The 144,179-nt window shown below is 32.5% G+C and overlaps 7 protein-coding genes and 1 non-coding gene across 9 annotated transcripts; 4 read left to right on the forward strand and 4 right to left on the reverse strand.

Moving 5' to 3' along the window:
• Positions 1-7,430: 7,430 nt before the first annotated feature.
• On the reverse strand, positions 7,431-14,875 carry LOC107897348 (ABC transporter G family member 35). 2 transcript variants are annotated; one of them, XM_041079740.1, is made up of 21 exons: positions 14,290-14,875; positions 13,961-14,170; positions 13,788-13,872; positions 13,469-13,628; positions 13,292-13,368; positions 13,134-13,187; positions 12,771-12,861; positions 12,277-12,578; positions 11,531-12,129; positions 11,237-11,397; positions 11,026-11,135; positions 10,739-10,892; positions 10,495-10,635; positions 10,235-10,404; positions 9,774-10,106; positions 9,304-9,678; positions 9,071-9,204; positions 8,752-8,979; positions 8,466-8,637; positions 8,084-8,338; positions 7,431-7,988 (listed from the first exon to the last, which is right to left on the reverse strand). In XM_041079740.1, exons 1-21 carry the CDS (start codon positions 14,667-14,669, stop codon positions 7,716-7,718), a joined length of 4,464 nt encoding a protein of 1,487 aa, XP_040935674.1. In that variant the 5' UTR covers positions 14,670-14,875; the 3' UTR covers positions 7,431-7,715. The 2 variants fall into 2 exon arrangements, with proteins under 2 accessions (XP_040935674.1, XP_016678273.2); XM_016822784.2 differs by having other exon boundaries at positions 10,235-10,407; positions 14,290-14,871.
• A 15,774-nt stretch (positions 14,876-30,649) lies between these two features.
• On the forward strand, positions 30,650-32,667 carry LOC107897347 (flavanone 3-dioxygenase 2). The gene is made up of 3 exons (XM_016822783.2): positions 30,650-31,507; positions 31,609-31,969; positions 32,356-32,667. The coding sequence occupies exons 1-3, from the start codon at positions 30,963-30,965 to the stop codon at positions 32,584-32,586; spliced, it is 1,137 nt and encodes a 378-aa protein (XP_016678272.1). The 5' UTR covers positions 30,650-30,962; the 3' UTR covers positions 32,587-32,667.
• A 5,050-nt stretch (positions 32,668-37,717) lies between these two features.
• On the forward strand, positions 37,718-41,117 carry LOC107897346 (protein SAWADEE HOMEODOMAIN HOMOLOG 1). The gene is made up of 9 exons (XM_016822782.2): positions 37,718-38,102; positions 38,325-38,410; positions 38,482-38,527; positions 38,639-38,774; positions 39,345-39,405; positions 39,946-39,997; positions 40,172-40,315; positions 40,420-40,539; positions 40,682-41,117. Exons 1-9 carry the CDS (start codon positions 38,052-38,054, stop codon positions 40,724-40,726), a joined length of 741 nt encoding a protein of 246 aa, XP_016678271.1. The 5' UTR covers positions 37,718-38,051; the 3' UTR covers positions 40,727-41,117.
• A 328-nt stretch (positions 41,118-41,445) lies between these two features.
• On the reverse strand, positions 41,446-48,102 carry LOC107897345 (casein kinase 1-like protein HD16). Its single transcript, XM_016822781.2, has 16 exons — positions 47,168-48,102; positions 45,113-45,244; positions 44,950-45,023; positions 44,784-44,853; positions 44,636-44,691; positions 44,460-44,531; positions 44,193-44,287; positions 44,040-44,106; positions 43,818-43,947; positions 43,487-43,705; positions 43,149-43,291; positions 42,787-42,961; positions 42,538-42,628; positions 42,303-42,460; positions 42,028-42,216; positions 41,446-41,948 (listed from the first exon to the last, which is right to left on the reverse strand). Exons 1-16 carry the CDS (start codon positions 47,618-47,620, stop codon positions 41,889-41,891), a joined length of 2,184 nt encoding a protein of 727 aa, XP_016678270.2. The 5' UTR covers positions 47,621-48,102; the 3' UTR covers positions 41,446-41,888.
• A 36,944-nt stretch (positions 48,103-85,046) lies between these two features.
• LOC121208992 (small nucleolar RNA R71) lies at positions 85,047-85,153 on the reverse strand. Its single transcript, XR_005904110.1, has one exon. It is a non-coding gene; the product is annotated as a small nucleolar RNA R71 (small nucleolar RNA).
• A 30,195-nt stretch (positions 85,154-115,348) lies between these two features.
• LOC121208613 (uncharacterized) lies at positions 115,349-116,380 on the reverse strand. Its single transcript, XM_041079741.1, has one exon. The coding sequence runs from the start codon at positions 116,251-116,253 to the stop codon at positions 115,597-115,599; it is 657 nt and encodes a 218-aa protein (XP_040935675.1). The 5' UTR covers positions 116,254-116,380; the 3' UTR covers positions 115,349-115,596.
• Positions 116,381-132,086: 15,706 nt separating this feature from the next.
• On the forward strand, positions 132,087-133,191 carry LOC121208614 (uncharacterized). Its single transcript, XM_041079742.1, has one exon. The coding sequence runs from the start codon at positions 132,366-132,368 to the stop codon at positions 132,960-132,962; it is 597 nt and encodes a 198-aa protein (XP_040935676.1). The 5' UTR covers positions 132,087-132,365; the 3' UTR covers positions 132,963-133,191.
• A 5,927-nt stretch (positions 133,192-139,118) lies between these two features.
• On the forward strand, positions 139,119-139,553 carry LOC107895716 (probable disease resistance protein At4g27220). The gene has a single exon (XM_016820947.1). The coding sequence runs from the start codon at positions 139,119-139,121 to the stop codon at positions 139,551-139,553; it is 435 nt and encodes a 144-aa protein (XP_016676436.1).
• Positions 139,554-144,179: the final 4,626 nt, after the last annotated feature.

A 144,179-nucleotide genomic window follows, 5' to 3' on the forward strand; every position in this document is an offset into this window, starting at 1 on the left:
GACGAACAATGACAACCCCGGCACCATTCACTTTCGATTAGGCAGTTTAGTTCGCGTGATGAGTGTCCCGAAATTTGGAGTCACTCTGGGACTTTACACCGATGAGTTTATGGAGGAGGAGGACATAAATGCACTACCACGTAATATCCACATCCCTCCTTGTGCTGGAAGGCTTTGGTAACACTCTTTTCCACCTACGATCCCTGCTGCTCGAAGGCCTCAGCTCTCGCCCCTTCCCTACGCTATCTCCATGCCATATTGGCACACACCTTGACTGGAAGGAGAGAGAGCACCGGTGTCGTCAACACCCACGACGCCTACTATTTATGGTGCATGGTGAATGGACACATGACTGACTTGGCATACTTCATCACTTTTGCCATTCGCCATCAAACCGAGCGACATCAGAAAAGAGTAATCTCTATCGGCCCCTACATGACGCGCCTTGTCAGACACTTCGGCCTCCTCAATATCGTGGCCCAGTCATCAGCGCTTACACTGATAGGTCAGATATCCCCACAGAGCATCACGACTATGTTACACATGAGGATGATTGAGCGCCAACATGGGACCGATCCTCCTCAGTACCGTCTCACTCATGCCTTTGACAAGAAGGATCTTGAGGACATTCCTGATGATGTCCCCCCACAGCACGAGGAGCCTTCTACCACGCCACCTAGGGAACGACCAGTTCATGCGGCTGCTTCATTGGCACACCTTTCTGACCGACTCGCTCACTTTGAGCAGTATTGCACTACCCAGTTCGAGATGATCCACGAGCGAGATCAGCGACGTGATAGACAGATGGATGACATACAGGCCATGATGCAGCAACTGTGCCAACACTTTCACATCGTCACTCCAGTGCTACCACCTTAGGGCCCCATTGACGAGGATCATTGAATCCTCTTATCTTTTTATTTTTATTTTTATTTTTATTTTTATTTTAAAAGACATATCTATATTAGTAAATTTTACTTTCTCTATTTTTCTGGTATTTCTAACAAGTAATTTCACTACGCTCTCTTCCATACCCCCTCTTAATATGCTCTTCATGATTCTACAGACTTCCAAGCAAAGCTGCTAGGAATATTTTATGGAATAAGGAATCAAACGGGAAATAATACCTCACGAGTACCATGTTCAACGACCCAATTTCTTCATCTAGCCAAGAATAGTGGCAGCTACCACTTTCCCCAAACACTCCAGCCTCAGATTCAAGCTCTGCATCCATATAACAGGGAGTTTCACCTCCTTCCCTCTTATGATTTTCTTTATTTTGAATAATTTATCTTTGTACATTGAGGGCAATGTACATCTTAAGTGTGGAGGGGTGAACATGAACATGATGCCTAAGTTTTTGCATTATTCTCAAATCCCTGAATTAGGTCTTGTGCTTAAGTGATTTTCTCATAATATTGATCGAATGAATTCTGAGTGATCTATAATTATGGTTGATATGTCATGAATTAGACCATGGGAATTATGCATGATTATTTGATTATAAGACATTAGAGAATCGAGCATGATAAGTTGATATTTTGAGAACTAAAATTTTTAGATCATTTTCCTAAATTGAGGTATTATCTTGAAATCTTAAGTATACAGGAATGACATCACAAACCCAAATTTTTGGTGAGATTTTTGAGCCTTTTGAGCATATAGCTTTATTTCTTACTCATTTCTTTTGTGGTTTGAGTGTGTCAACATTGAACTGTTATTCTAAAACTTGCTTCGATTATACATGTCGAGGTCACACGTATGATTTGATATATTAAGATGATAAATGCACTTAGGATTTAACCCACTTACTCCATAAAAAGCCTTCCCCACATAATTAAACCCTTAGTGAACCCCTTTTGAGCCTACTAACCTTTTTTATTGATTAACCCTCATCATTAACCCATTAACGCATTATTGTTGAAATCCTCTTACTTAATTTACCCTTTTTTATCGAGATTAAATTTAATATTGTTACCTCACTATGTTCACCATTTTTTTGTTACTGAATCATGAAGTATGATTTCTATATTGTTTCGACTTGATTTGTTCTTAAAAAAAAGGCTCATGTAATATAGTTCTAGATATGTGTTTGTGATTCAGTAATTAAGTTTTTGATAGTGGGATAATATATTGAATTATCTCGATTCTAACCTTTGTCTCTTCAGCTTGTATCCATACCTGTAACCTAAACCTCGTTACAACCATGCAAAGGCCTTTTGATATGTGTATCATATCATTTACAAGTGGTGGAGATTTGATTTTCATACAAGCCTATGGTAATAACTTCTCATGTTAGACGATCGAATGCTTAATCTTGAACCTTAAACACTTTGAGTGATTTGAGTGAATCTTTAGTGAGGATGTCATCTCTTGTATATTTAGGACTAAAGTTAATTACTTAGAGGAAGGAGATTACCTATGATTTTCTTATCAAAATATTCGATTTAGATTGTTTGAGGCTTTTAATGCCCCTATAGTTGAATTCTCACTGTATGATTTTCCATGGAATAGTTTGTAACATTATCAGTAATAATTATGTATTGAAAGGAATGAATTCTAGCAGTAAATGAGAGTTTTACTTGAGGACAAGCAAATGCTTAAGTGTGGGGGTAATTGATAAACGCCAAATTATACATATTTTTACTCTAAATACCTAGCATATTTATGGATGTTTTTTACTAGATTTGTGGATTTTGGTGCTCTTAATCTGGTTATTTCATGCTTTATACTCAAGAGAGCACCAAGAGTCAAAAGGAGCCAAAAACGAGCTAAAAGGGGACAAAACGGACCAAATTGAGAAGATGACACAGCCTAAGCCTTGCCACACGGGTAGCTCACACGCCCGTGCCTTTTGAGGGTGTCGGCCAAGGCTCTCACGATTCACACGGCCTGTCCATTGACCCACACGGCCGTGTGCAATTTAACGGATCGAACATGGCCTGGCAATCACGTCACATGGCCGTGGCACACGGGCGTGTCTCTTTTTCAAGGAGCTGTGTTTTACACAGAAAAGGATACTTAGAGAGGAAGAAAGCCAATCCAAAGCCTATTTAAACACCCTAAGTATGACATAAAAAGGGGCCCTCTCCTCCAGAACTTTTCTGGAGTACAGAACCACACGCCGAGAATTACTTGAAGGAAGCCAGACGATCCATCCCAAAACCCGGAGCTACTCCAAGACTGAAGATCTCTCTCAGAATTCCTTCAGGGGTTTTGAGTTTTCTTTATGTTTTGCTATTTTTATTCTTTTGAAATGTACTCTTATTTTATTATGAACTAAACCCCTTAGATACCTAAGGGGGTTGAACCTATGATAGATCTTATTATTATCTGAACTGTATGATAAATACTTGATTTGTTCTTAATTATGTGTTCTTAATGCTTGAGTTAATATTCTGGGTATTAATTCATGATTTGATGTGCTTATGCAAAAAAGTCCCTGTCTAAGAGTAGATTTAGCATAATTAAGCGGGGTTGATCGAACGCCTAGAAATATGGTTACGAGATTTTGCCAGATTAGGGTGAAACCTAATATGGGAGTCCATAGATCGATTTACTGCTTCCCTAGGGTTTTTAATTAAGAAAGAGATTTCAATTAATTCAACTGAGGGTTAGACATTATTAGTCTCGAAAGGGATAATAATATAGGTTAGGGAGTCTCATGGATCAAGTCAAGTGAATAAATCATCTGGTTCAGAGTCAGATAACAAGTGAAATCTAGATGGATTCCTCCTTGGGTGTCGTCTTTATCAATTACTTTTCTTCAAGTCTTTTTCCAAATCTTCTCTTTACCTTAGTTTAATTAGTTAATTAGTTTAGTTAATCAGTTTAATAAACAAGCCCTCTTTATTTCTAGGTTAAATAATAAAAAGATAGTTATTACTAGTACTTTTGGTTCCCTTGGGTACGATATCCCGGTCTTGCCATTACTATACTATTGTTAGATAGGTGCGCTTACCTTTTCGTCGTGATAATAGTTAGTCTAGGTTTGATATTCATTATAAATATTTATTACTTGTTACGAATCACGCGATCACAAAACCATCAAACAGTACAAACTGTTGTATCATTTGAATTGTGTTAGGTTTCAGTTCAAAAGTATTTGCAGCTACAGCAGGTCTAACTATGCTTGATTCAGTTCCTGTTAAAGAAGGTTTAGCATAATCATACATAGTGCGTAGAGCAGGATTTTGATTAACCGCAATTACAGGAGGTAGCTGATTGTCTTGGTTTTTAGCCATCTCTACGGTTGGGGGTTGAGTATCATCCTCTTGCTCGTTCTCTATGTATCTTAAGCTTCGCCTTATTTCTCTTTGGTTTCTGCGGACTGTGCGATCGATTTCTTCGTCAAAAAGTAGTGGTCCTGACGGGTTTCTTCTAGTCATAAACTATAAAAACCTGCCAAGAGAAAGAAAAAGTAAATTAATAAATAATAAAAAAATTAAATTAAATTTCAAGAAAAATAAATGGCTAAAGTAATAAAAATTGAGCGTTCCTAATATCTTAGTTCCCCAGCAATGACGCCAAAAACTTGATCGCGATTTTCGTGACAGGTAAGTTTTAAATATTTATAATTAATCGTTCTTGAAACTAACTATTATCGCGATGCGGGCAAGTGTACCTATCGAACAGTAGTATGGTTTTAGCAAGACCAGATTGTAGAACCCAAAAGAACTAAAAGTACTAGTACTGACTGTCTTTTTATTATCTAGCCTAAGAATAAGGGGGTTTTGCTTTAACTAACTAATTAACTAATCTAAGAATTCACATAGAATGGAATTGGGGGATTACTTTTGGAAAACGATTGAATTAAGACAAGACCTAAGGAAAAATCCACCTGGACTAAACTTGTTATTTTGGCTCCGAATCAAACGATTTATTCATTTAACTTGTTCCGTAGAGATCCCTAAGTTATGTTATTATCCCTATTCAAGACTAATAATGTCTAATCCTTAGATTGAATAATTGAGACTTTTCTCTAATTAACACCCTAGGGTTGCATTAACTCGATCTATGGATCCCCTTATTAGGTTTCACCCTAATCTGGCAAAATCTTATCACCTTATGTCTAGGCGCGCAAACAACTCCGCTTAATTATGACAAATGTACTCTTAGACAGGGTCTATTCCTCCTCTGAATAAGAGCTTATCTTGAATCAGTATCCTGAGATATCAAAACAAGAATCAAGAACACATAATTAAGAACAAGTTAAATATTTATCATACAATTCAGAAAATAATAATAAGATTCGCCTTAGGTTTCATTCCCCTTAGGTATTTAGGGGATTTAGTTCATAACTAAAAAGGAAAACATCTTAGAAGAATAACAAATACAAAACATAAAGAAAACCCAAAACTCCTGAAGGGAAATTGAGGGGAGATCTTCAGTCTTGATAGTGACTCTGGCTTTTGAGATGGATCAATCGACTTCCTTCAAGTAATTCCTTCCTTCCTCTCCTTGCCCCCTCCTTTTCCTCTTCCTTTAGGACGTATTTATAGGCTTTAGAATGCCTAAAAACCCTCAAAATTAGCCTTTTCTGAATTGGACTCAACTTGGGCTCGGCAGGGACACGCCCGTGTGAATCGTGTTTCGAATCTGCCAAATTGACACGGCTGTGTGGTCTGCCCGTGTGAGAAAGTCCAGGCCGTGTTGATCTCGTACTTTGGCCCATTTTCTCCGTTTTTGGCCCGTTTCTCATTCGTTTCGCTCTCCTATGCTCTCCTAAGTATAAAATATGAAATTAAAGCATTAGGAGCATCGAATTCGCCAATTCTATGGGAAAATCATCCATAAAATGCGTTAAGAATGGGGTAAAAATATGTATATATTACGGTTTATCAATAACATACTTCCTTGGTATGGAAGTTAATCAGAATGAGCATGGCATTTTCATAAGCCAACAAGCATTTGCACAGAAAATTCTAAGCAAATTCAGCATGTCAAAGTGCAAGCCTGTAAGCACTCGTGTTGCACTAAGAGAGAAACTCTCAAGCATCAGTGAGCATGATCGTGTAGATGAAAAGGAGTAGAGGAGTTTGGTTGGTTGCCTACTCTATTTGACAGCAACAAGGCTAGACATCTTGTATGCCGTTAGTCATCTATCGAGATTCATGCATTGTTGCAATGTAGCTCATTTTAAAGCAGCAAAAAGAGTCTTAAGGTATGTCAAAGGAACCTTAGACTATGGTGTGAATTTTGAGAGAGCAGAAGAACTAAAGCTGGTTGGTTATTCAGACAGTGATTGGGCTGGCTCAGTTGATGACATGAAGAGTACATCGGGATACTTCTTCACTCTAGGATCAAGAGTTTTTAGCTGGAGCTCAAAGAAACAACAGAAAGTAGCTCAATCCACTACAGAGGCTGAGTATATTGCAGCTGCTACTGCTGTTAATCAAGCAATTTGGCTTAGAAAGCTGTTGAATGACTTGAATGCTGAACAATTGGAAGCAACAGATATCAAAGTTGACAATCAATCAGCTGTTGCAATTGCTAATAACCCTGTGTTTCATGGCAAAACAAAGCATTTCAAGATCAAATATCATTTTGTGTGGGAGGCAGAGTTCTCAAAGGAGATCAACTTGGTCCATTGCTGCTCAAAAGTTCAATTGGCAGACATTTTGACCAAGCCGTTAGCTGCCACCAGGTTCGAGTATTTGAAGAAGCAAATTGGAGTCTGCTGTCTTGTAGCCAAAGAGGAGTGCTAAAGGTGGCAACAAATAGCAGTATGTTACTCGGATGAAATACAGTGGTTACAAATGTACGTATGTTGTCCAGATGAAGTACGTTTTTGTAACAAGCGACCTGTACATGATTTGATAGAAAACTTTTTTGACTGGATAAAGTTGGTCAAGTACTTTCCAGTTTTAGACAGGTCCTAGGTTATCATTAGGATGTATTTAATGTTTGTTCACTTTTACAAGTCAAAAATCTTGTTCTTCATATGTAATAGCTCTATATGTACATTTTACACTTGATGAATTAATGTAAGGAGAATAGCCAATTCTTGTTCTCTCAATTTCTCATCCCTTTTGCTTCTGTTTGTTTGGTTGCTTTCCTTGCAACTCTCATTTCTTTGAATCTCAAACTTATTTCATACTTAATCCGGAATTATTACTTTGTTGCTCTAGATTCAACAAAAGCTTCATATTTCATCCGGATGACTTTGTTCTGTTTTTCTTCCTGTGTGAAAAACCCAACAAGTAGTACCGAGGGATAATAGTGAAATTTTCGACAAATCCAGGATCCCATCTTTACCTACGATATTTATTTATATATGCATATTCTTATTTGTGTTTAGCTCTTCAAAATTAAAGATATAGTTTTATTTTGATCCTAGTGCAGAAAACTACCATAAGAAATTTGCTATACAACCATGTTTTCTCAAAACAACTAAAGGGAATAATAAAGTAAAGAAACAATGCTGCATGTACTTAAAAAGAATTTGTTCCTTTAAGATGATATATTATCTGACAAACGAAACTTTACATTTCCTAGCACAATTCTTCAAACTTTTTGCAAACTGAACTCATCATCTATCTTATATGATGCTTAATTGCTTATGCATAAGCAATATAAAGTTCAAAACAATATCTCAAATTCATAAAATTAATGAACCTCAACCAAATAAAGACCAAACTAATTTTTTTTATGGCATTGTATTGTCTATTTACAAGCATGCTAACTTGAAGAAGAATTTCCTGAATAAATCCCTTTTATCTGGTCTGGAAATTGAGTGTCCTTATGCAGTAGGCAAACAAAGTGGCAAAAAATACTCCAAAGCCAACCAAAACTGCAGCAACTGGCCCCATGAAGTCTGAATCATAGCCGTACTGATCTTTAATATACGACTTAATAGTAGGGTCAGGAGAGACGCCAGGTACACTAATTTTGTCTTCAAGATCTCCATATTGTGACGCAATCAATCCGTAAATTGTCCATGCAACCGGGCAAATCCAGTAATACCAGATCCACCAACCAGGAATTCTCTGAAAATTCAAAGTAATGTGTTTGTATCAGCTTCGGTCTTGGATGATTAAGAAGTGGTTAAAAATATAATTGCCTGTGAAAGAAGTAAACTTACTGGTCTTGGAATGAAGAAGCCGGAGAAAAGATTAAAGACTGAATAGAATGCTGCAGCAAATATAGATGATATTTGATGGTTTGGTGTGATCGAAACAGTCATCATTCCGTAGTATGTAAAGTAAAGGAAGGTGAAGAAGCTGACAAAGAAAAACCAGAAGTACTTTGCCACTGTCCATTGAAAGCCCACCATGGCATACACTATAAGTGTATAGTATACGGTTTGGCCAAATACGTAAGGTATTTCACAAAGCACCTGCATGTCGTGTAATTAAAATTTAATTAAACAACTTATGTTGGTCAACTTGGAGATTAAAGAGACCAAGTTATGCAAACATTCATATGATAAGATAGCATCAATCTAAATGTAGGTGAATCCTCACCTGCGCAAGGGCATAAGGTAATGCAGAGTACATCCCAGCAGCTCTTTCACGATAGAACACTGTTCTTTCAATGGCTATGACTGGTTGAACTGTTGAGCAGTTATTGATTCCAACAAATATGACTGCAGCATACATTGCACCGATGATCATTGTAAGATCAGATGCTTTACTCCTGAGCCATGGAACAAAGACAAAAACTGTAAACAATCTAAAACCCTTTTGTTTAGTTGTTGCAAGCAAGAAAGGGTAAGAATTCAAACTACATAAGAGGGAAATAGCTACAGACCTGTCAGTGCCGATCTGCCAGAAAATAGAACCAACCAAGAGAGCAGTGACCAAAGTGAAGAAGTATCTGACAAGGTTATAATCTGGACTTCTCCAGTAAGTCCACCATTGTTTCCAAAAGCATGATTTGAATTGACCCAATGTAGTTTGTGAGTACTGAGTGGCAAAATAGAGGTCTTTAGCTCCTGGAGGTGGTGTGCTTAACTCATTTACTAACGCCTTGTTTCTCCTGCCCATAGATACATGTATTTAGCTCAAATCCAAAAGAAGAAAAGGTAAAAAATTGAATTAGTATTGGTATAGCTTATATCTTGACTTACTGATACAAGGAAGATGATTTGTAGTGTTCAGCAAAATCAATTCCGAGCCTAACTTCAGCTGCTATAGAGCTCACTTCTAACATCCATGTAGCTGGATTATACTTTTCCTTAATTTTGGGAACTCCAGGAATTGCCTGCAATTGATTACGAGGCAAGTCAGATAACTTTTTCTCTTCTTTTCTCTCCGCAAAATCAGTGTATCAAATATGGGAAATCTTGTTATAGTTTCATACCTCAAAATATTCGATGATCTTATGAGAATTTCGGCCTAATGGTCCGGAGTAAATCACCTGACCTCCTCTCTTCATTAGTAGCAATTCATCAAAGGCTTCAAAGATATCAATACTAGGCTGATGAATGGTGCAGACAACCGTTCTTCCGGTGTCCACGGTGTTTCTGACAGTCCTCATGACAATGGCTGCTGCCCTCGCATCAAGACCGGATGTCGGTTCATCCATGAAAATGATCGAGGGATTAGCAACAAGCTCTACTGCAATTGTTAACCTCTTTCTTTGCTCTGTTGACAACCCTGTGACTCCAGGCAACCCTACTATGGCATCCTTGAGATTGCTTAATTCTACTAGTTCCATTACTTCATCCACGAAAATCTGAAAGATAATAACAAATAATGTTTAGGGGCTAAAGTAAATAACTAACGCTAATCTTGATTTTCACTAACAACTATGCAAATCAAAGTTCTTACCATCTTTTCCTCGTTGCTGATTTCTTTTGGAAGTCGTAGGAATGCTGAGTAAATTAAGGATTCTCTGATAGTCACTTGTGGTGAGTGAATATCAGTTTGTTCACAGTATCCAGAAATTCTTGCAAAGGTTTCTTGTTTCTTTGGGAATCCGGATATTCTGATATCACCCTCAATATATCCACCGGTCTTTCTTCCTGCTAGAACATCCATCAATGTTGTCTTCCCTGCTCCACTGACTCCCATCAATGCAGTCAACACTCCAGGCCTAAATGCACCTGTTACTCCCCGAAGTAGTTGTAACCTATCCTCACCAACTCCTTGTGCCTTCATTTCCTGTTTAAATGCTTGATGTTTAAACTATGTCTCTGGTGCCAATTATAAGGCTTATGTATTGAATTTTACTTTTATTTTGGATAACAAGCATATTGATGAAGAAACAAGATTTGGAAAAGGGATCTTACAGGTGGCATATCAACGTAGTAATCGACAGTGTCAAAAGACATTGCTAGAGGAGTGAAGGGAAGAACCATTCCTCTCTTTGGGGCAACACCAGTGGCTGCATCAACTTGAGAATCATTCCTGCTCATTCCGTGGGAATCAGCTCGACTGCTCATTCTTCGGATTTCCATTTCTACTGAAAGTTTTCATTTGATGTTAATAACATTATAATCAATATTGAAGACACAGGTAAAGGAGAAAATAAGAGCTGCATGTTTCTTACCTGCATTGCTTGCATCTGCAGAGAATGAATATTTACTCGATTCTGGTCTCATTAACCTTGGTTCTTCATTAGAATCCACATTATTAGCCTCTAGCTCTTCCACCGTTTCCTCCGAAATTATAGCCTGCGGCTTTCCAAGGGCTGTATTGCCAACACCAACAAAACATAGAACATTAGCTACCTAAAAGAAGATACTGATAGTCAAGAAAGAGATTGCATTAGCCCATGGAATGTTTAAACTTACGGCTTAAGTATATAAGCGCAAAGGTGAAGAGAATGTTGAAGAGCACTGCGAACCCTAGAAGAGCACCTGCACCAATCCAATACCAGTTTTCATCGTTTGGGACATCAAAGCTATCAAGCACTTGTAGCCCCAGGCTAGTCGAACTGTTTGAAACCTGCATTGTAGACAAAGTTTCAGCTTGTAACTTGCTTTTTATTTGAAATGAAAATATATATGTACTTTTAATATTTTCCACCAATTGATATCTTTGACTTGTGTTACTGAACAAGCAAAACTGAATAACATACCTGTCTATTCATCCACCTTGACGCAAACATTTCATTCACAGTAAAGGCATTGAAACCGTAAGTCAAAGGTGAAATCCAGTGAGCCCACTCCCACCAACTTGGAATTTCACCTGTCAAAATAAATACCCTATATTAGTGAACTTTTTATTAATCTACAAAATGAAGAAATTTTCTAATGTAAAGGCTTATTCTTTTATGGTTTTATTCTTACGTTTAGGAATGATGAAACCTCCCAGCAAGAACACGAGGAGAAGTGTAAGAACCCCACCAGTGTTAGCTATGATCATTGTTCTGCATAATCCGGCAATGAGCCGAAATAGACCAGATGCCATTTGTTGTACTGAAAACACCAACAGGAAGTTTTTGAAAAACCTGGCAATAGTTTTAAGAGTTGGCAAGTTAATACTAATTTCATCATGTACTACTTTAACTTGTTGTTCAAGTAAGAAAAAAAGAACTCTGTCAGTGCGAAGACATGTAAATAAATTGCTACAATTCAATTTACCTGCTGGCCTCAGGTGCATATCCTACAGTGTAATAAGTTACAGCCATCCAAGCAACTGTTTCCAAAATAGATATCGGAACCCGGAGCAAGAAAGTGGGCAGAGTGAAAGTCCAGACAGGGTGGAATAAGAGGTCTCTTTGCTTGTAGAACACTGGAAGCCTACTAATCATAAGGGAGAGCTCAGCGAAGCCATTGAACATGTTGATGATCATTCCAAACAGAAGTGAGCCAATATAGAGTTGCGCATCGTTCAAATCCCTCTGGTGCATTTCAGTTCTCAAAAAGACAGTAGACGAGATGAATGCCACGATGATAATTTGGACCGTCTTAAACACATAAATAAAAGAATTCCTTTTGATCAATAGCCATTCTTTGTCCCAACAGGCCTTAAGAAGCTCCATTTTGGACATAGAGTATTTCTGGAAGGCCAATGCCGCTCGGTGGCCTCTTGACTTGTCGAAAGGCACAGCTAGCTCACTCTGTAGCTGCATTCCGACATGGAAGTGCTTGAACCTGTTTGCAAATTCAGTTACTGTAATGTATCTGTATGGCTTTCTTTTGTCCGCCCAATATTGTTCTTGGTCCTTCTTTGAGGTAACCTGTCACAGTTTCACTAGCTTGTCACCTTATGTTGCACAAATTGTTTATGTTGTGACTAAACTAAACCACAATTTGCTATTTACTAAAGAGTCGAAAACTCAAGACCATCAGCGATGCAATGGTTCGTGTTTAGGGTCTAAGGTTACCTCTTGCAAAAAGTCAGCAGTTCCTTTCCTCTCGGGACATTTGAAACCACAGCTCTCAAAGAACTCAACAACGTGTTCTCGTGGACCTTGATAGACAATTTGACCCTCAGATAAGAGGATGATATCATCAAAGAGATCGTAAGTCTCTGGAGCAGGCTGCAATAGTGACATCAAGATTGTGCCCTCTGTTAGGTGCACAACCTGCTGCAAGCACTTCACTATCTGGTATGTCGTGGAACTATCAAGACCCGTTGATATTTCATCCATGAATAGTGTCTTGGTGGGACCAACAATCATCTCCCCTATAGTTAAATCAAAATTTTAACGTTATTACAATAAATCTTGAATCAGGACAAAACCCAGGCTCCTTTTAGTATCAAATATTATGGCTTAGTTTTCAATATTATTGAAACCCTGAAGATGAGATAAACATCATAAGATAATGGATTAGAAAAACTAAGTAGGTTTAGGGACTAAAATGAAGAATAATCAACCTGTTGTTACTCTTTTCTTTTGACCTCCGGAAATTCCACGCTGCATCTCGTCTCCAACGATGATATCCTTGCATATGTCGAGCCCCAATATCTGATCAATTCAACAATAGGGACCACAATGACGTTAGAAAAGTTAATCTACTCTTTGTTTTTTCTGCCATTGTAGGTCCACATTCTGTACTTTTTTATTCCAAGGTTTACTGCTTCAGATTAATTTTAACCGTATAGTGATTTGGCAGAATCATTTTCCTCTCATTTTTTAACACTAGGAAAGTGATTGTTTTGTATTAAGGCAAATTCTTTTCTTCGGTGACCCAAAAAAGTTTGGAATTTCATGATTCTTTTTACATTGAATTTACTTACTTTGAGTGTGTAATCAGTGATAAGGCTGCTTTCAATTCCTTCCACTGAAGTTGCCTGAAAAATTCAAACGTTCAAAAGCACGTGATGATGTGGAAATTTGAAATGACAAATCTTTGCTTTATGTAAGAATATTGTGGAATTTATGTTATTGTCCAAACCTTCATGAAAAGGTCTACATCAGCTTCTGGGAAAATCCCTGCATCTTTTTCCCTTCTAGCAAGCTCACTTAACAGATCTTCAAAAAAATTAATAATAATTTTTCAGTAAATCATTAGCCAAAGCATAAACACTTGGTACTTAATTATGAACAAATTGTGTTAAACATATATATATACCGTATCGTGTCCCAACACCCTGACATCTTGCTGAGAAATCCAAGGTTTCTTTCACTGTCATTTCTCCGACATGAACATCATTTTGACTGATATATGCGGATGTCTTTCTAGCAACAAATTCCTTTAGTTTATATCCGTTGTATGTGACTTCTCCTTTAACCTGTTTCATACATTAACAGAAACATCAGGTTGTGTTTACTGTTAACTAATACCAAACTTTATAATTAACACACCAACATAACATAAAAATACTATATAAAACACAAATTATTAACGCAATAATTTTTAAACGAATATATTTGATTAGACTGTAACTTACCCTTAAGCTTGGGTCCAACTTATCGGCCAATGCCAGCAAAAGGGTTGTTTTCCCAGAAGAGGGTGGGCCTAGTAAGAGTGTCATCCTACAAATATATATATAGAGAGAGGTAAAGACAAAATGTAATGACAAACTAAATTATTATATCGTGACAAGAAGAAAGTTGCAGGTACCTTGATGGTTTAATAATCCCAGAAGCATCTTTAAGAATTGTGAGGTTTGCTTTCTTGGCAAAACTGATTCCAAGGAGGCCAAGAGCCGATTCTGCAAGGTTTCTAGCAGAGTTTACAAGAGTTGGAAGAGCTCTGCTGCCAACGTAGCAGTCGGCTTCAATCGTCAGATGGTTGAATCTAACTTCTACTGTTGGAAGTGTAATCCCAACCCTGTCATCCCAACAAATTGCGTAATCAATTAACAGAAAACACTTAAAACATTATTAAATTTATATATGATACCAAGATTTTAAATTTATATTTGTAAATGAAGAAAGATGGAAACTTACTTATCGATCCTGTTTCTGAACTTCTTCAAGAATTTCTCATTATCTTCCTCAGCAACCTTGAAGAGCATGTCGATGAATTTTTGTCTGTCGTTCATGTCAAGGTTTCTAACATCAACCTCTCTATGTTCCATCTTGTTGCCAATGATTTCATGATCCACAAAGGACTGCATGATGCTTGTCCTCAGCCTATCATATGTGGGTAGTCTCTCGATAGCAGCCCATTTTAGAGCTTCTTCATCATCTTCCACACGGCTACTTCTTCTGGAACCTGAAAACACATCTTCCATGTTCCAACTACTCCTACTTAAGCTCCTCCCTATGCTGCTATGCCCCGTTCTTCTGCTGGGATTTCGACTTCGAACTCTTTCTAAACCATCCATATTTTTGCCTTCTTCTTTTTCTTTTCTTTTTTTTTTACTTTTTCCTCCCAATAATTCTTGAACCCAAAAGAAAAATGTTCTCACCCTCTATTTCAATGTAGACAAGTGTTGGTTCCTTTCTTTTGGGGGGTAGGGAGCAGATAAAGAAGTGTAAGTTCAATAGAGATTGAAGGAGAATATATATATACAGGCAGTGCGAGTCATTGACGGAGTGAAAAATAAAAAAGGGACAGCCAGCTTGGTGGCTGAAAGGTTGGCTATTTGGCCTTTTGTTGAAGGAAAACTAGGGAATTCAAATATGAGGGGCTTGTTGGATTCTTTGAAAGTCAATAGCGGTTCTTCTCTTGCAACATTTAACAATTCATACCTCATCTTAGACCAAGTACATTTCATTTTTCATATCACCATAATATTATTCGCCAACCATCACAAGACCTTGTATATTCCCTTCTTTTCATTTTTTTTTTATTATTATTAAATGATTATTAAATTTGGGAATACTGCGCAAGCTGGGCTGAGTATAATATGAGATTGGACCAAAACAAATTATGAAGTTTAGGTCGCCGCCTTACCTCATCTGTGAACAACTATTAAGTTTATATCTAAAATGAAATGATAAATCATTTTAAAACTAAGTAAATTTATTTCTTTTGCAAAATATAATTTTTTAAATATGTAATATATAAAAGTAATATAGCATAAAATCGGACAATTCGGAATTAATAATCGTTAGATGTAGTGATAAATAATGTTTTTAAAATAAGATTGGTGATAAAATCGATCATATCATTAATTTTTATTCCGATCAATATGATTGATTTGATTAATCTTTCAGTCTAATTCCATCAATTTATATCGATTCGTGAGTCAATCAATTTAATTTTATATTTCAAATTAATATGTGATCCAATTTGATCCTGAAAATAATAAATTCTTAATTTAGACGTCAAACAAAACATTATTAAGTCTAAAATATTAATAAATCGAAACATAAAATATGAATTCTTTCTAAAAAAACATCTTCTATTTGGAAGATTCCATGGACTTTTCTAAATGGATATAAGACATTTAATACACGTTTGAGGTAGTAGAAACAAATTGTATTGAGAAAAGATTGGTTTCCGAGAAGTCGCACCAATCGGATACATTTAGTTCAATATCCGTATCGTTTTCAAGGACTGTGGAATGAGAAGAAATAGTGATTAAAAATTAGGTGAAATTATGTTATTAATCCCTATATTCTATGTAAATTATAAATTTATAAATATAATTTTTCTATTCTAATTTGGTCACATTTAGTTACTCCTTTTCAAATTTTAATATTACAGTCCTAATCCAAATAGTATTAATTAATTTTATTAAATTAAATTTTACTATTGATCCTATAAATTGTAAATTTAATCTATATTCTCTAATCTATTCTTTTTTAAAATTTTAAACTTGAATCAGTTAACTAAAAGAATTTGGGTTTTGTGGGTATTAAATTGAAATATGCCACAACCTAGGAGGCGGCTATGACAAAATTACAATATATAATTTCTTACATAAATTGATTCATAACAAAAATCTTGACTTATTGACATTTTTCCTAACCATTGGATTCATGTGTACCAGCTACTGGTCGTTACTGCCTTTGGCTCGCTGGCTCAACTGCAAGTTGTCATTCTTTTTGCCTTCAACTGTATCAACTCCACTTTTTTGTTGAATTGGCTTCATTTTATAAATATTAAAGATTAAAATTATTGAATTGTTTAAATTTAGGATTAAATAGATAGAATGTATAAATATTAGAGGCTAAATTTATTATTAAGTCAATAAAATATAAAACTAACGGTGAAAATAGAAGTTGTCAAACAGTTGAGTGACTATTCTACCCAAACTTAATTAAATTCAAAGCGGCATCTGATTTAATAATAGTTTGTAGGCTACAGCTACTTGTTGCTCCTATTATATAACTATTTTTTGACGCATTAAAAGCTATTAGAATTTAATAAACAAAAGGTATTAGAATATTAATTTTTTGTTTTAGTCGTTTTCCGGCTTCTAGAATGTAGAATTTTCTTTTTAACTTTGTTGAATTTTACAATTATTTGATTAATTTCTTTAATCTTGACTGTTCGTTGTTTGTATTAACAGAACAATTTTTTTTAGTTTTTATGTTAGGCTTTTATTTTACATATATTTCTATTTGATCGTTAGTTTGTAACGATTAATTTTGGTGATAATTGATTATAATGATAATGTTTGTTAATCGTCGTTAGTTAAAATATTATGTTTTTTCTTTATTATTTTAATAAAAAACAATAAAAATATTAAATAAACAAACAGATTAATATTAAGTAATAATTTAAATAATTTATTCTTGTCGATAGCAAGACGTGAACAGTTTATCTGACGGCTCGAGAGCCCTAAATATCATCTTGTGGTTTTAATTTTAAGGTTGTGCTTGCTAAAATGATTTAAAAAAATGAAACATGAAAATTTAAAGAGAGAGAAAATTAGAAAGGTAAAAAATATTTTTTTTATTTATAAATATGTTTTGTAGAAAAGATGAAAAAAATTGAAGGAAAAGTTAATTTTATTTCTATACATTATTTTGCATAGTTGAAAAATGAAAAGAAAGAAAAATAAAACATTAAAAAATGTATATTTTTAAACACACTCAAAATTTATTTTCTTTTCCATTCTTTCATTTCTCTACCTTTCCACCCAATCAAACATACTCTAAGACTTTGCTTGGTAGAGTAAAAAGAAAATTGAAAAGAATAAAATTTGAAAAGATAAAAAAATGAAAAATATATTTTTTATTTTCATAGGTATGCTTGGTAGGAATGATGGAAAAATGAAAAGAAAAAATAATTTTCTTTCCATCCACTACTTAGTAAAGTTGGAAAATAAAAGGAAAAAAAAACAAAATATTTGAAAATACATAACTTTGAACTAACATACGCATCTCTTTCATTTTCTCTACTCTCATCATTCCAATTTACAATGATTGATTTTTATGCATTAGAATGGAAAATGACCATTCCTCCTATTTTCTTTCCTCTCACTTCTTCACTCCTTCCTATCTCTCCATTTTTCCACCCAACCAGGCATACTGTAAGTGACAAATGAGGATTGGAGTTATATTTGATCTCCTCTCTAAATCATATCCAATATTGTTTGAATTGAATTGAATTAAAGCAAAATATTTTATATATCCTAGAAGGCATGAATATAATTAAAAACTTTGATACACATATCATATCTTTAAAGAAAAATATTTTTAGATTTTTAAAATTTTATATAATTTAGAAAAATTGTCTTGAATGAATTGGGACAACCACATGTCCAATTCATTTTGGACTTAACATTTAAATAGTTTTTGTTAAATTTTTTTATTATTTTTGAACTTTTTTAATTTCATTTAACAATTTTATAAAATTTAATAATGTTTTTAAAAATATATAAAAATTTTAATATATATATTTTTTCAAATTTAAAAAAATTAAATTCGAAATAAACCTATACAAATAGTTCTCCAAGTTGATTCTAATAAAAAAATTAAATATATTTTTTTATCTTTTAAAAAATTTAAGTTTTTTTTTTGTTGACGTGACACTAACACATCTGTGAGATAAGAATCAAAGGGTTTTTTTTATGAAATTCTCTTGTTGGATGGCTCAATTGAGTGTAAAAGATTACTTGGGGCTTAATTGATATGTATTTTTTGAAATAGTTGGAGGGTTATTTGGACCCTTTTTCCTAAATAGACATAAAACTTGGAGGTTTGTATTATGAATTTTATTTTCACTACTCTTTTGGTGTTAAAGGCAAACTAAATTCTCTAAAATAGACAATTATAAACCATATAAATTAACTACGCATTTAGGTTGAATAGTTTTTCAATTGAATTTATATAATAAAATCAAGGTGTAATAAAAATGAATGTATTAAGTTAGTATAATTTTATGAAAAAAAATTAAACTCTTGACCATATAAAAAATAAAAAATTTATATCAATGACAATTTAATAAAATTTTCTTTTAAATATTTTTATATTCCGTAAACCAAACACAAATAACAAAATCTTACATTCCTCCTATAATCTTAAATTTCTTTAATCTTATTAGATCAAATAACAAATTATTCCTTTTGTTAAAAATTTCATCTATTTCTATTATTAAATATTAATGTGGTATGTCAAATATACCACATGCTGAAATGATAATATTTAAACAAATTTAAAAAATCCTAAAAAGTAATTTTTTTAATAATTATTAGAGAAAATCACCAAAATAATTATAAAAAGATATAAAATATAGAAAATTATTTAAGAACTATAAGATGTTATAAAACTTAAAAAAAACGTCTAGTATAAATTTAGACAAATAATGTTTATGCTCAAATAAATCTAGACAAATATTTATTCATATTCATTTTAGAGTGATTATTTAAATAATTATAAAAATTAGATTTTTCATAATTTATTTTTTGTAAGTTTTTAAAAATTTATTTAGTTTTACGAAATTTTTTAAAAAATTTAAACATTTATTGATGTGAGATTACCGCATTTCACGCGATGCATTGCTATCCAGTCATAACAATTTTACTGTGAGTTTGACTAATTTATACAATCTATACAATGCCTTTAATGCTATCCCTAAACAACCTCATTCTAGAATTGAGAAATTTGAGCAATCAATTTAACACCAGTTTAGCAATGTCATTTTTTTTTTTAAATCACGATATGGTCATAGCAATTTTATTGCGAGTTGCCTATTTTGTACAATTTATACAATACCTTTAAACCTATCCCTAAACAACCTCATTCTAGAATTTCTTATTTCAGCAATGGATTTAACACCAGTTTCGCAATGTCAGTTTTTTTTAAGTCATTTTAGATATTTAGTTTGGTTGGCTCGTTTTGACAAATAGGAGATATATTCTCTTTTATTCTTCAGAAAGAAGAAATGAAATTCAATGGAAAAGAATTGTTTGTGTAATATTTATATTTTCTTTAATATGATGCTTATGCTTTTTTTTATGTGTGTTTTTAAAATTTTGTAAGTATATATATCTTGTTGAAAAATATGAAATTGGTTTTTAAGTCCACTTTTCTGTTTTGGTGATGTATAAGTGACCGTTTTCATATTCGAATTATTGACAATTTATTGAACGGTTTGATTGGATTGTGCTAATTATTTGGAGAATATATCTTATTGAAGGTCATATTACTTAGGGAACTTATATTGAAGATTATACTAAAATAAATCACCCAAGACAATCCATTGCAACTTGAACATTTGGATTGAATTGAAAGTCTGTGATTAATTGCCAAGAGTCCACAATTATTTTATTCTCTATTATTATATTGTAAATTGTTTATTGTATTATTATTTTAATGGGGTTGTTATAGATCTTCTATGTTAACAAGTCTCATGCATAAATCTATTTTAAGGGAGAGACTTGTATAGGTTTTTGTTTTCAAAGTTTTTAGCGCTTACCTTATTCAAGTAAGAAACACTAAGAGTGCAGGTTTATGGTAAAACCACTTGTGTTAAGGTTTTACTTGCCGTGTGGTGAGAGTATCGATTTTCAAGGTTAGGAAATGTGGAGAATTATCACGGATGTGTGATAGTCACTTGTTGTAACTATTGAAGAGAGTGAATATTTCTCACTAAGTTAGGCTCTGTAGACGTAAGGAAACTAAACTACGTAAATAATTCCAATGTATTTGATTTGTTTTTATGTTTCCAGACATAGTGCCAAAGAAGTGTTCACTTTCCTGTCACTCCTTTTAAGCATTTATATATGTATGTATTATTATTTTTCATGTGTGCAAGATATTAAACTATTCAAATAATATATAAAGGCATAAAATTTTAATAAAAGAATTAAGGAGATGAAATTAAAATATAAGAGTTAATTTTTAAATTTAAGAAGAATAGAAGAACCAATCCAGAGTTGATGCACCCCACGTGCGAAGAAGCTTCGTTTATATATACATGTGTAAATGATGTGGGTATTTAATATAAACCCTAAATTTAAAACATATTGAGAATTAAGTGAAGTAGATTGCTTTTGAGGTAAGAAAGGAAAAGTCTGTCAAATTTGATGCTTTGGAAAGTCGCAACCTAAAAATTCAGATTCAAGCCCCGTCAGCACATGTTGAGTCAAAATTAAACCATAAATATGTCGAAGATTAATTTTTAATATCATTAAATTATTCAGCGGTTCACAAGTTGAATTTGTATTTATTTGACAATTTCTTCCTGGACAATATCTCAACAAGTAATGTTGAATTACATAATAACAAGTATTCTAGAATGCTTCCTGCACGGACCTTTTTTTTACTTTATAATCAACAACGCTAACTTTTCCTCTCACTCTTTTACTTCAATATTAATATCACTACTACTCTCTCATTTACCTTTTCTATTAAATTAGTTTAATTCATATTTACATTTTTATGTAAAATTAATAAAATTTTAAGTATGGTAACGTTGAACTAAAATTTTACATATAATCAATAAAAGGACCACTTTACCTGTAACTTCTTATAAAAAAACCAATCTCTAGCAATTGTTGAGTTTGAGTGTGCGAGTGCCAAAGGTAGGATATTGGCTCATACTTTTTGTTGATGAAAGAAAGGTAAGAGTGGAAAAGAATAATATATATATATATATATGCATATTTTTGGGTGTTAATAATGGTATCCTGCTTTGTGCTTTGAAATCTATCTTTTTACATCCATTTCGAAATATATGTGTTTAGGGTCTTGGCCTTTTTTAATATTTTAGTGTAAAAGATGAGTTGCTACAATTGAACTCAACTTTTATGCTATATTACTATAATTCTTTTGTCAAGAGCTTATTGACTTAATTAAACTTTTTATATTATGTTAATGTTGTGTTTGAAATTTTCAAATATAATAGATGCAACATAATAATTATTGTGCTTTTTTTTATGTTAGAATAGTATTGAAGATATGTAACACTCCCTATCCGTATTCCGAGCCTAGAATAGGGTACAAGGCATTCCCGAACTTAATATGATCAATCATATAAAAAAAATCAGCCATAAATTTTTTTCTAAATTAAAAACTTTCATACATATGTTTAATGTCCTTTATATGGGCCTACGGGGCCCAAAACATACATTCAGGGTCGTTCGGGACCAAACCGTAAACATATGAAACTTTTGTAACACTTAGAAAATTTTCACACTTTGGAGAGTCACACGCTCGTGTTTTCAACCCATGTAACTCTCTGTTTATAACTTCATCACCCTTGTTAGTCGTACACTTTATATAAATAACAAGAAACGTGTATGGGCTTAATTCTCATTAAATTTCTCATATATATACACAATTTCACGTTGTGTAATCATACAACATATATCAGCCATATCTCTGTAATCTAAATATATTTTCATAACAACTTATCTTGATTTCATACTATTTCATATTTAAACTTAAATAACCAAAGTATTTGAAATATCATCTTTTTGCAAATAGTACACATGAGGTATATAATTCTATAATTATGAATAAACACATTTATCAAACATTTTCCATATTCATATATCAATGTCTCATGTCTCCATATATCAATAACCATCATTTTCATGAATTCTGAGTTCAATTTCATAATTATTTGTCTCGTGTTCAATTTATTCCATATTGGAATTTTATACATTAAAACATTTGAATTATCAATACATATGGACAGTACATTCAAGATGAACAATCATATAATCACAAATGAATTCATTTATCAACCAAGTTCTATACTCGTATCTTATCAACTCGTACTTCATTGTATCACATAATTCCATGTAACACTTACCAAACTTTGTCAAATTAGTGAACGTCTTACGGTATTGAGTACTTCGTTTTCTCGATGCCATAGTTCAACTATGGTCTTACACATCTTCACATAATGATGCCATAGCCCAGCTATGGTCTTACACATATTCATATATCGATGTCATAGCCCAGCTATGGTCTTACACATATTCATATATCGATGCCATGCCCAGCTATGGTCTTACATGATCACATATCTCACTGATGCCATATCCCAGATATGGTCTTATACGGAAATCACTTGTCACTTGTCACTTGTCACTTGTAGCCGAAGCTACCACTATTCACTGATCAGGTAGCCGGAGCTACCATTTTTCACTGATCAGGTAGCTGAAGCTACCACTTTTCACTTGTCATTTGTCATTGATCAGATAAGTGTAGTCGAAGCTATCACTTATCACTTTCACTTTTCCTTGATCAGATAAGTGTAGCCGAAGCTATTACTTATCACTTTCATTTATCCTTGATCAGATAAGTGTAGCCGAAGCTATCACTTATCACTTGTTGCCATGGTCCAACCATGGTCTTTTCCTTCAATTCATCTTGTCACTGAACTGAAATGCTCAATTTGATCATTTATTCAATTTTCATGCTTTTACATTATTCACGATTTTATCATCAATACATATGAAATAACACATCATGAAATTCATAAAATTAACAAATAATCACTAAAATTTAGCCATATAAACTCACAAGTTCAATTTTTGTATTATAATGATAATTATAATTTTATAATAAATATTCCAAATAAAACATTATATCATTTCTAATCCAACACTTATCGATTATAATCCGGCATGTGATCAATTTATACACGAGTCATTTATATATTTTTGTATATTTTTCTCCTCCTCCTCTCCATCCACATCCTTAGTATAAACAACACACTTGTAGGTAATATTATCCATAATTTTCATTATATACTTATGTGAATATTCAAGTTGTCCATCTGTGTCATAGTCACTAAATTATTTTTATCTTGAGCTACAGAATTCAAAATTAAGATCCATAAATTTTCCCAGAAACTAGACTTATATGTATTCTTACCATAAAAATTTCATAATTTTTGGTTGGGCCAATTAATAAATTTTATTCATTGAAGTCTCCCATGTTCTGCTGTCTGACAGTTCCGACCCTTCTTCACTAAAAATTAATTATCTTCTCGTAAAAGATTCGAATGATGTCCTCGTTTGTTTCTATTGAAAATAGACTCATTCAGGATTCTAAACATATAAATTTAAGCCTCTAATTATTTTTATCCAATTTTTGATGATTTTCCAAATTCAGAACAGGGGAACCCGAAATCATTCTGACCTTGTCTCACAAAAGTTATTGTATCTCATGATTTACAATTTTATTGCTTACAAAATTTCTTTTATAAGAAACTAGATTCAATAAGCTTTAATTTCATATTTTATTCATCCTCTAATTCGATTTATAAATTTTTTGGTGATTTTTCAAAGTTAAACTACTGCTGCTGCCCAAAACAGTTTTAGTGCAAAATGTTAATTTCCATTTTACCCCAAATTTCACAATTCAGACAATTCAGTCCTTGCTCAATTAACCCCTCAATTAAGATAATTTTCTCAATTAATACTTTTTCTAGACATTATAAGTTATTTCATAACTATTTAAATTCATAATTTCCACATAAAACTCTAACTTCAAACTCTTTTACAATTAGGTCCCAAACATTCACTTTCTATTCAATTCTTTCAATAAAATCAGAATATAAACAATTTAAAGCTCTAATTCCATGCCAAATCATCATATACTTCCAGCACTCATCCATAACAACTTCAAAAATTAGACATGGAATCAAAAACTAATGAAATAGTAAGTTGGACCCAATTGTAAAAGTCCAAAAACATAAAAGTTTCAAGGAGAAAGCAAGAATTAAACTTACATGAAGCTAGAGTATGAAAACCAACTTGAACCCTCCTCCATGGCTGTTTTTCAGCTGATGAATATGAAAGAGAAATGAAGAGAATTCTAGATATTCCAATTTAGTCCCATTTTTATTTAGCCAATTTTGGCAATTTTCCAATTTTGCCCTTCCATTTCCTAATTTTTCTCAGCTATTGCCGCCCAAAATATCTCCTTTGGGCTTATTTACACTTTAGGTCCTTCCTCATTTGAAAATTGAGCTATTTAATCTTTTAGCAACTTTTACACCCTTTTCAATTTAGTCCTTTTTATTTAATTAACCACCCAAACGTCAAAATTTTCTGACTAAATTTTATTACTACCTCACCAACACTCCATAAATATTTCTAAAAATATTTATGGCTCGATTTATGAAGTCGAGGTCTCGATACCTCATTCTCGACCCAATTTACCTAATTAATTCTTTTAAATCACCAAATTCACTAATTCAAAAATACTTTTATATTCACATTTGACTCATAGGTATTAATTTATTAAATTTTCAACTCACCCGTCGGATTTAGTGATCTCAAATCTCTATTCCCGATACCACTGAAAATTAGGCTGTTAGAAGATATATATATATATTTTGGTAAAAATTAAAGATATTTTTATAGAAATTTTTATATATTAATATTTTAGGTAAATTACACAAATAGTCACTCACTCATAAAAAATATTATTCTAGGCATCCAAAATAAAAAGTTTGCAATTTAAGGACCCATATTTCTTAGTTCGGCTCTTTTGGTTACTCTCGTAAAAATCACAAACGACAAGCTGAAGTGGAATTAAAAAATCGATATAATAATAAATTTAGCCATCAATTTTTATATATTATATCAATTTAGTCATAATTTTAAAAAAAATAACTCGTAATATTTACAAATGGTCTCAACTTGATCCTAATTATAAAAATTCAAAAAAAAATGTTGACAAGGAATAATTATATATAAAAATAAATAAATATTTTCAAAAAAATATAATAATAAATTTAAATTTTATATTAATATTAATATCAAATAAATGTAATTATATTAATATTAAATAAAATAAAAACCCTCCCACTCCGTCCCTCTCACCCCCAATGAACCTCCCCTCACCCCACCATCATCTCCCCCCTCCCTCTCTCCACCACCTATGCATCCTTCAAATTCCCAGCCTATGAATCTCCACCTCGATTCAAAGAATAATTGACCTAATTACTTAATTCTCAAATTCACCCCAACACACCTAAAAGCAATTCCAAGAACTTGAAATCACTTTTCCGATTAAAAAAGTCTTTGATCCCGAGTTTCTTTGGCAACCAACAGAGTAACATCTTCAATTGATTCGCCATCGACGTATGAGGGACCATTTCAAGAATTTGGAATCACTTTTCGGAGAAAATTCGACCTTGGCCAACACTCGCATCAACTAGAAAGAGACATTGGATGCTCGTGTGTTCAAAGTCAATCTTCCTGGACTTAAGAAAGAGGAAATCAAAGATGAAAGGGTGATTCAAATAAGTGGCAAAAGGAATGTGAGAAGGAAGAGAAGAATGAGATGTGACATCGTGTAGAGCGGAGAAATGGCAAGTTCTCAAGGCAGTTTAGGTTGCCTGAGAATGCAAAGACAGACAAGTTAAAGCATCCATGGAAAATGGGGTTCTCATTGTTATTGTTCCTAATGAGGAAGTAAAGAAGCTTGATGTCAAAGCCATTTAGATTTTTGGTTAAGATTTCTGAGAAAAAAATCATTGGTTTAATGATGTTTGAATAGAGTCTATTACCATTACAAAACAATGTTGGTTAAATGATGTAAATGTAATCTCTCCAACTCGGCTTGGACTTTAAACCCGATTTTAGAAGATTACATTAGCTACCGAAATGTTTCAAGGAGCTATCGTAGTTTTGAAAACAATCATTTTAAAACATGTGTTTAATTTTATAGAAAACTTAGTTAAATGCCCATTTATAAATCTTCAAAACCTTAATTAAGATATAGCAACAAAAAAGTGATCAGTGGTTTGTTTTTGAATAAAAACCGGGAATTCATGCATAACTCAATAATAAACATATCTTGTTATCACATCTTAAATCTCATGCCACAATTTGATATAAAATAATAATACAAACTCTAAATAATGGAATATCAAATAATATATATAAAACTATTTTAGGAAAAAAAAACTGAGCTGAGACTCTTTGGATGCCGCATCCACTTCTTAACAAGTAAATCATTGCCAAACAGTAACCAAGCATATGTAATAATAGTATACATTTCATTAGCAATCTCATAGCATAACACAAAGTGACAGTTCATTCCAACATGCTTATGCGTAATGATGCAATACATAGCAATTCCAGTTTAGCAGTATAAATAGGTCTTACCCCACTGTTACACTCCACAGTAAGAGTTCCCCAGAACTCTTACATACCAGATACTCCAGTTTGTGGATAAACAACCAATGTTGCAAGTTAATATGCTATTAATAGTTGTGAATACACAACGAATTTGCAAATGATAGCTGTCAGTATAAGTTGTGGATAAATTGCGAGTGCTTACAAGTTAATATGTTGCCTGTGAATACACAATGGGTTTGCAGATTAAAGCTGCCAATAATTTATGGATTTAGAATGAATAAATCCAAGTCTTCTTTAATTTAGAAAATACCCTATTTCACTAGTATACTTTCTTTTAAAATATTTTATTATTCCTATTAAACATTTAAAACAAATAAATCTAAGCTTTAAACACAAAGGTTTTTCCAAAGCCAACATACAATTAGCAATTTTTATTTACAAAAATAAAAATCACTTAAGTGTTTTTTTTTTTTGGGTAATGAGAATGCAATATGTTAGTTTTCAAATACAAGATTCACAATAATCACACTAGCAAATTTCTAATCAATATTCAAGATTATAAATACAATAAATCCTAATTTCTTTAATGATTTATATTAATCAACCTCTAAAAATAATTTTTAGTCAAGATGTTATGAATCTCATACAAAGTCAATATCTCAAATTCATTCAATAAATAAATAAAAACTAGATATTGCATAAAAAAATCCTAATCAATTATAAGAAAAACCACAATCCTAATTTTCTAGAAGTTAGTCACAACCCTTATTTTCTAGTGATTAACAATAAAGCTTAAAAAGAAAATAAAAGTTATTTCCAAATTAAAGAGACCCACTTGAAAGTATTGGAAGATTAATCACCTATCTTGTAAAAATTATTGAGAGTGTGCGAGAGAATAAGAGAAATTTGAGAAAAAGTGATAAATATTGAAGAAAAACAAAAAGATTAAAGATTTTAGAGTTTTAGTAATGGAGAGAAATTAATTTATTTTTATATAAAATAATATATTTTTTTTCAAAAATTTTGGTAGGTCATTTTCATATTTTTTATGAAGTTAAAATTTTTGGGTGACATTTTGAATTAAAATTTTGGGGGGACATTTTAAACCTTTTTTGTGAGGTAAATTCACCAATTATATACTTTTTTTTAGGTCAATTGACCTTATAATCTTCTATGTGGCTTCACCTGTAAGTGCTGAATTGATATAATCTTAAAGTATAACATTGATCAAAATTGAGAATCGTTACCAAGTTGGAAGAAAAGAAAAGATTTAGGGAGTAAGTTTAAAAAATTGCTAAGTTGGAAGAATAAAATGTTATTTCATCCCAATTAAAAGCTTTTCAACCATCTACAAATAGATGCCATGTTCGGCGGGGCAGAAAAACAGATAAAAGTAATTTTGCAAAATAGGCCTACAGAGTTGATTCCTTTGAGCCAATGGGGGTCCATTTTCATTTTAAACAAAACATTGGGCTCAAACTTTGCCTTTTCAGATATGACATCAGCCCAATTAAAAGTAGGATGGTGGGGTCTATACTCAAAACTTGAATTAAACAATCATACTGTCATGGTCCCAGCCCAAAGCATACCCTTTTTAACTCTAAAATTAAGGAGAATCTGATTTAATATTTACATCAAATCGAGCGAAAACTTTTTGAGTTAATCGAGTTGACTTGACAAGTCTCATTTTATTCAATTGAAATTTTTTCAAATTGATTAGAGTAAAATGAAAATCGAGTCGAGTCGAATCGAATCGAATCGAATCGAGTTAAATTATTTGAGTTAACTTAAAAAATTAAACACTTCAAATTAAAATCTTGTTACAATATAACAAATTTTATCTTAGAGCACATAAATTTAAAACCATATATATTTGAAACTCTTTCAAAGCAAAATAAAAGAAAAAAAATGATAAACTTGAATTGTTGATTTACTTATTTAGGTCCTAAAATTATAATTTTATAAATTTTTAAAATTTTTTAAAGTTTATTTGTCTATTCTTTAGATTTTGTTAGAGTTTTTAATTTTTATTAAAAATATAAATTCTGAAATTTTTATAAATATTTTTAATTTTAAAATTTATTTTTCTTGTTCTTTTAATTTTTGTTATGAAAGTGACAAATTTGTTCATTTTTAAATTTAACAGGAATCAAATAGGTATTTACACAAATCTATTATTTGTGTTATAAAATTTAACTCAACTCGAATTTAAAATTCAAATTCATTAATTAAATTGACTCGAAAAAAGTCGAATAACTCGATTTAATTAATTCAAAATTTAATTTTTTTTTAATTTTTTAAAGTAAAATAAAGTTTTATTCGCCCCTTAACTTTTCTCTCATGTCCACGATGCCATGTAATTAATCAATTCAGAGCCACATGCTAGTTACTTATTAGTAATCAGCAGCAGCAAGAAGCTTCCATGGTTTAAAATGGAAATTCAACCTAGCTTTTCTGTTTTCCTATAAAACGAGGCCGAACTTAAGAAAAAAATCAAAATTCGCCATTTAGTGACAAGATTTAGGTTCTCTTTGGATAAAAAAGGAGATAAAATATTGGGGAATATTCCTCTTCCATTACTGAAAAAAGATGATATGAAACAAAGACGGCATATTATTTTATATCTCTTACTAATTATTTAATGTCATTTATATATAATTTTAATAATATTTCTAACCTAAACCTTGAATTCTAAATTTCAAATCATAAACTCTAAATCTTAAATTTGGGATTTTAGAATTTTGGATCATTGACCATGGACTTTGAACTTTGAGCATTGAACTATGGATCCTAAACCCAAGGTTTAAGGAATCGAGAGTCAAAGTTTAAAATTTTAAAATTCAGAATTCAAGGTTTATGTTAAAAATATTACTAAAACAATGTATTAATAATATGAAAAATGATATTGAAATTATATTAAATGTAAATCTTATCCGGATAGCAAATGGTGGAAAGTGTTTGGAAGTTTTAATCTCACTCCAGCTTTAGTTTTCTGGTGGAGGATAACAATAATATGCCAGCGGGGGCAAAAGTCATGCCAATGGATCTACTTTTTTTTTTTTAATTACAATTTTAACCTCTTTTAGTTTTCGCTCCATTTTTACGTTACGTGGGGCTTGATTTTACAACCTTTTCTTTTGAAAGTGGATTTTTATAAATATTAAATATATTGTAGAATATAAATATAAATTGAGCAGTTATAAGAAAATATATATTATTAATTAGGTTATTATATATAAGATCTTTTTTTATATTAAAGTCCAATAAGTATATAAAATTTTTATTATGTTTATATTTATTATTTAATATATATATATATATGGTTTTCATGTTTTTATATTTTTTTATTATATATAAACTTAATTTTAATTTGGTGTTCTTTATTTTATTTTTTACTTTTATCTCAATTTCATGACTATAATAATTAATTTTATTCTCATCGTTACTTTAATGGGAATTTCAAAAAGATTATTAAAAAGTTATAAAGGTAAGCAAATATGTATTGGTTTAAAAGGATTAATATATATTTTGGTACTTGAAATTAGCTTTAAAGTTTAAATTAGTACCTAAGGGTTTTTTCTTTATCTAGTTAAGTATCTAAACTTGGCTTCAAGGTTTAATTTGATACCTAAGTTTGACTTTTTTTTGTTCAAATTAGTAACTAAACTTGAATTCATAGTTCAAATTGGTTCAAATAGTTCAATTACCGGAAATATTAATTTAAACTAAAAAGTCAAATTTATGTACCATTTTAGGCCAAGAAGTCAAAATAAAATTAACCAAGCAGGTAGTTGGATAAAAAAGTAATGAACCATAAAACCAAGATGAGCATATTTAGCCCTTTAGAAAAAGGCATTGGAAGCAAAGCGTGCAATGAGTCACAAATGTAAAAAGGCAAATCTTGTTATAAAGATGCAAAATAAAAAGAGTAGAGCAGCGGAGGAGAAAAAGCTAACAATGTTTGTGATGATTCTCCAACTGTATACAATGCCCCTATCACAAGCCATCATTGTGTTTCCACTTCACTTTTTCTTTAACCATGTACCATCAACCAAAATATATTGCTTATTCCAAACACTGACAACTAAACTAAGCTGTTTATCAAAAGAATCAAACAACATTTCTCTTGTTGTGTGATCCTCTGTTATTTATACTTGTTTTCATTTTCTCATGGCATTGTCACCTGAATCCATGCCTGAAAAGCCCTTCGATTTCCGTGCACCGCCGCCATCTCCGATCGCTAGTGGCCGCAGGTCCTGCGTCACCAATGAGGATGTTCTCTCTGAATTCCTTCAACATTCTCTACGTGTCCCTGATTTGGTTTTGCCTGACAAGGTGTTCCCTAGGCAGAACTTCATTGAAAACCCACCCAAGATTGATTTCCAGCTGTTGAGTTCCATGGAAAGCGACTCTCTTTCCAAGATTTTGGATTCCATAACAAGAATCGGGTGCTTTCAGTTGGTGAATTATGGAATTGAGGGAGAATGTATACGGTCAGCCCTGGCAGCTGCTGCTGGCATTTTTCAGCTACCACCGGAGAAACGAAGGGCAGTGACAAGGTCACCACCAGAGAAGTTATACGGCTTCGAGGAAGCTCATGGGGAAAAAGAAGAAGAAGGTGAAGGCAAAGTGAGTGAAGAGTTTGTGTGGTGTAGAGGTGCAGGCTTGAAGTTGGAAATGGAGGCGATTTGGCCTGTTGGCTACTCCAATTTCAGGTAACGACAAACAATGCTTGTCTTTTGCTGTTTTATCATTTAGTTTTGGTCGTATTTAATATACAAAATATTTGGGACGTTGTTCTTTTCAACATATTCAGTGAGAAGATGGAGAGTCTACTGTGTGACATTGAGAAAGTGGCTGAGAAAATTCTGATGGCTATCAGGCAAAATTTGCCACCAAAAACAGACTATGAAAATGATATGAAGCAAGGGCAAGGTGGCATTGGGTCTGGATGTTATGTGTACAAGCATAGCCGGAATATGTCAGCTGAGAAATGCAGTGGATCTCTAAGGTATGATGTGATCAGAATGCTAATAAGAGGGTTTGATTATTCACATGCCTTGTGTTTGCATGTGTGTGATGGATCTTCTGAGTTCCATGTGTATTCAAAGAAAGGTTGGGTATCTTTCTGCCCTGATAAAGATGCCTTGGTCATAACAGTTGGGGATCAAACTCAGGTAACTTTTACATACTTTCTAAGATTGCTTTAGCCTTTTATGTGGTTGCTGCTTTTCTTTTTTGCCAATTAACTTCAAACTAAAGGACCGATTAGCTAAACTCAACTGGTTCATGCAGTCACCCAGCGAGTTTGGGTCTTTTTGGTAGGTGCTGATGACAAAAAAATTATATATTATGTATCTGCTTTATGGGACAACATAATGCTAGATAATGTAACACATTAGCAATGACAGCTATGTGGGTCTGATGTCATGATATAGTGGAAACTGAATGGAGGAAATGATGAGCAATCAGTGTGTCATATCTCTGCTCTCCTGTAAATGTAAAAATATGAAATATTAGTCCATACTCATTACTACATACATTTCTGTTGCTGCTGGTACAGGCATTAAGTGGTGGACAATTCAAGCATGTAATTGGGAGGCCCATTTATAAAGGAGAGAAAGAAGACTGCATTTCAATGGCATTCCTTTACTCTCCTCCAAGCACCACCAACACCACCAAGGTTGATCCACAAAAGGGGAAGAACACTATTTCACTCAGCCAACAGGCTATTGCTGCAATCGTTTTGACACTTGTTTACCATATTTTAGTCTTTGTCTACAACAAATTCTAATGCTGTTAAGAGTCATCATCCATCAAGCAATGAAGAGACTACACATCTTGATAATATATAAACTTAAATTTTTGCCACGGATTTTAAATCTTAGTTACTTTTAGCCAATGGAAATGTCCCGGTATGACCTTTCCTAAATTGAGATGCAAAGACCTCTCCTTTGGGATGTGCCTAGAAAATAAATGGATGTTAATACGTTAGAGAACAACATGGTAAACCCAAAACAAGCATTTAAGAAAATATTTGAAGGTGGTTGAGTTGCTTTGACCTACATCCATAACTCACCACCCAAACCAAAGTGCCCTTCTCTCAAGTGTATAGTCTGTCTTTTATTGGAACATCCTTATTGATTAACTTGGCCGGTTGAGCCAAGTTACAAGTTATAATAGTTTTATTATAGAATAATCTTTTACCTACTTACAAGTCATGGCTGTGTACAAATATTTACTAATAAATTTGTTACAATTTGTAAGTTTCATATCCTCACAAATATTACAACTTATCATCCTAAAAGCTTTAATACAACTTTTTAATATTCAGATTAAACTGATGAAACACACTTTCACAGAAGATAATTGGAAGTAGTGATGCTTCGTGGGATAATTCTAATTGTATGGACTATTTTAATGTTTGTAAAGAGTGGTCTCATGTAATTTCTTCTTTATTATTGACGGATGCTTGTTCGTACCATTTGTTAGGGTTTACTCTATAACTTTCTAAAATTAACAGCGTCGAAAATATAATGTATATTTTTTTTAATTTAATGGTATTGAGTGTAATTTACTCTAAATAAATAGGCTTAGTTTGCAAAAAATAAAAAAAATTCTCAATTGAGGTGGTTGAATCACAAGTATGAAATTCAACAAAGTTTATGATTTTTTTTTACCAAAAAAAATAAGTGTATCAATAAGAAAATAATATTAGTATCAACAAGATTAGGCATCAAGAATCGTCTATCTAATCATATCTGGTCAGCAACCCTTGAAGGAGCTACATGGAATATTTTGGGATCAATAGATAATTCCCTTCATCAATCCAATCAGAATATGATGAGCAAAATTCGCATCCTTGGTATCTATTTAATTTCCACATGCCAATCACTTATGCATAGTTCTTAAATTCTTAAAATCAAATCTCTGTTCCCCTGACTTTAAATGCCTCCTTGAATTTCCTTGATAGCTAGTGTAGAAGCCCATTTTTGCCCGACCCATCATAAACCAAAAAAAAAAAACCCAAAGAAATAAGTTAAAAGTTTAATAGTCCATTTACACAAAAAAAAGGCCCAAATAACCCAAGTTACATTCGGCCCAAAAGGCCTGAAATTAACCTAAACCCTAATGGCTTGATAGGCCCAGCACCTAAACTAGTTTCGACAAAGCTGAAACCCTAGCTAGCCTTCAGTGTCGCGATTTCCTGCTGCCACCCACGTGCCTCCGTGATGCGCACATTGCCCGAGGACTGTCTCCGTTGCACCAAAATGAAAAAAGCCGAAGCTTTCGCTCTGTTGACCACCAAACCTGCAAAGAACACAAAAGCAGAACAGCAAGAAAACAGTAGCAAAGATTGACAACAAACAGTAGCAAAAATAAAATATTGTATCAATGTGGTTATAAAAGCCACAAAGAGATCAATGTAAAAGGAGAGATTTTTTAAATAAAAAAATAGAGAAAGAAGTTCACAAAAAACAAGCAAAGAAATACAAAAGAGGAAATCGAATCAGAAACTAAAAGGTGGTTTTATTTTTATTTTTTTATTTTTCTTTTTTTCGATTATGTTTTTTTTATACATATACTTATATAATATAAATAAAAAAAGGAAGAAGACTTATTGATTTTCTATCGCCAAAAAAGAAAAGAAAATTTTTAATTTTCCGGCTGCCGTAGACAACGGCGTCCTCGTCAGCGACCAGCAGCCGACGCGGTGGCGACTGGCTGGAGCTATGGCCGGACGTGGGAAGGCTTGAGAGAATTTTTGAAAGGTTTTTTTTAAGCTTTTTTTAAAGTAATGGGCTAAATGAAATTTTTGGGTAAAAATTTGGTTTATATAACTTATCAAAACGGCGTCGTTTTGATTTAATGACCCCAGACGCTAAAAGGTGTCGTTTTGATGCGAAATAGGCTGACCCAACCCGCTCCAGGTTAAGGATCCTTGTGTTTTTTTAAGCGGAAGGGATATTTCCTTGTTTAGTCCTTCCGCTTCTTTGGCCCGCTTCAATTAGATCATTTTTGTTCTTTTTTTCTTTTGATTTTGCCCTAGAATTTTACTTTTATTGCATTTTAGCCTCGTGTAAGGTGCTGCGTTTTGGAGGGCAGAAATATTTTCCCTTTTGGTCCCTCTAAGTTATTGGCGCTTTTCAATGTGGTCTTTTACCTCATTTTTTATTCCGATTTATGCCCCTTAAATTCCATTCGAGTTTCAATCTAGTGTTTTTTGTGTTTATTCATTTATTTTATTATAATTTAGGCTCTAAATTTCATTTTAATTCCAATTTAATCCTTTATTTGCTTAATTTCAAACATTTATTCTTTTATTTGCACACTATTCTTGCTTTATTTTATTTAGTTATTTTTACATTCATTCATACATTTATTTATTTTTATCCTTGTATTCACTTATTATTCTTTCATTTTTTATTTTCTTTCATTAGTTATTTATTTTATTTATGCCTTCATTATTATTGGTATTTTGTTATCTATTATTATTTTTTTATTATCTATTCATCTATCTTAAAGTAGAGCTGATCATGGGCTGGGCAGCTCGGCCCAGCCCGAAGACCCGCCCGAAAAATGGGAGAGTTTGGGTAAAAATATAGGCCCGAAAAATGACTTGGGCAAAAAAAAAGGCCCTTTTAGAAAATGGGTCGGGCCTCGAGTAAGAGTTTTTTGGCCCAGGCCCAGCCCGAATTATATATTAATATATTTTTTATTTTATTTTTAATCGTTTTAAAATTTTAATAAAACCATTTTTTATTATATTGTCAATCTGTGTATTGTTTTAATAATTGTTTTAGTATCATTTTATTTGTTTTAATATTTGTTTTTATGTTTTTAAATATATTTGATTTATTATATTTTTAAATTTTTTTATTTAATGAAATAAGAAAAAAAATTAATATGGGTCGGGCCGGGTCGGGCTCGGGCTTAGGAATTTTATTTTGGGTCGGGCTTAGCAATTTTAAGCCCGTATTTCAGGCCTGGGCCTAGTAGACGGGCCTAAAATTTTGTATGGGCCCGACCCGAACCCGGCCCAGCTTGGCCCATGATCACCTCTATCTTGGAGGTGTGCATGGGCAGGGTCGGGCCCACAAAAAATTTTGCCCATTTTCAATGCCCGGGCCTGGCCTGGCCCGAAATATGGGCCTAAAAATTTGTCCAAGCCTGGCCCGGGAAAAAATAGTAGGCCCAAGCCCAGCCTGGCCATATTAATTTTTTTTATTTTTTATTAAATAAAAAAATTTAAAATATAATAAATCAAATACATTTAAAAACATAAAAACAAATATTAAAATAAAAAAAACAAATAAAAATGAGACTAAAATAATTCTTAAAATAATACATAAATTAAAAATATAATAAAAAGTAATTATATTAAAATTGAAAAATTGAAACAAATTAGAACTAAATTAAGAACCAATTATATTAATAACAAAAGTTTTACAATATCAAAATAACATTAAAAACAACAAAAAAAAGTAAAGTCAAAGTACTAAAGTTACTTAAAATTAAAAATAAAAAATATTAAAAATAATTTAATATTAAAATCTGGCCGGGCCTGGGCAAAAAAAAATCTTACCCGGGGCCCAGCTCGTTTTCTAAATGGGCCTCGTTTTTTGTTCAAGTCTATTTTTCGTGCTTATATTTTTACCCAAACCCTTCTATTTTTTGGGTGAGCCTTCGGGCCGGGCCGGGCCGCCCGGTTCATGCACATCTCTAAATTCTATCTATTTATTACCCTTTTTATACCTTTAAAATTAGATTTTTTTACTTGTACATATATTATTATTATTTTATTATTTCATTTATTTATATATTTTATTCCAAATTGTACCTTTAAATTTCATTTATATTTTAATTTGGTTTTATATTTTCAATACTTTTATAAACTATTTTCTCTTACATTATTTATGTATTTATTTTATTTATTTCTTTGTTTTTAAGTTGGTGTTGTCCTTTTATGTGTATGCTTTGGTATTATTACTATTGTTACTATCTATTTCATTTATCTTTGATTGTTCATATTAGTGTTAAAATAGTGTACATTATGTGATGCTTGTAAATTGTTTTTATTAGTATACGTCATTTACATGACATTTCATCTATATCATCGTTTCGTTTTCTTATCTCATTTCGTTAAAATCACGTCAAAAAATCACATTTAAATGTATTATTGAATAATAAGCCGTTTTATGTTATATCCTGAATAAGAAAAATACATTGTTTTAAATATTACGTTTGATATTATTCTAAAAAAGGTTTTCAAAATAGCCAATGTTTCGTATTTGGAGATTTGAGAAGTTGTACCATAACTTACGGGGTTTCGATTTTCTTGTTAATCCTAAATAATCGAACATCCTTTAAATTTTTAAATACATGAGATTCGATCAAATAATAAAGTAAAAGGACAACTTATTTTCAGGGATTTAATGTGTCGTATCCTAACTTACGAGAAATGACCTGTTAATTACTTCAAAAAAAAAAGGTCCTTTTACATGTTTTCAGTAATTCAAGAGATTTTATTTAAAATGCATAATGCAAAAAAGGATCGTATTTTAAATTTTTTTTCGAATTTTTAACTTTCGATGCTAAGACATTAATTAATCAACTAGGTACTAATTTTGGGCGTTACGAAGGTGCTAATCCTTCCTCGTATGTAACTGACTCCCGAACTTATTTTCTAGATTTTCGTAAACTAAAAATATCATTTTAAGAAATCAAATCTCTTATTAAAATGATCAAATTATGATGTGATCCAATCACACTTCATAAAAAAATTAGTCGCTGACTTTTTTTTTTTTTTCATTTTCAAAATAAAAGTAACCCCGTTTTCAAAAGAAAGATTTCGACCGTTAGAGTACATCCAATTTCAACAATAATTCTATCGCAATTAGCATATCCTATCTTCACATTCATCTACAGTATTCATCTTTTGCTATTGCTGCCGAAAATGCCAATCCTGAATACGGAATGTGAGTTCCATCAATATTTAGCTCGAAAGAACAAGAGATGGTGGACTCTATGCTTGGTTAAAAAATTAAAAAGAAAAAAGAAAAATTCAATGGAAAAGAATTGGGTTGGGCCAGGTTTGAGTGTCCATACTCGCTGAAAAGATAGCAATAAAATTAAAAACCTCCGACATATTACATAATAATAATAGTAGAAGTAAACCTCAAAACAAAACCCAAGTTACTTTTGAAGATTCTGTGTCTGTCGTGTCGACGGCAAAGATTTTTCAGATTTTGGTCAGACATGGTGGACAACGATTCATGGGATTCCCTTTCTGAATTCACCTTAGCTGAGGTAAGTAATTCTCTCTCTTCTGCCTCTTCATTTCCCCTCTTTTTTTTTTCTAACTTCTTGACCACCCTCAATTCCCTCTCTACCTATGCTTAATCTTTCTGTTTTGATCATCGCATAAATGGAAGCGCCTTCCTCTCTTTGAATTCCCCTTTTGTATTGTTCCTCTTGATTTTCCCTCTTTAATCTCCCAAACATCCTCATTTTTTCCCCTCTGATTAAAAGATTCTGGAAATGGAGAACAAGTACAAGGCAATAGGAGATGAAACGCTTAATGAGGAATTCTGCAACAATCTAGCTACCAGATTCAGGTGATTTTTTCTATTTTATAAATAAAAAGATTATTATTTTTTCCTTACTTTGGGTTTTTTTGTTCTTACAGTTGCTCTTCAAACCGTCTTGGAAAATCTACTATAACATGGCAACAGGTTTGTTTTATTTCGTTGTACCTACGGATTTCATGTTAAGTTCATAATGGCATTCACAAATCTTCTCTCTCTCTCTCTCTCTCTCTCTCTCTCTCTCTTTTTGTCTTTTAGGTCCAACTTTTTTTCCAAGAAAAACAAATGGAGGTACAAACTCAGCAAGAGTCATCAGCAATGGCCTTAAAGCTATTTGTTGATCTTTCTGGTGAAGATTCAAGCAAACCGCTAGAGGTCATGCAAAAGCGAAAAGGTTTACTTGTTGGCATCATAGTGTACATTTTTTTAGTCTAATTTATCGGTAAATATCTTATGGTTACTCGGGAATTGTTGCTTGATTCATCCTATATGACCTAGCTTTGTCTAGCTTTACTTGCTAGCTGCTACATCAAGATGTCACTTTCATAAAGTTTGAAGTTTTACAAGTGCTAAAAGGAATATTTTAAAACTTGCATAGCGAAAAGAATGAAATGAATGTCTGATAGTTTAACCATTATCGATTAACCGCTACTTGTCATAAATTAGGCTGATGTTAATACCCTTCTTTCAAACTCAGTTTAGAAGCAGAGATTACTATCATGATTAGCCTGCATTCTTGACTGAATTATGTCAACTAATCGAGCCAAAGCTACCATTCAAGTTGGTTCATTTCTAAGGCCAAGCAACCATATATACATATACAATTGGAGGCGATGGTTACAATTATCACTATCATGAATAGCACAAAATTTTAAAAGTAGTGTTTTATCCAACTTGCAAAGTTCTTCTATTTTCTGGTTGAAACTGAAACTGTATGGATTTTCTTGTATTCATTTTAATGCAGGTACAGTTGAAGACCTTAAGGAGTTGTCATTTGAAGCCAGATCAGCAAAAGATTATGCATGGTGAGGAAGACTATATTGATGAAGGCATGCAAAAGTCATTCAAATGTTTTTTGTCTAACCTTCAGAGAAGCCATTATAAGCCTACACCTTCGCTATTATATCTTGAAGTAAATTATTGACTCGAAATTTCAGGTTTAGATTGGATTTCAGTATCTAATTTATCAAGAATGCTAAGAGGATGTCCAAAATAGGAATCTAATAAAGCACCCCTTATTAGTCAAGTTGTGTGGAATCATGGACATTTATGGTAAAGATTAATCTCCCAGATGAATAGAAAAGAAACTAAGAAAGCCGGAAATAGTAAAGAAATGAAGTGATATTGCGGCTTGTATTTGTGGACGAGGTGCACTTAGGATCCAATGATGTGTGATATAGATTTTGGATTGGCCTTCCAAATTTTTGGCTGGACATATAGACGTTGTAATTCTATTGAATCTTTATTTTAATAGAATTAGGACAAAACCCAAACTATTTTTGGATCTTATGAAGGTCCTTGCGGCTTAAACTAGTGCATGTGACTAATATTTCTTTGGCTTTCAGGTATGATGTTGAAACATTTCTCAACTATAGGGTCCTTTGTAATGGTGAACTTGTAAGATTCTTGTACCGGTTTTGTATTTTATGATATAAAGTAGCAGGCTCCTGTATCTTACTGTGCTTGTTTTAATGCTTTCCTTTGTTGGTTCCTTTGTTACTGGTTATAGTTAACTATAAAAAAGGAGACTGCAAGTATTTATTAATGCATATGACCTGTTATATATTGTAGGAAGTACGTGTACGGTTTGCTGGGTTTGATAAAGCAGAGGATGAGTGGGTGAATGTAGAAACTGCAGTGCGTGAACGATCTATTCCTTTAGAACCTTCGGAATGTGGTATGGTTAATATTGGGGACCTTGTGCTGTGCTACCTGGTATTTTCCTTTTACTATCTTATTTGATTAGATGTTGGTGGCCATTTGAATCACTCGGCACTGAAGCAATTTCCAAAATCTATATTCCTCTGTTGATCTATTAGGATAGAGAGTATTATCAACTCTACTGTGATGCGCATGTTGTGGATATTCAAAGGCAGACACATGATGATAAAGGATGTACATGCGTATTCGTGGTCTGCTATGACCATGACTACTCTGAGGTATACAAACTCAATAACCACACTCTTCCATCTCCTCTCTTTGTTTTGGCTTGTGTCCGTCCACCTTACGGATAGCTGCAACTTGATGTTTTAATCATACTAATGTTGTCACGCATTCATTTATCTTGGTTATACACACCAGGAAAATGTTTCGCTGGAGAGGATATGTCGCAGGCCTATTACTTAAAAGCTGAAGTTGTGCAGAAACAAATTGACGAAATTAACCGTAAACAACTCTTCAATGAGTTGGTGTTTACATTTTTCGCAAACAAGAGATGTCAGGGGCCTTCATCCAAGCTTCTTAAAACGGCATTTTCTTATTGAGGGAGTGATGTAGTTCGTAAGGAGGAATACGTCTCTCCTTTGATGAGCAATTTGTAAGTTTAATGTAAGCCTTCATTGAAGTCTATGATGAAAAGAAGAAAATAACAATTTCTTGGTACACAATCATCTTTAGTAGCAGCATAACAGTTGTAACCCAATGATGTCTCAAATCCTTTTAAAAAGGTAATCCAACAGTGAATAATAACTTTAATATTAAATTATGACAATATTATAAATTAAATAATTTTTTTTAATGATGTGTCATGATTGTATAAAGTTGCACACTTTTGAATCAAAATTTGAATATATATTTGAGGAAAAAAAAATGAAGTAATGATCAGGATAGTACATTTTCTGAACGTGATAGCTGCTGCAGTCGAAGTGTCATTTCACCTGTTAACATGTTTTTGAAATGGTATAATAAATCTAGATTTGTATTTGTTAGCAATACTTGGATCAGGAAAAGGGCCCTGATGGAGGTAAAACAAGTGCACAAGAGATTCATCCACCCAATCCTTTTAACCCAAATAATAATTACTTACATCCCCCAAAAGTTTCAAAACTTTGAAAAATGCTGCTCGCTTTTACTTGTCCCATTACTCACTAAATTGAACAATATGATCAAAGGAACATTGGCAATATTTCCACATCAACAAGCAAACCAAGAAAATAGGAAACTTTTGCCATTTTGCATCTGACCTAAACAAAGTTCTTGTTACTTAGAAACTACGGAGAGTTAACAGACTGACCCATCATTTCTGGAATTCCGGGGCACATGAGACGGAGAGATCCCACACAGTGGTGGGAGGAATGCAACAGAAAAGTTCAACTAAAAGCACCTATATTTTAGTTACAATTGACTTTGAAAGCCTGTACTGGTTAAGATTTCACTATACCCTCATTGATGCACCTTCAGAAGACGGAGGGTTTGAGCTTTTACTGTATGGATAGCTAGTAGAGAGTTTAACAGGCCTGCACCTTCAACCATGTCACCAAGGAGATCCTAAACAAAAGAATGGGGCAGCTTATGAAACTGTACGTCCATAACAAATGGAAGCTAGGTAAAGATTCTTTGCCCACTTCTCCTGCAAGGTAAAGAAACTTAGAGTTAATTAAGTAAACAGAAGCCCAAAGCTAGTAAGGTTCAGATAATCATTTATCAACCTTGACATGAGTGCTTGGAAATGCTGATGTTCTGAGAGTTTCCTGTGTTTCATCTACTGGCCTCCTCCTTGGCAAACTAAGAATAAAAGCAGCCTGGTCCCACGTTGCTGCAGTAGCAGTTATACGATACCCACAATCCCACCGACGGTGGATGCCTTCGCTAGGATAAAGGAAGTCAAGTTCAACCACCTAGAATGAACATACAAAAAACACTGTTATAGATGCTTCTTTTAAGGAATGAGCTGGGATAAATTTCCATTAAAACTGATCAGTACCTGGTCGGAAAATCCAGCACCACGAGACATAACAACTGCCCATCTGCTACCAGAAGTGGCCATTGAGGTGACATAAAAACCCTCTCTCCATTTTTTGTTAATCCACTTAAAAGGAAAAGATTCGCTCACTTTGTACGACTGCTGCAAATACGATGTACCTGAATGCAGTGAATCAAAACCAAGTAAATGAAACCAACCAGATTTGACCAATGAAAATCAGATACTGGAATGTTACCCTTTGACATTACTACTAAGGAGCCTCCATCTGTAGCCCCCGCAATTGCACTGATATAATAGTTCTTCTCCCACTGCTCCATTATCCATTCCTTCAGACAGCAAAACATCAAATCAATCACTGGTAGAATCTAAATTCATAAGCATCTTCTAACTAGAGGAATACTAAAGGCATACAAGAGAAAGTAAAATAGAACACATTAAAACTAGAGAACTGCTCAACATTAACAGAATATATAAAAAGATGTACCTTATAAAGAAAATACGGCGAGAGTTGATGGACTTGTGCAGAGAATCCAGTGCCAGCATCCATTATAAGGGCCCATAGGTTCTGGCAGGAAGCTACACTGCTAATAAATAAGCCATCCACATTTCCTCTTTCGACGTGCTGTGCAAGCCTTACATCTGACACATTATAGTGATACCTGAAAAAATGACCAATTACACTTCTCACCCTTGAATATTTTCTATACCGAGCCAACTGGATCACTAATTAGTTTACTAATAGATTTGAAATGTAGAACGATGACGAATGAAACAGTAAATTGAAGCAGGTATTAAATCAACCAAAAAAGGCAAAAGAGAAAAACAAATAACCTAAGGCATAAATACCTTTGCTTCATAGGTCTATGAGCATTGTAAACACTAATCCATTGCATTGCTGGCATGCCCATACGAACCTTTTTCTTTGGTTGTTCATCTTCCTCCTCATCCATAGACAACCGGCCTCTCTTTTGACCAACTTGATAAATGAGCTTTACAATATATTTATAAAAAAAGCCAGGAGTGTCAAATTTTACAGGCCAAGAAAAAAAGCAACATATTTTATTTGTAATAATTTCATTTACTATTTTTTTAATTACACTCTTACAGCTAAAACTACTTCGATAGCAAAAACAAGGCCCAGTACAACAAAAAGAATCTTCACATTGACAAAGAATAATCTGTACCTTCAGTGCACCTTCTGTGTTAATTGGACGAATATCAGGATTTGGACCAACAATCCCATCAAACAGAGAAATGTATTTTGCGTAATTAGGTTCTTCATCAAACTTCAAGTTGACTACATATTCAACAAACTGCTTGAAAGGCAACGGACAGAAGCAACACAAGGCCTCTGGAGATGTTGACATCTTCTTCTTACAAACAAGGAACCCTTTATTCTCTCCCTGACATTTATTTTTTTTTAAAAATTAATAGAAAATCTCAAATAATTATATACATGAAAAATGCAAACAAGAATATTTGAGTTAAAAAAGTTGATCTCATTGAAGGACCAACCTGATATCCTTGCCAAGGCAAACGGCCTCTAAGAAGGAAAACAAGTGTATACGCAAGAGATTCTAGATCATCCCTCCGGCTACAAGTTCTCCCTAAATGAGCATGCACACTGGCATAACGGACTGTGCCTCTAATACACAAAAGCACTCCCATTAAATAAGATAATGAAGCAATATACAAAAAACTATCTTATGAAAATCATTAGGTAAGAACTCGTGATACCTAAAAACATCTGGCCTTTGGTCATATTCAATATGTGAACCTGTTGAACTATCTCGCCACCTAGTTGCTGATTGAGAAAACAGGTTAGGAATGATGAGGTAATGATTTAGCTGGGGGTATTTGACATATAAAAATGATGCAACTTAAAATTACCTAATCCAAGATCAACAAGAAATAATTTTTTTTCATCAGGAGTTCCCACAGGACCTAGAAGAAAATTCTCAGGCTTCACATCTCCATGCACATAGCTGCCCAAAGTACCAGAAAATCTATTAATGTTTTTTGTTGTTATAAGACAGGCCATTAGAGATCCAGATGACAATTTTCTTGTTAAGCTATTCAACAATCCTGGGAAGGGTGAGGGAACAATGCTTTTCAGGCCAACATAAGTTAAAAGGTGTCAGGGATTGAACTGCTTACCCTTTAGAGTGCACCTTCTCCAATATGGATATTGCTTCAATAGCAATGCAAGCAACCATTTCAACAGACATTCTGTGTTAAGAGCATATTCTAATTATGCAACTAAAATTTCAAAGAAGATGAACACAATAGCCAGTATAAGATTAAAGAATACATCTTAGTTTAGTATCACTCACGTATGACTGTTATTATTCCAAACATCCCACAGACTAGGACCCAGCATATCCATAACCTGCATGATAAAAGGTCTAATCAGAAAGCTGCTCAAACCTAAATACCAAAAGCAGGCAAGATGAACAGGAACAACAAATCGACAATACATACCATGACATAATAGTCACCTTGACGACCCTTATAGTGCACTCGGGGTATACCATGACTGCCACCAAGAGTGCTACAGCAATGACAAGAAGCAAGCAAATATCGTAAATATAAGTAGGGATACATACTTAAAAAATTACAAACAAATTAGAAGTGCAACAAGACTAACTTGTAAACTTGCCACTCATGTGGTGGTCCATAGTTACAGCCTTTGCTACTTCTATGCTCAAATTTCAAGGCAACCTAAAAACAAAGAGATCATGTAGAGTGTAAAGAGAAAACTTTTTGTCGTTAAAGAAGATCAAACACAATATCTATTAAAAAGGGCATACCTCTAGAGCCCCAGAGCCATTTCTATCATTTGTATTTACAGCAGAAATACGTCGACCTACACAGACCTGTCCAAAGCCACCCTTGCCCAACTTCTTTTCAATTCTATACACTGCAGAACCTCCAAATTGAACCTGCAGCAAGGTAATTATAGAACTTTCAGAAGAATGATACAATAAAAGGTCTTAAATAAAATCTTTTTGCCATAAACTGTAGATCTAAATATTCGCTGAAAAAGCATACATAAAAATCAGGAGGGGAAGACCAAATATTTAGGGTATATGATTTAAAAAAATCTATTCTTTCTATAAAATGATTCTTGTTTCAGTCAACTTCAATCAGTCCAAGACTGACCAAAAGAAATTTCTAATATATAAAGAAATAAGTTGCATGAACTTAGCTCAATCAAAACCGATATTGATTTTTATTTTTACACAATGATTTGCTCTAATGAATTTGTCCATTTAGGTGGTATCCATGTGAGAAGATTATAGCTAAAGAAACAAATTTATAAATAAATAAACAGTATTAGAAAAATGATTAGGAAAAATATAAATGGATGAACAGAATTAGGGATATGGAATCTACTGCCTATAGGCCAACTCCAGTCTATTCTTTGAGGAATAATTCTAGATCTGATTGAATCCATATGAATAGTCGGTTTATGTTATGTAACCAAACATTAGATATTATGAACTCAAAATATCCAGCCTCCTACTATGGGTTTTGAATAAAATTTCTTTTGTTTCTCTTAGCTCTGAATTGAATAATGGAAGAAACAAAATAAAGAATTAGTTAAAAAAAAAAGAAATGGAAGAACTAAGTATGTGCAGATTCACAAAAAAATCCAGTATATAGAAACTAAAGAAAGTAAATGGAAATAGGTCCAACAGTTCAAGAATATTCTCACTTCCATTTGGAGATCTTATCTACTTCAGCAGTTGCTACCCAAAAACAACTTTGATTTTACACATCACAATTGGAAAGACGGCACATAACCTTCCATTGATATGATTATAATACCAGTGGACATAAATCAAAATAACCAAACAAAAAAAAAATGAAAACCTTCAAAAGATGCTAGACAAGAAGTATATATTTTCTCAATATTTAAAGAACAACTTTTATTTGTAGATAGGTAATCAAAATAAGATAGTAATCATATTGGTAAGAAAAAACCTTATTTCGGGAATTAAGCTATCAGAGTGCTGAAAACATCAAGTATATGAACATGCAACCAAATGTAGAACTCAATTGATAAAACTATAAGCATAACAAGAAACTCTCACAAGCAAGCCAAAACACCTCCATATTTGTTACCAAACCCGTTAACAGGTAACACCAAAGGGACAAAACTAAACAGTTCAATTGTAATTCAATAAAAGGCTATATTGTATCCATTTTCTAAGCACATTCTTTTTTTCATTTCATGGCAAGATTGCCCTAATATTTCCAATAATTTAAGTCCTTATCATCTGACAAAGTAGTAGCTTGTTATATAAACTGTTTTTTCTCGGACAATAGGGACTTCAATTTAATGATTCCTAGATGGGAAAGATAAGTAATTAATATATATATATAATTGCAAAAGCTTAAAAAGCTAGCATTAGCTTGAAAAAAAAAAAGGCTGTCAGTACTCTACCAATCTTACACAATATACGTCCAGTAATTTCCACAATATATATAATTCAATAATACAAAAATTATAAACTTTTAACACCAACAACTGCGTAATTAGCTATATTAATAAGATGCATATTCCTTCATGTTTTGGTACCAAATATCTGGCTCCTTGAAACAAAGCAACTCATAAGATAATAAATCTGACAGTTTTTTAGCATCCATATCCAAACACTGAAAACGTTGATGAAAGAAATGCAACCCGGAACTCTTTAAGTCCAGACTCTGAACTCAAGACAAGAATACAACCAAATCCTAAGATCAAACTATTTCCACAAAATAATAATAATAATCTAACAGCCTTTAAACCGATATAATATAAGCTAATTTAACAATAGGAAACCAGAAAAGATAAATTTAATAAGGAAATGGCAAACCTTTTCAGGAAGCGGTGCGGTGCTGCCTTCATCCTCACCAGCATTACCCTTATCATTGCTCCGCCTTCCTCCGCTACCACACCCGTCCATCGGCTTCTCCCCAACTTCCTCTCCTTCTACTCTCTCCCGTTCCACTAAAACCCTATTATGATTATTATTGTTGTCCTCCTTCCCAGCTGCCGCCTCCCCAGCCGCCCCGACGGCTAACTTCTCATTGACCCCCAGCGCCCCCTGTTTCTTATTTTTATTCTTATTCTCGCTGTCGCCGTTGTTATTGTTAGTCACAGGCACATCAACTGCTGCTGCGGCCGCCGCTTCTGCCGCCCTCCGCCGCCGCCTAGTCCGCGTTGCAATCGCTTCCCCCTCCTCGATCGGATTTTGCTGTTGCTGCTGCTGTTGTCGCTTCGGTGCTGCTGCCCGGCCCCTGCGTGCTCCGTTACGCAGTACCGGCATCGTTCATTCTTCTTCTCCGTCAATTCTCATAAAAAAAATATATTTTCTGTCCCTTTCTCCTTCTCTTTGCCAAATAATCGTTCAATAATACCTAAATTACAGCGCTAATTATTTTCAGGAAAAAGAAACTCAACAAATTATTTAATAATTAGTAATTAATAATTATAATAATAATACATAGAAGAAGGAACGGGAGAAAAAGAAAGAAGCGGCAATGGAGCGAAAAATCGAGTAATGTAAGAAAGAAGAAAAATGGGAGATTCGATGATTGTGAAAGTTAAGAGATCTGTCCTGTGCACAAACAAAGTAAAGAAAAGGGCTTTTATTTTCCCTATCAGTTTTTCTTCAGATTATATAATATTCTGGAAAAAATAAATAATAATAATAATTACGTGGTACAATAGAGCCTGTTGCAGGGAGATGTAAGACATGGGTGGATACGGGTTTATTTCATTTAATGATTACAAATAATTTCTAAACTTAGGCTTGGAAGTTCTATAATTCTTTTTTATATATATGGAAATTATTTCGTACATTAAAATTGGAGTTTAGATTTAAATTCATAAATATTTTATAAGGGTATAATAAAATATTAAAAATAAATATTTTTTTAAAAAATATATATTAATTTTTTAAAGTTGTTTATGAATTACTAATTTTTTTATATAATTAAAAAAAAACCTAGCTAATTACGAATAATGCTATTGTTCCAACGTTATATTAATATCTCTAGGATTAAGTCAGTGTTGTCAATAAATCGCATTCAACTTAATCTTAAAGTTTCAATTAGATTTTAGTTCAGTTGATATCGATATTACTGTCAATATAGGAGGGTAATGATTCAAGCTTGTTTTATTCACCTAATTAAAGGTTTAGAGAGGGATTATGAATAATTTTACACTTAGGGCCGGTTTGTTTTCTTAGAAAAGATAATTTTCTTTTTTGTGTTTAGATGAATCTATGTAAAATATTTTATGTTGTTTGACAGATTTTTTTAAATATTTCATAGTTGTTTTCAATAAAACAAGCATACATTTGATTTTTTTTATCTTTTCATTATTTAATTGAGTATATTTTAAATCTATAAATTTATATTTTACATTGTTTTTTGCATATGCTAAAAATATTTTCTTAAATTCAAGTTCATTACAACATCATTTTTTAATTACATGACTATCAAGTGAGTATTTTTTTATTTAAAAATGTGACATCAACAAAATTGACAAAAAAATTTAACAATGTCAATAATTAGACTTGATTTTCAATTGTGAAAAATAGAGGGATTAAATTCTTGAAAATAAAAATATAAAGACTAAATTGTAAATTTGTGAAGAGTACCTAAACTTATAACATATTTTAACCTTTATACTACAAAACATTTATTATTAATATATTTATAATTGTAATAAATATTGATTATTAAAATATTAATATTGAATATTTTCAATAAAATGTGAATAATATTATTTAAAATTATTATTTTTAAAATTCGTTATTAAAATTAAATTAAAATATTAAATAACTTATTAAAATAATAAATTATATTAATTATATTAATAGCTTATTATATGAATAAATATAAATAAATAGATATGTTTAATAATATTGAAAAATATAATATTTTATATTAATATTTTAAATATTTTTAAAATAAAATAAAAATTATTATCAATATAATAATATTAAAAATGATTTAAGTTAATTTTTATATGAAAATAAAATTATCCACAGAGAATTTTTTTTGGAGGATGACTTACGTTTTTTCAAAAGGGTAAGTCATTTTACAAAAAAAATGGTTTATTTTTTGTTGACCTGTACGTCATTTTCAGTGGACCAAACTGTTTTATGTGAAAACAAAATAGAAAAATATAAAAAAAATTTCCGTAAAATATTTTACATGTAAACAAACATATCCTTAGTATAAAAAACTTAGTCCTAAAGACATCTCAGTCGTGAAATTGTCAAAAGTGCTACCTATTAACCGAGTTTCAAATCAGTAGTTAAATTACAAAGCAATAAATACTAAATTTAATATTCTGAATAAATTTATCACTCATTAATAAAGTCTCAACTTAATTGAATTCCAATGCTAAATTTAAATTTTTTACTTAATTTGTATCACTCATTAATTAAATCCCAAACACTAAATTTATATCACCCATTAGAATAATTTATTTTTATATTATTTAAGTCTTTATTCAATAATAAACCCATAAAATATATCATTTGTGTGAGGGAATTACATTTATCGAAAATAGACACTAAACTATAATTCTCTAACCATTTATGGGCTACATCCTCCCTGAAAAAATTGAAGCCAATTGAATTGTGGCACTTGGCATATTTATTATTTTTAGTTATATTCTTTTCTCCTCTCTATCTTCTACTTCTTCTCAGTTTAATAGATCAATTTCTTTTTTCTTCTTCTTCCCACAATTACATATGATACTTGCTCTTCTTCTTCATGAAATTGCCGCCAAGTTTTTGGGGTCTGCAGTTCAATTCATTTTAGGGAGTTCTTTTTTTAGACTGAGAAAAACGAATAATCTACTGAGCTTAGAAAGGGATTACATATATTATGGATATGGGTCGTTGTTGAAATCTTCTGTAAATGGGCAGTTTTTTTTCTTCTTTCAATCTTTTGTTTGTTGATTTGCCCTAGGTTCTTCAGTTCTGTCTACAAGGCTTGTTCTACATAGAAGAAAAGCATTCAACTTTTGCCCCAACTATTCTTTAAATCTTTCTGCTAACTTGTTCGACACTGTAACAATGTTAGAAATCATGGAAGAAAATATAATGATTCGGTTAACATTTTCTTTCATCTTTTCTTTCCTACATGATTATATGGTTGTGTGATGCAAATTTATTGGTTTAGTTGCTTCTGCTCTTTGAGATATATGATAAAAGATACTGTTAAGCTTGGTACAATAAAAGCTTCAAGGTAAGAGTAATGTTGTCTTGAGGTGATAAATGATGTTTTTTTCCTGCATCTGGAACATTCTGAGATGAAACTCCCTCATATCCCTTATTGTGTGTTTTATAAGCATGGATATTATATAATTCAGTAGGTATTTTTCTCCCAAAAGATGCTTTTAAGACTAATTTGTTGAAGAAACACTTATGAAGGTGAAAAAAAATTTAGGTGACAAAGAATGACAATTTTGAGGGATAACGAGGTAACGGAAATGGGTTGCGACTAGGTTGTTGGTGGGAAGGGGATGAAGGTGATGTTTTGGTAGTGACCGGAGGTGGGTTCGATGATGAATGGAAATGGTGGATTCCTAATCTACAGACGCTGTGGGAAGAAGAAGAGAGGAGAAAAGAAAATGAAAAAATGGAAAAGAACGTGAAAGAGAAAAAAAGAAAAGAAAAAAGTGAAAATCCTAAATGAAAGAATAAATCAATAATAAAGTAAATAAATGTGTCAGGCGTTGTAATTTTATTCGCTCAAAAAAAGGTTCTTCGGAAGGTAATAATTGAGACACATAATAGCTACCAAATTATAATTTAAATACACAACAAAAAAAATTTATGTGATGGTATGATCATTAAGGGTATTCATCATTTAGATGTAGCTTGAGTTAAATTTAAATTAGTTGTATTAGTTGTTTAGGTTTTACCCTATTATTATAAGGCACAAAAAAAAAATACACAACAAAAATTAAGTACTTAACCTCAAATAAATGGTATAGTTTAATGGTTTATTATTCAATTAAGTTTACGGTGGGGATAATTTTATCTTTTTTTTTATTTGTGGTATAGTTTAATGGTTTATTATTCAATTAAGTTTACGGTGAGGATAATTTTATCTTTTTTTTTGTTTTTATATTGATGACTTTTGAACCCAAAGCATTGTAATGCTTAACAACTTTAAATTTATCATTTTAACCAAAATCATATTTGATTATTATATATTTTTTTAAAATATTATATAAAATTTTCATTATTTTATGAATTTAGTAATTGGTGTGATCTGATTAAGAATAAATTATTCTTAAAAAAAATATTCTGATACACTCATTATATATATAAGTGAAAGAAAAACATAATATCAAATTTATATTTATAAAAAAATTAATAATTAAGCTGTAAGTAAAATGTAAAGTGCTTATAAATAAATCCTTTAACTAAGAGTTCAATTCTTAGATATTTTAATTTTATTTGTATGATTTAAACATTTCATATAAAAATAGTAAAAAAATAGAAATACCATTATTTTCCATAAAAAATACAATTAAATTAATATTTCATTACTTAATTAAAAAAAGACTTTTAAGTAATTTACCGTACTAAGTTGGTGTTAAGTTGACTCAAGATAACAATTCAATCAAGCACATTATATATAGTATCAGTGTTTTTAGAACTGGACTTGTAACACCCTACACCCGCCTTAAAAGATAATATGATGTAAAATATCACATTCGTCACCGAAGTAATACAAACAAAACAATCAATGATATCATCAAGTGAGATCTATAAAGTTGATGCTGCACAAAACTAAGGACCACACTTCCACTCCTACAAATCTGCTCAAGGAACAAAAATTCACACGTTAAGCTTTCTTCAAAGCTAAATGGTGCATTTCAAATATCCATCGATACCATATATGACGCTAAAATCAAAAGCATTCTAGCAAACAAGTTACAACATCCAATCATTAGTAAGCAAAATCAATGTGCTCACATCATGCTTTGCTTATTCATTAACAAATTAAAAAGGTAATTAACACCAAGTAATGTCTATAAGGCATACAATCATAAGGTGATATTTCATATCAAGTTATTATAACAAATGTTTGACAATTAAACTTTTCACATTGAATCTTTAGCACATCACATAGATTTTTGTCTCAATTAACCAATCATAGAAACGTAATTGGATACACGGATATTATAACACCCCTTACATGTCCCAGTTGTAGGACCCGAGTAATAAGATGCTATGACATAATTTAACAATTTAATAAATACCTTACTTAATGAAAATTCAATTATTTCTCAATAAATTTTGGATATAAAGAAATATATTAAATAATAAGAATTCTACAATGACCAAATTACGAAATACAAGCATATAGTAAGATTGGATTGTAAAATTTTGAAGTTAAAAGTCAATAATAGAAATTCACAGATGGTATCGATACCAAATCGTCACCTTCTGAAAATCGATACCAAAATTCAATTATGTTTACCTCAAAATATATGACATCGACATTTATTTTATGGTATCAATATTTTATGAAAAAGTATCGATACTTAAATAAAAACCGATAACATTTTGGCATTCTGTTTATTTTAAAACTGTACATAAGGGAAGGTATCAATACCAGATGCAAAAATATCGATACTTGAGTTGAGAAATGGTAAAAACTTATATTTAAAAGTTCCACTTATGCTCAAAATTTACCTAAGCATAATAAAGGCATGTAACTCAACATCCAAACATTCCATTCATGTACAACTCAATTCAATAATCAATATCTAAGCCAAATACATATGCTTAACTTCAACCCACCTAAACAATCAACCATTAAGGAACTTCAACATGAATAACTAAGCTTCCAATTTCATTTGTAAACATACACTAAGGCATTATCATCCATTGCGAGTTCAAATCATCTATCATCCATCTTTCTCATAACTATGCATTAACCAAAAGCTCACCTAGCATATTAACTTTTCAACCATTTGATCAATATGCACATAATCAAACTACTTAACAAGACATTTTCAATATAACCAATCCTACCAACCACACACATACATATATGTAATACTTATAACATAGAAACCCAAATACCAACAAGATACAAAATGACCATTAAAATACAAAGCTAACTTTATAACTTAAAGGATTTCCTAAGTACATGCCAAATAAAAAATAAGAACATCACTAACGGTTGAGCTCGGGATGGCTGCTGGATGCTAAGTCAACGATTGAACCACTAAATACTTAACCTGCGCACTAAAAAATAAAACCGTACGCTGATACAACTCAGTGGTATTTCAATAATCCAAGAACATAACATAAAACCTTTTAGAAAAAAAGTTAAAAATGCATGACATTATGCAATTTAATGTCATCTAACCATTTCTTATATTCTTGAATCAAAACAAATATAATTTAGCAATATCTAAACATGATTAATAACTTCACTTATCATTTGACATTTAAATTTATAATATGACACATTCCATTTCACTTTCCAATTACTAACCATTTTCCATATCAATATCAATTTCACATCTCTTGTAGCTCATTCAATCACTTGAACTTTAAAGACTCATCCAACATCAACATGCCACATGAACATAAATCAATTCAAATCAATCCAATACATCTCACAATCATAAAATGTCCCACCTTATGTTTTTACCATGCATAACCAATTCAATATGCAACAATTACGAGTAGTTTGGGTTATAGAAACACAAACTGTATACTCTGAGCTATTCGCCGATGACTTTGTCTTTCCCTTACTTGCATCAAAATACACTATATTCCATTCTATACTGTTTAGTCCTCCATCATGAGAATCAACATTTCACCAAAAGCTTAATCCATCAATTAAACTAGATATAGTTACTCCATACCATTAATCAACAGCTACCTAGTCAATATCTATTTCACATATATATATCTCATTTTTTTTATTTGATCTCACTTTTTTTTTATGTCAAAACATTATATAATAACAATTCAATTATGAAACATAACATTATAATACAAATATATCATCAAACAATGAAGTAAGTCTTATATGAACTTACCTGAAAAACAACAACCACCAAAGTATTAGGGGCTAATATGCAATTTCTCCTATTTCTCGATTAACTTCCAATTGATTCAATTCCAAATCTATAATGATTCATTACAATTTATCAATTCCAACAACCTTATCACACTTTATTATATGCATATAAAAACTTAATTTCATTTTACACAATTTTCTTAAAGTTTTGCATTTTATTCAATTAAGTCCTTAAAACCGGAACTATTATATCTTTGAATATCAAGCTTTGATTTTCAATCCCATTACAATTTCATCACTATACAGCCCTCTAAAAACATAATTTCCAGAAATTTCATGACAAATTGTACGTTATTGTAATTTAGTCTTTATAAACAAAACTAACAAAATGTACTTAACAAATTAGTATTATTTCATTTCTAATATTCAAAATATACTATAAACATTCAAAAACTTCAACTATTTTTATGATTGGAGATAGTATTGATGATTGATTTATATGTACTTGTTAAAATCTTATGATGGTTGATTAAATGTGCCTTTGAAATAAGTTACAAAAAAAGTGACATGATTGACATTTTAAGTGCTTGTGGTATTAAATTGTTTTGATTATAATTCAATGTTCACATTGTTGGTGTTTTTGATTGCCATGTCTAACCAAAATTATACTAAGCTAAGGTAGGTTAAATTGTTTAGGTAAAAGAATAAGGTAAGTCTTGTATAAGATACATATGAACTTACTAATCATTTTATATGCTTACCTCGGTTGTTTTCTCTCTCTTGTAGATTGTCACCTAGTAGAACTCATCGAGTTGAACCATCACGAAGCTCATACTATTATCGAATTGATAATAATATGTTCTTTTTGGTCGTTAAAGTTGTGGCATGTAAAAAGGGATAATGTGACATGGAACTGATCATTTTCTTGTTAAATGGTATGCTTGATGTTTGTGGAAAAGGTTGAATTGTATGTAAAGGTTGGTATGTGACAAATAGTGTATGGTTTAACTATGGTTGATGTTATTTAGTTGATGATCTTTAAACTTGCATATGTCATATATGTATGCTAAGAATTGCATATAGAAGAAATGGTAAATTTGGAATGCTAAGCCTGAAATGTAGCTTGTTGTATGTTTTGGTAAATTGTAGGTCAAGTTCATTGATTGTTTGGAAGTAAGTTTAATGTATGCCTTGTTTAATAAAGTCTTATAGGTTCATAAGGTATAAAATAAAATAAGTAGGTAAGTTGTAATAAACTTAAATGCCATAAATGAATTGCTTTGGTGAACAAATGATTTTCTTAGGATAAATTATGAATATGTATTGAATGTCATGTTAAATGATTGATCGAATTTGTAATAAACTTGTTTGTCATGTTTTGGTTAGGTATTTTTTCTCGTTGGGTGTTAATGTTGAAAGATTTTGGTTAGAAGCTATGGGATATGTACCAACATGTGCATTTTGCCAAAAATAAGGGTCATGTCTCAATGAGCAACATCCCACGTTGCAACGTCGATAGTAAGTAACAACCCAAGTTGCAATATGATTTACTGTATTGATGACGTTACGACGTGAAAATTATGAGGTCGCGACATTGGCCCGAGATTTTCCAAACTTTATAATTCAGTATTATTTCATGATCGAGTTTACAAAAGAGCTTTTGTAAGCTTGTATAACACCCAAAAATTATTGTATAACATAATTTGCATGTGATTGATACTAAATTACACGTGCAAATGATTAAGCGCTGCCTAATTAACTGCAGTTGCTTCGACAACGAATGTAGCACCTTGTAGCTCAGACTTGATGATCAGGCCAGATAAGGAGTGTTATAAAAAAGGTTTAAAGTCAAACATATGGGAGATTTGGTTGTTGTTGACCTTTAGAGATAGTCTTGCAACTATAGGACTCGAGACCTCCCTAATATCCCATGTCCACATGAAATTGCTACCATTATGGGGAAAAAAAAATGACGTTAAAGATTATATGCATAAGTATCATAAGAAAGTAGTGTACTATCAATTGTATGGATTTGCATGGCCTATTATTCGAAGTAATAAATATTGGGTCAAAACAATTATGGAACCTATTTACCCTCCTGTCTGAAGGAAAATCCTTAAAAAGTCCTAAATGAATAGGTTAAGATAGGAAAAAGTTTTTGTGATAATATATTATCAAGAATGGAAGGAAAATGATGTGGCAACAATGCTTCCAACTAAGACACAATTCTAAGAGTTGTCCAACTCTGTTGGAAATGTAAGTGTTTATTTAACATAGCAATTCTCATATTATTGCTTATATAAACACCATCTCTAATAATGTAACACCCCTAACCCGTATCCGTCGCCGGACTAGGGTTAAAGGCGTTACCGGATGAATCGAAACATTTTACAAACAATTCATAAACATCATCTATAATCGTAGTCATACATCACAATAGAGTCCCTTATATTGGTTATCGAGACCTTAAACATGTATTATAAAGAGGTCGGGACTAAACTGAGCTCATACAAAATTTTTTGATAACTTAAAAATTTTTCAAAGTTGTACAGGTCACACGCCAGTGTGAACAGACTGTGTGCCTCACACGGCATTAGACACATCTGTGTGTCTAGACCATGTCAAAACATGGCATACATACTGACTTGTCCACACGGCCACAAGAAACGTCCGTGTGCCGGGCCGTGTGAAAATTAGGGAGGCTACTGACTTGGATCACACGACCAGTCACACGCCCGTGTGTCTAACCCGTGGTCGAAACTGACTTGGCCACACAGCCAAGCACACGCCCGTGTGTGTAACCGTGTGGTCTGCCCAGACTTATTTTGAAATGGCCCTCAAGCAACACGGCTGAGACACACTCCCGTGTGGGCAAAAATAGGCCATTTACAAGGCCAAATTGCTACTTATTAAGGGTCCTACCTACAAGCAATGCATACCAAATGTTCAACTATTTCTCAACCAATACATACACCAATTAAGCCATAACATTATCAACCAATTTCTTACTTAATAATCATACCAAAATTATGTCAGAACATAAGATAAAATCATATCTAAACATTTGTTTCATAACCTCATTTTACTTCATTCAATCACATGTTATAAACTTACCAATATTGACCATTTCATTTGGTCATTCATAAACACTTCACATAAGCATAATTTACATCACATAATTTATACCAAAATCAAACCATAAGTTCAACCATAATTAAGCCATATCACATGGCTAAATATACACTTAACAAAACATATTCAACTACCTCTAGCCTATACATGCCATACTCCAATATTTACACTTTCAAAATGTACGAAAATAAAGTTTGATAGTGTAGTGATGATCCTTGACGATCCCCGAGCTCCCGATAGCTACGATATCTATAAAACAATGAAACACACACAAAGTAAGCTTTCAAAAGCTTAGTAAGCCATATACAAATAAACTTATCAATTAAAGCATATAAGCATTGTACAGCCCAATTTTGGCTCGGGCCTAAACAAACCCTAGCCCACCTAACCACTAAACTAAACCCTACCCAAGCCCAAAATAATGAAGCTCGACAGGCCCAAAACTTAAAAAAAATTTGAAAAGCCAGAAACCCTAGGGTTTCTGGTTCCGTTGCCCCATGTGCACCGTACGACTGCCCCTTTTGACCACTTGCTCCACTGGCTACGCCTGCAGCACGCCACCGTCCCATCGCCTGCACCCCCAAAGATCTGCAAACATGCAACAAAAACAACAATAGCAGATAGAATAGGAGGCTAGTGATAAAGAATGCATATGATTCGACTATATAGCTAAAGAACAAAAATTGTAATCGGGGGGGTTTATTGGAATACAAAAAACGTTGTATTGGAGGTGTATTTCAGAAATCAAAAGCAAAAAAAGGGTTGATTTTGGATTTGCTTCTCTTTTCTTTTTTCTTTTTGATCTTTTTCTTATTTTTTTCAAATATATTTTAAACAAAAAGAATAAATAAAAAAGGGAAAAGAGAGAGGCTTACCGGATTCCCCGTGGTCGCGAAGCCGGAGGGACCCTTCTATATCGTCGAAATCGAACCCAAAAAGGGTTGAGAGCCATCTCTTTTAGGTTCTTCCAGTTTTGGGGGTTTGGACTTCAAAGGGTTTTTTTTAAAAAAAAGGGGGTTAAAAAACTTATTTTTACGCGACTTCGACCACGGCCCACGGCCGAGGCACGGTGGCCGATGCGGTGGTCCATGATCGGACCAAGGAGCGCGCGAGAGGGAAAGCGAGAGAGTTGAGGGCTTTTTTTTGTTGTTTTTTTTAAAGAAGGTTGAAAACAAAAAAAAAATTGAAATTTTAAGTTAAATAGTGGTACCAAAATGGTACAGTTTTGGCCCTAAACCCTCAGATGCAAAACGGCGTCGTTTTAGGGTGAAAGGGTCGACCCGACCCACTGAGCCAAGGTCCGTGTGTTTCCTTTGCGGAAGGGCTAATTGCACTTTCAGCCCTTCCGCTTTTTTATGGTTTTGCAATTAAATTTATTTTACTTTTTAATTTAGCCCCACGATTTTATTTTGATTTTAAATTGGTCCCCCTTTAAGCTGTGCATTTTGGAGTGAGGGGATATTTTCCCCTTTAGCCCCTCCATGTTATTTGCGCCTTTTAAGTTGGCCTTCCCCCTTTCTTTTTATTTCAGATTTCCCCCCAAATACTTGTTTTAACACTCAATTTAGTCCTTTTCGTTATTTTTGTTGTTTCATTATTAAATTGATTAATTTAAGATATTATTAACCATTGTTATTACATTTGTATTCGTATTTATTTATTATTCTAATACCATTATTATTTTATTATTACTATTATTTCTATTATTATTTTTATCACTATTATTTTTATTATGATTATATTTTCTTTTTTGAGTTTATCTACTTATTATTTTATTATTAATTAATTTAGCATTATTTATTATTATTGTTATTTTTATTATTATTACTATTTTTGCTATTTTTTAAACCATTTTATTTAATATTTCTTTATTCTTTCATTTATTTGATTATCTTCATTTTTGTTTGTTTTACAAGCTATTTTATTTTTTATGTAATTATTTTTATTTACTTGTTTGTCTTCCTACTGTTCGTTTAGTGAAATTCCAACCCTTTCTTGCAAATTTGTATTTGTTTAAAATCTCTTCATATATTATTTATCTTGAACCATTTTTTATTGCTCGTTTTAAATTTTCTTCCATAAATTATTTCTTTAAAATTTATATTATTTCATGTCAAATGGTTTCATATAGTTCTAATTTAAATTGTTTTATACTTTATTGGTTTTAAGTTGCTACATATATGGTTGTTTTAAGTCGTTTTCATGTTGGCTATCTTAATTTGTTCCATGTATTATTTTCTTCATCATATTTTACAATCATTTCTTATTTTCTTTTATTTTGCGTTTGTGTTTATTTATTTTAATCGTTTATTAATTTAGATTTCATCATTGTTATCATTGTTATTCTTATTATTGCTATTATTATTTTTATGTCATTATTTTATGTTAGTTATTTCTTATCGATAGTTAAGAATTATGTGATCATTGTGATGTTTTCTTATTAGTATAACCATATTCTCATTATTTATTAACATAATAATCTTATTCGCATATTACTATTCTAAATAGAATAAATACACATCGTTTCAAATTTCATATTTGCTATTATTTCATAAAAAGAAAATTCTCTAATAAGGCAATATTTCAAATTTAGGAAAATTCGAGAAAATCGTACCCTAACTTACTGGGTTTCGATTTTTCTCGCTTAACCTAAATAACCAAATATCCCTTCAAATTTCAAAATATATGAAGCTTAAATAAAATAAAAGCAATATTTCGTGTTTGGAGAATCTAGAGATCGTGCCCTAATGTGTTGGGTTTCGATTTTCTTCATTTGACCCAAATGACCAAATAACCTTTTAAAATTAAAATGCATGAGTTTTGAAAATCAAAAAACAAGCTTATTCTCGATAATTTAAAATGTCATGTCCTAACGTGTTGGATGTGACATTTAATTACCTCGGGACAAGAAGGTCTTTAGCATCCGCTTTGATTTATCCAAGCATTTTTTTAATTAACATTAATAAAAAAGAGGGATCGTATTCTAAATTCTTTTCAAATTTTTAAATTTCAACATTAAGACGTTAATTAATCAATCAGGTACCAATTTTGGACGTTACGAGGGTGCTAATCCTTCTTCGTACGCAACCGACTCCCAAACTCGTTTTCTCAAATTTCGTAAACCAAAATTGTTGTTTTAGTAAATCGAAATATTTTATTAAAATGACCAAATGTCTAGGTGATCAGATCACACCTAAATAAAAAAAAATAGTGGCGACTCCCATTTTTCTTTTCGTTTTTAAACCCTAGACGATTCCCCGTTTTTCTCAAAAAATGGTTTCGACAAGCATCATATAATTACATATACTCCTTAGTCAAATACTATCACAAACCACATAATTCATATACATTTCTCATATACTCAATTTTTTTGTACATATGGCATACTTTCTCATACTTATATCATATATGATCATTTGTTCATGTACTTACCTTTTATTCTCAAACATTGAACTACATTTCAAATGTACCTGAATCGGATACACATTTCATATTTTCATTCTTTTCTTAGAATGCCCTTTGAACCGTTCGGAATTATAAGGATACACGGATAGCTCGGAAAGCTCGTACAATGCCAACGTCCTAGATGTGGTCTTACATGTAAACAAATATCGATGTCACTATCCCAAACAGGGTCTTACAAGAAATCAAATACGAAGCCGATGTCTCAAACATGGTCTTACACATAAATCATAAGTTGATGCCAACGTCCCAGACGTAGTCTTACATGATAACACATATCGAATCCTATGTCATGACATATGTATCTTAACTATTCTTAAGGTTTGTACTGGGCTTTTCGGACATCGGAACTTTATCAATACTTTCTCGGATGTCTCATATTTCTCAACTCATATATTCATTCATCATAGTTCAATAGCATATAATCGATAGTAATTCAATTCAAAACACATCTATTTGTATATAGATTTTACCTCGTTCGGATTAGAATAGACAGAATCGGTTACTCTATGACTTTCGACTTTCCCCGATCTAATTCCGTTTTCTTTAGTTCTTGATCTATATAAATTTAAATTTAACTATTTTATTCACAAAATTATTCAAATCAATCCAAAAACACATATTTAGGGATTTTACAAATTAGCCCTCATATTTTCATATTTTGACATTTTAGTCCCTAATTTACAAAATCTCAAATTACTCAAAATTTCCTTAGACATATGCTTGGCCGAATATTCCTATAACTCATACAAGCCCACATATTTCATTTATTTCATATTTTAGTCCCTCAAAATCTCTTTTTTACAATTTAGTCCAAATTACTCAATTTCATCAAAAATTCAAAGATAAAACATGTTAACCCAATACATATCTTTCATTTTTCATCATTTAACAACACAAAGCTCATAATTTCATCAACGGATCAATTCAAAATCACAAAAAAAGAAATAGAAATTTAGATATAGGCTCTATAGAATATCAAACAACGATCACAAAAATGTAAAAATTATCAAAAACCGAATAACACTTGTCGAAACCATCCCTTTTCCAAAAATTTTAAATTTTTTAAACTTAATGAAAATACAGGGGGATCGACTTTTTGAAAATGAAATACGGAGTCGCCACCGATATTTGTTTTGGTGTGATTGGATTACCTAAGAATAAAGTTATTTTAATAAAACATTTTGGTTTACTAAAACAATGATTTTGGTCGACGAATTTTTGAGAAAACGGGTTCGGGAGTCGGTTACGCATGAGGAAGGATTAGGACCCTCACTACACCCAAAATTGGTACCAAATCGATTAAATACTGCCTTTATGTCTAAAATTTAAAAAGGTTTTTGAAATGTGGTTCTTTTTAGATAACATTTGAATAACCCGAGTCAGTTGTCAAAAATCCTCTTGTTTTGATATTTAAAAGATTTTTTTTATTTGAAACTCATAAGAGGATGCTCACTATTTAGTTCAACGGAAAACCGAAACCCAGCACAGTAGGGCGCGATTCCTCGAATTGCCAAATATTGACCATTGCCTTACTTTAGAAAATACAAGAGAAATTCCAAAGAAATATTTAATTTTTTCGAACAAATGGGAGATTGCAACCCAGTACGATAGGGCACTATTCCCCGAATTGCCAAACATCGAACATTTCTTTCATTTTTAGAGTTTTCAGAAAGTGTGAACGAAACTCCGAAGGGATCTTCAATTGTTTTGAACCAATGAAAATGCGGAACCCAGCACGATAGGGCACGATTCTCAAATTGCCAAACATCGAACATCACCGTCGTTTTAAAATGTTTTCTTAAAAAATGAGTGAAAACCTAAAAGAATATTCGATTGTTTTGACCAAACGAGAAATCACAACCCAGCACGATAGGGCATGATTTCTGAATCGTCAAACACGGAGTATTGCCTTCATTTTAAAGGATTTTTAGAAGATACGAGCGAAATTTTGAGGAGATATTTGATTATTTTAAGCAAACGAGAAATTCGCCAACCAACACGTTAGGGCACGATTCCACGAGTTGCCAAATATCGCACATCGCCTTCGTTTAAGGGATTTTAAAAGACATGAGTGAAATTTGAAGTGATATTCGATTATTTTGGGCAAACGTGAAATTACAACCCAACACGTTAGGGCACGATTCCACGGATTGCCAAATATCGAATCTCGTCTTCGTTTTAAAGGATTTTTTTTTAAAAAAAAGTGAAACTAGCTTAAAACGCATTAATAAAATGGAATTAATCTCGAAATTTAGATTTTATAAAACCACATTCCAAAAATCAAGTGGAAAACGATGATATGTGATAATGAATATATGAGATACCATACTTGATGAATGAGAATATTAATCAACTAAGAAAATAAGCAATTAAATATAATTAACTTAAAAATATAACTTGACTTCAATCATGCGTGGAGAACAACTAACATGACAATAATGAGTAAACAAAATGCAACTACCGCATACATGGCACAGTAGAATTACTAGAGGCATAAAACAAAATGCAAACTACGGAAGCAATATGGTATAAAACGGGTTTAAAGCGATGATAAATACTTAATATATACATATTATATAATGGATTGATGGATTTTGACAAAAACTAGAGGTATATAATCATTTAAAACGTGCATTATAGAATGGAGATTTTTAAGGTTAAATAATATGCAAGATGTTAAAAGTATAAAAAGGAATACGTGCAATAAAGAAGAATTTAATAATGTATAAAAATATGAAAATAGTATTAAGATGTGAGATTCTAAATCAAAACAATATGTGAGAAAACATGTTCTAAAAACAACTCATATACGTGAAGTTATGTATATAGGAAAAATTAAAAAAAGAACTTTATAAAATAAATTGGCATATGACTTAAAACATACGTAGAATTAAATGAATTTTATTATGAATTATATACATATAATAGTTTTAAGAATATACTTATATATATATAAAAGCTATATGCATAAAATAATATGGATTCAAGGACATGTATATATAAACCAAATATATATGCCAATACATACATATACATGCATAATAATCAATTGAATAATATTTAAAACGTGCATGCAAAACATATTATAATAACAAAAATCTATGAATAGATTCAAAGTTGTGTACGAAATAAAACAACCTTACTATAGACTATGAATGAGTATATATATATTAGTGTACATACAAAACATTTTAAAAAAGGGATAGCATACGACATGACAATTCAATAATCAAAACTATAGCAAATAAGTAAGCGATACAAATGATACGGTTAACGTAAATGAACAAATTCAAACAAAGCGTAAATAACATGAAATGAATCAAAAAAGAAAACTTATTTAGAATCACATTGAAATAAATAGGATAATTTACAAAATAATAAAACCATAAGGCAAATTTAAGGGTTAAAGCTTCACGAGCAAAAATGTTCAAGGACTAAAGCAGAGATTATCCCCAAATTCTAAAGCACGGCGCTTAACTATTGGTAAAATTAAAACCATGTACAAAATTTAGGAACAAATTAAAAAACAGAAGAAAACAAGAGGACACAATCGAATGATAGCGCGAATAGAAAGGACTTAGAGCGCAAATTTCCCTCGCAGGCCCAAAGCACGCGGATCTGGCCACACCTGGGTCGAGTCACTAGGTCCATATCGTCCATACGACAGCGTTTTAGAGCTATGGAAGCTGGCTCCAAGCGGTCTCATTTTGAATCGCTTATAAGGGAAGAAAAACCCTAAAACTAATGAAATAAAAACCTTTTTAACTTTCTCTTCTCTAGTCGGCCGATCTAACCAGCCCCTCCACCCCTTTTTCATTCGCAGGCTTTTGTTTTAATTTGAACTGCGATTCGCAATGTGCAGGGATGCCATGGAGAATCATCGAGGGTCGCTTGCTTCAGTTTCGAAACCCCGTCTTTACTTCGATTGCGACGAAGAAGACGGGTTTCGTCGACTAGGTAAATCCCTTCCTATCCTTTCCCTTTTTTTTATACCTAGAATATACGATTTGTAAAACCAAAATGAACCGAAATGAAAGAGGGGAGAAAATCATAGGAAAATGAACCGAATATGAAAATCACCTTTCGATTTCTTGATCATTTTTTTATCTGCCTATATCGTGTTTTTGTTGCGTAAGTGTATATGCATTCGTAAAAAAATACAATCTGTTTGTTCTTGGCTTTATAGCCGAAACTAAAATAATAAAAAAAATACAATATCTTCTTGTTTTGCTGCTGCGGTGTTTGTCTTGTTCACAGGTATGGAGCAGAGGACATGCGCTGGCCCTTGGCGCGAAGCGTACGGGGCTGTGCTGGCGCGGGTACGGGGGCTGTGCTGGAGGGTACGGAGGTAGCTGACGTGGGGGCTGGGGCTTGGCTGCCTGGTTGCGGCGCAAGCAGAAGAAGAACCCTAGGGTTCTGTCTGTTCTAAAGGCAATGAGCCTATTGGGCCTGTATTTGGGTCCTGGGTTTTAAAAATAGGTCTAGGTTTAATTATTGGGCTGTGGGGTATTGATTTGGGTTTGTATATGGTATTTGGGGCATTGGACCTATTGTATTTAGTTTTAGGTTTCGGACAGTAAAAAGGACTGTTTATAAATGGGCTGATGAACTGTTAATAAACAATATTTATGATTTTCTTGTTTTGTTTGTTTTTTTTTGGTTTTTTTGTTTGTTTGCTCGGGCCCGGGCAGAATTTGGGCCTTACAAAACTTATACGTTAATTAGCCAAATTATTAGCCGAAACCTTAACAAGCTTTTTTCTTTTCTTTTCTTGTGATTTTCGGCAACAATGAGCATAAAATGAACTAATTTTATGTTTGGTTTAATTTAATTAACATTAATACATCAATTACCAATTTACCCTTACATTATAAACATTTAAAACATTAATGTCAAGGCCATTAATGTCTACTCATATGTTCAATGGTCAAATAACAATATAATGACCTCTCAAGTATAAAAACATATCAAATAGGCACTTTAACAATTAGAATGCCACTTTTACATTTTACGTGATTAGGTCCTTTTTGCAAAGTAAACACACAAATGATAAAATTTTCATACGAAACTTTCACACATGCTAATTCATATATTATAAACATAGAAAATAACATTTAAATGTTTTTCTGACTCGAATCTGTGGTCCCGAAACCACTATTCCGATTAGGGTCTAAACTAGACTGTTACAATTCTCCCCCCTTAGGGATTTTCGTCTGCGAAAATCTTACCATTGAACAGATTCGGATATTGTTGTCTTATAGTATCTTCGAGCTCCCATATAGCCTCTTCAATACCGTGGCGATGCAACATCACTTTTACTAACGAAATTTTCTTATTTCGCAATTTTTTAACCTTATGAGCTAGGATACGGATCGATTTTTCATCGTAGGTCATATCAGACTGAATCTCAATCTCAGACGGAGGAATTACATGATAAGGATTGGATTTGTATTGTCGAAGCATCGATATGTAATATATATTGTGAATCTTTTTTAACTCAGATGGCAACAAAAAACGATAAGCAACTGGCTTGATACGCTCAATAATCTCATACGGCCCGATGAACCTCGGACTCAATTTACCTTTTCTGCTAAATCGGAGTACTTTCTTCCACGGTGAGACTTTCAAAAATACTTTGTCTCCGATCTCAAATTCAATTTCTTTTCATTTCAAATCTGCATATGATTTTTGACGATCGGAAGCTGCTTTCAGACTATCTCGAATCACTTTTACTTTCTGTTCAGTCTCTTTTATCAAGTCAACCCTGTGAATCTTATTCTCGCTGAGCTCAGTCCAATACAAAGGTGTACGGCATTTCCGACCATATAAGGCTTAGTACGGTGTCATTTTAATGCTCGATTGAAAACTATTATTGTATGCGAATTCAATCAATGGCAAATACTGTTCTCACGTACCTTCAAACTCAAGAATGCAACATCTCAACATATCTTCGAGAATCTGAATAATTCGCTTGGATTGACCATCCGTTTGCGGGTGAAAAGCAGTACTGAAGTGCAATTTCGTACCTAAAGCATCTTATAATTTCTTCCAAAATTGCGATGTGAATCTCGAATCTCTGTCTAACACAATAGATAATTACACACCATGCAATCTCACGATATCGAAAATGTATAATTCAGCTAACTAATCAAGCGAGTAATCAGATCGTACCGGAATAAAATGGGCTAATTTTGTCAATCGATCAATTACAACATTGATTGCATCTTTCTTTCTTGGAGATAGGGGCAAACCCGAAACAAAGTCTATTGTCACTCTATCCCATTTTCATTCTGGAATCATAATCGGCTGTAACAAACCAAAGGACACTTGATGTTCAGCTTTAACTTGTTGATAGATTAAACATTTAGAAATAAAATCAGAGATATCTCTTTTCATTCCAGACCACCAGTAATGTTGTTTCAGATCATTATACATTTTAGTACTACCCGGATAAACAGATAAACGACTGTTGTGAGCTTCATTCAAAATCATCTGAATCAATTTTAGATTTCTCGAAACACAAATTCAATCTTGGAATCTCAAATAATTATCTTTATCAACTCTAAATTCTGAATCAAAATCTAGATCACACTAAGCTTATTTTGTTATAATCTCATTATCAACTTTTGAGCATCAATAATCTGTTGTAAAAACAACGGTCTCGCTTTCAATTCAGCTAAAACTAAACCATCATCAGACAAAACTAAATGAGTATTCATGACACGTAATGCAAACAGTGATTTTGGAGTTAAGGCATCAGCAACAACATTTGCTTTGCCCGGATAAGAATTAATCACAAGTTCATAGTCTTTTAGCAATTCTAACCACCTTCTTTGTTGCATATTTAGATCTTTCTGAGTTTTTAGATATTTCAAACTCTTATGATCAGAATATATGTGAAATTTCTCACCAAATAGATAGTGGCGCCAAATTTTCAAAGTAAACACAATCACAACTAATTCTAAATCGTGCGTCGGATAATTCTTTTCGTGTGGCTTTTACTGTCTCGAAACATAAGCAACGACTTTACCTTCCTGCATCAAAACACATCTTAGACCGTTCAACGAAGCATCACTATATATCACAAATTCTTTACCCTGTTCGGGTTGTACTAACACCGGAGCTTCAGTCAATAGGGCTTTCAATTGATTAAAGCTTTTCTGACACTTTTCGGACCATTCAAACTTTATATCTTTCTAAAGTAGTTTTATTACAGAGTTGCAATCATAGAAAAGCCTTTTACGAACTGTCTATAATAATCGGCAAGTCCCAGAAAACTGCAGACTTCAGAGACATTTCTCAGAGGCTTCCAATCCAAAATAGTTAAGATTTTGCTCGGATTAACTCGGATACCAGATGCTGATACAATATGGCCCAGAAAATCGACTTCTCATAACCAGAATTCACATTTGCTAAACTTCGCATATAATTGCTTATCTCGCAATGTTTGTAGCACTATTCTCTGATGTTCGGCAAATCAATATGTCATCAATGAATACTACAAGAAATCAATCTAAATACGGTCTGAAAATTTTGTTCATCAAATCCATAAATATAGCAGGTGCATTTGTTAATCTGAAAGGTATAACTAAGAACTCATAATGTCCGTACCTTGTTCTGAATGCAGTTTTTGAAATGTCTGAATCTTTTACTAGCAACTGATAGTAACCTGATATCAGATCTATCTTTGAAAATATAGTAGCTCCTTTCAATTGATCAAACAAATCATCAATTCGAGGCAGAGAGTATTTATTCTTGATAGTCATTCTGTTCAATTGATGATAATCAATGCACATTCTCATCATACCATCTTTCTTTTTCACAAATAGAACTAGAGCACCCCAAGATGAAAAACTTGGTCTTGCAAATCCTCTATCGGTCAACTCTTGCAACTGAGACTTTAATTCTTTCAACTCAGTCAGAGCCATTCTATACGGAGCTATCGAAATTAGAGTAGTTCTCGATACTAACTAAATGCCAAATTCAACTTCTCGAATCGGAGGTAATCCCGAAAGTTCTTTAGGAAACACATCAGGGAATTCACAGAAAACAGACACTGATTCAACTTTCTTGTCTGACACTTTTGAAACGATCACATAAGTAAAATAAACTTCACAACCTTTTCTCACAATACTCAAAGCTTTCATTGACGAAATCACAGCTGATAACCCATTCAAATTACTAGATTCAATTCGAACTATTTCATCATTCTTGCATCTCAAATCAATTTTCCGTTTGCAGTTCACAATAACATCATGCAAAGTTAACCAATCCATACCCAGAATTATATCAAACTCATCAAAGGGTAATAACATCAGATCAGCCAGAAAACAAATGTCTCAAAACATTAACGGACAATTCTTGCAGACTTTATCAACCAAAACACATTTGCTTAAGGGGTTTGGCACTTTAATTACGAATTTAGTAGACTCTACAGAAAAAGTCTTACTGTTCACTAAGTTCATGCATATATAAGAATGCGTTGATCAAGGATCTATCAAAGCAATCACAGAAGTATCATAAAGTGTGAAAGTACCAGTTATAACATCGGGAGACGAAACTTCCTTACGAGCTCGGATGGCATAGGCTCTGGCAGGTGCTCTAGCCTCGGATCGAACAATGTCTTTAGTCTCTCTTTGACTACCACTCACATTTCTTGTATTTCTTGGAGGTCTACCATGAGATGCATTGCCACTTGGCCTCGGACTTTATAAAATTTCTTGCTCAACAGACTCGAGGCAATCACGGATAAAATAGTCTAAAGATCCACTTTATAACAGTCTACAATTGCCAGGATGTCTTTTATACAGTGTTTGCACTCAGGGCGATCGGATATGACATTTCCAACACTAGTAACAGAAGTAGCTAGAGCTCTGAAACTCGAATGCGATCTAGTACGATCTCTACTTGAATGCCCTACATTAGCCTTTGAACGGCTAAAATCCTCTCAAAATTTCTTTGACACAGACTGAAATGATTTACTCACAGATCTTTTTCTCATATCTCTAGTTTCTGAATCAGCTTTTCTTTTCTCTTTCCCGAGTTCTTCAGTTTTACAGGCTCGTTCAACAAGCACAACGGATTCTTTAATCTTTAGAATTTCGACTAACAAACAGATATCTTCATTCAAACCATCATTGAATCTCTTGCACATAATTACTTCAGTTGAAACACATTCCCGTGCAGATAGACACAGTCTCACAGATTCTCACTCGTATTCTGCAATAGACATATGACTTTGTAATACTCAAGAAACTCTTTACGTTTCTGATCAATGAATCTTTGACTGATCTATTTCTTTCAGAATTTAGCTTGGAAGAAATCCCAAGTAACTCGCTCTCTTAAAACCACAGATATCAGTGTTTTCTACCAACGATATGTCGTATCTCTCACAAGTGAAACAATACATTTTATGCATTCATCCGGAGTCAATGATAATTCATCGAATACTCGTACTGTATTTTCTAACCAGAACTCGGCTCTCTCAACATCATCACTAATGGTAGCTCAAAACTCTTCGGCCCCATATTTTTTAATTTTATCGACCGGAGGCTTACCCAACTGAATATGATTCGCTTGTGACATAGTAGAGACCTGAGGAGGATTAGCCGAGGTTAAGGGTTGTTGAACAACTGGATTAGTTCGAATATATTGGGTGAACCAATCGTTCATCATCTGATAGAAGGCTTGTTTAGCCTCTCCATCATGGCTACTCGTAGCCGGTCTAGAATCGGATGGAACTGTCCCTTGCGCGGGAGCAGACGCATTACTTTCAACATCGTCAGTTACGGCTCGTTTGGGATCTATTTGCTATATAAAAATACATTTTCTTTATTAGGATTCATCACACTATCGTAATTCATAAATATAGCATGTATAGCTAAAATTACATACGCTACGTTAGTCCTATAATCGACTAAATCGTAGCTCTGATACCAATCAAATGTAATACTCCTAACCCATATCCGTTGCCAGATTAGGGTTAAAGGTGTTACTAGACGAATCAGAACATTTTATGAATAATTCATAAACATCATCCATAATCGTAGTCATACATCACAATAGAGTCTCTTATATTGTCATCGAGACCTTAAACATGTATTATAAAGAGGTCGGGATTAAACTGAGCTCATACAAAATTTTTTGATAACTTAAACATTTTTCAAAATTGTACAGATCACACACCCGTGTGAACAGGCCGTGTGCCTCACACAGCATTGGACATGCCTGTGTGTCTAGACCATGTCAAAATAGGGCATACATACTGACTTGTCCATACGGCTACAAGACACGCCCGTGTGCAGGGCCGTGTAAAAATTAGGGAGGCTATTGACTTCAATCACACGGCCAGTCACACGCCCGTGTGTCTAGCCCGTGGTCGAAACTGACTTGGCCACACGGCCTAGCACACGCCCGTGTGTGTAACCGTGTGGTCTACCTAGACTCATTTTGAAATGGCCCTTGAGCAACATGGCTGAGACACACGTCCGTGTCTCTGTCTGTGTGGGCAAAAATAGGCTATTTACAAGGCCAAATTGTCACCCATTAAGGGTCCTCCCTACAAGCAACAAATAAGCTTCAAATGCATACCAAATGTTCAACCATTTCTCAACCAATTCATACACCAATTAAGCCATAACATTATCAACCAACTTCTTACTTAATAACCATACCAAAATTATGCCAGAACATAAGACAAAATCATATCTAAACATTTTTTTCATAACCTCATTTTACTTCATTCAATCACATGCTATAAACTTACCAATATTGACCATTTCATTTGGTCATTCATAAACACTTCACATAAGCATAATTTGCATCACATAATTTATACCAAAATCAAACCATAAGTTCAACCATAATTAAGCCATATCACATGGCTAAATATACACTTCATAAAACATATTCAACTACCTTTATCCTATACATGCCGTACTCCAACATTTACACTTTCAAAATTACCAAAATAAAGTTTGATAGTGTAGTGATAACCCTTGACGATCCCCGAGCTCCCAATAGCTACGATATCTATAAAATAATGCAAACACATACAAAGTAAGCGTTCAAAAGCTTAGTAAGCCATATACAAATAAACTTATCAATTAAAGCATATAAGCATCATATAATTACATATACTCATTAGTTAAATACTATCACAAACCATATAATTCATTTACATTTCTTATATACTCAATTATTTTGCACATATGACATACTTTCTCATACTTATATCACATATCATCATTTGCTTATGTACTTACCTTTTATTCTCAAACATTGAATTACATTTCAGACGTACCTGAATCGAATACACATTTCATATTTTCATTCTTTTCTCGGAATTCCCGTTGAACTGTTCAGAATCATAAGGATACACGGATAGCTTGAAAAGCTCGTACAATGCCAACGTCCCAGATGTGGTCTTACATGTAAATAAATATCAATGCCACTGTCCCAGACAGGGTCTTACATGAAACCAAATACGATGCCGATGTCCCAGACATAGTCTTACACGTAAATCATAAGTCGATGCCAACATCCCAGACATGGTCTTTCACGATAACACATATCGGATCCCATGTCATGACATATGTATCCTAACTATTCCTAAGGTTCCTACGGGGCTTTTCGGATGTTGGAACTTTGTCAATACTTTTTCGGATGTCTCATATTTCTCAACTCATATAGTCATTCATCATAGTTCAATAGCATATAATCAATAGTAATTCAATTCAAAAAAATCTATTTATATATAGACTTACCTCATTCGGATTCGAATAGACGGAATCGGCTACTCTACGACTTTCGACTTTCCCCGATCTAATTCCGTTTTCTTTAGTTCTTGATCTATATAAATTAAAATTTAACTATTTTATTCACCAAATCATTCAAATCAATCCAAAAACACATATTTAGGGAATTTTACAAATTAACCCTCACATTTTCACATTTTGACATTTTAGTCCCTAATTTACAAAATCTCAAAATACTCAAAATTTCCTTAGACATATGATTGGTCGAATATTCCTATAACTCATACAAGCCCGCATATTTCATTTATTTCATATTTTAGTCACTTAAAATCTCCTTTTTACAATTTAGTCCAAATTACTCAATTTCATAAAAAATTCAAAGACAAAACATGTTAACCTAATACATATCTTTCATTTTTCATCATTTAACAACACAAAGCTCATAATTTTATTAATGGCTCAATTCAAAATCATCAACAAAATCAGAAATTTAGACATGGGCTTTATAGAATATCAAACAACAATTACAAAAACGTAGAAATTATCAAAAATCAAATAAAACTCATACCTTAATTAGCCAAATTCTTAGCCGAAACCCTAACAAGCTTTTTCTCTTTTCTTTTCTTGTGATTTTCGGCAAAAATGAGCACAAAATGAACTAATTTTATGTTTGGTTTAATTTAATTAACATTAATACATCAATTACCAATTTACCCTTACATTATAAACATTTGAAACATTAATATCAAGGCCATTAATGTCCACTCATATGTACAATGATCAAATAACAACATAAGGACCTCTCAACTATAAAGAAATATCAAATAGGCACTTTAAAAATTAGAAAACCACTTTTACATTTTACGCGATTAGGTCCTTTTTGCAAATTAAGCACACAAATGATAAAATTTTCATACGAAACTTTCACACATGCTAATTCATATATTATAAACACAGAAAATAATATTTAAATATTTTTTTGACTCGGATCTGTGGTCTCGAAACCACTATTCCGATTAGGATCTAAATCGGACTGTTACAAATAGCTCATTCAGAAGCATCAATAATATTAGCTCATCCACTAGAACCATCAACACCATAACCTCCTCCACCAATTGCATCAAATGTTATTAAGGCAATCTTGAACTATTTCAATAAATTATTATTTCAAACTTATATGACATTTTGATTTAAATTTTGTTGGCACATATTATATTTATAGTTTACAAACTAACTTCTAGAGATCCAACTAAGACTCAAACAAAAGCATCTCCCATAGAACCATATATTGCAACAACATCAAGAAGAGGGAGATAATGTTTGTGATACACATTTCAAGATCATCCACCCAAAAGCTCATTCAACACAACCAAGGACTTCTACACAACAAATGCCTTAAACATAGCCAAAGCCTTCAATATAGCTAAGTTTCTTAATAACACAAATACTCTCAAAATTGAACGAAAGGGGAAAATAAATAATGAAGAGAATGGGGCTCTACGCAAATGAGAAGGCGTTAATATAGATATTGAATGTAAGTTCCAAATTCAATTTCAAGTTTAAGAATATTGGTTATGTATAATTTATATTTAGTTTGATTATATTTAATTATTTTTACAACTTGAATGAAGAGGCGAGACACTAATTTCTCTATCTAAAAACATTAAGAAAAGGAAACTAAAGCATCTAATTATCAATACAATTGTTGAGGGTTAATAAAATAGGAATACTAAGTAATTCAAGTCCAAATCACAATCCAAAAAACCCAAAATTTGAAAATATTGATTGTATTTGTGAGTGTTATTTATGATCTTTATCGTTATCAGTTTTTGTTGAATGTCAATTGTGGTAGCTGAACATTAAGTAACATATGTTTGTTAAATATATAGGGCTTATGCTCGAGGTCTTTTTTTTTTTTTTTAGTTTTTGTTGGTTGTTAGTTGTGGTGGCTAAACATTGAACAACTATTGACTATATATAAACCATGTAGTTGATTATGCTAAAAGTGATCAGTTTATTAGTTTTTTTTTTGTGTGTGTTAAATGTGACATGTGATACCTAAATATATTTTAATTAACCAATATATTTTATCAATTATCGATTATGTATCTAAATTCAATTAACCTTTTGACATATTTGTTGGGACTTTTGATTATCATTTTTAACATTATTGAAATTGATTTATTATAATTCCAAACACATCAATAATTTAAAACAAAAAACATTTTATAAAAAAAAATTCCAAACACATTCCAAGCATTTGAGGTTATTATTAATAAAAAGATGATTTATGAAACTCTTTCATCCATAAAATTCTAGTGTCCACATAACTCTCAATTCATAAGTATGTAACAAAACGTGGATGATATCATATTTGCTCTATTGATAGCTAACTTAATGTTGTCTTTAAAATTAAGTAGAGCATTTAAATTTTCCTCACTGCTTATCAATTGCCCGTCTTGTTCAATTGGTAGAGCTTGTGGTCGTGGGTTCTTGAGTTCTATTATGGGGTTTTTAGTTTCCTTTGCTGTCTGTCTTCCTTTTAAGCCCAAAAACCATAAAACAAACTTGGGTTTTTTCCACTCTCTTGAACGATATTTGGGCTGTGCTTCGGCTCTGCTTTGTTCCCAATTTTGGTACTCCCTCACTTATCAATCAAAGAATGAATGTTAAAAAGCACTTCACTATTTTCAAAGCTTTAAAAATGGAAAATGAAGTACCCATCTCACACATTGACATGATTGTATTACTCTCGAAAAGACTAATCCAAAACAGCATAAACTCATAAATCAAGTTAATATGCAAATAGTTTGAGATATATTTCAATTTATGTTAGTATTATTAATACATGAAAAACTTTACAATCCTAAATAAAACTATTCATATTCACCTCATTAAAGCAACTTATTAACACAGTGATTCATATTTTGCATGTGCCTAAAGCCCTTGCTTTATGGATGCAAAAGATTTCCATGTCCCTAAATCTGCCTGCCTGTTACTTAAAGTACACAGTCAATTATATTCAACACATGCAAATTTTATTCCACATTTCTCATATGTTCCACCTGCTTCTTTCTATATATTACTTCAATGCAGTACTTCATTTTACATTTACTTTGGACCCACTTCTTTTTATAATTGTTACTATATTTCTGCACTAATACATCCTTTTTATTTTTTTCTATACCTCAAGGTCCGTCCGAAAGATGAGAAAGTTTGAACAAAATACAGTACTCTAATATTATGTTATGAAATAATATTATATTAATTATATATATTAAATGATAATTATATGTATTTATATTTATGCTAAATCACTAATCCAATAACAATTAAACTCATTGGCTAATACCTAAAAAAATTTACCCAACTAAATAACCCAATCCAAAATATAAAAGTTTAAATTTTATATTTAATACAATAAAACATTTACCATGTTTATTTGTGTTTTTAATATAATAAAACATTTATTGTGTTTATGGTAATTTTTTTAATATAAATACTTTTTAATGTGTCAGAAAACTTTTATTTTAGCCTTTTTTAGTGTATTTAGTGTATTTTATTTTTTAAAAAATAATTTTAAATAAAAATTAATAAAAAAATCAAATATGAGTTGGCCGAGCTTGAGCAAAAAAGTAAGCCCATTTTTTGAGCCGAGCCCGGGCTTAAAAAAGTTGTCTAAAAATCTTACATAGGCCCAACCCATAAACACCTCTAAATAAGACATATGTCTCAATGATTTATAAATATATTAGTTTGCGAATAAGATCTTGATTCAATTGGTAAAGGTGGAAGTCTTGGGTCTTGAAAATCTAAGTTTGAGACTCATCCTATACAATTATATATGTGGGCTTCTGAGTCACATCATGTGCAATTATGATTTATGGGCTTTAGCCCAATTTGTAAACTTTAGTTTGGATTGTATCAATTCTTATTTCGCTTGTGTTGTAATAGTTTGATTCTACTTTGTGATTCCTTAGATAATTTATGTTGCAATTGTTTGATACTAAAGTAAAACAAGTAACACCTTTTTCTGTACTGGTGAAAATTCGATTCATACCGATTATACCAACTCGTTTCAATTAATTTTAATTGCATCGATCAGTGCATAAATAATATTAAAAAATATAAAACTTTTAACTATTTACTACCATGCTAAAAACGTAATGAAATACATTGACGAACTAAGGAAAGTAAAGTTAAACATTTTTATTTGTATGTGAGACAAACATTCACAATTAAAATATAAAAATTAAAATATAATAAAAAAAATTCACTCACTAATTAACAAAGAAGAAATTAATTATTCATCCTTCAACTTCTTTTATCAAAAAAATCCCTTCACGCTTTGGTTTCTTATTTATTATTAATTTTAAACTTATTGAATAATAAATTTTTATTTGTAGAGTTTATTAACGAGCATTCTATATAATTGATAATTATTTTATATTTAAAATTTATTCAGCATCATTCATTTGATATTTGTAAGTATTGTCATATATTAAATATTTTAAAAATATCGATATATTTGAAACGGTACATCAAAACATATCGGTACTTGTATGTACTGGTTTAAGTAGAAAAACGGTGCGTCTATTGGTACGATATCGACTATCTTGATTTGTATTTTGATGGTACTTGTAACACTTTCAATATATATATTAATTTTTTCATCGTGTTCTTTTATAAGAATACACATTTAATTATTTTTAAAATTTAAAAATATTTTAAATTTGTTTTAACTTGAATAGAGCAATAGTTAAAACTGTTATCGAACACCTGTTTGGCACGAGTTCAAATCGTGTTACCGTAGTCCCTACCGCTAATATTGAATAAAAAATAAAATTTATATAATTAATGTAAGTAATCATTGTTAACAAATAAGTAAAATATTCAAAACATAAAAAATTCTACTTGAATAAAGTTGAAAAGATAACATGTATTTTCTACTCTCCAATCTTTATTGTTATTTTTTTAGTTTTTGGCTTAAATATGTTATAAATAATATTTTATCACATTTACTGAAAAGAAACTTGAAATTAAAATCAAATAAATGAGTGATAAATAAGTTGATGATGTTTTCTAGAATTGTTTTTATTATTTGATAGGTGAGAGAGTGGTGAAAACTATTATTTTTTTAAATTTAATGTCAACATATTATTATTTAATCAAATTTAAACAATTATCAATAAAGAAGCCATAATCAAGGTTAAACTTTTGCAAAATGTAATAATTTAAATTTTAATTAAAATTACATTAACATAAATTAAAACATTCAACTTCTTCAAAAAAAAATTAATTTAAAAATAAATATCAATAATATTACAAAAACATTTTAATATTTTCAGTCTTGGTATTCTTCTTCTTCAAGTTATCATCGACAAACAATTAATTTATAATGCTATCAATTGCTTTTAAACTTTTGTTCCTTCATTCAACTTTACAATAAAAAAATACTGCCAACATCAAATCATCAAAGTCTTATTAAATATCTATAAAACCTATTAAATAATTTTAAAATTTGATTAATCAAACATATCAAATAATAATGAAAATTAGATTTTTTTTTTGTCATGAAAACAAAATCTATCAAATAATACTAAAAGCTAGCTATCTTTTTTCCAGAGTCTCACTAAACGCTATTTGAATGAAAGTGTTTTACTAATACATTTATTTATAGTACTCAATTTTAGTCTTAGTTATATCACTGTAATCTTAATTAAATGATAATCAATTTAAAATAATATCCATAATTTAATATGGATCTAAAGTCTAATTATGTGATTATAATAACATTATTAATAAAATAAATATAATTAAAATTATTTTATATTTAGTATAAAAACATTATAAAAAATAATTATATTTATTGTTATTATATAATAGTAATATTTTATCAAATTTATTTGATAAATTCGTGAAACAATTAAATTATTTTTATTATTATCATATAATAACTAATAATATATATAATATCTATATATCATTCATCTCAAATGTTGATTCAATTGTAGTCAATGAATTAATATTTAACTAATATTAGTTTTTTTTTATCATCACATAATAAATCATTATTTTTCATTTATTATTATTTATTTATTCAATCATTCTAATGTGTGTGAGATTAGAATCTCCTTAACTATAGGGTATTCCATGTCGCCAATATAGAGATTAATTATTTGATCCCATTAAGAAACAACAAATGGATGGCAATCTAAGAATCACTTGTCAATTATATCAAAGATTTTATGTCTTTCATTAAAGTTAATTTTATATTTTGAAATGCACCCAAATAAAATAAGTAGATCAGGATTTGTGATGTTAAAAATTTAGAGAATAATTGAAGATTTTTTTCGACAAAAACTTTATTTTCTTTTTTAAAAAAAACTCCAACATTAAAGTTGTTCAACATTATTTTACATCTTTATTGGTGGAAGTTGATCCATCACTAAGCCTTTGGCAGCACTAATCTTGTATAGTGCTATTTTTTGTCCCCTTGAGTTTCTTATTGGAGTCCCCCATGTTAGTTTTTAGAGATTCGGCCAATTAGGATAAGCTCCGTTTTCGATTTTTAAACATGAAATATATATATATATATATTTACAAAGAAAAAGTTAAAAAATCATTAATCCTTAATTATAATTGTTATCATAAAGACACAAATAACGAGGAAGATTTACATTATGGGAGTTTAGAGAGCCACTATAATTGAAGCAATTCATTCCATGAAAAGTGGAAAATCGTTGAACTTGGAAATTTTAAAGAGTGTGGGTGGGTGGAACTTTTGCAGAATAAGGGCCATTTTATGTTCCTTTGCTCCTGATGTTAGGGTATTTATAGGAGAAGAGAATTTATATGTATGGTTATAATAGGATGATAGATGTCAATTTAAGACGATTTAAATAGAGTAAATTATATATATGTGAAATGTGGTGTGGTTAAAAAGTCTTCCCAATATACTAAATTGTGTTACCCTACTAAATATGACGCTCAAGTGAAATGATAGAGTCGAATTGCCAAATTTCTCTAGTGATGAATTGTTGTGACGGGGGTCCATTCCAAGGCGAGAGTATAGCAAAGGGACTTCCAACTTTTACAATTAGTACAATTTTCGTCCTTTTTACCATTAAAACTATAATGCTCTTTCTTTTTTTTCTTTTTTCTTTTTAATTATCTTTTGTTAATGTACCGAAATAAATACTAGATGTTTGTTTCATTAAAATTTATTAATTGAACTTGTCATACCAAAATAATTATAATTATATATATATTACAAATGTACCAAAATACTTACATGTTAGGGGTCATTTCAAAGATTTTATTATAGTAAACTTTTTTTGTGGTCAACAGATAATGCTAAAACATATATATCCTGAATTTTCTTTGCATCTTAAGCATTAAGGATTCCTAGACAACATTGGATTCAGTATTCTAAACACTTATTAATGGATTTTATTTAATTAGCCTAATAAATAAGTACATTAAAAATTGAGATTTCAACTGCCGCCTCTGATTCCGACATCTCTTAGGTTTGCCCTAAAATCCTTATATAATTTTTAGTTCAAAATGGGATCAACAATATAGTTTGGTCCATCTCAACTCTCTCAACCCATTTAGCTTTATAATTATAATAACATGTAAATAATAGCCCTTTTTAAAGTGGTCGAAAAAGCATGCATCCAACTTTAAAGCACACCAATACTTTTAACAAACCCAAAACATATAATTAATTTTAATACAAAAAAAGGAAAGGCATTAAGGCAGGACATATATATATATTTCTAGTTATTGTATGTCGTGTCAATCCGGATTTCATCTAATTTCATCTCTGCTAACTATAATTAAGATCAGCATTAAGCAAACTTTCTAATTAAGTATGTGGTTAACAAATATCTAAAGATGCTCATGGTTGGATTACTCCCTACCAAATTTTAAATAAATCTTTGGACTTCAATAATTAACCTGATTATTACACAAGTATTTATAAACGAGAGATAAAAATATTTATTTACTTTTTTACTTAATTCAACATTCATTAATTACATTTTTATAAATACTAAATAACTATAATTATCCTTTAATTAATCCAAAATTTTGAGGATTGAATGGATCTTCTGGAAACTTATTGATTTGGAACTTCTTAGTAAAATAAGGGCTACGTGTAACATGGTGTGATAAGTGATGGTCTATTTCTAAAATTATGATAGCGACTAATTCCAGATGTCAAAAAACTAATGGATTTACATTATTGGCTTGGGTTTCAAAGACTAATAATATCTTGGTATATTCAAAAAGCTCCATTGCCTTAAACAAAGGGTGGAGATTATTAGAGAACAAGTGTGGGGTTAATAATTGAGCACCTGAGCCAGAGGCTGCCTTTAACTATCACCCACTCTTTTTGGGTCCTTTTCCATACTAACCTTTTTATTTATGAGGACAAGCAACTATTAAAGTTCGGTTCTCATAACTTGTTTTATTTAGTGGTTAATTTATAATATAAATTATATTGGTAATTATTCTATTATTAATAAAGTTTTTTTTGTCATTTAATTATTCAAAATTTTTAATTACTTGTTGTTAGATGGTTAATAGAAAGATGACATAATAATATCTATAATTAACATAATAATAAATTTAGTTCTCAATGTTTACACATTGTATCAACTTAGTTTTAATTTTTAAAATTTTAACCTTCAATGTTTACATGTTACATAATTTTATTTTTTTACATGAAATTATTATTTAAAACACAATAATTTTATTTTTACATGAAATTATTATTTAAAACACAATTTGTAAATTAGAAATAAAAACAAAATTATTGTTTTTTAATATTAAACTAGACAATCCTCAAATACATTTTTTACTTCTAATGATAATTAATTCAATTTTTATTAGTTTGAGATGATCGCCATTGATGAAGCAAATTAATGGTAAAAATAAAATTAAAATTTTTCAAGCTATTAGACTGAATTAAGGAAGCGAGTTTTTTATTTTCAAGCAATCGAATAGGCTATTTTTCGAAATTTGGGTTGTTTTGTTTCTTTTTGTTGTTCATTTTTTTCATTGAATCAAACGAGGGACAATGTCATAAAATGTTTCAAAGAAATACAAAACTAGCTATAAAATGATCAAATTACATAACGTGTAAATGTTGAGAATTTATTTTTTTAAAACTAAAAATTTAATTGGCACAATTTATAAATATTGAGGATTAAAGTTATTATTATGTCATTTTTAAAAGTTATTATGTTAACTTTTCTCTAAAAATTTAATTAATAGTGAAAAAATCAAATAATTAAATAACTATTTTGTAACTTTTTATAATTATATTACTAAAAAAATTGTAATTACCATTATAATTTAATTAATATAGGGACTTGTTTGGAGTCCAAAATTTGTTGTTCAAAACTTATTTAGAATATGTATAATTATATGGATATACTTTGTAACAATTCATGATAATATTTTCATCCAAATATTTCACTCTCGTTATATATGTAATAAATATTACATGATTTCCAACGTAAGCATTCAGTAAATAATTATTAACTCCACTTTCAATATGCTTTCTTCCAATTAATTAACTCACACATCCAACATTTATCATAATTAACTTTCATTTTCAATATTTATTCTTGTGAGAATTATGCTTATGGTTAAATTCGTATAATCATTCTTAGTTAAATCATTACAAAAAAAAAATTCTAAAAACTTTAAAATATTCATAATTTTATTTTAAAAGTTCATTTTATTTTGAATGTGAGCGAATTGTCTTTTGAAGTTATCGTAGAGGCCCCTTTAACTAACAACTTACCTAACAAGTGGACTATATCAAGTCCCAACCATTACAACCCATCTAAGATGACTCAAGGCACATTATAGTGCCATTTTACCTAGATCTATAGCATCAAGCCACTTAGTTTTGACCCACAAATCCGAACTTAATACATGGCTTCTTGAGATAAGGACAATTAACGTATATAAGGCCTAGAGCCTAAGGAAAAGATTAGATAATCAGCTACCTTCATCTTTCTTGCCAAACTTAAATTCTCTTTCCCCTATTCTACAATCACTTCGGCCACCCATCTTGCCAAACTTAAATTCCCTTTCCCCCTTTCTACAACCACTCCGACCACCCATCTCACTATTTCTCCCTTGCCAACCCATTTGTGTATCAACAAATTTGTTATTCTTATTTTATAATCCTTTTGAGTTTATCATGTAACAAACTTAATTCTGAAAACATTTTTGTATAGGAACTAAAAGATATTGTTGATACACCTTTAATGGTGGAGACAACTGGAGTCCCAACAATGGTTCCACCAACTCTTGGAAGGGGAAAGAGGAGTAAGCCAATCCAAGTTGTTAACATTTGGTTGATGAACAACATTAAACTTAACATGTGGTTGTTTTTGTCTTAAAACTTGATCTGTCGTAATTTGATACATCAAATTATGCTCTCAATTACACGTAAAGAGTTTATTCTCAAGCAATTTAGGTGTTTTTATTTACTTTTGTCATTTTTTAATTTTTGTTGTTAAAAAATTATTTTTGAGTTTTATGCTCTTTTGAGACCCAAAGTAGCCAAATGTTCCATAAGGAACCTAACAATGTGTTTGCGTGGCGTAGGGAGTCAATAATTGTTCGAACGTGAAGAAAACATCAGTTAGAAAGGAGGTATTGCGATATTGAAGCATGGAAGTTGTGATAACCCTAACAGTGCTGAAGTGAGGAAAATTAAGTCCGACTATAATGATATCGTGATACCAGAGCCTAGGAATCACGATACTGAGACCCCCCCAGCATCGCAAGTTCAAGACTATTTTGGGTATCATGATATCACTACCTGATAGGTGAAAACTGCTGGATTTGGTGCCCTCAGTGTAGTATTTTCGTCTAAGTACACTTGTAATTTTTTCGAATAGATTGGTTAATAAAATTATTATGAATTGCATTAATACTTTGTATATTGTCTTCACATGGTTTTTGCATGCAAAGCAAAATGGAAGCAAATGTTGCTCACTGATTTTCAAATGTTTAACTAATACTAAGTGGTATTACGTAGTTGGATCGTGATAAGTCGTAATTTATACATATTTTATCCCATGCTTAGTACATTTTTGGATGAATTATCATTAGATTTGTGGAATTTGATTCTCCTAATCCTTTAATTTCATGTTTTATACTTAGGTGAGCATAGAAGAGTAAAAAGAGCGAGAAACGGGCCAAAAACGGAGAAAATGGGTCAACGTGGGAAATCAACACGGCCTGGACTTCCTCACACGGCTAGACGACACGCCCGTGTCTATTTAGTAGACTCTAACACGACCTAAGCCACCCCACAAGGGCGTGTCACACGAGTGTGTCCCTGTCGAGCCCAAGTCTAGTTCTACTCAGAAAATGCCACTTTTGATGGTTTTGAAGCATTTTAAAGCCTATATAAACACCCTAGGAGGCACCTAGAGAAGGACACACGGAGTGGGAGGTAAGGAATTACTCGAAGAAAGTCGATTAATCCATCTCAGAAGTTGAATTCTCCTTCAAGACTGAAGATCTGCCTTCAATTTTCTTCAGGGATTTTTTTGGGCTTCTTTATGTTTTGTTATCATTATTCTTCTGATATGTTTTCTTTTACACATATGAACTAAATCCCCTAAATACCTAAGGGGATGAAACCTAAGACGGATCTTGTTACTATTTTTTGAATTATATGATAAATACTTGATTTATTCTTAATTATGTGTTCTTAATTCTTACTTTAATATTCCAGGATATTAATTCAAGTGTTGATGTGCTTATTCAAAGGAGCAAAAGACCTTGTCTAAGAGTAGATTTAGCATAATTAAGCAGAGTTGATTGCACCCCTAGACATAGGGCAACATAAATCTGTCGGATTAGGGTCAAACCTAATAAGGGAATCCATAGATCGAGTTAATGCAACACTAGGGGTTTTAATTAGAAAGAGATTTCAATTAATCAACCTAGGGTTAAACGTTGTTAGTCTCGAGAGAGATAATAATATAAATTAAAAATTTCTATAGATCGAGTCAAGTGAATAAATCGTCTAGTTTAGAGTCAAATAACAATTGAAATCTAGGTGGATTCTTCTTTGGGTATTGTCTAAATCAATCAGTTTTCCCAAAAGTATTTACCTAATTTACTTCATGTGCATTCTTAGTTGAGTGAATTAGTTTAGTTAAAAAAACACCCTTAAATTCTTAAACAGTGGTTGAACTCGTTACCACGAGGGTCAATCACCACTTAGGAACAAATGACCGAAAAATTTTTACTTAAATAATTTTCGCCGACTAAAACGGCTAAATTAAGGAATGATATTTCTTCTTTTGTGCAGATGGATTTAGAAACACTCTACGATGCATGGGAGAGATACAAGGATCTATTGAGAAGATACCTTCACCATGGGTTACCTTTATGGTTACAGGTTTAGACGTTTTACAACGGTGCGAACCCCTCAACAATGCAACTTATCGACGCAGCCGCTGGTGGAACTTTAAACAATAAAACACCTGAAGAGGCTTATGGATTTATTAAAAAGATGTCACAGAATAACTATCAATGGCAAGTCATGAGAACAAAGCCGACAAAAGCAGTCAGTATTTTCAACCTCGATGCGGTCACTATGCTATCAAACCAGGTAGAACTTTTAAATAAAAAGATTTATGGTTTATATAGTTCTACTCAGGTACATCCAGTGATGAGGTGTGATTCAAATGGAGGAATGCACAACCCAGATTATCCACCCTTCAACCCTGGCACCGAGGAGGAACAAGTCCACTATATGGGTAATAACTCTAGACCTCAAAATAACCCATATAGTAACACTTATAATGCAGGTTGGAGGAACCATCCCAATTTCTCGTGGGGTGGTCAAGGAAATCAAAGGCCACAATATCATCTGGGTTTTCAATAACCACCTTACCAGCAAGAAAAGAAACTGAACCTTGAGGAGATGCTAGCGAAATTTATAGCGGTATCTAAAACACATTTCCAAAACATCGAGACAGCTCTTAAAAATCAGCACGCATCAAATCAAGGGCTCGAGAATCAAATAGGCTAGTTGGTAAAGATGATTTTTGAACAACCACAAGGTAGTTTGCCGAGTAATACCAAATCTAACCCAAGGGAACAGTTTAACGTGATTACCGTTCGTGATGAGGAATGGTTAGTTGAACCAGAACCAGAACCGAGGCAAGGAATTGTGGTAAGTAAAGGTAAAAGTGAGATGAACCACAGTGAGCAAAAAACAGTAAGGAGAGAATATAAACCTCGTGTGCCATACCCTAGTGCGACAAGGAAAGACCACACGGACGAACAATTTGGTAAATTCCTTAAATTATTAAAGAAATTACATATTAACTTACCGTTTATTGAAGCTCTTTCACAGCTGCCGAATGCAGTTAAATTTTTAAAGGAGCTTTTAGCAAATAAACGGAAATTGGATGAGGCGTCGCATGTGGTGTTAAGCACCGTTTGCTCAACCATTATACATAATAAGTTACCCAACAAATTGAAAGATCCAGGGAGTTTTACGATTCCTTGTTTAATTGGTAGTTTAGATGTTAACAATGCATTGGCTGATTTAGGGGCAAGCATTAATGTCATGCCCTATAAAATGTTTAAACAACTAGGTCTTGGGAAACCCAAAAAACTAGGATGAGCATTCAGTTAGCAGATAAAACCATTAGATTTCCTAGAGGTATCATTGAAGACGTACTTGTCAAAATCGATAAATTTATATTCCCAATTGATTTTGTTTTTCTAGACATGGAAGAGGATAGTGACGTGCCTTCGATTTTAGGACGACCCTTTTTAGCAACTGCTAGAACTATTATTGATGTTGGTACAGGTGAACTCACACTTCGTATGGGTGATGAAACAATCTCTCTTCAAGCTCGTAATTCGAGTAACATATCAAATATTGAGGGTGGTTGTATAAATTATGCTACTAATACTGATCATGTGGTGCAACCTTCTTTACAGGAAACACGTTCGAAGAGCATACATGAGCCATGTTCAAGTAACAACAAAGGACCCATCTATTAAGAATAAAGGCTACAGATCGAGGAACTAGATGAATGGCGGACACAGAAATTGAGAACACATGATAAACTAAAACCACGCCATGACGGACTCAATGTTTTATCAAATCAACTTAAGGTTGGAGAAAAAGTACTATTAGATGCAGTAGACCCTCGTATTACCACTTCTGAACCTAATGGAGCAATCCCTTTCACGGTACTTAACATTTTCCCATACGGTACAGTCGAGGTAACTCATTCAAAATTCGACACTTTTAAGGTAAATAGGTCTCGTCTAAAACCTTATTTTGATAAGATTGATAGCAGGAATGAGGAATGTCAACTCCTTGAACCACCATGACTATGCGAATTCGAGGTAAGTCGAGCTTAGACTATAAATAAGCGCTTCTCGAGAGGCAACCCGAGCACTAACGGTGTTGATTTCTTTAAATTTTAGTTTTTAACATCTAAATCATTAACTGAGTCCTTGAACACAGGTTTTCCAAATCCACACGGCTAGGTACACGGGCGTGCCTTAGGCCGTGCTCATATCAAGGAAGGGGACACGGTCCTGCGATACGACCGTGTGAAAATAGAGAAAATTTTTTCCAAAACACTGGATTTGATACGTTGCCACGGCTGTGTGACATAGATGTGGGCAATCCTGCCAAATCAACACGGGCGTGCAACACGCCTGTGTCTATAAGCCGTGGTAGAAACTGAGAAATTAATATGGACGTGCGGCACACTCGTGCCCACCACCCGTGGTCGAAATTGTCAAAATAACACGGGCGTGGGAGAAGCGAACGAAGCAGGGCACGGCTAACACGCCTAAAGAACACAGGCGTGGGCCAAATTTTAGACGTGCCCAAATTTAAAAACCACGAAACAAAAGGGCTAAAATAAGGGCACACGGGCGTGCCCTACGTCTGTGTGCCCCAATATCTATATAAACCTACACTATTCATCATCCCCTTCCCCAATACCCTAACCCTAGCCACCACTCCCATCGCTGCCGTCGCCATCTAAGCTCCGACCAGCACCTAAAATCCACCAATTCTCCTCCCTTTCCTTCCATAACGCATCAAAATATTCTCTCTTGTCCTCCTTTCCTTGCACATTCCTTTATTTTTCTCTCTTTCTCCACACTACAAACCCCCATCATCGCACTGTCGCTCTTCCAGCCACTGGTCCTCCAGTAACGATTTTCTCTTCTCTTTTACTTTTTTTTGAAGCTTACTATCATGATGATCTTAATTTTACTCTATTACTTACATTTTGCTATTAATTGCTTATCATATCATCCTCATTCTTAGAATCTATTTCACATATTTTGTACCATTTTCTTACCATTAGTAGCTACTTTCATCTATTTCGTGTTAAATTTAGTAATGCTATTACTATGCCATTTGCCATAAAATTTATGTCGTCAAGTTCGATTGCTTTTGGTTGAGTCTTGTTAGTGTAATTAGTTTTTGGTTGAATTTGTTAGTTTAATTATATTCGTGGTTAATTCCTTTTTAAATTTGTTAGCATATGTTATTTTCTCCGTTCATTAAGACATAATACCTGTTCTTCTTGCAGGTATTCCATGTCAAACCCACATGGTAAGAAAACCTCCGTCCCCGCTTAAAAAAAATGGAAAGGACCCGAAGCCATATCAGCAAGCGCATCTGCCAAAGTGCGCCACCCTTTCCTACAATTTCTCTTGGGACTCCAAGAGGAAATTTTTCAGATATTGCGTGCGAGACCCATCAGCGCAGAGTGATGTATTGATTGGACCGCTCTAGAACAGATTCAAATTGCAGATGCAGTGCGGGCTCTCCTTAATACTGACCCATGGAGGCTCTTATTCGAGATCGTCGAGCCGACATACCTCGAGCTCACACTAGAACTTTGTTCAACCTTCTACTTTTAAACTGTTATGACAGAGTTCGATGATCCTAGAAGGGTCCAGTTCCGTCTCGGTGGTTTAGTTCACCAGTTGAGAGTGCCTGAGTTCGGTGTCGCATTAGGACTATATACGGAGAAGTTCATGGACGACGACGACTTCGACAGTCTCCACCGCCACATCCACTATTCTCCTTCAAATTACTGGAACGCCCTAGTCCCTGCTTCTGCCACTTATGACATTAGCCGCTCGAAGGCATCGAATCTCTCCCCATCACTAATATACTTACAAGTCATCCTAGCCCATACCCTGACAGGACGGCGAGAGAGTACCGGCGTCGTCAACACTAACGACGCCTATTTTTTATGGAGCATGGCGTATGGGCACATATTCGACCTCGCTTATTTTATCGTCCTCGCCATTCACCATCAGCCAGAGCGACATAGGAAGGGAGTCCTTTCCATTGGCTCTTATGTGACTCGCCTGGTGCGGTACTTCGGTCTCCTCAACACGGTGGCACAATCATCCTGCTTCACCCTCATCGGTCAGATGTCCCCACAGGGTATCTCGAGTATGCTCCATTTGAGGATGATCAAGCGACTACGTGGATTTAATCCTCCTCAGTACCGCTCGTCCAGTCAGCCGAGCAGGAGGACCTAGAGGACATTACTGAGGATGTCCCTCCACCTCATGAGGATCCATCATCTCAGCCACCACCTATTCATCGTCCAGTTCATGCGGCTACTTCACTGTCTGACATCTCTGAGCGTCTCACTCGATTCGAGCAGCAATGTTTTCAACTCTTTGATCACATTGATGCAACCTTACATCAAATTTTTCAGCACCTTCACATCTCATCGCTACCCCCACCTCGCGAACCATCTGGCGATGAGGATTTTTGAAGAATTTTATTTATTGCTTTACTTTTATCTTTATTTATCTTTTTTAAATTACTTTTTTTATTTTATTTCTCTTTAATACTATTTTTAATTTATCTTTAGGCTTTACAATTTATATTAAGCAATTTATGTTTTCGGTCATTTCTTAACGAGTTATCATGCTACTTTATATTTCCTAAAGCGTTATTAATTCTATCACAGTTATGAAGAGCTCTACATCTCACTATTACTTAGGAATTTGCAACTCTATTGGAAAAGGTCCTCTACGATTGCCATGTTCTACTCAACCACGACCATAGCTACCACCACTTATAATATTTTTTTTGCACAACACTTGTGGGCTAACAACCTCTACCACCACCGGAGTATCCTTATGCAATCTCACCCTTGTCTTAGCCAATTACTTTCCATGACTTCAATTCAAGGATTCCATTTAACATTCAGGAAGTTTCATTTTTCTCCCTATTTTATGATCTTATATCTATATTTTTCAGTAAATCTATCTTTGTACATTGAGGATAATGTACATATTAAGTGTGGGGGGTTATTTATATCATTATCAGGAAAAATCCCTGAATTTTGTATTATTCTTACGTGACTCACTCATATCACTATTAGAATAAATTTTGATTAATTTATGATTTTTATTGATATGTCTTGAATTAAAACATAGGCATTTATGCATTGATTGTTTAAACTTTAAGGAATTAAAGAATCAAGCATGATAAGTTGATTTTTGAGAATTAAAAATTGCTATGTTATTTCCCCAAGTTTAGGTATTATCTTGAAGTCGAAATTCACAAGATTAACATAAAAAAGTCATAATTTTTGTGAGATCTTGAGCCTTTAAAGCATATATTATTCCTTTCATACTTACTTTTATTGTTGCTATGAGTGCGTCAATATTGATTTGTTATTCTAGAACTTGCTTCGATTATGCATGTCAAAACCAAACCAATCCAATGATTTGATATATCGAGATGATAAAGGCACTTAGGTTTAACCCACTCACTCCATAAAAGTCTACCTTCATAATTAACCCTTAGTGAACTCCCTTGAGCCTAACAAGCCATTCATTGATTTACCCTCAATATTAACCCTTAACCCATTATTGTTGAAATCCCCTGAATTAATTTGATCCCTATTTTTGTCGAGATTTGATTTGAATAAATTGCTTAGCTATGTTTTATTTTTGATAGTTAGCAAAGCTCTATATTACTTGATTTGTTCTTAAAAAAATGAAGTTGCTGAAATTGAGATTTGTCGTCTAGCATATTACGAAATTATGTAATGCTTGGATTAAAACGATGTTATCTATGAAGAAAAGCTCAATTCTAGGATCATCTAATTAGGATTGTAATTTGTCAGTTTTAGTATTTTTCTAGTTAGGTAAATTTTCAATTCAACCTCGACTCTAATTTTCTCTTTCAGCTTGTGACCACACCCCCTAACCAAAGCCATATTACAACCCTCTAAAGACCTTTTGATTGATGTATCATCTCAATATATAGTGGTAGATATTTGATTTTCACACAAGCCTATGGTAATAATTTTTCATATTGACTGATGAGTGCTAAATTTGTTGTCCTTAAACACCTTGAGTGATTTGAGTGAACTTTTAGTGAGGATGTTGAATTCTGTTATATTTTGAATCAAATGTGATTACTTAGATGAGGGGAGACACCTATGTTTTCGTGATAAAATGCCCAACTTGGAATGTTTGAAACTTTAATGTTCTTCTAGTTGAATTCTGAATGTATGATTACTTATGGATTATTTTGAGATATTGTTGATAGGAATTATAAGTTGAGAAAAATGAATTCTCAATTGTGAATTGAGGATTTTACTTGAGGACAAGCAAACACTTAAGTATAGGGGTATTTGATAAGTCGTAATTTATACATATTTTTATCCCATGCTTAGTACATTTTTGGATGAATTATCATTAGATTTGTGGAATTCGATGCTCCTAATCCTTTAATTTCATGTTTTATACTTAGGTGAGCATAGGAGAGTAAAAAGAGTGAGAAACGGGCCAAAAACAGAGAAAATGAGTCAACTTGGGAAATCAACACGGCCTGGACTTCCTCATACGGGTAGACCACACACCCGTGTCTATTTAGCAGACTCTAACACGGCCTGGACTTCCTCAATGGCTAGACTGCACGCTCGTGTCTATTTATTAGACTCTAACACGGCCTAAGCCACCCCACACGGGCGTGTCCCTCTCGAGCCCAAGTCTAGTTATACTCCAAAAAGGTCACTTTTGAGGGTTTTGAAGCATTCTAAAGCCTATATAACCACCCTAGGAGGCACCTAGAGAAGGACACACGGAGTGGAAGGCAAGGAATTACTTGAAGAAAGCCGATTAATCCATCTCAGAAGTCGGATTCTCCTTTAAGACTGAAGATCTCCCTTCAATTTCCTTCAGGGATTTTTTTGGGGTTTCTTTATGTTTTGTTATCATTATTCCTCTGAGATGTTTTCTTTTACACATATGAACTAAATCCCCTAAATACCTAAAGGGATGAAACCTAAGACGGACGGATCTTGTTACTATTTTCTGAATTATATGATAAATACTTGATTTGTTCTTAATTATGTGTTTTAATTCTTACTTTAATATTCCATGATATTAATTCAAGTATTGATGTGCTTATTCAGAGGAGCAAAAGTCCCTGCCTAAGAGTAGATCTAGCATAATTAAGCGGAATTGATTGTACCCCTAGACATAGGGTGACATAAATCTGCCAGATTAAGGTCAAACTTAATAAGGGAACCCATAGATCGAGTCAATGCAACACTAGGGGTTTTAATTAGAAAGAGATTTCAATTAATCAACCTAGGGTTAGGCGTTGTTAGTCTCGGGAGAGATAATAATATAAATTAGGGATTTCTACGGATCGTGTCAAGTGAATAAATCGTCTAGTTTAGAGTCAAATAATAAGTGAAGTCTAGGTGGATTCTTCTTTGGGTATTGCCTAAATCAACCAGTTTTCCCAAAAGTATTTCCCCAATTTACTTCATGTGCATTCTTAGTTTAGTGAATTAGTTTAGTTAAAAAACACCCTTATATTCTTAGGCTAGATAATAAAAAGAAGGTTAATACTAGTACTTTTAGTTCCTGTGGGTTCAACATTCTGGTCTTGCTATAAGCTATACTACTGTTCGATAGGTGCGCTTGCCTTTATAGTGATAATAGTTAGTTTTCAAGTACGGTCAATCATAAATATAAAACTTATCATGCACATCAGATCGTAATACAAAAAGACAATTTATATTAGTTGATGAACCTAAACATGTCCTTAGTCTAATCTAAAATGAGCAAACCGATTAAAAGACTAATATGTCATCTATCAAGCCAATTAGGGAGATGTTTTGTCTCAGGCATCGGAGCAGATGACTCTTAGAAGATAAATACATAGATGCGATTGACTGGATTGACAATACATCAAATAGGACCTAAGCAAAATAGATCTTAAATCCGTTTATGGATTTATTCACTTGTGACATTCATAGTGTGGCATACCTAAATTTTGAATGGATGGCGGATAATGTATACGTAACTCGTACAATAATTACTTCACATTTTCCCCCATACATTTTGTAAAGTACAATAGTCCAGGATATAGTCTCTGGTTCAGTGGTGTCATGGATTATCAATTTTGAAAGGCACGCAACAAAGAAACCTTATCTCATTAGTGGCACGAAAAAAAAACCCACTAATATCCTCCAACAAGCACTTGCAAGCTATACTAGGGCCATCTCATAGAAATTCAACACCTCAAAGAGGAACTCATGTAGTTGCAAATGAAATCTCGCCTCTAGAACGTACAATGGCAAACAAAATCTAGGCTTACCACCACTATGCTTTGGCCTACTCACCCCACTCAACATGTGCTCTATAACACCTCTTACTCGTATTCAATGCCGGAACAAGGTACGAGGTATTACCGGACTTATCATAAAAACAAATATATAATTTCAGGATATAAATTTGCTTCTAAATTAAAACCATTTACTTTTAATCATAAAGTCCCTAATACGAGCCTACGGTCCCAAAACATGCTTTGAAAGTGGTTCGGGACTAAACCGAGAGTTTTAGAAAATTTTACAAAACTTAAAAAAATTTCACTAAATAGGGGTCACACACCCGTGTGGATATGAGACATGCCCGTGTGGGCAGGCCGTGTGGTCACACACGCCCATGTCCCAACCCTGTGTAACTCTCTGACTTGTAACTCATGACCAAATTGAGCTCATACGGCCAAGTTACATGCCCATGTGCTAGGCCAAGTTACATGCCCGTGTGCTAAGCCATGTGGAAAATAAATTTCATAAATTAAGTGCAGACTTCAAATGACAGGGCACATGCCTGTGTTCGAGGCCATGCTGTTCACATGGCTGAGACACACGCTCATGTCTCTACCCGTGTCTCTGCCCGTGTGCTCAATTTTGAGCATTCTGTTTCTCAAAATTTAAGTGCTAGGACACACGGCCTAAACACATGCTCATGGGGTAAGCCGTGTGTTGCACATGACCTAGACACACGCCCGTGTGTCTATCCGTATGGACAATAATAATGTTATTTACCAAGCCATTTTGCCACCCTTTAATGTGTACACACATACACAACATAACATAGCACCAATCCATGCATATACATACAACCAAACGTCCGCAACCAAAACATCAACACATCATTTTATGAATATACTTATAACCAATATTAGCCCATTTCCAATGGCCTTATACAAAATGAACTTCTAATCAATATAAGGCAACACATTTGGCCAGATCAATTATGACATATAACAAAATGACCAAGTCCCCTATACATGCCATAACTTAGAATGTTGAATTCATTAATACCAAAATAATTGTTGATAGTGTGAATGGATCTCCGACGGTCTCTGAACCCCGAGCTAGCTTGGTGACACTATAAGACGAGGGAAAGGAAGGGGAGTAAGCTATATAGCTTAGTAAGTTCCTATACAAATAATAAACATCATAACCACATATTTAACATACAATTATCATGATGAAGATTAGCATGAACTTTATCAAATCGCATAATCATAACTTACTCACAATCCTACTAAGAGTTCATCACATATCGAGCTTATTACTTAAGAGTTTTACATACATACTTGTACCAACTCGCAACATAACCATATCATTTCACAACTTTGACATTCCTGTTGAACACTCGGAATATTAACGGATACTCAGAAACCTTGCACATAAGTGCCATATATTTAGCTGAAGCTACTTCATATCTTATAATACATATGGGCTCATTTTCGAGCTATTTACGGGCCTGCTCACACAAGCTGTCAGTCAGGGCGTAGCTACCCAATACTGCTCTTACAAGCTGTCAAGTATCCACAACATATGCCAGAATACCCAGCCACTGGTAGGACATATGAGAACAAAACCCAGGTTACATAATCACATATACACATGGGTTCCTAGTGACATGTCACTCGTATCCTTTTCTATTCTTAAGGTTCAACTGGGATTTCTCGCTTGTCAAAACTTTGTCGAATACACCTAAAGAGTCAATCACAATTCATAAAATAATAAAGCATTTAAAACATAGATATAACAATGCATTATTTATATATAAACTTACCTCGGTAAAAAAATAGTAGAATTGTACCTAATCGTCAAACACTTTGTTTTCCTCCCGATCTAGGTTCTAAAATCATTTTTCTTGATCTATAATAACAAATTTAACTCATTTAATACTCACATTATTCAATTTGGTCCAAAAATATATTATGGAAAGATTACATTTTTACCCCTAATGTTTCACATTTTTACAATTTAGTCTCTAGGCTCGTAAAATAAAATGTATTCAATTTATTCAAAACTAAAACCTAGCCGAACCATTTTCATACTTATATCAGCCTAAATTTTCCACTTAATCACACTTTTACTACTCATTTTATAACTTTTACAAATAAGTCCTTTTTGACATTTTTACCAAAAATCACTTAGCAAAAGTTGTTTATCTAGCACCAAACATGTATTTTCTACCATAGTCCTTTGCTATGGTGACTCTTCAAATTCTGCACAAAGGACTAAATTGGAGAAGAAGACATCTTTTTATTAGTTATTTTTGTCTTTATTTACTAAATGACCAAAATGCCCTTAATGCTAAACTTTGAAATTTCACCCTACCATGTCCATTTTTGTCTAACTCAAAGTAAAATGGCCTAATTACCATTTAAAGACCTTCAATTTAAAATTTCATATCAATTAGACACCTCTAGCTTCTAGAACACACATTTTGCACCTATTGCAATTTAGTCCTATTAGTTAAATTAAACACCTTATTGATAAAATTTCTTAACGAAATTTTCTCATAATCATTCAATTATATTGTAGACTTTAAAACAATATCACAATAAATATTTCTACTTCAAATTTGTGGTCCCGAAACTACTATTTCGATTAGACCCTAAAACGGGCTATTACATACTCGTTGTGGAGGATATGAAAATCAAACTTGTAGTTGCTAAGTTGTAACTTATGGCATAGCAATAACCTTCGCAATACACTATTATTCGTAGTGCACTCATAGGAAGCACCAACAACCATCTCCATCTCCATTCTCTTCACTTTCTGCCTCTAACCACCATCAGCCTCGAAAGTAGTTCCAACCTTACCTCCACAATTGCCTTTAGCCATCCACAACCCAAAAGAAAACTCAAAGAATAAAAGAGAAAAGTGCCTAGAACTTATTTTAAGAATTGCTTCGTCGCTGACTAGAAGCCTTTTAAATGTAGAAAGTGAAATAAATAAGACAAAAAAAAGAGTAGCAAATGATGAAATAACGAGACAAGGAAATGAAAGCTACGCAGTGAAAAAAAGAATGGGAGAAATTATAAATTTTCTAAATTTTTGAACCTAGGTGAGGTGTGAAGACAAAAGTCCCCAATTTCATGAACTCCTTGTTAAAAAAAAATCCTCAATAAGCCACCAAGCAGAATACTTCATCCACCAATTAGCACACAACAATTGGCAGCCTTAGGAGTCTAATCATAGACCATTATTAGCACCATTTCTCAAAAATAAGCTGTAACACATTACCATAAATGTGTATAATAATCACGCACAATGTTTTGCAATATAACTCTCAACGTACCATTCACTTGTTGTTGTTAACTCCTTGGCACCTAAACAAATATAAAAATTTTCTAAGTATTTATATGACTCTTAACAAGCACGTGCTCCACTCTTCAAAAGTACGTTTTCCACTCCTCAATAGCGCATTTACACGACTCTTGATAAACACATGCTCCACTCCTTGAAAGCATGTTTACATGGCTTTCGCAATCACGTGTTCTACTCATTGAAAGCTTGTTTACATGACTCGCAAACACGTGCACCACTCCTCGAAAAAGACTTTTACATGACTTTTCACTGATATTACTTCACTCTTGAAAACATATTTACATGAATCTTCACAAACACATTCTCCACTCCTCGAAAGCACGTTTACATGATTCATCGCAATAAGGTGCTCAATTCCTTAGTAGCACATGTACATGACTCCTCGTAGTCATTTGCTTCACTCTTTAGAAACACATTTACATGACTCCATGTGTTCCACTCCTTGAAAGCACGTTTACTCATCTCCTCACAGACACATACTCTACTCCTCGAAAGCATACGGCATCCTTTGAAAACACACATGCTCCTACCCTCAAAGCAACTCCCCTTTCACACCTACAGACACAAACTAGTTTTATAGCAGGCCACTATATAACCTCTCTCTTAACTGAAGGGCTAAAACCCGCTAAGCAGTTCTAAGCAGTCACGCCTTGAACAAACATGTAAGACTCGCAGCTTGAGACTCCTCGTGGAGGCCCACTTAGTTAGCAACTTTCCTGACAGACGATCCTACTTATTAAACCATCATATCAAGTCCCAACCACCACGTCTCATCCGAGATGACCGTGGGCACATCATAGTGCCACTCTACCTAAACCTATAGTGTTAGGTCGCTACCACCAATATTGACTCGACATGTGGAGCCTTTGGAAAAGGGACAATCAACATATATAAGGTTGAGAGCTTAAAGAAAATGCCAGGGAACCTACAACCTTCTTCCTTCCAAACCTAAACTCCCTTTCCTCTCCTCCACAACCACTTTGACCACCCATCTTATCAACTTTTTACCTTGTCCTAAACAGGATGAACCAATCATCTCCGTCGCCAACCCATCTTATTTTATAATCACTTTAAATTTATCATGTAACAAACTTGAAATCATTTTTTTTAACAGATCCAAATAATTTATAAATGCATATAAGAAAATATTGTGGCATTACAAATCGACAATAAATTTGGCAATATATAGTATAGTTTTCATTAAATAACCGTGTATGTCTTAATCGCGTGTATCACGTTTACATTTTAATTAATTAGCATTATGAATATAATCTACGTCGTGATCATAGATAATATAAGTTTTCCATGCATGAATTGAGGGACAAGTAATTGAACAATTATTGGATGGGGCAGATGATCATAAACCGATATTAATTTGTCGAATTTTGCATGTGGCAGACAAATATACTACAGGCATGCAAGCATGCATTATATATGCGTAATGCGCGGTTCTAAGATATTCCCAGAGCTAATGGTTCTACGATATAAGGCACCTTGTTTTTAGTTGTGTATATTAATTAAAAGCTCTCCAAAGCCAATGGAATCGCTTCTTACTTCTTTTCTTTAGTCAATGATTGTGGCTAAAAAAGTGAAATATCTCCTTTTTAGCATTTATTATCATATGTATTATTACATCAAATTGACATATATATGGTAAAAAAAAATAAATTTTGTTTAAAATAATAAAATTAAAATTTTTAACACATTGATATTTTCTATATCACTCAGTTAACTCGTGATACAACATATCATCGTTTAGGATTTACGATTTATATCAAGTTTTGTGTTTTAATTTTTGGATTTTGAGTATATGTTTAAAGAAAGTTAATAGAATTTATTTATAAACCTGGATATTATTTTCATCAGTGAAGAGGTGACATGTTAATATTCATTAATGGTACATAAAACTCATATATTAACAGTACATTAAATATTCACTATTATAATATATACATGTTTGAGCTATCATTACATATATTTTTATTAAAATTTAAAATATAATCCACTTATCATATTTTTTTAATATTTACATTATAGTATAATATATTTAATTCTCACTGTATAAATTACCAATATTGTAAGGACCAGGCGAATGGTTGACCAACCAAACAGTTGGTTTTTTTATTCAATCACTGGTTGTTTAATTATTACAAAATAAAGAAAAAAGGAAAAAATTTAAAAATTCGGAAAAGAAAAGAAAAATTAATAACATGAACAAAAAAAAAATAGAAACGTGATTAATTTTTTTTACCAAAAAAAAATTGATATTGTTGATTACCGTGAAAATCTTGAATTTTTGAATTACTCTACTAGTGTAGGAAATTGTCCATTATACTTTAAAGGTGGGACTTGGAGTATGATTATATAAATATTCACGTAACTTTAAACTTCAATAGTAGTGATAAGGAAATATATACTTATAAAACTCTGTTGTTTATTTGAAAATTCAACATTTAAAATACCTTGAATTGTGATGGCAATCATTGAATCTGCTGCCTACTCACGATATAATTATTTATCATTGACAATATTTTGTATTTGAAAATAATGGCAATTTTACAAAAATAATAAACTTCAAAAAAAAAAAAAGAGTTCTCTATGTGAAACCACTAACTCTGAAAATCCCATTACTGAGGAGTTGATTCCTAAGAAAGTTTAATTCAGAGGAGAAGATGATGATATAAATTATGATATGTTGATTGATCCATCTCCGAAAAAGCCTATCTCGTGGAGGGATATGCTCGTCAGCCAATCGTCAAAGGATACTTTCAACGATTCGGAAGGAAAAGATGATATTGATATCTTGGACGGGGACATTTATAAATCAGTTGTGAATGGTGTGCCCTCTATTTCTTTCTCGGATAGGATTCACAAAATCCTTATTCAAGGTATAGAGAACACCGTGATTTTAAAATTTCTTGGTCGTAACATTGGTATTTCGATTTTGCAGAATAAACTGTACAACCTGTGGAGACCATCAGCGCCTTTACATATAGAAAATTTCCTGTGGATATAGAAAATGGTTACTTCCTGGTAAAATTTCAGAATAAGTTGGACTGTGAAAAAGCGCTTTTTGAAGGTCCTTGGATCAGCTTTGGTCAATATTTGATGGTTCAACCTTGGATGTTAACCTTTAACCCTACACAAGTTTACCCAAGTGCTGTGATGGCATGGATTACATTTCTTGGTTTACCTCACTATTTATACAATCATAAAATCATCACTGAAATAGGGGAAATGGTTGGAAAAGTTGTTAAATTAGATATGAACACGGATAGCAGGACTAGGGGGCGATTTGCTAAAATGGTTGTTTACGTTGACTTGGAAAAGTTGTTGGTGTCTCATATTTTGATTAATGGTCATAAGCAGAATGTTGAATATGAATCTTTATATACAATCTATTTTCACCGTGGGAGATATGGATATGTGGAAAACTCTTGTCCTTTTAGAAATTTTGAAATCTTTAGTGAAAAGGAGAATGCCCCGTCGAAAATGTCATCGGAGATTCAAAACATAGCCGAGGTTGGCTCGAAGAAGAAAGACTAAAATTTCGGGCTATGGATGATCGTTGAAAGGAAATCAAAGCGAAAAATTAGAGAAAATGTGCAAATTTCCTTAAATAACCAAAAGAACAAAAAACAAAAGATCTCGATTTAGAGTTCTTAATAATAGGGATATGTACAAAGAGGATTATGTAGGATTTTTACCAGATACTAGGTGTTATAAAGGAAAGAAATTTTGGATGGCAATTTTATTGGGAAAGATTCTGCTACTCATTATAACAGCCGAATAGAAGGGAAAAAAATAACAACAATAAAAGCAATTTAAAGGAGGTAGGCTTGATAGAGGATTGTGGCCTTATTATTAAAGAGAAAGGCTAATTTTGGAGCCCAGCATGTCCATTAACAGTCTGAATGAAAACTTACATAGCATTAAGAAGCCTATTAATAGCTAGGTCTTTGTGGACATCCCAGCTGGTCAGGTTCAGGGAATTTTGGATCGATTTGATCCAGACTTGGCAGGCCAACATTTTCTTGTTGCTGCTGGAAGAGGCAGTTGGTCTAATATAGTGGCAGAATTACAAACAGTTTTAGGCGATGGTACGAGTCTCCGATTCAAAGGTGAAGGCTCAGCCGAATTTGAAGGATACAGGGCGAGATAGAAGTGCAATTTCACTGGATGTTGGAAACCTTGACTCCGGTAGACACTCGGCTGTTGTCTTCCATAAAAGTACCCATAAAAGTACCCAAACCAAGGAAAAAAACAATGCTCCTTCCCTAAATGATTTTGGTTTTTCTCCGGTGATTTCCTCTGGTTGGGGTAAACTCTTAAAAACAGAGGTAGAGGATATGCCAAAAAATAGGCCAAATTGCTTTATGGCAACAATGTCCGCTTTAAAATCTCGAGAGCCCAGCGAATGCCCTTGAAGGAATTGATGGAGTATCTTGCCGAGAGCATTTTGACTCTTGCAAATTCTAATCTTGGGGCTGAAATAAGTGTCAAAACTGGTGTGTAAAAAGAGAGAGTAAATGTCCCTGGGCAGTAAGGATATTTCTTATAGTCCTTATTTGTTGTTATTTTTTGATAATTTTTTATCTTAAAATTGGAGGTTTGGTTTACTTTAATTTTTATATTATATTTATTTTATTATGGCTTTAAATCTAAAATTTCTTTCATGGAATTGTCAAGGATGTGCTAGCAGGAATTTTTTACGAGCCTTTCGGGAATACAATGCGGAGCACAGGCTTGATATTGTTTCCTTGGTGGAACCGAGAGTGAGTGGGAAAAATGCTAATCTTATTATTGAAAAACTGGGGTTTAACTATTCACATCGAGTTGAAGCCGTTAGTATTTCAGGAGGTATATGGAATGGATGGAAGGAGTTTATCCAAATCCATATTATTCGAAACCATCCGCAATTTATTTTCTTACGTGTTGATAATTTTATTCCTAATAATACTTTCTTTATTTCCTTTATTTGTGGCAGTCCAGATAGGTCTAAACAAAAGCTTATTTGGGAAGGCTTAAGATCTATTAACCTTAATCTTTCTTTTCCTTGGTTAATTATGGGGGATTTTAATACTATTTTATCTTCTTCAGATAAAAAGAGACCTGTCTCCATAGGTAAGTGTTGCGATTTATTTGGTAATTTTGTTGACTCCTTTGAGTTGCAGGATTTGGGGTTTAATGGTTGAATCTTTAAATAAATTTACCTTTTTTGCTAAGGATTGGAACATGAATATTTATAGCTTTTTGGGTATTCGCAAGAGAAATCTAATGAGATCGCTCAACAATATTCAAAAAGGCTTGGATCATTCTTCCTCTACGCATTTAACAGGAAAAGAATTGGAAATTTGGGATGAGTTGGAAAATGTTCTTGACCATGAAGATTTACTTTGGAGACAAAGGGCTCGCTACGATTGGCTTTACTTGGGGGATTGGAATACAAATTTTTTCATAGTCGTACGTTGAGGAGAAGGAAATTCAACCGTATCACAACCTTACGTATTGATAATGGGGAATGGTGTTTAGATCATGACATCCTGCAAGCTAAGGCGGTGGATTTCTTTGAAGGACTTTATGGAGAGGCTCCCCCTATCTTGAGGGATATTCCAAATGTTGGTTTTCCTAGCTTCAATTCTTCAAAGGTCACTTTTTGGAGGCTACTATGACTAATGAAGAGATATCCTTGATCATTTCTTTCAAAGTCAGTGGGATATCCTTGGGAATGATGTGTGTTAGTGGGTTAAAGATGTTTTTGCTGGACGTCTGATTGAGCCAGAATTGAATAATACGTTAATTGTGTTGATACCTAAAAAAGAGAGTCTTGAGAACTTTAGTCACTTTAGGCCTATTAGTTTATGTTCTGTTCTCTACAAGTTGGTGATGAAAGTGATTGCATATAGGTTCAAGGTGATCTTTCCTAAGCTAATCTCCCAAGAACAAGCTAGGTTCATAGCTGGGCGAAACATTTCTGATAACATTATTTTAGCTCAAGAAGTCATCCATTCTATGCGATGCAATCAGAAAGGAAGGAAGTGGATGGCTATTAAGTTAGATTTGGAGAAAGCTTACGACAAAGTTAGTTGGGAATTTATAAGTACTTCTTTGGTTACGGCTAGAATCCCTGTCTTCTTACGGAACGTGATCATGTCAGCTATTTATTCCCCTTCTATGCAAATTCTATGAAATAGAGTGCCTAACTCAGAAGTTCAAACTAAGAGAAGAATTAGTCAGGGTTGTCTTTTATCGCCTTATCTATTTGTGCTTTGCATGGAATGGTTAGGGCATTTTATTCGAACAAAAAATAGGAACTGGAAACTGGACCCCAATTCGTCTTTCTCTTACAACTTCTTTAGTTTTTCATTTATTCTTTGCGGATGACTTGGTGATCTTTTGTAAAGCTTAGCTTGACCAAGCTCGATTATTGGATAGCATCCTAACTCAGTTTTGTAAGATTTTGGGTCACAAAATCAGTGTTAGGAAAAATAACATATTCTTTTCCAAAGATACTGAAGCTGATGTCCGTAATCAAATTAACCAGCTTTTTGGTTTTTAGGAAGTCCGAAATCTTGGCACCTATTTAGGTGTTCTTCTTTTGCACAGCAGGATTACCAAGAGTAGTCTGACTTTTATTGTGGATAAGGTAAGAAAGAAATTGCAGAGTTGGGATGCCAAGAAGTTATCTATTGCAGGAAGAATCACTTTGGCTAAATCAGTACTCATTTCCATACCTAATTGCTTCATGCAGTCCTTGATGATTCCGAAAAGTGTTAGTGCTGACATTGAAAGACTGGTAAGATAGTTTATTTGGGGCTGTACTGATGGGCATCATAAAATGTCTTTAGTAGGTTGGAATTCTATTTGTCAATCGAGGGCTTGGGAAGGTCTTAGCTTCAGACATTTGGAAGATTAAAATTCATCTTTCCTTATGAAGATTGACTTTAATCTAGTGTCTAAAAGTACTGCGCTTTAGGTTCGTGTTCTTCGTGCCAAATATGGTTGGAAAGATCAGTTCTCAAATTCTATTAGTAGGAGTCAATGTTCTCATTTATGGAGGGCACTCTCTAAGATATGGCCAATTCTTCGAGAAAACCTAGCATGGTCTATAGGAGATGGTGCCAGTGATCGATGTTGGAAAGATCATTGGATTCCAGGTATGGGCCCTTTAATCTCAAAAATTCCTTCTTCTACTAACCTTGATTTGGATTGTTGTGTTAGGGAGATGGTCAATTCTGATAGTAGCTGGAAGTTGGATTTGTTTCGTGTTTAGGTGACTGAAGATGTAATCAATAGAATTGTTAGCATTCCTCCTCAACACACTGACTCTGGTTCGGATAGAGTTATATTGGCCCGGTCAGCGTCTGGTCTCTTATCAGTTCGCAGTGCCTATTAGTCTTTGAAAGAGGGTTCTTGGAATTCTCAGAAGGAACAATGAAAGATTATTTAGAAATATCATTGTCCTCAGAGAGTAAGAGTCTTTCTTTGACTTGCTTTCAAACAAAGACTTCTTACAAATTCGGAACGAGCTAGACGGGGAATCAGTCATTGCAGCTCATGTGCTATATGTGGTCATGACTTTGAGGATTTGGCATATATTCTTAAAGAATATCCTCTAGCGAAAGATGTGTGGAGGCTTATGGTTCCAGATCAGCTAAAACAAAGGTTTTTCTCTATCTCTTTTCAGGAATGGCTTACTCTTAACCTTTGTTTTCATGAAAGATTGCAGGATAGTGGTCTTATTTGGTCTTGTCTGTTTGGATTAATCGCTTGGCATATATGGAATAATAGGAACTTATTTATCTTCCAGCATAAATCATGGACAGCATCTGACGTGGTGAAAATCTCTAGTTGTTGGGGCTGTCACTGCGACTCTCATGTTGGAGACCACATTAATAACAAGCAAGGATTTAATTTTACGATCAATTCAGATGACACTTGGGTCTATCTATCCACTGATGGGGCTGTGGCTAGCGATTCTAGTTATGCTGCAGTAGGAGGCGTAGCTCGTGATTGGGATGGAAATTAGATAGTGGGATTCAACCGATTCTTAGGCGTGTGCTCTCCATTTGAGGCTGAATTCTAGGGCATTCTAGATGGGAACCTTATATTGTTGAATAAGGGCTATAGACGGATCATTATTATGACATATAATCTTGAAGTTGCCCAAATCTTGACTGACATGGATTTGGAAGATTCAAGGATTACTTTGCTTCGAAGAACTCAACGCATCTTGCAGTTAGAAGGGGAGTGGAAGATTAAGCATATCCCAAGAAATCAGAATTTGGTAGCGGATTGTCTTGCTAAACTCAGTTTGAGTTGGAAATCAAGCCTACAAGTTATTAATGAGGCTCCTAAGGATATTTTAGATTTACTGCAAGTGGATAAAATGAATGGTTGTTTTATGTAATTGATGTTTTTTTAATTTTTCATTTCACCAAAAAAAAATTGACGGCAATTTTATTTACATATTATTCCAATTTTTTTATTTTAAGAAATAAGTAGGAGATAAAATACCAGCATCATAAATAAATAAAAGTTGCGATATCACTGGAAGTATAAATTAATTTATTTTAGTTACAATAATAAATTTTCTTTTTGAAGTTTATCTAAATAATTCGTATACCAAGTTTTAAATTTTAATTTCTCAATAAACTCTAGTATTTAAATAATTTCTTAACTTTTAAATTATACTTAAGCAAACCCTTAACCTATAAATTTGACTTGGTTATTCATTGTAGTTGTGGTTAAAAAGTATTCTTTGAAAAATGTAGAGGAAAAGGATGTGAAAAAGTATGATTTGTTAATCTTAAATGTTTTACATTGTTATAAAAATTTGTAGTGAAATGTTAAAGGTTCTTTTTAAACATGATGTTAGAAGGTAAAAAATTAGTTAATGTAAATGATATTTAAATAATTTAATACAATGAGATATGAGATATAAATGTTAAATACATTTTAAATAATTAATATAAATCATTTGTAAAATTACTAATACATAAAATATTATAAAAAATGTAAATTTAATGATAAATAATATTTAAATAATTTAATATAATTTTTTGGCACTTTCGATGTCCATTTTACTGTCCATGTTTAAGGTTCATTGTTGCTTCTAAAGTTAATAAAAATGATACATAAAATATAAATTAATCTAATTTTTTAAATAACTTTGAAATAGTTAATATAAATAAAGGTACTTTGATAAGTGGGTTAGGATCACTAGAATGTGAATGCTAGGAGAGAAAAGGAGACGAGTAACTTGAGAGGTTAGTCAAAGAAGAAGGTGTCTTGCACCCTTTTCTTGGTGCCCGAAATCCTTTAACAGGAATCTCTCCGATAGTCCCTAAGGCACCACATCCCCTACGCATTGGTTTCGAACTCCCAGCAAGCTAATCAGTATACTAATGCCTTGTCGTTGTAGGTTGTAATAGGCAGGTCTTAATGTCTAGGTTGTCATGTCTAGGGAACGAATATATGCTATGTGTGAATGGAAAAAGTCCACACATATGTTCCCGATGGTTCAAGCTCTCGAGATATTGGACGCGCAAGTGTCTCAGCTCATAAGGTAATCCTGTGAGGTTATAAGAAAGCAAGGTGGGATCATGAGGTATAGATATAACAATTGCCCCATAGCGATGGAGAGGTTATTAAATGACCTATCATTTCGGGTGGGGAGATTTTCTTCAAATGTAGTGAGGTGACTTGTACTGTTGCAAGGCATTTGTTACTGCAAAGTTCACTTTTTTAAGGAGTCTAGGTATTTGGGCTTAGAAAAATTTGGAGGGCATTTTAAAAGCTTGAAAATTTAAAAATATTTGAAAATTTTAAAATAAATGTTAATTTGATTGAAACATGGTTTAAGGCAAGATGTGCACTACTACTGGTATACCTAATGTGAGAGGGGACCATTATTGAGTGATGTGATACATGGCACTCTTTTACTAGTCTTATAGGCAACTTATTTGGGAACACACTATTGCGTAGTTAAATTATCCCAATCAAGATGAGATCATGGGAAGAGTTCTGATGGGTTAAATTGAAGAACCAACTAAATTTTTTGTGCTATATGCTCTCTACCTTGAACAAAAATGAGTGTATTGAAGGGCTCGCGAAGATGGTACAAGTTATTCGGGGCCAATTGAAGTCACCAAAAGGGTTGATAGTAGTAGAGTGTAGTCAAATATATTTTTCAAATGTTTTGATGTGCAACCTTACATTTTTATTGTTGATGATGTAAGAACATGAGACAAGGCCCATAGAGTTATCGATATCATAAGCAAGGTTTCATGGCGAGTTTTTCTCATGTCCTTATTTGAGGTGGACTATGAGTTATGATAATTATGCAAGCCTGAGTCCTAGGTCTAGGGAAAGGCTATATGAATAAGTTGTGAAGGAAATTGAAGAGTTGGGCTTAGGGACGTCAGTGGGACAATTTTCGCGAGATCCTGCCCCACTTCACACCCAATTGGGTTGGGATGGGTACAGGTTTCCCAGGTGGTGAGATGGGAATGGGGAAAATTTATACTCATCGTAGGTGGTGAGGCAGGGATCGTTTTAGTCTTACAGATCGTGGGGCGAGGATATTTTGGGTTTTGTATTAATATCCCTAATTGGGCTTTGAAAGCCTTGTTTCTAGTTTATGGTATCCTTACCATTCTTGTCTTGTTCTTGTATGAATAATAAATTTTTTGTTATTTGTTTGTAGAATCAATATCAAATGAGAAAATTGATGTCTATTAAATTAACTAATAAATTGACTAAGGCAAGTGGACCTATTAATTAATAATATAACTATGGTGAGCACAAATATCGTTCCCTCGAGGATAACAATTACTAGTAATTATCACATTTCTATTATTTAACCTAACAATTTAAAAGACTGATGAAAATTAAATCAAAATATCTAAATTAATTGACGAAATGCACCAAATAATAAAACACAAAAACAATCAAATATCAACCAAGTGAAAAAACAATACCTAGGTAAGAATCCACCTAGATGTCATCTATATTTCTCAATCTAATTTATGCAATTTCTTTTCTTAGCTCTTTGACCCGTAGAAGTCCCTAATTTATGCTAATATCTCTTTTGAACATAAGAGCAACTAACTCTAGGTTTTTAATTAATTTTTTTTCAAATTAAAACCCCCATTATTGCATTAATCCGCTCTATGGATCCCCTATTAGATTTGACTCTAATTCGGTAGATTTATATTGTCATATTTCTAGAATTGTATGTAAATCCATTCAATTATGCAAGATCTAATCTCAAGAATGGTCTATTTAACCTCAGACTTAAGCACATCTAACATGGATCAACAATTTAGAATTATCAACCTAAAAACAATAAAGCATTCATAATTGAAAACAAAGACTAAGATTTTATTGCATAAAAATAGAAATCAAACAATAGAATCCATCCTACATTCATCTTCTGTAGGTATTAAAAGAATTAGTTCATAATGGCAAAAACAAACACCAAAAATACAATATAATCACTAAAAAAAAAAAGAAATCCATGATAACTCCCTTGGAAATCAGCTTCAATGATGTTTGTTGGGTAATTTTCGTGCTATCTCTTGACATCTCTTTATTCTCTTTTGTTTCCTTATTTATACCTTCTTAAAGTGTCAAAAAACCTAAAAATCATGACTTCCATCTGTTAGCACACATGGTCCCGAAATCGACACGCCCTAAAAATACGGTCATGTGAAACTCTGCTGCATGTGTTCAGTTTCTGAACTGCTCCAATGTTCTAATTTCCACACCATTTTTCACTCTTATTGCTCCCAAGTGTCCTATTAATTATTAAAACATGAATGTAAAGGATTAGCAGTATATAATTCACAATTAATGTCACATAATCACCCAAAAATACACTAAGAATAAGACTAAAATATATTACTTTTGACACTTATCAAAAACAATTAGTAATAATCTATCTCTAACCGACTCCATGACCTATCCACATCCTAGCCTGTAAGGAATGGCTCTTGTCTCGCTAAGTGCTTCATGTTAGAGCAAGAGCCATTTTTCATTAAATGAGCCTAGTAAGGTGTCGTAGTCGCCAAGGCAAAAATTACAGAAAACTAACACAATGAATGTTTTCAAAGTGTTTTCCCCCACATGCCTTTACTATTACTACTACTTCGGAGGGGATTTGTGTAGACTCTACAATTGCAACCACTTAATCAAAGGTGTTGACCAACAAGGTTATAGGAAAGCAAGGTGTTCTTGTTCGCTCACTTGCGAGGTATAGATATAACAATATTAAAGAAATAAAATAATTTATAAATTCTTTTAATACTTTAACCATTTAATTTATTGAGTACAAACAAATATCTATAAAAGAAGATTATCTAATCTTATGGTAAATTGGTAAATAATAAAAGTTTAAAATATGTAATAAGTCATTGTACTATTTACAAATTGAGACTTTAGTCCTTATACTTTTATTTTTAGGAATTTAGTCTTTTTACTTTTCAGATTTCAAAATTTAGATCCAACTATTAATACTGTTAGAATTATTTTGTCAAATTCAAGTTCATTATAATGTAATTTTTTTAGTTACATTGCTACCAGTGAGTATTAGTTTTATTTCAAAATGTCACACCAACCAAATTAACAAAAATCAATGTTTACAATCAGACTTGAATTTTGAAATCTAAAAAGTAAAAGGACTAAATTCCTAATTTTTGAAAAGTACAAGGACCTATGTCATATTTTAACCTTAATAAATTGGGATAAATACCAAAACCATATATGAACTTTGATCCAATGTACAATCTTGTACATAAAGTTTAATTTTGTACAATTATATACATCAAACTTTAATTTTAATTCAAATTTCACATATCATTAACGTCGTTATCTGTGTGATGCTATTTTCTATTAAATCATGTAGAAAAAGATGACATATATTTTTATTAAATTAAAAACAAATAACCTTTTACTTAGGTGGCAATATTATAAATTTAATCATTTGTTTTTACTTTAATAAAATATCACATCATCATTTTTCAGATGATTTAATGGAAAAGAATGCCACGTGAATAATATTGTTAGTGATATGTAAAAATTAAATTAAAATTAATTTTGTATATACTTATACAAAATTAAAAAATATATATAAAATTACAGTTAATGTATAATTCTAAAAATTTGAATCAATCAACCATTCACATATTTTTAAAGGGTTTGATTCAAATTTTCACAAATTTGAAAATGTTAAAATCGATCCTCTAATATCTTTACTTGAATCATTAGGTCTTATTTTTATCAGTAATACTGGACTGTAACTTATCATTCTTTTTAATTCAAATACACCTGCATAGGTGTATATATACGTGGGATGCATGAGTTAATTATATTTATTAGTTAAAATATATTTATTAGTTAAAATATATTTTATTAATGTTGATATATTTATATAAAATTATACACATAATATGAGTAAGAAATTAAAAGATTAAAATTAAATCACTATATAAGTACACATACATAATACCTTAAAAGATAAAAATAATTCATAAATATAAGTTGAAAAAGTTAAAAGTGCATTTGTTACGTAAATTTAATTTAAAAATTAAATATTTACATTTGAAAATATAAATAAAATTATTCTATATATCTTAATGTGTATAATGATTTAATATGTTTTGTATAAAATTATATACCTTGAATTTTAAAGTAGTGCATCTTCATATATTTTATTAAAAAATATTTTTTAAATATGTGATTAAAAAAACGATGAACACACGATATGTTTATGCAGTTTGGTTTCTTTATATCTACGGGGTTTTGTATAGAGAAAATATACACCATCTTAGCACCTCATACAACAAGTGATTTCAAGTTCTAACTCTCACCAGATTAGACTCCCCACTTTTGTACTTAAGTCTAGACAATTCCCCTCTAAGCTTTTCCCCTGAAAGTTTAGGACTTAAACCAAGTCACACACTTGATTATCCTCTCAATGCACTCAATATAAACATTTCTCAATGAACAAGAATAAGTACTTTTAGTTCAGTACATTACCTATACAAGTCTCCTCAGATTATAAGAAATTGAGACTTGCCAACATACTATATCAATTACAATCAATTTTCTGTCGAAACAATCAAGATAATAAACATAAAGAACATCTTAAATGGGGTTAGGATAAGTCTTGAACCTTCAGGATATATTTTCAAGTTTTGCCCAATTCGACTTGATCCACTAAACTTAGGAAGCTTGATTATTTTGATCCAAATTCAAACCAATTTCCAAGATATGTTGCTATATAGTTTGGATATCAAAGATGGACTCACTATCATCCAAATTATCAACAAGAATCATAACTTAGGAATTTTTTTTGTCAAAATTTGTCAATTTAAACATGACAAAAATATTTTATATTAAAATAATTTTTAAAATATTCATAAATTCATTTTTAAAATTTATTTATTTTAATTAATATCAGCGAGGTTTCATAACTGTGTCGGTAGAGTTGAAGGAGAGGAATTGTGAGCTCTGAAGAATGCATGTCTGATGCATAGGTTCCCTTGTCCATTACGTACTAACCTTTTTTGTGGTTCTCGTATTGACAGTGTCTTTGGTTGGATGAGTGATGATATTGTGTATGCATGATCGCTATGAAAAATCAGCAAGCATACCACATTAATGGCTATAAGGAGGTAGGTGTAAGCCGTGCAAGGTGTACATGTGGCGAGGCAGAAGACTTCCTACCGCCAAATATGAAGTTGTTTAGGAGAAGTAAAGCATGTTAATAATAAATAATATATGATGAAAAGTTATAAGTAAAACTACAAGTGAAGCAAAAAAAAAAAAAAATGGTAAGTTGGAAAAACGACATCTATGTTTATCCCACAAATTTCAATACTTCCGCACGATATTTCACCTAACATCTTACCTAAAACTTTTGGCCTTTAACAAAACATTCATAATGCAGCCATCAATTTCCAATTTCTCATTATATTTTCTTGCAAAATAAAGTCAGATAATAATAATAGTAATTAAAAGAAGCAAAAAGACAAACAAACTTTGGAATTAGATGTTGCCCACCTTACTTACCAACATCAAAGATCTTGCCCGTAAGTAATAACAAAGTACCACACCTCATAATTCAATTTTTCAATTTGTACTGTATTGTCGTTTCATTGTTATATACATGTTATAACAACCACATGCTACAGTCAAGCCAACTCAAAATATAATAAATGAAGAAGGATTTTTTTTATGCTCTAACATAGTAATTGCATATGACTCAACTTGGAGAGTTCAAGAATCCAAGGCCTCAACCTTAACCAATAATGTAGGCTTCGTTGAATAAAAATATTAATTTTTGAAAGGTATGGAAAGATTTATATTTTTAATAAATTATTAAAATTTTGAATTACAATTTTTACCTTATTTAAAAAATTTAATTAACATTTAGATAATACTTAAAACATTAATAATGTAATATTTTAACTCTATAAGCAAGATTAAGAAATCATCATATCTCTTTAATTAATATTTAAAAAAAACTAAAAAAATAATGTAGAGTTAAAAACTTCCACAATTAATGTATTAAATAATAACCTTCAAAATTTCATGAAAACTATTTTTTTTAAAGTTATTTAAACTAATTCTTGCATAGAAAGAACTATTTTTAAAAAAAAATAATTTTAACTTAATTTTACAGTTAATATATTAATGATTTTAAAGTAATATTTTAAGTACAAACATAAAAAAAAAATTGTAATGTAGAAATAATACATTTTCATTACAATTTACCCTCCCTTTTTTTCAGATGGGAGTTGATTAGGATTAGGCTTGGAGCCATTCATATAGTGGTCCACGATTTAATTATTTGAGTGAAATATATTCGATAACAATAATGCAACCCCCAATTTGATTTAGCTTAGAGGAAAAGAAAGAGAATTTAAGCGGAAAGAAGAAAAAAGAAGCAGCAGCAAATGCTATTGTTCACAAATCAAAAGGTCACTCACTTTAGATATATACCCAATATGCGGAGTTTCATAGCATCAAACCCAAAATGTATATCATCTCTCAAACCCTTTCTACTATTTTTTTTAAAAAATTCAATAATTAAACTTTTTTTTTTTAGTTTTATTGTTAAGGTTTAACAAGAAAATCTAAAACTAAATTTCAACAGTAGTTGGATCAATTTTATTAATTTAATTTCGTTACTATTTAAATATATCATTTTTAGTGCACAAATTAAAATTTTATAACTATTTAAATGGAACTATTTTATAATATAAAAAATTATATATTTAAATTAATGTAAAAGGGTAGAATTCAATTTAGTTATGTTTAATATATGGTTGTTTTCCCTTTTGATTCGCAGTCTCCCTTTTAATCTTATTTTGTAGCTTATAGCACTCAGATTTAATGTGCCCTTTCTTCTTGCAGAAGTTACAAGTTTTACCTCTGTTTGAAGACTTCGATCTACCCTTAGATTTACCACGAGGATTCCGTTCCTGTGTCCTACCACGATCATCATCAGCATTCCGATCTTGTCTCCCACGAACAATGAGACCCTCTCCCTGAGAGTCGGGTTTAACCACAAGATGCTTCATCTTATCATACGAGGTTAAAGAATCATAAACCTCATCAACTGCGAGAGACTCGCGGCTATATAAAATAGTGTCTCTAAAGGTTGAATAAGACGAGGGCAACGAACAAAGTAGAATCAACCCTAGATCTTCCTTATCATACTGAACCTCCATGGCCTCCAAGTTTGAGAGAATTTCTTTAAACACTGTTAAGTGTTTGTGTATAGACGCACCTTCCTCCAAACGATGAGCATAAAGACGCTGCTTCATATGCAACTTGCTTGTTAGAGTTTTCGACATACATATTTGTTCTAGCCTCTTCCATAATGCAGCGGCAGTTTTCTCTTTCATCACATCCTGCAAAATTTCGTTGGACAAATGCAGATGTAATTGTGTTAATGCCTTTCGATCCGTACACTTCTTCTCTTCATCTGTTAATGTCGAAGGCATCTTATCTATCCCTAGCAGGGCATCCTCCAGATCCATCTGTGCAAGAACTGCTTGCATCCTAATTTGCCACAACGCAAATCTGGTGTTGCGATCCAACAGCGGAATTTCATACTTCAAAGACACCATTATCGTGATCGAGATGAATAACCCAGAAGCTCTGATACCAATTTGTGAAAAATAAAATAAAATAAAATAAATAAAACAAAGAACACACAAATTTTACGTGGAAACCCTTTCGGGAAAAAACCACGGGCAGAGGAGAAGAAAATTCACTATGTCGAAAAATTTGAATCAAATACAAGAGGAATAGACTATGTCTATTTATAGGCTTGCAAAGCCATATTCTAGTAGGATTGAAACACCTTATCCTAATCAATATAAAATAGATGGAGTTTAATAAGGTTTAAAAACCTTATTCTAAAATAAAATAAAATAAAAGAAGTCTAGTTCTATATGGATTTTACTTTTATTTTATTTTCTATCGTATTTTATATTGATTAGGATAAGGTGTTTCAATCCTACTAGAATATGGTTTTGCAAGCCTATAAATAGACATAGTCTATTTCTCTTGTATTTGATTCAAATTTTTCGACATAGTGAATTTTCTTCTCCTCTGCCCGTGATTTTTTCCCGAAAGGGTTTCCACGTAAAATTTGTGTGTTCTTTATTTTATTTATTTTATTTTATTTTATTTTTCACACCGTTATTATTATGAACGTAAATTTAAATGTTTAAACAGATTTTTCATTCGACTTAATAGTTTGAGAACTTAAATAAAAATAAGTGTTTGTAATAAATATATGGAAAGTTAATAAAAGAGAACATATAAAGCTTATACCATACATACCATGCACGATCAACATTTATAATTTTATCAAAAGTATAGCAATCTATACGTTGATGCGATTTTTCTTTCTCTATATTGGCCAATAAAATAATAATTTACGTGATATAATAAGATTTAGTTGCAATTTAGTAAAAAAACAAACAAGGCAATGGATTTGATAGACGAGGTTGCTGGCTGGGTGGATTATAATTTAATTAATAAATTAATCGAAATTAAAGTTGGATGAACCTACTTTTCAACTTAAAATCTTGCCTGTTTTTGCCTCGATTTTTTTTTTTTTGGTGTGTGTGTGTGCGCGCCAATTACTTTTGCTGTGTGATAACTTTATTGTCAACTACCACCATTTGTATTTCAATAATTGGCCTTACTGTAAATTCAATTCCTAAAGTAAACCATGCTAAACCACAATTGTGTAGTTTCCTCTTCTTCCTTTTTTTAAAAAAAAAATTGAAAATAAAATACTAAAAAGGGAAAACTATAAAAAGGAAAAAAGTTGATTTTTTTTAAAAAAAAAAAGGAAGAAGGGGTCCAGTTCTAAGTTAACTTTTAACTTAGTGGGATGATAACATAAAAATGAAAGTTGGAGTGGATCCATCAGTCTCTAAAAGCCTTTCATTTTTCTTTTCCAATACCAAATTAGCCGTTGCAATTTGGATCTTAAAATTTATTATAACACAAAACACAACATTTGATTTATATGATCTGCTTCAGATGTAAGAAAAAGACTAATGGTAAGAAGAATTGAAGATTTGAATAAAGTGCGTATGGGCACAGTGCTTCTCATTCATATTACAACATGAACATAAACAGGTCTTTAACATTGTATCGAACTTACAAGAAAGAAAAAACCTGCAAATTCCATTATTTCACTGTGTTTTTTATGATGTTCTTTGATATCAGCAACAAAATTAAAAACCCCAAAAAGTAATTAACCATATATATATGAAGTCTGGAGCAAGGAAATTAAAACCATGGGGAGAGCAAAAGAGTTCCAATTTACAACTCGGACAGTCTCTTATCTTGCTGCCTTAAATCCTTGTAAAACCTGTTAATGAAATCCTCCGCAGCTTTGTCTACGTAGCCGTTGTCTTCATCAACATCCCTTAACGGAAATGGGGAGTCGGTTATCCTAAGTTGCCTGGCCAATGGGGTTTGTCCGAACCCTGGTAACATAGGGGAAGCAGCAACAGTAGCTTCCATCATGGTGTTGTCATTGTTGTTAAGCATCTCCAAGACAACCTTCACGGCGTTCATGGTCACCATGTCGTCTTCGTGGGTAGGAGGAGCGTGGGCGCACCCGAAGAAGTGGTGGTAGTAGTTGTGAATGCCGCCGTTCTTCTTCTTGGCGGCGAGGTTGAAAGGGAAGATGTAGTTGGGGGTGTTGCTGCAGCTGAACTCGTACTCTTGGACTGCTGCTTTGGCCACCGCCGCCGTGGACACATCCATGGAACACTTGGGTGAGACTTGGCGGTGGTGATGGTGGAACATGAGGTTGCCAATGGCTTTGGCGCCGGCGATTTTGCCACGTTTAAGCACCATGTTGAGATCAACCATGAACTTTTTCTTTGAGAAAATCCCTTTTCTCATCATGAAAAGAAGTGCCCTCACAATGCTCCACACTCTTTTGGTGATCACTGGCAAATTTTGCTCCATTTTTTTGCCTTTTAATTTGCTTCTAGTAATTTTCTTTTGGGTTAGCTTTGAGCGAGCGAGAGAGAGAGAGAGAGAGAGAGAGAGAGAGAGAAAAGAAATGAGTGTTTGTTTGGGGTTAAAGGGGGCGACGAAGTGGAGGGATATATATAGCGTATGAAAATAAAGAAGAGAAACGGAAGCTAAACGAAATTAATAAAAGGTGTTTTTTTTCTCTCCTTTTTTGTACTTTAATAAAAAAATGGGACTATAATAACCCAAGGATGCTTCATTGTTTGGTGTTATTTTAATGCTTTTAAGTTTTTTTTAATATATAGTAAATCATTTCTTTAGTAAAGTTGAAGTTTTAGATCTTTAATGCCACGGTTTTTTAATTTTATTTTATTGTAGATGGATTTTTTTAAATATAAAAATATTATATTATATTTCATGCACTATCAGTGAATGAATTTTATGTGAACTAATATATTATATTTGTCACATTGTTAATGATAAAAAAATTAAAATATTTTTAAATAAACAATTTAACTTTAAATAAAATTAATTATAGTTTTTCATATTTATCAAAAATTAAGACACTAAACTTGGGTTGTCAAAAAATTTGAGAAAAATCCACAATTCTTTTTTCAATTGAAGGAGATTGAGAGCTGATTATGGAGGATCCAAGCATGAAGAATTTTCTTTTTTACTCACAGCAATGAAGAAATCTTGAAAGAAAAAGAAAAAGGAAATTTTGTTAGGATTTTTTTCTCATATAAAAAAGAGAAATTATAATTAATTTTATTTAAGTTTAAATAAACTTTTAAATGTTTATTGGAAAATCCGGTACATCAAATATAATCCCTAAAAATATTTCGATTACTAATTAATTATGTTTTGCAATAATTATACGTATATTACTTAAAATCTAAAAATTCGATAAGATAATGTGATTATGGTAATATTATGTAAACACATTGTACTCCCGAACTTATCTTAGCTAGCTTCAATAATTTTAGGGTTGGCAGTGATTAGGTGAGGTGAAGCTCATGTGAGCTTGGGTGCCAGCTGTTAGAGCACCGTTTTGGTGGCAAAGGGATTGATTAGAGAAAACGGTGATTATTTTTGTGTGTTTTAAAATTGAGTAGTAGTTTTCCTATCAAACTATATAGGTTGATATCTTCATTTCAAAACAATTTGTGTTGGATGTTCATGCATTCCTTTTTTCTTTTTTTCTTTTCTCAAATCCTAACTACCACATAATATGACATGATTGATTTAAATCAAATATTAAAATTAACAAATTTAAAATATATGAATTAAATCTGTAATTTATGAATAATAAAAACACTGGTAATAAAAAATTCATAAAAGGGCAATAACACCATCATCTATTTTTGAGTTAATTTTATACATAGATCCGTTATTGCTTTACTTCATGTATGGCTAACCAAATAAAAACACATGAAGAAATGGCAAAAGGTTGGGTGGCGTAAAGGGATTTGCATATTCTTCACATTGTTACCAAATTAACAAATCCCTGCTTTTGTGTTGGGCCGTATAAACATGAAAGTACAACATTGAGAGATCGAAAAATCAATATTGAATCAAAGGTAGAGGGCTGCGTTCATATCCTCAACTTTTATATATATATATATATTCAAAAATGGTGATAAAAGTCACATACGCTCTCCATTGAATTTGAACCATATACCCCCCATGACTTTGAACGCCTTCTTAAAAGAGTTTTCTTAACCAATAATCAAACCCAAATGTCTCTCTTTTGGTCCAACAAAAAGAATGAAAGGCGGAAAGAACTACAATTTCAATCATTTACAATTCCATTATTTGAGCCCAACACATTGTAAGGTTTGTCCTTCGCCTCTTTCAATTTTTTAAATAAAATTATATTTTTACTCCTAAAATGTTACAATTTCAATTTAATCATTTAGAGTCGATTGCGTCTTAATTCAATTAGCATTAGTATTATTGTCAATGCAGAAAGACACAGATTCAAGTGCGTTGTAACATATTATTCTCATATTTATGAATTGGAAAGGAATTGTAAGTAGTTCTATACATTGTGTTAAAAAATTAATTATTTAAAAATATGAAGGTAAATGGAATAATGAATTTATATTTTAACTCTACATCTCTAAATTTTTTTTATTTTATTTTTTGACTTGGCTCTCAATTATAATTTATAACTTTAAAAAAGAATTCCATCTTTTGTACTAGCTGTTAAAGAGGGAAAAAAGTGGTGGCTAAATTTGCTCCTGCACCATTTTTGCTTTACAAATAATGAAGAAGGTAGTAATGTTTGTGAGGCTGTTGTTGTTTCCGGTTCTGAGTACTTTGTACCACTTTTCCTCATCTTCTTTAATGGGTTTTGATTTGTTTTTGGGTGAATTTGGATGCATTCGTTTTAATTTTAACAAGTCTTTTCTTCCATCAGTCAACCTTTCTTAATAGTAAAATCACTGTTTTGAGTCTGAAACTGAAAATATCATATGCCATAGTTATGTAAATTTAAAATTTTGATAAATATAAATATTATTATCAATAGTTTAGCTTTTACTTTATTTTGCAATTAGAATAAATGATGATTCGAAATAAAAAATGAAATACAATCACATAAAAAATTATCTAAAATAAAATAAGAAATTAAAATAGGATAATCATAAAAGCGAAAACTGAAAACATAAAACTCACTACTCACCCCATAGTTGAAAGTTATATAGAGAATTAAAAACTAACTATAACTTCTACAAAAATTTAAAAACATAACATATAACCTAAAATTTAAAACTTAATTAATTCATTATAAATAATAATAATAAACTTTTAATTAGCATCAAGACCACTGAAACACAACTAATTAAAAAAATAGTAGGTTAAAAAATTTAAAAGCCTGTTGATTAAATTAATAATAATAATAATATTAATATTAATAATGCGTTGCATAATAATAAACACTATTGATAGAAAATTAAAATAAGTTTTAATAAAATATTTAACGTTCAAAATAAATAAAGCTTTAAATTAAAAAAAAAGAGAAAATTTGTTTATAAATATATCCAATGTTATATATAAAATTGATTTATAAAGGTATAGAAGTAACTGATTGGACTGTACATCGGACTGGACCTAAGAAGAATAGATCCTGAATCTGTTTATGGAGTTATTCCCTTTGGACATTCATAGTGTGATATACCTAAATCTTGAGTAGATGACAGACTATGTATATGTGACTCATATACTTCGATGTAAGTAAAAGTTTGAGTTCAAATAGATAATGAACTGAAAGCTGGTGCATTGGGTATATAACTTCTGCAATATGTAGCATCATTCACAACAGCGGAATTCATAGCCTAATACATGGGTAAGTGATATCCTCTCATTAGCATTACATGATTGATGAAACGTAAACATGGCCACGGGTCATTTTTCTTTGTGATGAATGAATTGATTACTATTTGATAGTAATTTGCTTTTCATGAAATAAGATGAAATAATTACTATGAGATAAAATGGGATCATATCGGGAGAACAAATTTATCCCAAAAAGGTTAAGGATATCTTATAAGGGTGGCACATTTATAATTAATAGGCGTAATGGTATGTCATAGGGGAGAACTCAGTTACGATACTCTAGTGGAATGATTTCGCGACTAAATGAGTTTATAATTAATAGACGAAAAACTTAAACTTAATTATAAATCATTTGAACTCTAATCGCATATGTCCAATCAGTCCCTCCGCTAGCGCATTGAAACTATAAATGATTTCTTGTTGAATTAAATGAACAAAAATATATAGAAATGATAAAAATAGAGAAATGAAAAACATTTGAAAATGAATATGGTTTTCTCCAAAATAAAAAATGAAAATAATTTTTGAATTAATTTATGGTTTTTGAATTAAATGAAGTTCGAAAATGGAAATTAATCATTTGGTCATAGGAAATCCATTAAATGTAGAAATATTAAATATATTTTATCATAGATTATTTTACGGTAAAGTCGTTATAGTTTTAACAAAATAAGAATTGGGTTGAGAAATTTTTTTTAATTGGGAAATTAATTTATTGAGATATTTATTTTTGGAATAGAAAAACTAATATCGGGTTGGATCGAATTATAAAGTACTAAGTTAAAAGTCTAGGAAGTACTTGTAATTGAACTTGATATAGGAGAGACCCAATAGCCCCTCATGTTTAAGTGAAGGACAAAAAACCCTAGTTAACCGCCCTCTATACTCCTAGTTAGACTAGGAGATCGTTTTTTATTATTATTTGAAATAAACTTTTACAATTCAACAAGGATTTTACTTTTTCTCCTTATAAATAGATGGTACCAATAGGGTTAAATACAAAACCTAAAAATATTAGATGGCACCAATAGGGTTAAATACAAAATTTAAAAATATTTTTACTCTACTCGAAAATAATAAGAGTTTATTCTCTAAGTATTAATCTGTTTTCCATAATAACAATTCTGCTGGTTTCTATTGAGAAGGGATTTTGCTTTCATACTAAAAGTAAAGAAAACTATTTCGGGTTTTGTGTTTGATTTGAATTGTTCAAGCCCACACTCGAAGTAATTCGTGGTACGAGAATAGTAGAGAAAGGCGTTCAATTGAAAACTAGGAATGAAAAGGATCTGTCTAGCCAAAAAGACAAGTGTGATTTCGGTAAAAGGTTTATTGTTATAAATATCACAACTCAACTCGATTTTTAAAATTTTTATTTTCCAATTTGCGAGAAAACCCATTTTCAAATCAATTTTTTTCCAACATTTAACACATTTCAGAGCTTCAAGGTTCATGTAGAAAATGAGAAAGGAAGAATCATTTAGGCTCTTCGAACTGATCGTGGTGATGAATATTTCTTTAAGGCGTTTGAAGATTTTTGTGGCATTATGGCATCTGAAGAGAGCTCACAATTGCTTATACACCATAACAAAATGGTGTATCAAAGAGGAAAAATAGAATCATTCTCAACATGGTTCAAAGCTTGCTAGCAAGAGGGAATATTTCAAATGTGTTTTGGCCAGAAGCTATAAATTGGGGTATCCACATGTTGAATAGGAGTCCCACTCATGCTCTTCGAGATGTGACTCTGGAGGAGGCCTGGAGTGCAAGGAGACCGGTTGTAGATCACTTTAGAATTTTTGGGTGCATTGCTTATACACATGTCTCAGAGGAGAAAATGAAGAAGCTTGATGATAAATGTGAGAAGTGCGTCTTTCTTGGCATTAGCAAAACATTAAAGGCATACAAATTGTTCAATCCTGTGACAAAGAAGGTAGTGATTAGTCAAGATGTTGTATTTGATGAAGAGAACACTCGATATTGGGATGAAGCGCAACGCACTCAAGTCTTTTGTGATAATGAAGTAGAAGAAATGCCTAAGAATACTTCTCCACCAGCCACTGAAGTCTATTGCCTACACATGGAGAAGAAATTAGTGCAACAGGTGAAGTATTTCTTCGTGTTCGAAGAAGGCTCGCATGGATACAAGATTTTGAGGTAACTGAAATTGGACAAAATGATTAAGCAATTGCTCATTTTGCATTATTTGCATATTATGGTCCAACAAGTTTTGAAAGTGTTGTTAATGTGGCAAAATGAAAAGAGGCAATGGATGATGAAATTGAAGTTATTGAAAGGAATGATACTTGGCAAAATTTTTGCCATATCAAATTAAACCCATTTTTTTATTTCTTAATGGTGTAAGAATTATCATCACCTAACATCCTTAATTTTTGCCAAAATTTGGAAAGTACATCTCGACCCCTATGATTAAATCCCAAATTTTTTTAGTATTCCTATCTGGCGATAACCTTTCAATTCAATTATTCAATCCTTTATAGTTCTTGCCAAAATTTTTGATAATCTTGACAAATCTTGAAATCAACCATTAACTCATGAATAAATGTCATTTGAAGGACCAAATTTAGGTGAACCAGATTAGATTTGATCACGAGGAACATCAATTGGACCCCCGATGAAAGGTGTGTTCTTTTACAAGCGAATTAGGGGCAAATCGTGTCTGTAATAGCCCGTTTTTAGTGTAATCAGAACTGTAATGACCCGAATTTTACTGTTACCAAAAAAGTGTATTTTCGGGTCTCCGTTTCTAAAAAATGGTTTAGTAAATATTTATTAAAAATATTTGCAAAGTTAATCGAGTGGTTAATTAGAGTTTAATTAAGTGAACTAGCTTAAATTAAGGATAATTGGATAAAAGGATTAAATTGAATGAAGTGTGAAAGTTTAATTATAGAATAAAGAAAATTGAAAGGACTAAATAAGTAAATAAGCCAAAAAGAGTGCTAAGTATATGGAAAAAATAAAATACAAATGTAATAAATATAATACACACATTTGTAATACATGTATGTATTTGCTTATTATTTAAGTAAATATTAGTGTATTTATTATTATTAAATTAATATTATATGATAAATAAATAAAAGTAAGACAAATGTGTGGTAATGATTGGGTACAAGTGTATTAATTAATAAAAAAAATACATACACTTGTAATGCTTGTATTTAAGTATTAATAGATATTAATTATTTATAAAAGGTATTTATTAATTAAATAATTATATTATAAGATTTTTATGTGAAAAATAAATAAAAAGTTGACATGTGTATGGTATGTATAGTGACATGTGTAATATTAGTATATGTAAATTTATAAAATACATGTATATTTACTTATTATATAAGTATATTATTAAATTATATATTATTATTAAGTAAAAGATATTTATATAATAAATACATTAGTGAAAGACAAGTGTAATATTATAAATGGATACAAATGTTAAAAGAATATTTGTTATTAAATAGATTTTTATAATAGATAATTATTAGGTTATTATATTATATATATATATAATAGTTTAATGAAATAAAGAAAAAAAATAGAAATAGAAACAGAATAGGCAAAACGAAAAGCAAGGAAAGAAAGAAAGAAAGAAAAGGAGAAAAGAAAGAAGAAAGGGAAAATTGAAAGTTTGATGCTTGAAGCTTAAATAGGTAAGTCAATTTAGCCCTTTTTTACTTAATTTTTATGTTTTAGAAACTTTAGAACAAGGTTTTGATGAAGTTAAGTTGATATATTGTAAGATAGTTGATTATAAGACATTATTCTTGTTGAACAAAAAGATGAATTAAGGGCTAAATTGATAGAAATTCAAGTTAGAAATGAAATAAGGATTGAATTGTAAAGTGATTCATAAGTTTTATGCTTTAAGGACTAAATTGAAAAAATTTTGAAATTATGGTTTTATGATGAAAAATTGATAATTATGTCTAAGTTTAGTTAAAAATTGAGTAGGAATAAAGTATGAATTAAGATAGAAAAGTAAGTGAATTTAGTTAGGATTAAATTGAAATTAAAGTAGAAAATCAACATTTTGTATTAAGACTGTTTGGGACAGCAGCAGTAGTCTAAGTTTGAAAAATCACCAAAAATTGTAGAAATTGAATTAGAGGATGAATAAAATATGGAATTAAATCTTATTGAGTCTAATTTCTTATAGAAGAAACGGTGTAAGCAATTGAATTGTAAATTATGAGATATAATGAGTTTTGTAAGACAAGGTCAGAATGAATTCAGGTTCCCCTGTTCTGAATTTGGAAAATCACCAAAAATTGGAGAAAAATAATTAGAGGCTTAAAGTTATATTTTTAGAATACCTAATGAGTCTATTTTCAGGAGAAATTAGCGGATCTTAATTTAGAATTCTATAACTCAAGATATAAATTAGTAATGTATTAATGATTATGAATTGTATTACTTTCGTAGTCAATGTGGTACCGGAAATCTCGGCTAAGAAAGGACAAGACAAAGTCAACGAGAGTTAGCTTGAAAATTGCGGTTTGTATTTCTATAGCCCGAACTTAATATTTAATTATTGAATTTATTATTTATTATGTATGGTAGGTGCATTGATTAAATTATTTGAAATAAAATGAATATTGATTGAAATTGAAGGGTGAATTTAATTAATAATTGTTGTATTTTAATTGAATGTTATGGTAAATAATTAAAGTATGAATTATTGGTATTGTGTTTTTATTGAAATGATTTGATTTGAAAATGTGGTGAAATAATTATGAACATGTGTTTATTGTGAAATTGAATATTTATTAGTGAAAAGTGAATAGAATTATATTGAATTGAAAAAAAAATATAATTAATTAATTAAAATATGAATTAATTGAAAACTGAAAAGTGAATTAAATACCCTATTAATTAGTCGGGCTAGTCGGATATAGTTGGCATGCCATAGGATATGAAAGAGTACGGGTTTTTTTCCGGCTTACTGATCAGGCACTTATGTGCCGACTACTGTTACTGTTACCGTTATTGTTACCGATTCGGCACTTTGTGTGTCGGATATTGTTACTGTTACCGTTACCGTTACTGTTACTGTTTCGGATTTGTTCCGATGAGGTACTCTGTGTACCGTACTGTTACTGTTACTTTTCCGACTTCGACCGATGAGGCACTATGTGCCGTACTGGTGTGTTGGTTGGATCCGTGTATCCGTCTGAGTCCGAGTTATGTTAATAGGGGTAAATAAAGGTATAAAATAACTGAAATTACTGAATAATTGACTGTTACCAGATAATTGACTGTTACTGGATATTAGACTGTTACTGAATAACTGAATATTACTGAATAATTGATCATTACTGAATAACTGATTGTCACTGAATGAATGACTGCTACTGAATAACTTAATTGTTACTGAATATATGATTTTACTGAATAATTTACTGTTACTGGATAACCGATTAATTGATCGATACTGAATAACTAGTTATTATTGAATAATTGATTGTTACCGAATAACTGACTGTTACTAAATAAATAATTGTTCTGAGAGTTAATGAACATTACTGATTGATTAATTGCTATTGAAAAATAATAAATGATTTTGAATTTAAAGTAGACCAAAACATTGGTTGGAAAGTGAATGTTTGAATTCTCATTGAGTTTGAATAGTTCAATATATATATATAAATTAATATGTTTTATAATTGTTTAAGTGTTTAGATTATAGAAATACCACTGAGTGTATACTCAGCGTACGGTTTGTTTCCGTGCGCAGGTTAAGTTAAGGCTAGACTATTAAATCAGCATCCCAGGCCGATCCCGAATTCAATGAGGTAAAGTATGTTGAGTATTGGTAATGGCATGTACCTAGGATGTTTTATGAGAGTCATTTAGGTTGTAGAAGTATTGATGAAATGAGTAAATTATGGTTGGCAACGGTATGTAGTATGAATTTTGAAATTTACTAAAAACTCGTTGTGATTCTAAATAACTCCCGAATTGAATTCACTGTTCATATTGGACCGCGAGGGCCCATAAAAGGGACGAAATCTTAAAACTAGGATGTGTGCGCATATTTATTTTAATTAATGACCGGAATTGGACTGTACTGGCTGGTAATGTCTCGTAACCCTATTTCAGAGACGGTATAGGGTTAGGGACGTTACAAGAACAATAGTTTCGGGACCACAAATTTGAAGTCAAAAAATATATTTTATTATTTTATTTCCTACAGCATGATAGCAATACCGTATAAAAATTTTGCTAAGAAATTTTACCGTTTACATACTCAATTTGATAAAAAAGGACTAAATCGTGTAAAGTGCAAAAGTTGAGTTCTAGTAGAACTATAAAGTAAGAGTCCTTATATGGTAATTAGACCATAATTATGATAGTGGAATATGATGTCTTGACATTTGTGTAAATTTGATTAATTTTAAAGGTTAAATAAGTAAATAGGTAATTAAATGATAAAATAATAAAACAAAATTAAGCTTTCATCTTTCATTTCTATCTTCAACCAAAATTAGAAGAAAAAAAAGCCATTGTTGAAGCTTAACATTCAGACACCTTATTTTCTTGATTAGGTATGCATTTTTGTCCCGTTTTTAATGATTTTTATGTTTTCAAGATCGTTGTAGCTTAATCTAGCTAGCCCAAGGACTAATTTGTGAAAATGTTAAACTATTAGAGTTTTACCATTAATGAATATACATGATTTTTGATTTTTGATGATAGAAAATGGATGGTTGTTGTTAGATAAACAACTTTTGTAAAGAGATTTTTGATAAAATTTTCAAATAGGGACTAAATTGAAAAATAAAAAATGTTACATGGTGAAATTGTGAAATAAATGAAATATAGGTCATGCTAGGGATCTAATTGATATTCGGACATAGTAGGTTATGGTGGAATTTCATGAATTTCCATTTTTATGAGTTAGGGACTAAATGGTAAAAAATTAAAAGTATAGCTGAAAAATAGGAATTTTAAAAATATGATTTTGGGCTAAGTTGAAGGAATTTTATATTGAATTGAGTTAAATTTATCCGTATAGATCAAGATGGACCTCGTACGACTTTAGATCGAGACAAAGAGAAATTCTCGGATTAATTGCCTCTGTATCTACGTAAACTCGTCGAGGTAAGTTCGTCTGATTAAATTGTTTTTATATGTTTTATATTGAATTATTTATTAATTTTGAATTGTTATAAATATACATGGTTGCATATCCAACGAATTTCGACAAATACCGAGTCCCATTAGAATTTTAAGAATCTGTAGGATATAAATGACATGTCATTAGGGTTTACATGATTTGGGTACTGGTCCTGAACGTCCTACTGGTGGCTGAGGTCCTGTATGTGTTACGGATACTCCATAGCTCGTGTGAGCAGTATCGTGTAGCTACGTTTAGATCCACAGAGCATACCGATTTTTAGCTCGCGAGAGCATACCGATCTACAGCTTGAGTGAGCATACCGATTCACAGCTCGTATGAACATACATGTACATGAATTGACTGATTACTGTTATATGAGTCAGAACACTATGTGTGAGCTATCCCGGGTATCCAACGGTATTCTAAACTGTTCAACGGGCAATATTCTGATATAAAATGGTAAGAGTTTGATACGGGCTATTACAGGAATACATATGATTTTACATGAAAATGTGGTTACATGATATATGAAAAATGAAATAGATGATACATGTATATGGAACTTGATCAATAGTTATGTTCATCTATGTTTATTGGCTTATATATGTAATTGCATGGCTAACATGGTTGGTGTATATGTGCTTAGGCATTTGGCCAAATTGTATTAGGATATACTTGTTTACTTACCTATTATATGACTAATGGTAAGATAAATTCTATGTTTTACGAACTTACTAAGGTTAAATCCTTACTCTGTGTTATTTTTGTGTTTTATAGTGAATTGGAAGCTCGTTCGTGTTGGAAGTTTGTCGGAGCTATATCACACTATCCATCGGCTCTTTTGGTACATTCGGTTGTTTAATTTTGGTTATAATGGCATGTATAGGTATTTTGACTAATGTTGGCCTATATGTTTTGTTGTGAATATGACCATTTGATTTGGCTTGTGTTTTGACATATTTTGGTATGTATATAAGTAGCAGTAACATGGTTGAAGTGTGGCTTGTCTTATGATTAAATAATGAAAGGTAAAATAACAATTAAATATGTTTTGTGATATGATGAATTTGTGGTGAATTGGTACTATAATATACATGAATTATATGTGACTTGGTGCTATTTTATAATGGCATATTTGGTACCAATTGAGAAGTTTTGGTAAGTAAACTAAATAGCATGAATTGATGTAAATCCGGTTGAAAGTTAGTTGATCATTTTGACCAAAATAAGTAAATGATTATACATGTTTGCATATTGTCATTTGAGGTGCCTAAGGGCATATTGGTTGTATGATATTATACCATATGTATATGACTTGTTTATGCTTGATTTGGATGTCTTATTATGGCTTGTAAGTATGTGCAATATTGTATGTAGGTACATGCCAAATTGGGTAAGAAAAATGGCTTGTAAAATGACCTATTTTCGTCCATACGGGTAGAGACAAGGGAGTGTATCTCAGCCATGTATAACACATGGCCAGGTGATACGACCGTGTGTCCCTTGTAGCTTTCAAAGGGTTGCAAGTCAAGCTATTACACTGTCTAGCACACGAACGTGTGAGGTTATTTCAAAGGGTACACGACCTGGCACAAGGGCGTGTAGCTTGGCCGTGTGACCCAAGTCAGTAAGTTATACAGGCACAGACACGGGCTAGAACACGGCCGTGCGTCCCTACTTCGAATGCCCATAGGGCCGTTGCCCCCTGCAATGGTGAAAATTTTTAATATTTTTTAAACATTCTCTGAGTTTCCAATTTGGTCCCGACTTGTTTCTAACGCATATTAGGGTCTCAAGGGCTCATATAAGGGACAATATGTATGATTTGACTTAGATTTAATATATTTATTGATATGTTATGAAATGTTTGAAATTTCTGTCCATTTGAATTGTAAACTCTGGTAATGCTCCATAACACTATTTGACAAATATGGGTTAGGGGTGTTACCATGTCTATAAATAGGCCTACATGGCCTCTTACATGGGCATGTGGACCACATGGTTGTGTGAATGGCCCCTCACATGGCCATGTACCTTGGAAACCTTAGGCTAGTTCATGAACCACGTGGCCAAGAACACTTTACACAGTCGTGTCTCCCCTATAGGTTAACTTTTGAATTTACCACATGGCCACAGTCTATTACACGACCTGGCCACACTGCCATGTGACCCCTGATTTATAGTTTTTCCCAAAATTTTGTGAACTGTTCAATGTAGTCCCTGAATAGTCCTCGAACTATTTTTAGTGTTTTTCTCATTCAATTAAGTCCCTAGTAATATGAATAATATTGGAATCCATGATCTGGTTGACTAAATTATTACTGTAAATGCATGATATGAAAATAATACAGGTTTACTATCACTGTAATTTTGATGATCTAACAATGTTTTCCATACCACAGTGTTACTGATTGCATTACATACCTGCCTACTATTACCATTAAATCAAATACATGTTAAGCAAGTTTATTGCTATTGTCATGATCCGTTATAAGCATGATAGTTGTTACTATATATATATTTGTTATAAGCATGTTATTGCTTTCGTATTGATCTATTATAGCATGTCATGTTGCACTGTATGGAGTGGTACGTTTTGAACGGAGGAAGTAGTCAACAGTTTATTTGCTTAACTAATGGTTATCCACAACGTATTTTAGTCAACAATCATCTATTCAACTAATAGTTTATCCACAATGTATTTTAGTCTGTAGTTATCTACTGACAAGTGGTTCATCCACAACGTATTAGTAGCTATTATTTGCACAAACGGATGGTTCATCTACCAATATTTTAAGGTTAACAGTCATTTGCAATGATCAGTGGTCTATCCATAATGTGGTGTCAAGATAGAGAAGTTCTGAGGAACTCCTATTGTGGTGTGTAGCGGCAATGTAGGACATTTTTTGATAAATTGAAATTGCACTGCATTTGTAAGCAGTTGCATAGATGTGAATATTGAGATATTATGGTGATGAGTTTATTTGAAATACCAAAATTTTGAATTGGTATTCAATTGTGATCATTCTATGAGTTGATATTTTGTACAACTTGTCTATTGTTTGCACTGGTTTTCCAGTGATTGAACTTACACTGAGCTCTATAAGCGCACTCCCCCTCTTATTTCCATATTTACAAATAACCCACCAGGTTATGACGCGGACTCGGTATACAGAGGTGAATATTGAGATATTATGGCGATGAGTTGATTTGAAATACCAAAATTTTAGATTTCTATTCAATTGTGATCATTCTATAAGTTGATATTTTGTACGATTTGTCTATTGTTTGCACTGGTTTTCTTGTGATTGAACTCATACTGAGCTCCGTAAGTGCACTCCTCCTCTTATTTCCATCTTTACAGATAACCCACCAAGTTAGGATGCAGATTCAATATACAGAGGACTCGACTCAAATTGATCTTTTTATTAAAAAGTATTTTAGATTTACTATTTGAAATTTCAATTTTGAGAATTGTATTTTTTTATTTCAATTGTGGCATGGGACTTCGATTTTGGGCTTGTTTAGCATGTATGGTAGTTATTTTGAATTTAGGATATTGAAACATGAATTTATAATTAATTATGCATAAAATTATCCTGATTTTACTTAATTAAAACTAAGTTGAATATCACTATCCCGCTGCTAAATTATAAAAAAAAAAGAGTATTGAATGAATTGGAAATTAACCAAATTTTCTTCTAAAATGAACAAATGTTTTAAAATGATTGTTTTATGAACTCTGTTAGTTTACCAAACCATTTCAGTAGGTAATGTAGTCTCCCAAATTCAAACCTAACATCTAAATCGAATTGAAGAGGTTACAATTATTTAATCCCATCTATTAATATGACTTCCCTAGAATTGTATATCTAATGTTTACTGTTAATCATAAAAAAAAATACCAATTGTTTGTTGGTTTACTTTTCCAATAATTACATTCTTAGATATCTTAAACTCTCACAAAGTTTTATCCATGAACATATCAGTACTAAAAAAAAAAACTCATCAAAAGATGTTAGAAATTAAATTTCAAACTTATTAAATAGCAAACAATTAAAGATACAGTTGGATCCAAAAGTAATTCAAAAGCCTGACGAAAAACAAGAAAAGTAGGGCAGCTAATGGCAATGCCATGGAATGGGAGGGTTGGCTAAGCCCAATTGCTCTAATCTCCCAACTCACAAATCCAAAGCTAAATTAATGTCCTTTTTGCAAAACTCTTTTTCAAGATAAATGTGAATTTAATTAATTAATCCTTTTACTTTTTTTTTTTGCAAACAGAACTCTCCATCATTCCTGTGGCTGTTGTGGTTTTAGAGATTAATTCATTAAATAAAAGTTTAAAACCCAAACCTCCATTCCTTTTAAATCTACTTGCTTGTGTCTCCACGAAATAAAAGCTGCATGCTTGGCTGGCTAAGCTATGCTGTATATGGCTCCTCTAAACTCCCACGTGAATTCCTTAACTTTTATTTATTTATTTTTACTTATTAAGTTATATTTTATTGTAGGTTTTATTCACGTTTTAACTTTCAAACTATGCTCTATTTTTTTTATATATATTAATATCTTTTTTTTTCCATATTTGTACCTTCACTTTGTTTCTATTAATATTTTCATTCCAAAAAAAAATTGATATCAATATGAAAAAATAAGTATAATTTAGAGACTAAAACATGAATGAAGCCTTGATTGTAGACTGACCAAATATGATTCATACTTGCTCGATATAATATCTTTAGTAATAATTAATTATTTATTTGAAGAAATTATTTTAATTTATAGCTAACTGAATTAATTTCAATTGTTATATTTTTTTTGGTATTCTTCATGTCTGATTTATTGTTTATATTCAGAGTTCATAGTTGTCCTTCATAACAATATTGTTTTTCAAGTTTGAACCTTAATTTTTCGCTTAGAAGTGTAATATACCTTACCATTACACCGTTCACTTAATTATTTCAATTGTAATTATTTTAATAGATTAACTATATATTAATATATGATGTTAATTTATTATAGGTTTTGGATATGGATTACCAATTTTGAGTAGACTTTTTTTATGACAAAAAAAACACCCTATGCGAGATGGTTTTTCTTTTTCATTCAAAAACCGAAAGGACATAAAAAATTTCATATTGATTGAATCAGATGATGATGAAGATGAACCAATAATCCAAAATGAGTAAGCAGTGATGAAAGTGAACATTAAATAAATGTCCTAAAAACTTTTCCATGAAATGACAATGATGCTTCCTCTCTGGATTAAGATGATCAGTTTACCTTTAAACCCAAAAGTAAAAACAAGTTGGCATGCATGCATGCATTTCGAGAAAAATCTAGCAATGCCCTCACCCTGGAGCATTCGGTTGCTGATAGCCCACATGTGAATCCACAACACTCAGTACCACACATTATTTGATTCATTTGTCAGATAAGTCTCATGCACACAAACACACTTAACTAGTCTCTATATATAGATGTACCGCCATTTGAGTTTGAACTAGAATCTTCCAAGCTCTTCAATTCTATATGCTTAATTATCGCTTGTTTGCTTAAATACTAGTGTGTTTCCCAATATCTAAAACTTTGGGTTTTTAAGTCTTCTTTTAACATGGCTCCACATGCAGACGCTTTCACCAGGAGCAACAACTTCCCCAAGCCACCACGACTCTCAAACGACAGCCTCCACCGTACCACATCCGATATCTCTTTTCAACTCAGCAAGGAAGCGCTTGATAATTATAAAGAAGCAGCACCGGTAGACGTAGATGAAAACCAGCTTCCGCCTATATCCGAAGTGGAAGATGCCAAGTGCGAATGTTGTGGAATGAGTGAAGAGTGCACCCCAGAGTACATCGACCGAGTCCGCAACAAGTACTTGGGGAAATGGATATGTGGGTTATGTGCTGAGGCAGTGAAAGAAGAAAAGGAGAAAACGGGAGGGAAGATAGAGGAAGCTTTGAGTGCACATATGAATAGGTGTGCTAAGTTCAACAAGTTTGGGAGGGAGTATCCAGCTTTGTTGACAGCTGAAGCCATGAGGGATATTTTGAGGAAGGGTTCCAGATTGGAAGGCAAAAGTCTTAGGGCTAAAACTTTTAGCCATATGGACAATAAAGGAGCTCAAAACAAAGGTGGGATTGCAAGGAGTTCCAGTTGCATTCCAGCAATCATAAGGGAGATGAATGATCTCACTGTTGCAAACTGAGATCATCATGTTTGCATATTTGCATTAAATATACTATTTTGAGCCTATAAAATTCCTACCTTAGCTTCAATATACTATTTTTTTTTCCTCCTACATGGGTTCTCTCCTTGTATGGACCAAACCTTTTTACTCATCATAATGATTAGATCACAGCCTCAAAACTTTTTAGGTTGGGTCCAAACTCTCTCTTATATACATAAATCTAATTAAGGAGTACATTATTTTTATATCCTTGGTTGATATGTATAATTTTCTCTCCAATCTTGCTTTATAGTTTTTCCCTTTTTTTAGGTGGGCAGAAATTTCTGCCTGCTTTTCTCTCTTTCAGGGGTATCAAGCTAGGGTCTTTTAGTTTGGTTCAAAACTTAGAACCCTTTGCTTCTTCATTGCTAATGCTAGCAAGAAATTGTAATTCATTTTCATGCAGTAAATCCATGTATCGAGATATATTGTAGCGTGATCAATAAATGGCTCCTATTATTTTGTGTATCAAAACTATGGTATCTGCGTATTTGAAATCTCCTTCATTTGCGATCATATATATATATATATATAAAAGCACATTTCAAGGTAAAGCCAGTTAGGTTGATGTTGTATGATCAGAATGGAATTCCAAATTAAGAAAATAATGAAGCACTACTCCATATCTCTATTTCAAATAAAAATAAACCTCAGTTCTCAACCAATTAATATAATGTCCTTCTTATAAAAATAATATAAAAAATAATTAATTAATGAGAAAAAATTAATTACAGGAGTGAGTTATTTGTTGTAGTGGATGGCAGTGCTTCCTAACATCCCGACGGTACCACCTTCCTTTTTAGCTAATCATACGCAATCATTATACTTTTAAAACAAATAATTTTTATGTGTTGCGACTATGTTAAGCCACACCCGTATATATTTTTGAAAATACCCGTAACAATGTAAGTATATACAGCGAGGGTAAAAAAAACGAATTTCTTTTATGGGTGAAGCTGAACAATAAGCAGCACACTACTTTAATTTAAAAAAAAAATTAATTGACAGCCTGCTGGCTGCTGAGAACTCTCTTGGCAACCTCAACTTTCCTCCTAAGCTTCCCAAGAGCCTTGTTATCTATATTGATGTCCTTTCCATGCTTTTTCTTAATTAATTTAATGAAGTACTCTAAAACCCTCTGATTAAACTCATCACCTGTAAGAGAAATTACCATAAGCAAAATTCATAATGTAAAACAATTTCTCAAAAGCTTAAAAGTAAAAATAAAAAATTCTCAGCATCCAATAGGCTATCAATTATTTAAAAAAAATTTAAAGTGGTGCGACTTAATAGCCCGTCGGCACCTAAAAATATTTTTTTTTCGCTTTTTCTCTTATAATGTATGCCTTTATTTTTTAAAAACATGAGTGTCGCCTGATACAGTGATAACATCAAAAAATATATTTCTTTTAAAGTCTAATGATTGCATGATGATTAATTGAAAAAGGAAAGTGGTGCCGCCAATGTTCGAGACGACACTGATAAATACTGTAGCAAACAACCTATTTATGTAAATAATTAGTCTCTAACACAATTTCGTAATTAATTAATTAGTTTTTTTATATTATTTTATATAAAAAAAACCTAATATAATGCAACACTATTTTAACAGGTTTCGTATCGATGAAATATGAATACAAAATCATAATATATATATATCGAAAACATATCAAAATGCCATCACTTAAGCTTGTGAGTACTTAACTATAGTTTAAATTTTAGGATTTGTTTGATAAATATTTGAACAAAATTAATCGATTTAAAATTAATATTTTTATGTTATGTTTGGTTTTTAGTGTAATAATAAAAGAAAAAAAATTGTATTTAACACATGTTTTAAAAGAGGTAGACATAAACTAAAAATAATTAGTATAAATTTAAACATGCAATTAAAAAGATGAGTAAAAACTTTTATAAAAATAAAATAAAATCTCTTCAAAATTAGCGAAAATTTTTCCTTCTCTTTGCCATAAACAAATCATGTAATTGGCTAAAAAATACTAATCTCCAACCAAGCATAACATTAATGATTTGTTTTCTTTTACATAGTTTGATAATTCAAAATAAAAGCAAACTGGTAGAATTTTTACTATTGAAAAGTGTGGAAAATGATAAGTAGCTAAGAGCTAATTATCACTTAAGAAGAATATTTCCAATTAATCCAATTTTATTTATATTGACATTATATTATTGTATAAAGACTTAAAGCCTTTAAAATTTGATTTTGTTTATCAAACAATCTAATTATATTTCATACTTAATATTAACTAATATATCTGAAAGAAACAATACTTGCAAGTAAATTAAGCAGTACCAGAAGTAGTGGTACAAGTAATGCCAACTGTTTCAAGCATTGGTAAAGAACAAAGATGAACACAATGTTATATTTATACAGTCCGGTTTCCCTACATCTGTGGGGCTTTGCCTATAGAGAGAATCCACTATCGTAACACCTTGTACAACAAGTGGTTACAAGCACTAACACTCCCCATTTTAGCAACTTCATTTTTGCACGCCTAAGATCTAGATCACTCTTTTCTAAGTTTTCCCCCTGAAAACTTAGGATGTAAACCAAATGACTCACTTGATTACTTACAAAATACACTCTAAAAAATAAGTTCTAAAGAACAAAATAAGTGCTAAAATTCTCTGCATCTTTTACCTACATGAGCCTTGCAAAACTTTAAGGCTTGTTAAGATAACAATCAATTACAATCAATCTTCCCATCAAAATAACAAGATAATCAATATGGATAATATCTTCAGTATGACCAAGATAAGTCTTCAAAATTTTAGTATATGATACTAATCTACTCAATCTAATCTAATCTCTTCACAGTAGGAATGTTGATTTCCTTGATCTAATCCAAACCATTCTTTAAGATATGTTCTCATAACAGATTTGGAGGAGTTACACATATCCACATAATCATCAAAGACTACAACATAAAGATTTTGTTAACAAAAATTATCAACTCAATATAAAGCAAGTTATGAGACTGAGCAATGTCAGACAACAATGGCCATTGCTCGTGGCACTACTCTAGCCACTCCTCATAACTGCCTCAACAATAAAACATTTATCAAGATTGAGCAAGCCTTCCATATTTAAAGCAAAAATTCAACTTCACTAAGCAAACTTCAGACCACATAATCTACCCAAATCTCATGAAATCAATTACCTTTTATATAGGGATACAAAGAATCATAAAGTCGGCTCATTTCTTGAATTGCATATCTTAGTAAATAATATTAGTAGATTAAAAAAGAATACTTGAAAAATAACCTTACTTGATTTAATCTCTTCTCCAATAATAAACCTAAGATTATTTGCACAAAATCTCAACAAAAAAAAAATGTGTAAGGCAAAATAACCAAGATATTTTGGTCAAACATACCAACAAATAAGACAAGTTATGAGTTTAAGTAGTGCCACACACCGGTGGACATTGCTAGTTGGCAATCCTCATAAATTGCCTCAACTATATCAAAAATATTTTATAACTTCAATTTAATATTTAATTTATTAACACTTAATTATTTTAATTGATCAAACAACATCTTATAAATATGTACATGATATAATCCCAAATAACATATTATTAACCTAATTCTTTTTACATAAGTTAAAATTTATTTACGCGATTATATAAAAATTTTTTTTTCAGATTATTATCTTATATACTGCCAGTGAAGTAAAAAAAAAACACTTTACATGACATTTGATATCATTTTAAACCTGCTTCTAGAGCTTTTTTAATCCACTAACATTGGATAAAATAATTACCTATATTTAATATCTATACTATGTTTTATTAACGAATTATTATATACAAGGTTAATTACCAAATTAATACCTAAAGAATACATGTTTTATCATATTAGTACCCAACGTTAACCGAATTTGGCCTCATTGTGAATTAAGACTTGTTTCTAACAACAAAATCAATGTTGAACAGTATTAATTTGATGATTATGAAGGTGTCAAAATGGTTGGCCCAGATAAATGAATTATTACTCTTTTTTAAGTTTTCTAATCTATTCCCTTAACCTTCCATCAACAACTAATTAAACTCACATTAGTAACATTATGCACCCAAGTCTTGGCAATCTTGTCAACAACATGGGTGCAAAAAAGAAATCCGAGAATGGAACACCCATTAATGCAATGCAAAGAAAAAGGATGTTACATGCAAGTTTCAAGCCACCCAAACATTACACAAAAGGTACACCCACAATAATCAAAATTCTCCATTATATTTTCAGTGTTTTGAGTATTATGCAACAGTTGTGAATAATGCGTGCAGGGTAACCTGAATCACTGTTGAGAGATCATAATTTCACAACCCCATTTTCTCTTTTCTGGGTTTTAATGACAATCAGAATGATTGGGCCCAGAGTGACGACCATTAAGGCATCTATTTTTTTTAATTCGACAGGTATTCAACTAGTACTTGGTTTGGCTGCATCTCACGTGTGCTTTCTGTATCATACAAGAAGAGTCCACACTTTATAATTGCAGTTAGTCAAAATCAGTGAAATCCCAATACAAGAAGACCCCCGCAGCCTTCGTATCCAAGGAAGAGAACCACTGTAAAGGAATCAGAAACCCAGCCTAATCGACTCAAGCAAGCTCTGCTCACCAACCCAATCCAATCCCTACAAAAAATAATCGGGAGAAGGCGACCCGAAGGAGAAGTAGGAGGTAAATTAAACAAAACAAAGACATTGAATCGATTTCTATTCTGCGAGTCAAAGGCAAGCATAGAAAAGAAAACCCATTTTGATTAACTCTTTCCTCTAGCAGTGTGCCGTCATTCATCAGCAAGCAAGGAAAGGTACTTAATTTGGTGGGTTTTCTTTGGTACTCGCCATAAGCTAACAAGTTATTTAGGGACAGATAATTTATATTATATCTCTAATTCTATTCTTCGTAACTTGTTTACCACATCTTCTTTTTATGCTGGCTTCTTCCTCATAAACTATGATGCTCCATTTCCAGATGAATTTACCCATCCCATATATTCATTCTTAAGTTTTTTCCCGGGTACCCATATTGAGTATGCATATTTAAGATAAACCAAGGATTCTAGATAACATAGCTCACTGAGATGTCGGTACAGATTATCTTGGATTTGTGTTTACTACACTTCACATGCTTCCTTGGTCTCACTAAGTACATGCTATTTTAGAAAGAGTAAATTAAACAAGATTATCCTATCGTTTGGACTCTAAACTAAGGTTTGCATATAATTTAAAATTTTTGAGGTGACAGGAGCTATTACAACATGGAAAGATGCAAGTTTTTTATGGCAAAATACAAAAATCAACACAGCATGGTGCTATTGCATAGAAAAAATCAAATGATAACATACTTTTATGATTGAAACCATGAAATCTATCTCAATTTTTTGTGATAGGAAAATGTAATGCAAGTTTAATAACTAGGATTTTACACTTCTGTAATTAATCTAATTCATTTTTAAATGAAATAAGGGACTGAATTCTAGATATCTATGTATACAATTAATTTCATTTCATTATTAGTGGGAGGGGAAATTTTCTTGATGCACACCTATCCAACTTGTTTAAAAACCACTTAAAAATTTGTAGAATATGTTCAATAATTGTTCTTTTCATGCCTGTATTGGTATAGACCTTAAATGCATTTCTTAGTTTCTAACATATTACTCGTTTTGAAGCACTCCAGACTTACAACCATGGAATTCTTTCTGAATAAGATTGATAAACACTTGGCCAATCAGAGAAGCCTTGATCAGAATATGAATGACCTTAAAAGGAAATCGAAGGAATTGAATGGTCTGAAGGAAGACATAGAATCTAGAAAAGAAACTTCAGAGAGATGTCCAAATATGGTTAGAAGATGTTGAAAGAATCAACGGTGAAATACAAAAACTTGATGGAAGAATTGGAAAAAGCAGTTCTATTACACTTGGATTTCGTGCAGAAGATGTGTTAAAGATGCTAAAGGAAGTGGAAGAACATATTCAAAAAGGTAAGTTTTATGAAGGTTTGGTTGTTGACAATCCTCAATGGATTGGACAAGTTTTATCTGTAACAGCTTTATCAAGTGAAGCTGCACAGGCCTATATAGAAGAAATTTAGCTATACTTGATGGATGACGAGGTTCAAAAGATAGGGGTTTGCGGGATGGGAGGAGTGGGGAAAACAAGCATTATGAAGGTTATAAACAATCAGATATTAAAGGAGACATGGAACTTCAATAGTGTGATTTGGATCACTGTATCAAAGGAAATGAGTACTGCCAAATTACAAAAAGACATTGCAAGTAAAATTGGAGTAACTTTTTCTGGTGATGAAGATGAAATAAAAAAGGCAGGGATGTTGTTTGAAACATTGTCTCGAAAAAGTAGGTTTTTGATGATCTTGGATGACCTATGGGACAAGATTTTCCTTGACAAGGTAGGAATCCCTGAGCCTTCTGCTGGGAGTAAAATAGTGCTAACAACGCGATCATTTGATGTGTGTCAACAAGTGGGTTGTTGTAGAGTAGTTAAAATAAATCCCTTAGCGGAAAAAGAGGCATAAAACTTGTTCTAAGAGAAACTGGGTCGAGTTGTTCTAAATATTCCAAATTTGGAACCCATTGCAAAATCAATTGCTAACCAGTGTGCAGGTTTGCCCTTGGCAATAATTAGTAGCTTCTTGGTAGAAACTAGGTAAGGTTAACGAATGAATTGATTTAGAAGCAGAAATTACTAGTGAATTGAAAACTGAAATTGATTTTAACTTCTGAATCTTGAATACATCACACCTTCATTCTTTTTAGTAATGTGTATTTATAGATCGTTTGCAACTGCTCTTAACGATTCTTAGCTATATCAACAGCTTTACTAACTGACTAACAATCTATTAGTTATGTGATCCTTAACATTCACCCAGCTTTTCGACGGGTAAGACCCGACGAAGAGTGCGAAACTGAGCAAACGACGTCACCAATAGTCGCTTAGTGAGAATATCAACAACTTGGTCACAAGCTGGAACCTCACCAACCATAATAGACCCATCCGCTACTTTCTCATGGACAAAAAATAGATCCAGCTCAACGTGTTTGAACTTAGAATGTAATACAGGGTTAGCTGCAACAGCTATTGCATCAGAGCTATCACATCAAACATTAGGAGTGTCATCCGACTTAACTTGTAATTCTTGAAGTAGCGAAAGTAACCAGGTAACTTCACTAGAGGCTGCGGCAAGACTCTTGTACTCTGTCTCAGCCGTAGACCTAGAGACCACTTGCTGTTTCTTAGACCCCCAAGACACAGAAGTGGAGCCAAAATAAACACAGTACCCTGAAGTTGACTGGCTGTCATCAAAATCGAGCCCCCAACTGGCGTCTACATATGCACTCAATGACAACTGAGCAGACGGCTGAAAGACAACCCCAAAATCAATGGTGCCACATAGGTACCGCAAAATGCGTTTTAGTGCAGCCATGTGAACACTTGTAGAGCTTTGCATAAATTGACAGATCCGGTTTATGACGTATGCAATGTCAGGACGAGTAAGCACCACGTACTGTAGCGCAACAGCAAGGCTCCTATATTCAATTGGATCTGTTAAACATTCACCATCGTTTTTAGATATGGTGGATGAGCTAACCATCAGGGTGTGGACACTCTTTGCATTGGTTACTGGCGCCCGGTTAAGAATATCACGTATATATTTTGCCTGACACTGATGGAGGCACCCTGAGGAAGAACGAATGACTTTGATCTCAAGGAAATAGTGAAGATCACCCATGTCTTTGAGTGAGAACTCATCATTTAGCAACCGAACAAACCAATCAATAGTAGGAGATAGGCTTCCAGTAACAATAATGTCATCGACATACACCAGGACATAAAAAGTGGAGTCAGACTGGATTCGGACAAACAAGGACGCGTCAGATTTTGAAACTATGAACCTAATAAATACTAGAAAATGCTTTAGCTTTTCAAACCAAACACGAGGGGCTTAACGGAGGCCATACAAAGTTTTCTTCAAGCAACACACAAGCGGTTGCCTTTCGAATCATATCGAATATAACCCAGAGGTTGTTGCATAAACACTTCAGTGTCAAGTTCATCATTTAAGAACGCATTGTTTATATCTACCTACTGAAGAGACCACCATCTAGATACAGTAATGGACAGAATAACACGAATAGTAGCAGACTTTACTACTGGACTAAAGGTTTCTTTGAAATCACACCTAGGAACTTAAGAACAGCTTTTGGCTACCAATCTGCCCTTCCGCCGAGTAATAGTACCATCAGGGTGTCTCTTGATCTTGAACAACCATTTACACCCTTGACCTTGTGATTTGATGGTAAAGGAATAAGCTCTCAGGTAGAGTTACGAACAAGAGTATCATATTCTGCTTGAGCAGCAGCTCGCCATTCAGTAGTAGAAAATGCTTCTACTATTGTAGACAGTTTCACAGCTTCAACGAACAGAGCTTTGGGTTTGAAAACACCGGTCTTAGTACGAGTCACCATTGGGTGAGTATTTGTAATAGGCAACAGAGAGGTCAGATCACGAGACGAAAACAAAGGAACGTCGTCTGTAAGTCTGGTGAAACTAGAAGTATCATTAGCCAAAGGACTAGGCTTATGTGTACCAGAAGGATCAGTCGAAGACGAGTCAAAAGGAGATGACACAGGATCGATAGATGGTAAAGAATTAGAAAGAGACGATCATTCTGTAGAGAACTCCACTGGCCGAGATAATACTTCCCGAACGAGAGGAACAATCGTTGAAATAGACATACTGGGCTTCAGAACCGAACTTGTTAAACCAACTCCAGAGAACAAAAATCGACTCTCATCAAATACAACATGTCTTGAAATGATAATCTTACCATCTGGTAGAAGACACTGATAGCCCTTGTGTTAGTACTATAACCTAAAAACATGGAAGGTTGTGATTGAAACTCTAATTTATGTGTTGCAACTAGACGTAAGTAAGGATAACAACAACAACCAAAAACTCGTAAATGATCATACGTGGGATCATTTCCATAAAAGGGCCTTAAAGGGAGACTGTCCTTGTAGAACTGCAGTAAGAAGGCGATTGATGAGATAAACTACGCAACAAGATGCATACCCCCAGTTCTCCATGGATAGACTTGCTTGGGCCAATAGCGTGATGCCCGTTTCAACAATGTGTCGATGTTTGCGCTCAGCTACACCATTTTATTCGGAAGTATAAGGGCAAGTTAACCGATGAACAATCCCTTGAGAAGCTAAAACAGACGTGAAAGTCCGGTACTCTCCACCCCAATCACTCTGAAGTTGTTTGATGGGCTTACCAAATTGTGTTTTGATTAGCTATTGGAATCGTGTAAAGCATTTTATTGCTTGAGACTTTTGACTAAGAAGATAAGTCCACGTAAATCTAGTGCATACATTAATAAACGATACGTAATACCACTTATTATCACATGCAATGGCCCCGGGTCCCTAAAGATCCGAAATAATTAAGTTAAAAGGTTGATATGTAGTAGTTGACATAGAAAAAAGGCAATTTATGCGACCTCTCTTTTTGACATGCGGTGCACATACCATCAAGACAGCATTTATTGTAAACAATATTACATTTTTCTAAAACATTATTAACAACAGAAGTAGACGGGTGGCCAAGACAGTTATGCTATAAAGCAAACACATGACATCCCACAGTCTTAATTTGAACCTTCATATGAGTAACAAATGGATCCTCAGTAGGCACCAAAAAGTGATATAGTCCATCACGAATGTGGCCCCTCAGCAAAATTTCCCGAGTCTTGATGTCCTTAATAACACAATACGTTGGATGAAACTCAAAGAACACATCATTATCATTAGCAAATTGAGATACTAATAAGAGATTCTTTCGTATACTCGACACACTCAATACACTGGATAAACGTAACAATTTAGATGGAGTGGGTAAAATACCATTATCGATCGACGAAATCTAAGCAGGGGTTCCATCACCCATTAAGAGAGAGGACATACCTAAGTACAACGTAGTATCACGTAGCGCCGAAGTGTCCCAGCAAACATGATGACTAGTACCAGAATCAGGGTACCAAGATGTGGTACCAACAGGCATTGGAATGTAGGAATCATTTTAACCAGCAATAGATCCAGCTTGAGCAGTGTTGATATAAGACCTAGAAGTGTCGGAATAATCAGAGGCATGTAGGTTACCGACTCGAGGAAGCCCAATGCACAGATCAGAGCCTGAGTATACGCGAGCTCGTGGTTTTATATGCCAAGGAACCGAGACACCACCTGAAGGTTCAGCATTCAGCCTTGGATCCCATGAAAGGCCAACTTGCACATGATTAGAAGACGGCCTAGGACTACAATTTTCTTTATCACACGGCCCATGACCATAAGGCAACCCAATAGGATGTTCAAATTCACACCTAGGATGCTCAAAATCACACCTAATCATAAGTGGCCCATTAGGTCTGGGCATATGTTCCAAAGGTAACGTACGTGGATCATAAGGCTAATTTTGACTAAGATTTTCTTCATTTTGACTAACATTATAATAATAGCTAACCCTAGGTGTTTTTATGTGAGGAAACACCCAGTCATCACTTACCTTCCCTCTATATGGCACTCTCATTTCAACAACAGGCAACAGAGCCATGGCAGAATGACACCCATGTGACATGGTCGGGCCTTCTTGCTGCATGACTGAAGATATCGACAACGGGGCATCAGAATCCCGATGATAATAGTAATAACATTGTTGGGCCAGATGCCCGAAATGATTGCAAATCTGACATTGAATCAGGGGGTGAAACATTCTCCCACGTCCTCGAGGGGATGAACAACCACCACGAACGGAGCTTTCCACCACGTGCGACGGCACGGGTTCAATTATGTCCTTATAAAGGGAGATCTCCTGGATCGCACGATTTTTTCTACTTTCGCACTCCACAGGGCATTGATGAGATGTTGAAAGGATATGAGGCCAGTCGACAGCGAGGGGGAGGAGACGACGGCTTCGAACTCCAACGATAGTCCGGCAAGCATGATTTCGATCTTCTCTTCATCCGAGATTTGCGATCCTGAGGTCTCCAAAAAAGCACAAAGATTCTTAATCCGAGTAACGTAAGTTTTAATGGATATGTTACCTTTCTTTAAATAGTGTAGTTTATGCCTAAGGTATGATT

The sequence above is a fragment of the Gossypium hirsutum genome, chromosome A10 (assembly GCF_007990345.1).
Source record: "Gossypium hirsutum isolate 1008001.06 chromosome A10, Gossypium_hirsutum_v2.1, whole genome shotgun sequence".
Taxonomy (NCBI): Eukaryota; Viridiplantae; Streptophyta; class Magnoliopsida; order Malvales; family Malvaceae; genus Gossypium; species Gossypium hirsutum.

Bases quoted from the DNA above. Each gene is read 5' to 3' on its own strand.
- LOC121208613 (XM_041079741.1), bottom strand. From the start codon at position 116,253: ATGGAGCAAAATTTGCCAGTGATCACCAAAAGAGTGTGGAGCATTGTG.
- LOC107897347 (XM_016822783.2), top strand. From the start codon at position 30,963: ATGGCATTGTCACCTGAATCCATGCCTGAAAAGCCCTTCGATTTCCGT. The intron at 31,508-31,608 runs GTAACGACAAAC...CAACATATTCAG, and splicing joins GTTGGCTACTCCAATTTCAG to TGAGAAGATGGAGAGTCTAC. The intron at 31,970-32,355 runs GTAACTTTTACA...CTGCTGGTACAG, and splicing joins CAGTTGGGGATCAAACTCAG to GCATTAAGTGGTGGACAATT.
- LOC107897348 (XM_016822784.2), bottom strand. From the start codon at position 14,669: ATGGATGGTTTAGAAAGAGTTCGAAGTCGAAATCCCAGCAGAAGAACG. The intron at 11,136-11,236 runs GTAAGAATAAAA...TTATTTTGACAG, and splicing joins AGGTTTCATCATTCCTAAAC to GTGAAATTCCAAGTTGGTGG. The intron at 10,636-10,738 runs GTAAGTTTAAAC...TTGGCAATACAG, and splicing joins TGCGCTTATATACTTAAGCC to CCCTTGGAAAGCCGCAGGCT.
- LOC107897345 (XM_016822781.2), bottom strand. From the start codon at position 47,620: ATGCCGGTACTGCGTAACGGAGCACGCAGGGGCCGGGCAGCAGCACCG. The intron at 44,692-44,783 runs GTATGTATTGTC...TTTATCATGCAG, and splicing joins AAGGTGACTATTATGTCATG to GTTATGGATATGCTGGGTCC. The intron at 43,706-43,817 runs GTTGGTCCTTCA...AATAAATGTCAG, and splicing joins TGCCTTGGCAAGGATATCAG to GGAGAGAATAAAGGGTTCCT.
- LOC107895716 (XM_016820947.1), top strand. From the start codon at position 139,119: ATGGATGACGAGGTTCAAAAGATAGGGGTTTGCGGGATGGGAGGAGTG.
- LOC107897346 (XM_016822782.2), top strand. From the start codon at position 38,052: ATGGTGGACAACGATTCATGGGATTCCCTTTCTGAATTCACCTTAGCT. The intron at 38,103-38,324 runs GTAAGTAATTCT...TCTGATTAAAAG, and splicing joins CTGAATTCACCTTAGCTGAG to ATTCTGGAAATGGAGAACAA. The intron at 38,411-38,481 runs GTGATTTTTTCT...TTGTTCTTACAG, and splicing joins AATCTAGCTACCAGATTCAG to TTGCTCTTCAAACCGTCTTG.
- LOC121208614 (XM_041079742.1), top strand. From the start codon at position 132,366: ATGGCTCCACATGCAGACGCTTTCACCAGGAGCAACAACTTCCCCAAG.